Source organism: Pagrus pagrus (genome assembly GCF_965226575.1).
Source record: "Pagrus pagrus genome assembly, chromosome: 2".
Classification (NCBI taxonomy): domain Eukaryota; kingdom Metazoa; phylum Chordata; class Actinopteri; order Spariformes; family Sparidae; genus Pagrus; species Pagrus pagrus.
This window is the reverse complement of record NC_140186.1, coordinates 36279918-36423175: the sequence shown is the minus strand read 5'-3', so window position 1 is coordinate 36423175 and position 143258 is coordinate 36279918. Positions and strand designations below refer to the sequence as shown.

Below are 143258 nucleotides of genomic sequence, written 5' to 3'. Positions count from 1 at the left end.
GACACTGAGTTCAGTTCAGAGTCCATTTTGAAATCCACAATGAATGACTTCATCTGTGGGTCCCAACAAATATATGCTGTATATTTTTTAACCTTAAATTATTTAGGGGAGTTTCACTGAGAGCAAAGTTCTCTTTTTCAGGAACAGCCTGATGACATTCACAAAGTTACCCATGCACAAGTGAAAACTCCCCAGTAAAACCACTGTCTCATATGTCGGCCACTGGAAGTCAGTCAACTATAACTACTATAACTACTCTAATTTCTACATTTTGTCAAATTTTATATATAATTTTGCTTGTAATGTGGTATTAGTTAGCTAGGATATAATGTTTTTTTAAATGTTCTAATAAAGAATATCTCATTTCCAGGTTTCGCCTAATTTGATACAAATTATGGATTAATTTTATTTACAAATCAAATCAAATCAAATCAAATTTTATTTGTATAGCCCAAATTCACAAATCACAGTTTGCCTCAGAGGGCTTTACAATCTGTACAGAGACGACACCCTCTGTCCTTCGACCTTCGATTCGAGTGAGGAAAAACTTGCCCCAAAAAAAAGCCCTTTTAACAGGGGAAAAAAAAATGCGGAAGAAACCTCAGGAAGAGCCACAGAGGAGGGATCCCTCTCCCAGGATGGACGGACAGACGTGCAATAGATGTCGCATGTACAGAGCAGATCAACGAGATCACAATGTATACAATTAGAATGGATGGTTGACAGGAATGAAAGCACATAAAGACGCATCACAGCAACAACAATGAAATGCACATGGAAATGTGATTACTAGTGATAACAGTAGTAGTGGTTAACGGTAAGGATAGTATGTAGTAGTAGCATTACAATAATAGTAGTAGAACGTATGTAACAGAGATATGACTAATATTAGCGACAGTAGTGGTGGCTGTCAGGCAGGGCCATGGCAGTAGGCGCATCCATGATCAGGCAGGGCCATAGCAGTAGGCGCATCCACGATCCACGACCCGGGCGCGGCCAGGATCCATGGGAGCCTGTAGGACTAGAAAGCACAAGGACTCCGGGGAAGAAGTGAAGTCAGTGACATGCAGAGATTGGGCATGTATACAGGCATAATGTATACAGATGGAGAGGAGAGGGGGAGAGAGAAGCTCAGTGTGTCATTTGTCCCCCGGACTAGGCCTATAGCAGCATAACTAAGAGCTGGTCCAAGACAGGCCTGGGCCAGCCCTAACTATAAGCTCTATCGAAAAGGAAGGTCTTAAGTCTACTCTTAAAGGTAGAGAGGGTGTCCGCCTCCCGGACCAAAACAGGAAGATGGTTCCACAGAAGAGGAGCTTGATAACTGAAGGCTCTGGCTCCCATTCTGCTTTTGGAGACTTTAGGAACTACAAGTAATCCTGCGTTCTGGGAGCGTAATGCTCTAGTTGGGTGATAGGTTAATATGAGCTCCTGGAGATATGATGGTGCCTGACCATTAACAGCTTTGTAAGTGAGGAGAAGGATTTTAAACTCTATTCTTGATTTTACAGGGAGCCAGTGCAGAGAGGCCAATACAGGAGTAATATGATCTCTTTTCTTAGTTCCTGTCAGTACACGTGCTGCAGCATTCTGGACCAGCTGGAGACTCTTTAGAGACTTGTTAGGGCAGCCTGATAATAGAGAATTACAATAGTCCAGCCTGGAAGTAACAAATGCATGGACTAGCTTTTCTGCGTCTTTTTGAGACAGGATGGGCCTGATTTTTGCAATGTTACGTAGATGAAAAAATGCAGACCCTGAAATTTGTTTTATGTGGGAGTTGAAGGACATATCTTGATCAAAGATAACTCCCAGATTCCTGACGGTGGTGCTGGAGGCCAAGTTAATGCCATCCAAACTAGCTATATCATTAGATAATGCATCTCTAAGGTGTTTAGGACCAAGTACTATAACTTCGTTTTTTTCTGAATTTAACAGCAGAAAATTGCAGGTCATCCAGGTCTTAATGTCCTTGAGACATGCATGGAGTTTAGTAAGCTGATTAGTTTCATCTGGCTTTATTGATAGGTATAACTGGGTATCATCTGCGTAACAATGAAAGTTTATGGAGTGTTTCCGAATTATATTTCCTAGAGGGAGCATATATAAGGTGAATAGTATGGGTCCAAGCACGGAGCCTTGAGGAACACCATGACTAACCTTGGTATACAGGGATGACTCATCATTAACATGTACAAACTGAAATCGATCCGATAAATAGGACTTAAACCAGTTTAATGCGGGTCCTTTAATGCCAATTAAGTGTTCCAGTCTCTGTAGTAGAATGTGATGATCAATGGTATCAAATGCAGCACTAAGATCTAGTAAGACCAGGACAGAGATAAGTCCTTTGTCAGAAGCGATTAGGAGGTCATTTGTAACTTTCACCAGTGCCGTCTCTGTGCTATGATGTGTTCTAAAACCTGATTGAAAATCCTCATATAAACTATTGTTATGAAGAAAGTCACATAGCTGGTTGGCGACTGCTTTCTCAAGGATCTTGGAGAGGAAAGGGAGGTTGGATATAGGTCTATAGTTGGCTAAAGCTTCTGGATCAAGATTAGGCTTTTTAAGGAGCGGTCTAATTACAGCTAGTTTAAATGACTGTGGTACCTATCCTGTTAATAGAGATACGCTGATTATTTCTAGTAGAGATGTGCTAATTAAAGGTAAAGTTTCTTTCAGCAACCTAGTTGGGATGGGGTCTAGGAGACAAGTTGTTGGTCTAGATGAAGAAACCATTATTAGTTAGTTGGTGGAGGTCAATGGGAGAGAAGCAGTCTAAATATAAGTCAGAATTTACAACTGTTTCTGAGGTTCCTGTGTTTAAAGATACAATAGGGCCAGTTGAGGGCAAGCGATAATGGATTTTGTCTCTAATAGTTAAAATTTTATCATTAAAGAAGCTCATGAAGTCATTACTACTGAGCGTTGTAGGAATACATGGTTCAGTAGAGCTGTGACTTTCTGTCAGCCTGGCTACAGTGCTGAAAAGAAACCTGGTGTTGTTTTTGTTTTCCTCTATTAATGACGAGTAATAGCTTGCTCTGGCATTGCGGAGGGCCTTCCTATATATTTTAAGGCTATCTTTCCAGGCTAAGCGGGATTCTTCCAAATTAGTGGAACACCATTTCCTTTCAAATTTCCGTGATGTTTGCTTCAATTTGCGGGTATCCGAGTTATACCAGGGTGCTAACCTCCTGTGCTTTATAGGTTTCTTTTTCAGAGGGGCAATAGAGTCCAGTGTTGTTCGCAATGAGCCTGCAGTGCTATCAACAAGATGATCGATTTGTGAGGAACTAAGGTTAGCGGAGGAGTCCTCTATTATATTAAGACATGGCATTGAATTTAGTGCCAGCGGTATAATTTCCTTAAATTTAGCTACAGCACTATCAGATAGACATCTAGTGAAGGAGTTTTTGCCTAATGGTGTGTAGTCCAGTAATAGAACTTCAAAAGTTATAAAGTGATGGTCTGATAAAAGAGGATTCTGTGGAGAAACTGTGATTTTCAATCTCGATACCATAAGCTAGAACAAGGTCAAGGGTGTGGTCAAAACAGTGAGTTGGTTTATGTACACACTGAGAGAAGCCAATAGAGTCTAATAATGTGATAAATGCACCACTAAGGCTATCATTAACGACATCCACATGAATATTAAAATCACCTACAATAATTACTTTATCTGATTTGAGGACTAGACTTGATAAAAACTCAGAGAATTCAGATAAAAATTCTGAGTAAGGACCAGGTGCTCGATACACTACAACAAATAGAACTGGCTGTAAAGTTTTCCACGTTGGATGTAAAAGACTAAGAACAAGGCTTTCAAATGAGTTATAATTTAATTTAGGTTTAGGATTGATTGACAGACTTAAGTCATAAATAGCTGCAACACCACCTCCTCGGCCAGAGCCTCGAGGAATGTGAGTATTAATATGACTAGGGGGAGTGGATTCATTCAGGCTGACATATTCTTCAGGATGCAGCCAGGTTTCAGTAAGACAGAATAAATCAATATTACAATCTGAAATTAAGTCATTTACTAATACAGCTTTCGATGACAGGGATCTGATGTTTAGGAGTCCGCATTTAATTCTCTTGTCTTCATTTGAAATGCAGAGTTGCTGTTAATTTTTATTAGATTTTCATGCACAACTCCTCTTCTGTGGACTTTTGATTTGATTAATTTAATTAATTTAGGTGGTCGGGGGGCAGACACAGTCTCAATGAAGTTTTGGTTGTGCAACTGATGTAATGGAAGCTCAGAGAAGCGTGTAAGACTGCAGCTCTGATTCCTGGTCTCAACTCTGGGTTGTCAGGCTGGTTGTTGGCTAATGAAATGGGTTAAATTTCTAGAGATGAGAGCCGCTCTGTCCAAAGTGGGATGGATGCCGTCTCTCCTAATCAGACCAGGTTTTCCCCAGAAAGTCCGCCAATTATCAACAAAGCCCACATCGTTTGCTGGACACCACCTCGACAGCCAGCGGTTGAATGATGACATGCGGCTAAACATGTCATCACTGGTTAGGTTTGGCAGGGGCCCAGAGAAAACTACGGAGTCCGACATTGTTTTGGCATAGTTACACACCAACTCAACATTAATCTTAGTGACTTCCGACTGGCGTAGCCGCGATTCATTACCGCCGACATGTATTATGATCTTACTATATTTACGTTTAGCTTTAGCCAGCAGTTTCAAATTTGATTCGATGTCGCCCGCTCTGGCCCCTGGGATGCATTTCACTATGGTCGCTGGTGCCTCTAACTTCACGTTTCGTACTATGGAGCTGCCAATAACCAGAGTTGGTTTCTCAGCGGGTGTGTCGCTGAGTGGGGAAAATCTGTTTGAAACGTGAAGCGGCAGATGGTGTAACGTGGGCTTTGGCTTCTTACTATGCCTCCTTCGATCAGTCACCCAGCCGCCCTGCTTTCCCGGCTGCTCGGGAGTTGCCGAGGGACGGCTAGCTGAAGCTACGGTTGCTCGGTCCGCACTAGCTAAGGGGGCCTGGCTAACTGCAGCAGTTACAGTCAGAGTTTCAATGCTGCGGAGCTGAGCCTCCAACTCACTGAGCCTCGCCTCCAACACTACAAATAAACTACACTTAATACATGTACCAGTATCACTAAGGGAGGCAGAGGTGTAACTGAACATCTGGCACACCGAGCAAGAAAAAAGAGGAGAGCGAGAGGGAGAGAGAGGAGCCATCGCTAGCTGATAGTGGCTAAGCTAGGACACGATAGATTAGCCAGCAGAGCTAGGAGAGCTACAAACAGCAGCAAGCCCAGCGACAAAGCTATAAACACAGAGTTTTGTTGAATGCTTTAGTGGACTAGTACGTGCTTAATTATAAGCGGGAATTCGGCCGCTGCAGTAGGGAATATAACAATAATCTGCTCGGACGAGCCGGAGCAGCACAGTTACGCTATCACTATCAGTAACACAACAACAGGAAATGACGCAATGACGCAACACGCTTACCGTAGTACGTACAGGAAGCACCAAGCACCAATGGTGACCAAAGCAAAGCAAGGACTTACACTTATTAATGCACTTGGAGGCAACATTCGGAGCTAAAAATATTGAACTTAAGCGCGGGGGATTGATTTCCATTATAAAACAGTGATTGAAGGAAAGGTGGCAAAAGCAATGGGAAGAAAGAAGATAAGGACTCTGCTTCTACAGAGTGCAAAGGAAAGAAGGAGAAATGAGGTGTACAGGACGGAACAGGAAAGTTGAGACGGTCATATCCAGACTTAGTTTTGGACACACTGGACTGATCAGTTCACCTTTCAAAGTAGGAAAACATTTTACAGGCAGATGTGATTACTGTAGTCAAGAAGAAACAATAGAGCATGTATTGGTATACTCTCCGAGATATGAGGAAGAGAAAAGGCAAATGACTCAAAACCTCAGGGACATAAAAGTACACCTTAACCTCATAGGCTGTGTCCGAAATCCTACTCACTATATAGTGCACTATATAGTGACTACGCCATTTTGTAGTGGTGTCTGAATGTTTAGTGATTATTGATATTCACTATATAGTGCACTCATTGTGTCCCACAATGCACCGCGAAATGTAGTGAACATTCGATGGTATTGAGAATTCTGGCCTAACTAAGATGACCTTCACACTTGATAAGAACACACACATCGCCGCATGGAGAAGCCAAAACCTTCCAGAACAGTGAGAAACAGGACGACTGACATCACACTTGATAAGAACACACACACAACCCCATGGACACTCCAAATCAACACGTAGGACCAAGTCAACCAGGATAAACATACACACACACACACATGCACGAGCATACACGCACTCCCTCACACAAGACTCAAGAGTTATTGGAAAGTACGTGAAATGCTAGGAACAATGAGACAAGGGTCATCATGACTATTTGATAATGGTCTAAGTCATCACTACGCAAGTGTGATTGTGCATGCAGATTTTGAAGTGCATAAATGTCTGGTCAATCCAGGAATAAACAGAACCCACTTTCTACAAACCTTGCCTCTGTGTCGTCTTTCTGAGAGTTTCGGCTTCAACAGATATTATTGTTGTACATTCTCCACAACATAATTGGCGTCACAAAATCAGGTCTTGGCAGAAAAGGACAGCTCTACGAACCTGCATCTTGGGCTGGGCGACATTGCAAAGTGGCCACAAAAAGGTGAGATATTTCTCATATATTTTCAAAAATTGCAATCTCACCCACAAATTTCTCCAAAAACGGAGCTGTATATTGTTGTTATCAAAGTATAAATCAGAGAGGGTTTGTTGAGTTGGGCTCACTCACACAAACGGCTCTCTCCCCCTCACGGGGAGACGCGGACTCCTGAGCAAAAGAAAAAAAAAAAGGGGGGGGGGGAGTCTCTTTGTGTGTTTTAGCAAATTTGACTCCGGAGTCCAAACAGCTACAATCAGAGTCAGAAAAGCTAAATGTGAGAATATTGCGATGAAAAACTGAGAGAAGCAATTAAAAAATAAAAACTCTTACTAAGGAATCTCCTATAGCTCCAAGAGGGAGCAGACTCCAAGAAGGAGCAGAGAAGTGAGTCTCTTGTGAAAACTTTGAGCCAACTGGCCATAAATTAGTAACAAAAGAAGAAAAAAGACTTAAATTCCAAGAGGGAATAGTTCCTTAAGTCTTAAAGACTCTAAGACAGAGCAGTTTGGGAAATAATTAAAGTAAATTTAAAACTCTAAGACAGTGAGATGCAGATTAGAGTAGGAATTTGAGTCCATGGGCTTCCAAAATAGAGGAGGGTTTTTACAGAGGTAAAGACAATCCTGATAAAGGATAAGTACAAATCAGGTTAAAAGAAAGAGGGTATTTTAAAAGACAAGGAGATGCAGATGGATGCAGATTAAAATACAGCTTTCAGTCCGTGGATGACAAAGGTTGAGTCCATAGACTTCAAAATATAGTCAAGTCAGGTAAAAGAAAGAGGGTGTTTTAAAAGACAAGGAGATGCAGATGGATGCAGATTAAAATACAGCTTTCAGTCCATGGACGGCAAAGATTGAGTCCGTAGACTTTAAAATATAGTCAAATCAGGATAGAAGAAAAGAGGTATTTTAAGACAGGGAGATGCAGATTAAAACACAGCCTTAAGCCCATGGACGGCAAATATTGGATAAATAAGCCAAAATAAAAGCAAATTAAAGTGCCAAATTAAATTAGAAGTAAGAGTAAACGCATGCAATGATCAAATTGCAGAAAAGAACAATCTGAACCGAAATAAACAACAATAAGAGCTAGTTGTTAACAAAACAAAATAAAATACCAGCCAAAACAATTTCAGTAAAAAAAACAATAATAAATGTTCAAACATTCTTATGGGGGCTTAATAACGTAAAGAAATAGTGCAAGTGCTTGTGTCATGACTGTGTGTTGAAAAAGCTGCTGGAAAGATTTGTGTGTTCTCAAACAAATTGTGCTATTTGCAATGTTGTGTGGTTTTGTGCTGATACAACTGTCAGATGGTGGAGAAGTTTTTTGCTGTTTAAATAGCTTTGTGTGCCTGTTAATAAATGGTCAAGCATGTTGCAGTAGTTAAACACGGTGTGAAAGTTAGTAGACAAACTTGATAGTTCTGTTTTAAAGGCGTGTGTGCTAGTTGATATATTGATGTGATTTATGTTCGTGTGTGTGTTGTTTTTGGCTTATGAATACTATTCGCGCAGGCTAAGAATTTTTAAATGCATGTTTAAAGTGTTGTTGGGATAAGGAATCCAAGTGACGGTCAGTTATAGTTACAACTGAAGAGACACAGCTCTGGGCAGGAGTTGTAGTAGTTTAACAGCGAGTTCCTAACTCGTTTGGGGTTGAGAAGTAGTGTGAGGAGAAGTTGTGATTTGAGTTGTGGCTCGCCCCTGTCTGTGTCCTGTGTCTGTGTAAGGGGGATCCCAGCCCCCCCCCCCCCCCCCTTCCTACTGCGGTACTGATTTTGAGCATGAAATACCCAGCCAAAAAAGAGGACATAGAGAAAACATCTCAGAAATGGGCGAAACGTACAAAAAGGTTGGACCTGAGCTGGCCAGAGGGAGGTACATTTAATGTAAGAGTGTGTGAGGATATGGAGGTCAAAATTAAAGACTACAAGCCAAAAGACAAAAGTAAGAAGAGAAAACAAAAAAGAGAAAAAGAACTTGAGATAATGAGACTGTTCAAAAATGAAGGGGTTATATTTAGGAAAAAGTTAAGAGACCGAAATGCACTGCGAGTCCCGACCAGATTCCCTGACACTGGCTCTGATGGCCAATACCCAATCTTAATAAGGGGGTCACAAGGGCATTACATACCATGGCAGACGCTCGACCTTGAGGGGCTGATCTCTAGACTACCTGACATACATGAAGGGGCCAATAAATGGATAAAACAATTTGAGGAAGAAACAGTTGATAAAATACTGGCACTCGGGGACATTGCACATGCAGTTGCATAATACAGAAAGGAGGAGCAGAGACTAGCAGAGCAAGAAAGAGACATTCAAAGAAAAGTTACACAATTGCAGTTAATTGACTGGACTAACAAAAACAAAGAAAAAATCCAAGTTCCTGTCATGGACAATAAAATGCCTGTTGAAGCACCTGTTGCTGTGCTTACAGCTCCCCCACCTACGCTCCCCAAAATCCCCCGACCAATGTCAATACCTATCAAAAGCCACAGTACTCCCAGACGAGAGGACCACAGCAAATGACACAGGGGCGGAGACAAGGAGGAAGACAAATGCCGAGAGGTTCCACAGTGATCTGTTGGGGATGCGAACAGCCTGGACACACACGCAAAGACTGCCCATCAAACCCATGGCCAAATAACAATGGGGGAGAACAAAGTCCGGGAGGTCAGCCTGTTCAACGTAGACACGTAGGCCCAGCCAATCCATGGGGGGAGGCCAAAACAGGGTTACTAGGGGTGCCAAATTTGTCAAAACAATAGGATTCTCGGGACAAATGCAAACAATTCCAATCACGGCTCTAGTTCAACTATCAACCAAAAGTAGTACAACCACACTGCCAGTGTTGGTGTCTGATCAAACCCCCGATAAATTTGCTCGGGAGGGACGCGCGGTGTAAATTAAAATTGAAAATTTGGTGCTCTCCACAAGGGGTGTTCATTGACGATTCGGGAATACATATTCAAATGAACTTACAAACAGAGACAGCAAAATATGTATTGGTTAGGGGATATTTCAGAACCAGTGCTCCAAGATATTAGAAGACTGGCCAGCAGAGGTGCCAAACCCACACACATTGCTTACCAACATACCAGCTAATGCTAAATTTTTCACAGTTATTGATTTGTGCTCAGCATTTTTCAGCATTCCACAGCAGTCCACATGTATTCAATCAGATATTGAGACAAGACCAGGACGGCATAACAATGAACAGTCACAACTAGAGGGGGTGGGGAAAGCACCACAACCACAGACAGTAGGATGACATTTTTAGGGATGACTGGGTTCAGTTTAGACTGGATAGAAGACTATGCAGTAAAAACAGCAGCACTGAGAAAACTCATAAAAGAGGCAGGGACAGGGACTTTAAATGCTCAATTGCGATGGACAAATGAAGCAGTAGTAGCATTTGAGACGATCAGGAAATGCAAACAGCGCCCGCATTGGCAGTACCTAATAATAATAATAATCGACCGATAAAAGAACATTGAAAGCTAAACTGGGTAGATGCTCTACCACATGTACTAATGAGCTATTGCATGCAAACTAACAGAATCACGCATCTAACACTGCATGAAATGCTAACGGGTCGACCCATGCCTGTGCCTCATTTGAGGGGGCTCCACAAGGGACCCCCGCTTGAACAATTGCAAATGGAGTTAAAAGAGTATATGAAACAACTAACTACCATACACGAAGCTATCTACCTACAGGAAAAAACCAGAGTTCCCGAGTCCAGTCTGGTGACAGAGGGCACAGTGATGCCAGGGGACAAGGTCTACGTCAAGGTCTTTCGAAGGAAGTGGCATCAACCAAGGCGGGAGGGTCCCTACATAGTGGTACGGGCAACGCCAACAGCCGTGCAGGTGGAGGGAAGCACAACGTGGCACCACCTGAACCATTGCACTAAGGCACGACCCGTAACAAAAAAGGAATCTGACCAAAATGCGAGTGTACCAGAGACTACTGGTGCACCTGCTGATGGCAACAAGCTGTCTGGCATGGGTGATGTCAGGGAGCCAACCGCAGGAGCAACAACCGATGGAGGGCAAGCCACCCAAGGATCAACTGCAGGGACAACATCCGACGGAGGGCAAGCCACCCGAGGGTCAACTGCAGGGACAACAACCGACGGAGGGCAAGCCGCCCAAGGGTCAACCGCAGGAGCGACAATGGACAGAGGGCAAGCCGCCCGAGAATCACGCACGAGAGGGCCAATCACGAGAGGAGCGGCCGCCAGAGAGGCCACGCAGCAGGGAAACCAAAAGACATGAATCAGATGAGTATGATGCAACCACAAACCATGTTAACAGAGAAATGAGTCAAATGTCAATTTATGGTGTATCAGAGAGAAAGGAGACAGGAAAAGTATTGAATACAAATATAAAAACAACATTAACACCCAATGACACATGCATTGAAACCCAAAAGTGTGACAGTTCCAGAAGTTGTCGATGTCATGCTAATGCCAAAAATGCCAAACACCAAAGTAGATAAGATAGTTGAGAAGGTGAGAAAATACATACCTGCCCAAAACCTAACATATGGTGCGATTCGTAATGTCATTCTTCTTAAAGATGCTACAGAAACCAACGCGTGAGACACTCTGATGTGTGACTGGAGGGAACATTATTAACATGGAGTTTTTACAACATGGGGTACTGATATTTGTGAGGTAAAAGTGTATGGTGGATCAGGAGATTGGATTTTTGAGGTAAACCACGCAGTTATAGACCCAAGTAAGGAATATACACTGGAGTTTATTCACACAAGCAAAACATGGGGAAGAAGAACAACTGCAATGAATTGGAATTCTTTAGACAATGTGACTGATATTGACTTTGAACTTGCATTAAATACAACTCATTATCTTATTGGCAACATGTAACAGACTACAACGATTGAACCACTTGTAACCACTGAAACAACTGTAACAACGACACCAATTATAATTACGACAACAGTGACAACCCCAAAACCGACTCCAACCACAAAGCCAACTTTGACAACTAAATTGACACTAACAACTAGATCAATACGGGTGAGAAGACCAATCCCTGAGGTAAATCAGAGGGGCGTCAGACCACTAGCAAACAGAAAATGGGAACAAGCAGTGCATAACGGGTGGTATAAGTGGGCTTGGTATACAGTGCGCTAGCTGAGGAATCCCAGAAGAATTTAAGGCAAGAAATGACATACAAACAGGCTTAGAATCTATATTCCTTTGGGTCACACCAAACAAAAACGCTGACTGGATTAACTATGTCTATTAGAATCAACAGTGGTTCATAAACTACACGAATGAGGCTCTCAAGGCTCTTGGAGAGCAGTTGCATGAAACCAGTAGGGTTGCTTGGCAGAACCTACAGGCTTTAGACTGGATATTGGCTGAAAAAGGTGGAGTCTGTCACATGTTTGGAGAACAATGCTGCACGTACATACCTGAAAACACAGCTGCAGGTGGAACATTCACTACAGCAATGTCTAAACTTAAGAAATTAAGACAGGAGGTAACAGAAAATGCATGAGGGAGTGGAGAATCAGAGGATTGGTTCGCTTCAAGGTTTGGGCAGTGGGGTGCAGTGTTTGCTAAAATAGGAACAACAGCTCTAATAGTCTTGGTTATAAGCAGTTTATTGGTTTGTTGCATCATACCCATTCTGAGAAATGTACTCACAAAAGCTTTGGCCCGACAGATGTCCATGATGGCAACTACGAAGGTGGCAGAGGTTCAGCTGGCACAAATGGTGATCGAACATCCAGAATTGTTCCCAATACCTGATTACTGCATGGACTTGGACAATGAATCAAAGGTAGGTCAAAGGACTGAACTTTGAAACAAAGAATTGAAGGATTTCAACATGTGCCTTTACTGTGACCTCTGGACACCGGTAACGAAAGACATTGTAATGGTTGCCATCGAATGGACTGAGCGAATTTTTGAAGTCTATATCAAATCAAGAAGTGTTTAATTAATCAGTAACATAACATGTGAATGGAAGGAATGAGAAGGTCAAAAGCTCTGAATTTGGGATGTTCCCTATTTAACAGTGTTACTGGATTCATACAAAGATTAATGGGAGATTAAAATGTTAGTTTTGAACAAATGTTGTTGTTTTCATGCCATAGCTGTCATTTAAGTTTTAATATTACGCTCTGAAGTATATTATTCCATTTTATAGTCATCTAAGTTACACATAACTGCACACTGCAGGCAGACGCTAAGGATAATGTTTAGTCATGCTTACATAACTTTTTTAACGAAGAAAATGTGTATATGCAATATGTTTAACCAGTGTATGATCAACTCATGTAAACAATGTGAGCCGAAAGGTGGTTGTCCAGATCATTCAAAGTAAAAACAAATCTGGGGGCCGTGGGGAAATTTTTTAAATCCTTATAAGAATATAGGTTTTTTTCCCCCTCACGAACATTGTTCAGTTTTGTGTGGGATCTGTGAACCCACAGAGGGGGGATTATTTTGAGAATTCTGGCCTAACTAAGATGACCTTCACACTTGATAAGAACACACACATAGCCGCATGGAGAAGCCAAAACCTTCCAGAACAGTGAGAAACAGGACGACTGACATCACACTTGGTAAGAACACACACACTTCTGGGGCGCTGCAAGCTGTGTGCGACCCGAGCAGGTTACCCAGTTTCGTTGTTTTTAACTTTTTTTTTCACTTCTACTGTGTCGAGTGTGTGTTTAACTCCTATGTGTGGTTGTTTCTACGTCCGGGACTTAGTATGTGGACCAAGAACTCGGTTGCACAGTTATATGGACTTTTATGCGTGATAACGCTATCGCTAGCTCTCTTCTGGCAAGAGATAGCTGGACACAATGGAAGACCCAGCAGCCGCGTCACTCTCAGCCGAGAGCTCCTTCTCTCCATGTGGACCTCCACAAAGGGAGATATACCGGTGGGAATTCCAGCTGAGCTGTGGTCACCGCACAGTCCGGATAAAACACTCTCAGACCGGACCCCCCGCTGGAAAAGAGGAAGGAGAGGTGGTGTGCGATGGAGACTGAAAAGGCTTAGCCTGGACAAACGTCGCCGGCTTCCTCCGCTGCCTACGGTCCTACTCTCCAATGTTCAGTCAATCAGGAATAAGGTGGACGAGCTGGAGGTGTGGGCCAAATTCAAGAAGGAAATTAAAGAGACGTGCCTGTTAGCATTCACTGAAACGTGGCTCGGTGACTCGGATAAAGACGAGGACCTCGTTATAATCGGGTTTGGAAGCCCACTTCGGCTCGACAGGTCATCGGAGATTACCGGTAAAAGCCGAGGAGGAGGAGTGTGCCTCTACATTAATCAGAGGTACTGTAATATGGCCGTGGTTAGGGAAAAGATATGCACACCCGATATCGAACTACTGTCTGTCTCACTCCGACCCTACTATCTGCCCCGGGAGTTTCAACAACTTTTTTTCACACTTGTTAACATCCATCCACGAGCAAACGCATCAGCGGCAGTACAGCTGATTGCAGATGTCACACACAGACTTGACTCAATTTGCTCTGAAGCTCCCAAGTTCATCCTTGGAGATTTTAATCACTGCACTTTAAACAAAACTATGAAAACTTATGAACAATATGTAACTTGTACGACAACTTTGAAAAACTCCACAATAGACCTGTGTTATGGGTCTGTAAAGGGAGATTATAAATCCCTGCCCATGCCTTCCCTCGGAGTGTCATATCATAATAGTGTTTATCTAATGCCTGTGTACAAGCCGCTCTTCACACGGCCCCAGTGCACCGAGAAGGAAGTTAAAATCTGGTCTGAGGACAATATTTCGGCACTTCATGTCAGGGTTTTAAGGGGTAATTAAAGGGGGAAAGCTAGGAGAGGACCTAAATGCAGACACACAGGAAAAACACACACACACACACACACACACACACACAGGATCACACACGAACACACAGGCTAAACACAGGAGACAGTATAAGGGGAACAAAAAGCGAGCTTTATTTAACTAAAGCTGAATAAATCACAACGGGGAGAAAACAGACAAAATAACAGAAGACAAAACAAACAGCGCGAAAGGCTAACACAAAGAGCAACAAAAGGCAAAGTAACTAAAAAGAGAAACCAAACTACAAACATACCAAACTGGAAACAAGAGGAGACACTGGGGACGAAACTGGGAGATAACACAGGGAAGACAAACCAAGACGGACAAGACGAACACAGGCTAACACAAGCTAATACGAAGGAGGACGGGAAGACACAGAAACAGGAACGGGAACATCCAAGAGAACGGCGGAGTGACAGCATACACGGACCAAGACAGAGGGAAACATACGAAACACCTGGACATGAACGAAACGATCCGACAAAGACAAAAGGGAGAACAGAGGCTAAATACACAGACACTAATGACGAGACGAGGTACAGGTGAGTGAAGACGGACGCGGACAGGTGAGGTAATCAATGAAAAACCACAAGAGGAAGTGACAAGTAAGACACGACACACAAGGGAACAATTTCAAAATAAAACAGGAAACTAAACCAAACATACAGAATCATGACACTTCAAGCATGTTTTGAATGTACTGGTTGGAATTGTTTTCTCAGCACTTGTGACGACATTGATGAACTTTGCGACACTGTTTCCTCATATGTTTCTTTTTGTACAGACTCTGTTATTCCAACAAAAAAGGTTGTTATTCATTCAAACAACAAACCTTGGGTAACAAGAGATCGTAAACTTGTCATTAACAAAAAGAAAAACAAGACTTCAGGTTCACAATGACATCTATAAGGATAAACTGAATGAATATAACAAAGCAATTAAACAAGCTAGACAATCATTCTTTTCTAAAATCATCAATGAAAACATTAATAATAGCAAAGTGCTTTTCTCCACTGTTGACAGACTTGTTAACCCACCATCCACCATTCCTTCAGAAATGTTGTCCTCAGAAAAATGTGATCAATTTGCTTCTTTCTTTAATAACAAAATCATTACTATTAGACAAAATATCACTGCTCTAAAATCGATAACTGAACTTGCCCTTCCTCTCTCTCGGAATTCCACCTGTGTCATGTCTCACTTTAAATGTTTAAATCTGACAGAGCTTGACAATATTGTTGGTCAGCTCAGGTCCTCCACCTGCTGCCTGGATCCTCTCCCAACTGCTTTTTTCAAAAATGTCTTTAACTGCATAGCATCAGAGGTTCTACATATCATTAACCGGTCTCTACAGTCAGGTATATTTCCCACATCACTAAAAACAGCTGTCATCAAACCACTTCTGAAAAAAAACAATCTGGATCAAAGTGTCATTGCAAATTATAGGCCTATCTCCAACTTACCATTCCTCAGCAAAATACTTGAAAAAACAGTCTACATTCAGCTCAAGAATTATCTTGCATCAAATAGCCTTTTAGATACTTATCAGTCTGGTTTTCGGCCCCACCATAGCACAGAAACGGCACTCATCAAAGTTTTAAATCAAATCAAATCAAATCAAATCAAATTTTATTTGTATAGCCCAAATTCACAAATCACAGTTTGCCTCAGAGGGCTTTACAATTTGTACAGAGACGACACCCTCTGTCCTTCGACCCTCGATTCGAGTGAGGAAAAACTTGCCCCAAAAAAGGCCCTTTTAACAGGGAAAAAATGCGGAAGAAACCTCAGGGAGAGCCACAGAGGAGGGATCCCTCTCCCAGGACGGACAGACGTGCAATAGATGTCGCATGTACAGAGCAGATCAACGAGATCACAATGTATTCAATTATAAGCGATGGTTGACAGGAGTGAAAGTACACAAAGATGTATTACAGCAATAATGATGAAATGCACATGGAAATGTGATTACTAGTGATAACAGTAGTAATGATCAATGGCAAGGATGGTATGTAGCAATGCAGTACGATAATAGTAGTGGAACGTATGTAACAGAGATGTGACTAATATTAGCGACAGTAGTGGTGGGTGTCAGGCAGGGTCATGGCAGTAGGTGCATCCACGATCAGGCAGGGCCATAGCAGTAGGCGCATCCACGATCAGGCAGGGCCATAGCAGTGGGCGCATCCACGATCAGGCAGGGCCATAGCAGTGGGCGCATCCACGATCCACGACCCGGGCGCGGCCAGGATCCAAGGGAGCCTGTAGGACTAGAAAGCACAAGGACTCCGGGGAAGAAGCAAGTCAGTGACATGCAGAGATGGGGCATGTATACAGGCATAATGTATACAGATGGAGAGGAGAGGAGAGGGGAGGAGAGAGAAGCTCAGTGTGTCATTGTCCCCCGGACTAGGCCTATAGCAGCATAACTAAGAGCTGGTCCAGGACAGGCCTGGGCCTGTCCTGGACCAGCCCTAACTATAAGCTCTATCGAAGAGGAAGGTCTTAAGTCTACTCTTAAAGGTAGAGAGGGTGTCCGCCTCCCGGACCAAAACAGGAAGATGGTTCCACAGAAGAGGAGCTTGATAACTGAAGGCTCTGGCTCCCATTCTACTTTTGATCTACATATAAACGCAGACTCCAAAAAAATCTCCATTCTTGTACTACTTGATCTTAGTTCTGCGTTTGATACCGTTGACCACAAAATCTTACTGGGTGGGTTGGCTTGTCTGGTCCAGCTCTAAATTGGTTCAGAACCTACCTTCATGATAGGCAGTTTTACGTCTCCATTGGTGAATTCAACTCCAACACTATGAACATTACATGTGGGGTACCCCAAGGGTCAATTCTTGGACCACTGCTGTTCAATCTCTACATGCTTCCACTCTCACATGTCATACGCAAACATAATCTTAGTTACCATAATTATGCAGACGATTCGCAACTTTACATTTCACTACACCCAGATGACCTATCACCCATAATATCCCTCACTCAGTGTATCAAAGACATTAATCAATGGATGTCAGAAATTTTTTTACAACTAAACAAAGACAAAACAGAAATACTCATCTTTGGTGCACAGGCTCAGAGACAGAAAATAACAGCACATCTCAACTCTCTCTCTCTTGACAGCAAAACTGAAGCAAGGAATCTGGGTGTAATCATCGACAGCAATCTAAATTTCCGAAGTCATATCAACCACATTACAAGATCATCTTTCTATCATCTCAAAAATATTTCCAAATTGAGGGGCTTCCTGTGAAAATCAGACTCAGAAAAATTAATCCACGCATTTATAACAAGTAGACTAGATTACTGTAATGGTTTATTCACTGGACTCCCAAAATCAAGTATTCAGAGGTTACAACTAATTCAAAATGCAGCTGCACGTATTCTCACTGGTACCAAGAAATATCAACACATCACACCTGTTCTTAAATCTTTGCACTGGTTACCTGTTAGAACAAGAATTGATTTCAAAATACTACTCCTGGTTTACAAAGCACTACATGGCCTTGCACCTCAGTACATCACAGACATGCTCATCACCTACACCCCAACAAGAACACTTCGGTCAACAAGCAGTGGCAACTTACTCATTCCTCGCACCAGATCCAAAGAAGGGGAGGCAGCTTTTAGTGTATATGCCCCACGAAAATGGAACACCTTGCCTGACACAGTTAGACATGCCACATCAGTAGCCATCTTTAAAAACAGATTAAAAACATATCTTTTCTCAACAGCATTCTCTTGAACTGTGTGTGTATGTGTGTGTGTGCATGTGTCCATATGTGATTGTGTGAGTGGGTGCGCATGTGTGAGTCTAGTGTGTATGTGCTGAAAATGACATATATGATTGTTTACTTGCACTAGCACTCTTCTTGTTTTCTATTCGATTTCTAATTGTTTTTTATAGAACTATGTACACCTGTTGTGAAGCACATTGAGTCTGCCTTGTGCATGAAATGCGCTTTATAAATAAAGCTGAATTGAAATTGAATTGAATCTTATACACAGACAGCTGCAGGTCTCAGAAAGAAAGCAGTCATTTGGTGAAATTCTCTGATGATACCGTACTTCTATCTCTCCTCCAGGGCTCAGAGTCTGATCATGGCAGTGCCCTACCTGACTTTGTAAACTGGTGTGAGGAAAACTACCTTGATCTCAACGTGTCAAAAACAAAAGAACTTGTTGTTGATTTTAGAAAAAATTGTGAGAAACCAAAACCAAGTATTATCCAGGGCGACGAGGTTGATATTGTTGACACCTTTAAGTATTTAGGAACGGTGTTCAACTCTAAACTGAAGTTCGATGTAAACACTGAGAATATTATGAAGAAGGGCCAACAGAGGATCTACTTGTTAAGAAGGCTAAACTCTTTTAATGTCTGCAAGGAGATCTTGTGTGTGTTTTATCAGTCTTTTATTGAGAGTATCTTAACATTTTCTTTTATTTGTTGGTTCGGTGGTCTTTCTATCAAGGACAAGAACTGCCTCTATTATATTGTGAAGGTGTGCTCCAAGATAATTGGCATCCGCCAGAGAGACCTGAGTTCTCTGTGGGAGAGACAGGTGATCAAAAGAGCACGGGGAATAGTTTCCCAACCTGACCATATCCTGTCTTCTGACTTTGTCTTAATGCCATCAGGACGTCGCCTTGTCGCACCACTTGTTAGGACCAATCGTCGGGCGAAATCCTTTATTCCCTCTGCCATCAGGTTGTTAAACCTCGATGGTATGTGAAATTAAGAAGCACTTTATATTTATTGAAATTACTGTTGCTATTTATTTATGGTTCGATGTATCACTGTGTTATTTATTTATTTACTGATGTGCTGTGAGAGTCTGTGCCACATACTGATTACCCGACATGGATTTGTTTGTCTCCCTCTTCTTCCTTTTATTTGTCTTTCAACGAAATTGAATCTGCTGAACTGAATTGCCCCTTGGGGATAAATAAAGTTGTCTGAATCTGAATCTGATTCTGAATCTGAACACACAACCCCATGGACACGTAGGGCCAAGTCAACCAGGATAAACACACACACACACACAAGCATACACGCACTCCCTCACACAAGACTCAGGAGTTATTGGAAAGTACATGAAATGCTAGGAACAATGAGACAAGGGTCATCGTGACAATTTGATAATGGTCTAAGTCATCACTATGCAAGTGTGATTGTGCGTGCAAATTTCGAAGTGCATAAATGTCTGGTCAGTCCAGGGATAAACAGAACCCACTTTCTACAAACCTTGCCTCTGTGTCATCTTTCTGAGAGTTTCGGCTTCAACAGATATTATTGTTGTACATTCTCACTAACCCAAGCAAGATATCCCATCATGCATTGCCAGAAATTCTCTGGCATTGTGCTGATGGGAAAATGGCGGACAGACGGGAGGAAAAGTTAATGTATAAATGTAAGTATTTTTCCGTTTAACGTTTGATTCCGAAGTTCAAAACAGTTTCTTAATATGCAATACTTTTAAATATAAAAAAATTTACTGGCGGGTACACATTAAGCCATTACGGCACCAATCATGGCTAGCAACCGAGCTCAGTACTACAGGTAATGCTATTTTTCATGTTAAGCTAGAGTAAAAATGGACTACAGCCTATTATAATTAATAAGTAACGTTAGCGAAATTACATTCAAGTGTCAAATAAGCACGGGAGAAGCACGTCAATTTATTTTAATCTCGCAGGGACCGATGACGATGTGGCAGCCTTGGAAGGACAACGATCGCCTTTTTTCAGGCAAATGTTTCGCCTCCGCAGCCGGTTGGGAGTGAGTTACGTCATATTCTTGTGAAGCAGTAACGTTATCTTATTAAGATGAAATCTGAGAACAACTGTAAAATGACACAAACCTTTGACTAAATTACTGTTTATCATCAGCATTTGATACTGACAGCCTTAATGATAGGTTAATTGTTGTTGTTTTTATCATCCTGTACTTGTTATTGCATTTTGTAGAGCTGTACTGAAAGAGATGGGGCTGACTGGGGTGGTAACTCCTGCCCGGGCAGCCAAAAAGTGGGAGAACCTCAAGAAGACATACAAGGTTAGGATGCATCATAATTAACTACAGCTCTATTTTGTGAAAGCATAGACCAAGCATGTCCAAACTATTCCACAAAGGGCCGTGTGGCTGCAGGTTTTCGTTCCAACCACCCAAGAGCACACACTTTGACGATCAGCTGTCTGAAGACTGAGATCAGCTGATTAAATGAGTCAGGTCTGGTGTGCTGCTGCTTGGTTGGAAAGAAAATCTGCAGCCACTCGTCCCTCTGTGGAACAGATTGGACATGCCCGACATAGATGAAAGTACAGTGATTTTTACCTTTTGTATATTTTCTTTGCTGTGTTTAGCATTATGAACGAACACTACATTGATTGCACACATCAAATGTGTGTATATTGCAATGTGTGCAGGAGCTGAGGAAGCCACCAACTGGGAGTGGCACTGAATCAGGGGAGTCCACTGTGATGAGAATTTTGTACTACATGTAGAAGAATGTGAATTGATGTTACACAGCTCTTTTTGAGAGAGACTGTGAACTGTGACCTGTGACTTGTGACCTCTTTTTATAGCCTTGTTTTGAAACTTTTTATGACCTAAGTAAGGAACCGACAGACACTGAAGGTAAACATCCTCCTCTCTTTTAGGAAGGCTTGAATATAGTGATAACACACCCAGAGTGAGAGAGAGAGAGATAAATACCCTGACTCCCTCTTTAGACAGCCAGTCTTCACTTTGTAACTGATCTGCGTGTTGCTCTGTGAATGCTCCTCTTGTACAAGATTAAAACTTTTGTTTGAACTTTGAGCTGACTCCGATCTCCTTCCTCCAGTTCTAAATGAACGCAGAATTATTTTAACATCCACTGCCGGGACTTGGAAGTGGTTCTCCCTCATGGATGAGGCAATAGGTGGGAGGCCTTCTATTCAGCCTCCTTGCCTCAGCCTGGGGGGAGACCTCCAGTCTCAGCATCAGCCTCCTCTGATTCAGTGCCACCAGAGCCAGAGGGTCAGGGTGCAGAGCAGGACTCGGAGTCTGAGGAGCCAGCTCCACAAAAGTGACAGCGGCGTGACCCTGTTTTAGAGCTGTTGGAAAGGCAGGAGAAGAGGGCAGAGGAGAGGGAGAAAAGGGAGGAGGACAGGGAGGAGAGGCTATTAAACCTCCTCGAAAAAATAGCTGAGAAACCATAAATGAAATGAATAAATAACAAATAAGTAAATACATGTCTCACAAATTTGTTTTCAATTAAAATACAATTCTTTATCAAACATGGGTGAACACTGACTGGATGGAACTACTTGTAAATTATAACATATGAACATTTCTTTCCACTGGGTTAAACAAAATTACAGAGAGCAAATAAAACAGAGAGCATATAAAACAGATCAAAGGCTACGTTATTAACTATCAACAGCTACTGAAACTATTTACATGAATTGCAACTTGAACCAAGAGAAGAGAAGAGGGCAGAGGAGAGTGACAGGTGAAATTAGGTTAGAGAGAAGATACTTAAATTTGTGAGGAGAGAGAGAACATCTAATCTATTCTAAGCTTAACCTATTAACGCTTGTGATTTGATTTCTTTATGTCTTTATCTTTATCTCTCTTCTATAATCATGATCCTGCAGAGCTGGAGGATTGTTGTTTGGTGCTGAAACTGCAGCAGCAATGCAACCACGCAGCCGTTCTCCACATGCCAAATCTGGCTAGACCTGATCGCCGTCATCATCTGGCCCCAGTGCCTCCTCCACAGGCTCCAGAACATCACCATATTTGAGGCAGAGATTGTGTAAAATGGCACAACAAGCGATGACTTTGACAGCAAAGTGCGGCTTTACTTCCAAGGCCTTGAAAAAAACTGAGCACCACCTGGCTTTCATGATACCAAATGCCCTCTCAATTACAGAACGGGCCTTAGCGTGGTGCCTGGGTTGGGACATACAGGGATAACCACCATCCCCCAGAATCTGGAAGCCTTCAGGTGGGTATAACTGCTGGACAAAAAGTGTTTTTTTTTTTAAAACTCTGGCGTCATCGGACAGAGCCAGGGTAGCCAACAAATATGTCCAGAAACTGGCACTGGTGGTCACACACCACTTGAAGTTGAATCGAGTGGAATAATTTTCTGTTAAAATAGCACTGGGCATCTGCACTTGGTGGCTTAATCCGGATATGGCAGCCGTCAATACTGCCCACAACCCTGGCAAACGCTGCAGATCCAGCCAAATGTTCGAAGCCAGCACCGGTTGTCTCAAGCTGATCAGGTGAGGGGAAACAGATGAGCCTGTTTTTCAGCCTGAGTACTTGTTCCGTGACCCTGTGAATTAGGTCATGCACCGTGGATCGTGGGATTGCAAATGCTCGGGACACAACACGGTAAGATGTTGCGCTTGCCATCCAGAAGAGGAAGACCAGAACTTCCAGGTCATGACCCCAGCCATGGTCCAGTGGAGAGCGAAGGAGCCGGATGAGATGGCCGACAGTTGGTCTGGAAAGGCGGAAGTCTGGGCGCAGATCACTTTCACCATCAAAGTAAATGACCAAGACAGGCACGTGGCGGTTCAGTCGACAATACTGAGATGGGTGACCACGCTGTAAAGAATAGTTAAAACTGATAACAAGGTGTCCTGAAATTAATTGTATTAAAGCTATATGACAATACAATCACACTCTGTTGGGTAACTGTTTATAATAACCATCATTAAAAATTATATTGATAAAAGTGATGACAAAAGGCTTTCCTGTTTATCAATGATAATTGTTTTGTAAATCATCTATAAACATTATTTGGCTGCTTGTAGAAAGATGCAACTATCATTGATAAATGGTAAATTAATATTTAAACTTAAGTAATAGAGATGGTTGCAGCTTTATCTAGAAAATGTACATAGATTGTTTAATAAGTAGAGCTTAATTCACCATTTATTAATGATGGCTAGTACAGTGTGTGACTAAAAGCTGAGTGAAAAGTGACAATATCACTGTTTTTGACAAAAGCACTGTGGTAGGCTATGAAAACCAATTATAATATGCTGTGTGTAAAAGTTTTCGCCAGCGGGGGGTGTAGTTTGACAGAGGATAGTTTATTGTTCAGAAAATTCAAAAATAATATATCTATTCTAAATAAAAAGGCACTGAAAAGTAGGCTATCACTTACAATTTGACGACGTCTTGCTAGTCTTACAAGAGATGCACGTCTTCTTCTTTCTCTCTCTCTCGCAATTCTAATTCTCCTCCGTATCATCAATAATTGAATTATTGTTAAAAGAAACACGGCCAGATTCATATTAGACGGCATATCAAGAGCTACAGGAGCAGTTTTCTAAATAACGGTAAGTTTTTTTCCGGTAAATTGCTCGGCGCGAGACAAATTCATGTGGAGCAGTACAACAGTCACAAGGCAAGTTTATTCCATTGTTTATTTTATTACACATTTCAAAACAAGGCAATTTAAATGGCTTCCTACATTAATTTTAAAAAAATTAAGTGTAAAACGAACAGCATATAATTAAACATTCCAGTAGGTTACAATGTAATGTGCTGTTACTAACGAGCCAAGAGAATAAAATATGAAAATATGCTTAAATAGAAAACAAAATACGAAAATAAAAAAGACAGTAATCAAAAGCCTCTAATTTAACAAAATGCACTAGTAAACGCAAGAGTATTGTGTGAGACGACATTAGTGTGGTACGTTTTAATTGTGTGACAGCGATGACATAATTAACTGCGCCAAGAGTAGTGTCCGAAACATTTTCTACATTAAGCTCCCCATGTAGGGAGTAGGGAGTAGTGAATGAGTGAGTGATTTCGGACACAGCCATAGACATTCCTCAATAGACCTTAAGAAGTGCGTGTTATCAGATCCTATTTCAGTACCTCAGAGTAACCAACATAATTGAGAGACGGTTTCTTTTCTTCTTTTTTTAAATATAGCACATACTTGACCTTCTTGTCACACTCCGTGCCAGGTGGTGGCGGTAATGCGCCAATTCGTTGTTTGCCAACCGCCATTAACACGCTAAAAAGAAGAAGATAGAGGACGGGAGATTGCTTCCTGCTTTCTTCGTGTTGATGTTGTGCAGAGCCAGTGTGGCGTGTCGTAGTCACTGCCGTGACTGACTTTCATATCCAGCTCACAATATTTGGAAGACTATGGAAGAATTTGAGCAGCCGAGGCCCGCTCATCTGAATGGGTAACTAGTTTGAGCCTGTGAGCTACACTCGACACGAAATGTCTGATTGGCGAGGAGACATAGCTTACGCTGATCGAGTATGTCCGCCTACATGCTGTTGTTTTACCTCGGTGTTTGTGAAGTTGCTTCGTCTATTTTCCATTAAGTAGCTTAGTTTAGTTAGTGAATCAGTGTACCACTTATAGTTCCGTCTCCCTGTTTGTTACATTTATCATGAAATCATAAAGACAATTGTTTATTCAGCCTCTTCATGCCGTCTGACTTAAACTTTAACTAGCGTGGTAAAGTTTTTCTTTGTTGAGTGATTGTGTTGTTTTTGTGTGTAATATCTACAGAGTACGTCAACTGCACTTATTATATATACAATATATATTAAGGGTGTCACGATTTCAATCGATCGAAATTAATTCACAATCTCGAACTTCGAATTAAAAAATGGAATCGTCGATGCTGCCACGCCCCCATTTCAAGTCCGGTCGGCTTGCCAAGGGGAAAAAAAACACACACGTGTTGAAGTGCTGCGAGTCAACCTCCTCTAACTTAGCTACTAGCTAAGCCAGTAGCTATTAGCTACAGCCAGTCAAACGATAGCATGGTGTTACACCATTCCCGTTCGGCTCCCGGACCGTGGTCGGGAATCACAGGGGAGATGATTTCCTCCAGGGCCGAGGTTTCTGTAGGTGAACCCCCTTTCACGTGTTAAGCTGGTTGGGAAATAATACCAGGGAGCTTTTGCTGTATTTTAAGGAGCCGTCGCCTTTATTCAGCCAAACTGCAGCCTATATTGTACACTTCATTGCGCTTTATTTCGCTTCTCCTTCCTCTCCCATTCATTCGCTATCTGCACGTAGGGAAGTTCCCTCACTCTCGCTCGCCCACTCATACCTTACGCACACACACCTCACGCACCGCCCTATTCCTGAAAGGGGCTACGCTATACGTTCGTGTTGTTGACAAAAAAAGCTCTGCTATGTGCCTGTACCATATTCTTCCACTGGCAGCTTAACTGAACTTAATTGTTCAGAGAAGACCATGGACATGGCTGTTTTATTTTTTTGTTTGTTTCGTTGTGAACTCGAATGTCATCTTCTGTGAAGAAGACTGCAGTTACAAAAGAGAAACTAGATGGCAGGTTATTTTGTTTAAGTTTCCAATTGACTGAAGATATAAGTTATTGTTACATTATGTTGTTAATAAATGTTTTAAATTTGACAATGTAGTGTGGTACATTGCGAACAAAGGTCGTCAGATATTTTATTGCATAAAAGTCTAGTCTAAAAATGGCATAGCAACCTGTGCTTTAAAAAAAATAAAGGTAAAAATCGAGAATCTAATCGAACCGTGACCTTAGAATCGAAAATGTAATCGAATCGAGGATTTGGAGAATCGTGACACCCCTAGTGTGTGTGTCTGTGTGTGTGTGTGTGTGTGTATGTATGTATGTAAGTATGTATATATATATATATATATATATATATATATATATATATATATATATATATATATATATATATATATATATATTAGGGGTGTTACAATACACAAAAATCACGGTTCGATGCGTACCTCGGTTATGAGGTCACGGTTCGGTTCATTTTCGGTACAGTACAGGAACAAAATGCAAAACATAAATTAGCTTGTTGTTTACTTGGAACTTTTGTAAACCAACAATTTATTGTAACATTATACAAAATATTAAAATAAAATAAAAAAATAGAATTTTGTTGTAAAGTGCTGCCTGGTAATAAGTTAAATAAATTATTTTCACTGTCTCTAAGTCCCCCTGCCAGGTTTGCACTGGTGTGTTGTTCATACGGGCTGAGTTGTAGGGAGAGGCTGCTTGATTGCCAAAGTCAGCTGCGTTTGCACTAAGGTCATTTTTTTTCTTGTAGCAGTTATATTCACACTTGGGTGGTGCCGTTTCAAGTGCGCGGCACAACGCAGAAATTCAGCTAAATTTAGCACAGAGCAGACAGGAAGTCTGACACGAAACAACAACAGTACATCCGGTTGATTTTCAAAATAAAACACTCGCGTTGATACAAGCACAAAAACCTCAAAAAAGAGACAAATATGCGCTCTTCTTCTAATCCTTCAGTCGGGAACACTTCGTGTTATGTTTATAACACGTATAACTGCAGTCGTGTGTGATTATGTAATTATCACGGGAATTCCTCGGTTTCGTTTCTCCAGCTGTTCGGCGGAACTGCGCCGTGCCGGACTCGTCTTTCTCCGTTGCAGTATATAACCAGGAAGCCGAAGTGTTCCCAAGCAGGAGACTTAAGCGACAAGGGAGGATCTTCAAGCTCTGGTTTCGCGCTAGCATTAGTATAGGTCTTTGTTTTCAAGTTTAAACTCTTGTTTGAGTTTTTCAAAGGACTTAAAGGTTTTCCTATCAACAAGTGTACATATTGCTGTTATTCCTCTCTCTGTCCACCGGATGAATGTATCATCTGACACACTGGGACCAAAACTGGGTGTTTTAGAGGGCCGTATTAGTAATTTACTGTCACCTTCCAATTTGAAAACATGGTTTGAGATTGTCAAGAAAAACAAAGTGTCTCTCAAGATAGCATTATCTTCCTTATGGACTGTACATTCTTTCCCCACTAATTTGGCAGGAGGTGGCACTTTACCTAAATTGAAGTTTCTCTCATGCATTTTCCACCACTGCAGTGGGTCCATTTCACTGTCTGCATCTGGTGCCAGCAAGTAGTTCTCAAGCTCCTTTTCAGCTGTGTCTTTGTCAGTGAGTCCTGTGCTGGGGTATGATTTCTTAAAGAAACTGCCCAATGACTTTCTCTGTTTCTTCTGGGTGGGTAGCACTGCAGCAGCTCCTCCCTCTTCTTTTTGTGCTTCCTCTGTTCTGGCTGAAGTGGACGGGTCCTGGTTTTCCCCCAACATCTCAGACACTGCTCTCATTTTGATGGCATCAACCTTTTCTGGCTTGATGCATTGTACCTTGAAGCGTGGGTCTAGCAAGGTTGCAACATCAAGCAGTTCATCTGTAATCTGGTCAGCATACTTTTCATCCAGGTATGCCATGACTGTCATCTTTATGTCCTTTGTGAGCTGTGTTTCATTGTCAGACGGCTTCAGAATCTGTGTTCTGAAAAGGTGCAGCAGCGGCTTGAGGTATGACACATTCACGTTACATTCACCAGAGAGTGAATCAGTGAATTCCAGTAGTGGATTCAGGGCCCCATGCACAGACTCCAGCACATCTAGGTCTTGCCAGGAGGGAACCAAGTGCCTGGTCTTCTTATCTGCACCTAAGACCTGAGAGATGGCTTTCTGTTGCTCCAGCATCCTCTCAACCATTTTTTGACGTGAACCCCACCTGGTGGGTGACTCTGTCATCAGCTTGTGCTGGGGTAGGTGAAGCTCTTCCTGAGCAACAGCCAAGTCTCTCTTTTTCTTCCAAGAGAAAGTGAAGGCAGCCACCACTTTTTTTACACACGCCCACAGCTCGCTCCACCCTCTTGTCTTTTCCTGCTCTCTCTGAGGAAAAAGGGTAAATAGCAATAGCATAAATTAAACTCTTGAGGTTGTTTATAATCTCTACACTATATATTGTTCCGATTTGCTTTTATGTCTTTTATATTTTAATTGTGAGTGCTTTGATTTTCTGTTCCTTACCTTTTATCATTTTATGCTTTTATTTTCTTATCCTTTACTGTTCTCTGGTTTTATTTATGTTAAGCACATTTTGCATCTGTGTATGAAATGGGCTATATAGAAAAATGTTTTTAATCAAATTAATTTAAGATTTCTGTGCAGTGACACAACTCAAATTCACTTGATTGAGGGGCTGAATATAAGAGATGCCTCTCAGTATGATGCATGCCAACACCCACTACCACCTCAGTAATAAGCATGATGAAGAATATTAACATTAATTAATATTATTAATATATATTGATATTATTAATATTAAGTGTAAAAGTGTTTTTTCTTTTTTAATAATAAACTTGTAGGTAATGTAGGATTTCAAGCTCAGTTTTTCATATTTATATGAGCTGACAATACAATTAAGGTTGGTATTTAATTCTGCTGCCCAACTTACCAACAGCTGAGTGAAGTCGATGCCCAAAGCATTGCAGCTGAGTCCACTTGTTAATCGATGTGGCCTTCACTATATTTGCCCCACTATCAGTTGTGATGCAGACTTGTTTGCCTTCACTCAGTCCCCAGGATGCAAGCGCTTCTGTCAGTCCTGTAGCAATGACTTCACCTGTATGGTCGTCGGGAAAGTAGGCCGTTTGAAGACATTTGCTTTTCAAATTCCAATCTTGGTCGATGAAGTGGGCAGTGAGGCTCAGGTAAGGTTCAGACGTGAGACTCGACCACATGTCCGATGTGGTAGCGAAGTATGACACATTTTGCAGCTCCTTCTCAACCATCTCTCTGCACTCCGTATAAAGCTTTTGAAGTGCTGTCTGAGAGAAGTGTTTACGACCAGAGAGTTGGTAACGAGGGTTGATTACTTTAATTAGCCGCTTGAATCCCTCATTTTCAACCGTGCTTACTGGTAGCATGTCTTTTGCAATACAGTAGGCTACTGCATTTGTGATGTCGCTATGTCTCTTAGTTTTTTTTGTCATAAGGCATGACGCTGGAGAGAGCGGACTCCATGGTCTGCTGCTTTTGCTTCTCGGGCTTTCCCCAGGTTGTTTTCGGGGGGGCATTAGCTCTTGCTTCGGTCTGGGATTGTGCATGCTCTAGTGGGTGGCACTGCTTCAAATGTTATTCCGTCTTTGTGGGAACATGCTTTCGACACAATTTGCAGTGCACGCTACTCTGTTTCTTGTCTGACTTTAAATATCCAAAGTGCCTCCACACTACCGAACTTCTTGGGCCCTTCCTTTCGACTATGTCTTCAGCATTTGAGCCTTGATCTGTCGTTTGGTTGTCATTTTCTGTCACCTGGTCGCTCGAGCTCTCACTCATGATCTCCGTTCACGGTCTCCCACTGCTAAAACTCACTAGCTAGCTGCAGCCCAAACAATAGCATGTGTGCTGTGTGCGTCAACCTAACTTGACGTGGCTCTATTCCAGCATGATTGGTTCGGTGCAGCGCTACTTAATTATGATTGGCTATTCTTATGTCTGTCAAAACATGGACGAATTAATTCTATCGAAATTGTATCGACCGTGTCTCATATTTTCATCGAGGAAAAGTTATTTCGCGATATGTATCTTTATCGTTTTATCGCCCAGTGCTAGTACCTGTGTTTTTTTGTTGTTCAGTTTGTATCCTGACATCCTGCCAAAATTTTCTAAAGTGGTCAAAAGTCTGGGAATTGTTATGTTTGGGTTTTTTAAGTAGGCGATGATATCATCAGCAAACAGACCTAATTTGTGCTCCTCTGTTGCTATGTTAATCCCTTCCAGTTCATTATTTTGTCTGATATCCTGAGCTAACTGCTCAATAAATAACGCGAAGCAGGAGGGGCTGAGGCAACATCCCTGCCTTGTACCTCTATTGAAGTTAAAGTTGCCTGTCAGAAAGCCGTTGATCCTCAGTCTGGCAGTAGGGTTACTATAGAGAGCTTTTATGCAACTAATAAATTGGTTATTAAAGCCAAATCTCTCCAGAACTTTATAAAGAAAAGGCCACCTAATAAGCTTGGGCGATTGGACAAATAAATATCGCCAATCACCCATCTGCTGAGTCCATCACGGTTGGTTTCATTTTTGGCGATTTTTCGGGTGATTTTTGTCATTTTATTTTGCTTAATTAATGGTCTGCCTCCACAGAATTCAACATGGTACATATAGTTCATAATTACTATGTAGAGCACAATTCAAAGTGTGCGTGTATTGGAACTGGCAGCTTCACAACTCACTCAATGAGTCTTTCACAAAATGGCGGAGCTGAAAGTAACGTTAATTCATAAACCATATTTGAGAACTACGTCAAGTGCAGTTGTGCACCCCGATTGTTATAATAGGACAGGTATGTTATCCTGACCTTTTTATAATGGTGTCAGACAGCCGTCTTCGGCCCGTCTTTACAGCTTATTACTCAGCAAAGATCTCAAGGTGATTTATTTTTTGTTAAATGAATAAGAGTATAGCCTATAGGCTGTATGTTTCAGTAAAATTTCCGTTCATTAATTTTGACATTAAAGACCACAGTCAGAGGATAAGGCGCAATGGCGCATGTAAATTTATTTGAACAGAATAAACAGTTGGTCCACAAAAGTAGAGATGCACCAATCCAGTTTTTTCCGATCCAATCCCGATACCTGGACTGAGCGTATCGGCCGATACCCGATACCGATCCGATACTACTGTTGAATGACTGAACCGTATACCTTACCATGTGAGTGAAGGCATCAGGCTTGACATAAACATTTAGCCTTGTTAAAAAAAAGATAACAAATTAACACAGATATAAATGTACTTAATATTATTTATTAACAAATACAAACAATAACAACAGTGTACATTAGCAGCAAAAAGAAATAAATAACACTTACATGTAAAGTGCACTGCAAACTGCAGATATTTTAAAATGTAATATAAAATATAGCAGCTGCCTGAAACCCAACAAACAATGGCTTAATTACCTTCAAAATACAAAATAAACAGAAGTAACATGTAAACATTAAGTGCAAACAGATATTCAAAATCTAATCTAATATAAAATATAGCAGCTAACAAGTGGCTTAATTAACTTGTTCAATCAAAAATACAAAATAAACAGAAGTAACATGTAAATATTTCGTGCAAACAGATATTCAAAATCTAATCTAATATAAAATATAGCGGCTGAACCCAACAAACAGAAGTGGCTTAATTAACTTAATAACAAAATTACAAAATAAACAGAAGTAGCCTAACACTTCCAAAACATTTAGAAAATCAAAATAAAAAACTAGAGATGTTCCGATACCATTTTTTCCCTCCCGATACCGATTCCGATACTTATGCTGTGGGTATCGGCCGATACGAGTACTAATACCGATACCAGTGTGTTATAAAAAATTATATATATCATACTACGCCTGCATGACTGTGATATGATTATCAATGTGGTAAGGCCTGGCTCAGGTTAAACCCTTTGTAAAACATGAATGAATACAGCAAATGAAAGCCATTTATTTAAAAAAAAAATAGTATAAAGCTGAATTCTGCACAGAGCAGACAGGAAGTCAGACACGAAATAATAACATGACATCCTGTTAATTTTCAAAATAAAACACTGTTGATACAAGCACATAAAACCTCAAATAAGAGACAAATACGCGCTCTTCTTCTAATCCTTCAGTCTGAAACACTTCGTGTTGTTGTGTTTATAACACATACATATAACTGCAGTCGTGCGTGACTATGTAATCATCGCGGGAATTCCTCGGTTTCGTAACTCCAGCTGATCGGCGGAGCTGCGTTGTGGCGGACTCAAAACACAGCTGGTGGAGGTTGCCGGACGAGGACGACGGAGCCAAACCGTAGTGGAGCCGTAACGCAGCGGACACGTATCCGGTAGAATCTCGGAGCTAACGGGAGCTAGGCTAATAAATTACGTGGTATCGGATCGGTGCCTGAACTCCAGTACTCGCCGATACCGATGCCGGCATTTTCAGGCAGTATCGGAGGCATTTCCGATACTGGCATCGGAATCGGAACAACTCTAATAAGAAGAATAAATCACTTGGCCTGGCCATCTTTTTTTCAGACAAGGTATGTCAGAGGCCATCAAATGAGTTTCTTGTAAGAAAACAATTTTAGACCTAAGATGTTTCAACCTATTTATAACTTGTTTCAATTTAGTCAATTTTCTAAGCCCCCAATATTCCAACTAGTGATCTTAATCTCGGAATTATTCACAGACATAGTTTTTTGCCATCGATAACATCTTCTGATATCCTGATATGGTTATAAATGTTGCTGATTCTGCCAAAACCATACACAAAAATATAACACACACTGGAGGGGAAAAGGAAAACCGCAAGAACAACTAGAACAGTGACAACCAAAACGAGAAAAAATCCAATCCCACCCCCTGGCATTTAATTGAAATGCTTTCCCACACCCCCTTTAATAAACCAGCTCCGGAGGATGCTGATCCACTAATGCTGAGGAGCAGCTAGTCTGCGTGTCCTTGACCCTGGACAGAACAGCCATAAGTCCAAACAACCATAATGTCTCCTATTTTAATATTAACCCCTTTCTCTGTTCTCAGTTAAAGCCAACTCTGTTCGTGAAAAAAAAGAGATTGCATTAAACAATGCTGTACCAGAAATAACGTTGGCTTATGTTTTGCACCACAGAAAATAATACAACAAAATAATTTAGCAACATAATCCTGATTTTCATCATGTTCCCTTATTTGAATTTTTGACCCCATCTAAAAGTTTGAACCATTCCTTATCTTTTCAGTATAACATTTAGCAACACTATCACAAAGAAACAGTCTTTATTAGTCTCTGTATGTCGTTTATGATACCTGACTCAACTGTTGTTTTTCTTCTTGGTGCGTTCAATGTCCGTCATAACTTCAGGAACTGTGTAACACGTCCGTATGGCCTGTACAGTCTTTATGCAGGTCGTGTTATGCCTTGGTGGAACCTCTCGGCTTCTTGCGGTGTTGAAAAGAGATGAATTCTTCCATTGTGAAGCGCTCTCAATTTACAAGGATTATGTTGAAATCCTCAAAAGTTTCCCATGGCCACAAACTGCTTCACAACTGGGGCAAATTCTCGCCGAACATGGACCGTTTCTGCAGACAGATCCTGAGAGAAAGAAAGCTTGCCATCGTCAAGCATTATTTTTCGCTTCCTTGCTTCGCGATACACAAATTCCTTCTCCTGAAACTTCAAAAAGCGGACAAGAACTGCTCAGTTCTGGTTAGGTTTGGCCGGTGCCAGTGTGCGATGAACTCGCTCCAGAGTGAAAGTTTTATCAGGACAGCCGAGCCATCGCGGTAGCATGTCGTTTACAAAGTCGAAGAGTGGCTTATTTCCTTCAGCTCGTTCACGCAGACCAAAATTATATTTTGACAGCTTCTTTCTTTCTTTCTTTCTTTCTTTCTTCTGCCTCGATTTTCCAAATCTTCTGTTTTTGACTCAAGATAGGCAATTCGTTTAGTGGCGGAGGCTAGTGCCTCTTGAGTGTGCTGCAGCTTGTCTTCTGTTGTTGCTATATGTGCTTCTGCCTCTCCGATACGTGTTGTATTTGCAACCACGTCTTGTTCCACGTCTGAAAGTTTGCTTTCAATCGCCACAATTGAGTTTGCCACATCCGACAAACGGTTATCAATGTTGTCCAGTTTTGATCCAAAGTCCGAGCGGAGGGACTTCAACTCTGCTAGCTCATCAGCTATATTAGCCATGCTGCTAGCTTCATTAGCCACCGTCGTTGCAGGAGAAGTTGTCTCAAAGATACTTGCCTTGCGTGCTCTGGTGAAAATTTCGTAGGGTTTTGATTCGGATGGTTCTGACATATCCAGAGCCGCTCTATTTGCTCGAAAGTTATCGGTGCATTTGTGGGGTTTTTCTAAAGTTTGTGTTCGGCTGTGTGGAGCTTTCAGGCTATGCCACCATCTTGATCCCAGTCACATCCGGAAGCCCCACACATTTGTTAGCGTATAGCAGAAAGTAACTTAACTCCTGCAGTCACTTCTTCGCTCACTGTGCAGAGGCGTTGCCATTCTCCTGACTAGGGATGTCACGATTACTCGATTTCACAATTATTTGCGGTATTAAGCGCTACGATTAATTGATCGTAACGTTTTCTGAATACCGGCAGAAAATATTATGCCGGAACCATAGTTAAGGGCAACACAAACGGAACAAAAACAAAGTTACGCAACACCCACGTGTTGCCGCGCCTGCGTGTGTTGCTTTGTTTTGGTCCCTGCAAGTTGCAGAAGAGAGGCGTGCCAGTGGGGAAAAATGGCAGAAGAGTTATTCTCCCCGACCAAACGTGTTAAGTCAGCCGTGTGGGAATATTTTGGATACAGGAAAAATTACCAGGGTGTCGTTTTTTTTGAGGACGGCTTGCCAGCATGTAAATCATGTTATAAAAAAATTGCAGTCAAAGGAGGAAACACAACTTATATGTTTCACCACCTGCAGGACAACCACCCGACTTTGTTTGCCAAAATAAAGGTAAATACGTCAATGTTTTCCTAACGTTGCATTAAATTGGTAGGAAATTAAATGTTAGCGTGTCATTTGCAATTAATTGTGTACGAGTACGACACGGGTTCGCCTTTCAGTGCAGCGTGAGGTCGATCGCTTTTTTTTTCGTCGTCGGACAGTCTCAGTGTCAGTGTGCAGTGACCTGTAGAAGAAAACGTTGGGCTTCTGCTTCCAGCTCGATCCAGTGCTTGTACACTTGTGCTTCCAGTCTGTTTCATGTTTTACTCATTTGTTTATGTCATTGCAATTTAAACATAAAGTAAATTACCAAAATAATAGATAAGTTTTATATGTGGCCACATAAAATTAGACAAATGATTAAAACGATTAAAAATAAACTTAAACATCTGGTATAGATGACAATTGATGACTTAAATAATTTAAACAATTCTCCTGGGGGATTAATGATTGGTCCTATTTAAATAGATACTTAAATATACAAATACAAATATTGGGTCATATAAGTAGTAATATAATTATATTTTGACAGTCAACATAAGTCATTACAGCCCAGACAAAGCTCAACTGTGTGTTGGAAATTTATTTTCTCTTTTCTCACTCACTGACACCTTCAGGGCAAGATTGGGGGTGCTGCTGCTGCAGTTCAACAACCAACTGTTGCAGAATCCTTCGCAAAGTGTGCCCCTTACGCTCCTACCTCAAAACAAGCCCAGGATTTAAATACTGCTGTAGCCTATTTTATTTCCAAAGACATGATGCCATTTCAGATTGTGGAAAAACCTGGATTTCTTCATCTCATGAAAAAAGCAGTGCCACAATACAAAGTACACACAAGAAACTACTTTTCAACAACCAAAATCCCAGCCATGTATGAGGAGGTGAGAGGGAGTGTGGAAGAACAGCTGGCAGAGGGTGAATGGTTTGGTGCAACCACAGACTTAGGGACCAGCACTGGTGGTACAGGAGAGCCCTTAATGAGCTTTACAGTCCACTACATCTCTACTGACTGGAAGCTTAAGTCTCACTGTCTTGAAACAGTTTATTTTCCAGAAGACCACACAGCAGAGCACATTGCAGAAATGGTGGAGAACATGCTCTTGGATTGGAAAATAAAGAAAGAGAGTCTGTCTGGAATTACAACAGATAATGCCAGAAACATGAAGAAGGCCTTTGAAGAATTTCCATGTGTTTGGTTTTCTTGTTTTGGTCATAATTTGAATTTGGCTATTTCCAAAGTCTTCAAGATACCAAGAGTGGAATCCACTACCAGAGCATGCAGGCATTTGGTGCAAGGATTTTCTCGAAGCTGGAAACTGAAATGTGAGCTTAAAAAAAAGCAGGCAGAATTGGACATCCCTGAGCACTCACTGATACATGATGTGGTCACCAGGTGGGGATCCACATTTGAAATGATTTCGAAGTTCTTGGAGCAACAGCAGGCCATCTGTGGAGTGCTAGCAGGAGACAGATCCACCTGGCATCTCACGCCTAATGACAATGGCATCACTGTCTTGGAGGAAGTCAGCCAGCTCCTTCGTCCTCTCCATGACTTCACTGACACCCTGGCCTCAGAGAAACAGGTCACGCTCTCCTCCCTGAAGCCAGTCTTGGAGCACATCAACACCAAGATACTTGAAGAACAAGTAGAAGACAGCAATCTCACAAAACAAATGAAATGGGTGATGAGAGAAGACCTGCTAGAGCACCTCAGATATACAGAGGAAATGAAGGATGTGCTGAACATATGCAGTTTTGTGGACCCCAGGTTCAAACGAAACTTTGTTGAGAATCTGGATGACACAGTCAAAGCATGCAACGGTGAAGCACTGGCACTTGCATCTCATCACACAGATGAGCCTCCAGCAGCAAATGAACCAAGCACCTCTTCCACCACCACCAAAAAGAAAGAGAAAAGCCTGTCTGGGTTATTATAACTAGGGCCCGACCGATTTATCGGCGAGCCGATTAAATCGGCCAAAACTCGCCGATTGTCGCCGATATTTTCAGAAATAAAATGCAGGGAATAAGACTTGGTTTTACTTTGAAAATGTTCCCCCATTTAAAAAGATCCCCCGACATTAGGCTATTTATCCTGTAGAGGGCGCACCGACCTCATGACAAACTCCATCCACTATCCACTATTCACTAACCACCTCACAGCACAGCAGAGTGACTGACCTGGAGCAGGCAGCGGCAGGGAGTAGGCGAGTAGTTGAAAACGCTTTTCTGGTCCGAGTTTGATTCATGATAAATCCGTGGTATATTACTGAGATGATCAGTCGGTCTTCCTGCAGTAGCTAATGGTGCCTTGTTGTAGGCCTAATGTTGGATGGTTGTCATGTTAATATGCTGCTTGACTCAGCAATAAAAAGGATTTGAAATTATTTTTCTGCCTTTAATTCTTTGTAGAAGTGTCTGAAAGGCTCACAAGCAGCCATTTATTAAAAAAAAAAAAAAAAGTAAATATGTAGATATATTACTTAAATTAATAAAATTTTAAAACTTTATAATAAAAAAAAAATCGTCCGATTAATCGGTTATCGGATTTTTTTCCCCCTAATAATCGGTATCGGCATCGGCCCCAAAAAATCCATATCGGTCGGGCCCTAATTTACAACACATAACCACTGCGAAGAGAAACAGGTCAGCTGCTTCAGGAAGTGAAATGCCAACTATTCAAGAGAGAGTTGATTCTGAGAGCAAGCTGTATGTGTCCCTCCCTGCTATCAGCAATGATGATGATCCCCTAGCCTTGTGGAAGGCACATACACAAGAAATGCCAATGCTTTCAAAGGTTGCCAGAAAATACCTCTGTATCCCTGCCACAAGTGTACCTTCAGAAAGAGTGTTCAGCACAAGTGGCCACAACCTGTCTCCCCCGAGATCAAAACTCAGCTCTGAGCATGTGAACATGCTGACGTTCCTACACTTTAACCTTTAGCTTTTCCCCCTTATTTTGTTTCTTGATCCAAAAGAAAATACACACAGCTAGCTTGTATTGAAATTTGTATTTAATTTCAGACATATGGTCTTTATTCATTTTCACAGTATTATTTATGTTTCAAAGGGCAGCTGTAAGTCAAAAAGGGCAGCTGTAAGTCAGAAAAAGCAAGTTATTTTCTACTCGGGTTCAAAAGAAATGTTTTGTGTGATTTACTTTACAGAAAGATAGAGGTTCTGTAGCCCTTCACATCTGTTTTCTCTGAGAGAAATATATAGTACATATGTAGCATTTTTGGTTTCATTGTTTACAGAGCAGTGGTGATTTTTGTTTAATTGCCATTTTTCTTTTACTTTTTGGTTACTTGACTTTGTTGCTATATATTTTTGTTATGTTGGCATCAAAAGATAGAAATAAAGGAAACTTTAAGACCTTCAAGGAATGTTCATGTGATTTTACATATGAATAGAGTTGTGAAATCAATCAAAGCATAATAATTGTGATTATCGTAATATCGTGATAAATTCTCTGACAATAATCGTACTAAGGAAAACTGTAATCGTGACATCCCTACTCCTGACGGTGAGGTCCCCGCTCCCATTGAGGCCGCATCTGCGCTGCTGTATGTCCTGACTCCAGTGTCCCAATAGATCCTCGTGCTGGTGTAAGGCGTTTGGAAATGTATCCCTTTCTCCTTTTTAAAGCTCTCTTGACTGCGTTGTACTACTTGCGCTTTTTGACGATCTCAGCCGCGTAGTCATGGTCAAAGTAGATCACACGGTTGCCAAGCAATATATTGCCCTTTTTCCAGGCCTCCCTCAGTACCAGTTCCTTAGTTATAAACTCCTGGAAATTGATAATAATGGGCCTGAGTGGGTCTCCGGGTAGAGGTTTCTGCGCTAAGGAGCGATGTGCCCGCTGGATTTTTACATCTAAATCTTGCGGCAGCTCCCGTTTAAGGAGAGTTGTAATGAAATGGGGAACCGAGCTTCCCTCCTCCCCCTCTGCCTCTCCAAATATGCAAATATTATTTCTTCTGGATCGGACTCCAGGTCCGCCACTTTAGCTTGGAGAATCTTTTGCTGTTTGACAGAGGCACAGAGCACCACATTTACCTCCGCTGCCTAGTCCTCCACACGGGTCTCCGCTTCGTCAACACGGCTGGACAAACTTGGCATTTCGTTTGTAAAGTTGTCAAGTTTACCGTTAATTTCTTGACCCATGAGGTTGATTTCTTGACGCAAGGAGTCGTTACACTTGGTCAATTCGGATTTAAGCTCCTTAATCGCTGCCATCAAGTCGCTGGAGTCCACCCTGGTCTCAGCCCCCGGGGCGTCCTCTGTGTAGCTAACACACCGTGCCCCCGAGTTGCTAACGTTAGCCTCCGCCAGCAAACTGCCTTTTTCTTGATTTTTAGGCATTTTTTCTTCTTTCTTTTGGCCCCTTGTGAGTCTCTTCCCACTCATCTAACGTATGCTCCACTTAAAGTTTATTTAGCAAGTTTTTAGTGGGAAAATAAGAACTTTTCTCAGGAGCGTGGTCTCAAGTGCGTCTGATTACTCCATGAGCTATACCGGAAGCCCACTTCCAATGTCGCAGTGTTTTACCTGCTACATAGAGGGCTCAGTATTAAGATAGTTCGATGCGCCTACACGGGTGGGTTCACAACGCATGTACATTCTGCTTCAGTGATAAGAAAGGCTGCTCTCAGTCATTTAAACATTTCCATGGACATAGTAATGTCATGGTAGTAAACACTGGTATATTTTAAGCAGCAAAACTAAGAGCTGTAGTTATTAACAAGGCAGTACAGAGTTATACTCTCCAGAGGAAACAGCAGTGATGGAGCTAAGAATTTATCAGGAGAATAGCTGCTTTACTCCAAACTGTTTGACTCTATGTGTTTGGGCTGTGAAGAAGAAAAAAAAACTAACTAACATTAGACCCTGACCGATCCTGCTGCGAGACTTCAAGAATCAATGAAGGTAAACTATGCTCTGTCTTGTGCATAAAGGGGGAGATGCACTTAATGGTTCTGCTTCTGTTGTCCTTTGCATGTAATGTCATTAATATGTGCCTCATTAAAGATGAATAATAATTCATCTTTCTCTCACCCTACCACACCCAATCTGCTATTAATTAGAATGATAGTTTTTATGACCTGTCCTGCCCGATCAGCAGACTGAGAACTTCGCATCACATTACACACACAGAGATGCACCGCAGTGCTCCTTCTCCTGCATTTAAATAACGTGCGCTGTAAAGTACATGAGGTGCTAAGAGCTAATCTTTTTAACTCATCTGAAAAATCAAACCTACAAGGGTGAAAATCTCATATCAACTTTAGAGGGCACAACTGCATGGATCCCTGGTTTGGCCACCAAAAGTAGGGCTGTAACTCTGCTAACGAATACTTTGTCACCCTGCCCACTAACTAGTGCAAACACTGCTAGTTTTGTTTACAGTGATATACTGGGGAGGCAAATTATATTTTTTGCAGGTTGGGGATGTCGTATCTTCCCTGTCCCTCTGGGAATTGCCTACTTATGCTGTTGTCATGTAGAAAAACTTGTAAGTGCACCTGGTTGTTGCGATGTTGTTCAGTGAACATTGGTTTTGATTGGCTACTTAATAAACAGCAAGCTTCCTCCATACCTGGCTCACCTGTTGAGCAAATGTGGTCACCAGGAGCAAATGAGCTGTGATTGTTGTCAATCGAAAGCAATAGAAATTGATTTTTCTCTCGGATCAGAACATTTTTTACATCTTGTCTTTTTTTGTGTGTTTCTCTGTAGCAGCACAACCATGAAGAGAGAGGACTACCTGGAATGGCCAGAGTACTTTATGGCTGTAGCCTTTCTGTCAGCCCAGAGGAGCAAGGACCCAAGCTCACAGGTGTGTGTGCTCAATCCTTCCTTAAACATCCTTCACTTTAGTCAGCAGTGAGCAAGATGTGAACTTGGCTTTGGAGTTGTAACGTTATTTCACAGACAAAAATAGCCATAACAAACTGCACTGCTAGGTTACGGTAACTGTAACGTTCCTTACTGCAAACGTAATGCTCATCACCAGCTATGATTTGTCCTACCTGCCCTCTCACAAATGATGCACATTTTTCCTATTCCCTCCACTTTATCATGCCCCAATGGTGTGTTCAAGTTGCCAGGTCCAAATGTGATATTGACAAGCAGTACAGAACTGTGACTTGCACCCAAAACCTAAGAACAGTTTAACTAATGAGTCCAAATTTTACTTGACAAACACGACCAGCAGTGCATGAGAGGAGTACTTGTGCAGAGGAGGGGCTGGTTTGTCCAAAGTGGATGACATTGTCTCCTATCTGAAAGGGCAAAGTGATGTTAATGATCATATTAACATTCAAATGGTAACGTTTATGGACAAGAGTATTATAAATATATCTGCACACAGTGAACACCCCCCCCAAGTCACATCAAACAGTAGCACCTGTAGGCTTGATGACATTATTGTTTTAACATAAGTGGCCTAAACTCCAAATTATGTAAGTTACATTATGCTTCAAATGTACATTAATCACTGTTGGCTGGTAAATGTGGTGGTATTTACTAGGTTTATAGATTAATATTGCTTCCTTCCCATCTTGTTGAATAATGTTAAATTGATTAGCCTGTTTGGTTCAGTTACTAAAGTTGTCGTTCTTGCTAGCTTGTTTAGTCCGCAAAGGTTCAAGGTTTATGGTTTCAAATATACAGTGCTGTGAAAAAGTATTTGCCCCCTTACAGATTTCTTTTGTTTTTGCTTTTTTGTCACATTTAAATGTTTCAGATCATCAAACAAATTTTAATATCAGACAAAGATAACCTGAGTAAATACAAAAAGTTTTTAAATGATGATTTCATTTATTAAGGGAAATAAGCTATGCAAACCAACCTGACCCTATGTTAAAAAGTAATTGCCCCCCCTTGTTAAATCATGAATTAACTGTGATTAGCCACATTTTTTGGAAAGCTGAGTTCAATTTCACTAGCTCCACCCAGGCCTGATTACTGCCAGACCTGTAGAATAAAGAAATCACTTAAATAGAACCTGTCTGACAACATGAAGTAAGCTAAAAGATCTCAAAAAGCAACACATCATGCCCCGATCCAAAGAAATTCAAGAACAGATTAGAAACAAAGTCATTGACATCTATCAGTCTGGAAAGGGTTACAAAGCAATTTCTAAGGCTTTGGGACTCCAGTGAACCACAGTGAGACATGGGACAGCGGTGAACCTTCCCAGGAGTGGCTGGCATACCAAAATTACAAGAGCGCATGGACAACTCATCCGGGAGGTCACAAAAGAACCCAGAACAACATCTAAAGCACTGCAGGCCTCACTTGCCTCAGTTAAGGTCAGTGTTCATGATTCAAAATGAAGAAAGAGACTGGGCAAAAATGGCATCCATGGGAGTGTTCCAAGGCGAAAACCACTGCTGACCAAAAAAGAACACAAAGGCCTGTCTCACATTTGCCATAAAACATCTTGATGATCCCCAAGAATTTTGGGAAAATATTCGGTGGACTGACGAGACAAAAGTGGAACTTTTTGGAAGGTGTGCGTCCCGTTACATCTGGCGTGGTTTTGGAGTGGCCTAGTCAAAGTCCGGACTTAAATCTGATTGAGATGCTGTGGCATGACCTTAAACAGGCCGTTCATGCTTTAAAACCCTCCAATGTGGCTGAATTAAAACAATTCTGCAAAGAAGAGTGGGCCAAAATTTAGTTAACGCAAACGCTTGATTGCAGTTGTTGCCGCCAAGGGTGTCACAACCAGTTATTAGGTTTAGGGGGCAATTACTTTTTCACATAGGGCAAGGTTGGTTTGGATAGCTTTTTTCCCTTAATAAATGAAATCATCATTTAAAAACTGCATTTTGTATTTTCTCAGGTTATCTTTGTCTGATATTAAAATGTGTTTGATGATCTGAAACATGCAAGTGTGACAAAAAAGCAAAAAACAAAAGAAATCTGTAAGGGGGCAAATAGTTTTTCACAGCACTGTTTGTTGGGCATCATTGAGAAAGTTTGATAATAATGAATGGGACACTGGGTATAAAAGTATGAGCTACTACTGGCTAATCGTAAGTTTTTGCTTTGCTAGCGTTGTCTCGTCAAATGCAATGCTGCACTGTTATGGTTAACCATCACCCGCAATAATATCACATTCATCATTACAAAACATAAGAAGAATGATGAATGGTTTATCTATCCACCTTATTCCTGGGGTTGTTGCTGTAGAAACGATTATGGGTGCAACTTCTGGTTCTCAGCGGAAGTAGCAGTGAGCCATTGTTTGCTAGTGGTTTTCGTTTCCCGTAGTGGTTTATTTGAAAGTTGTTTCTTACCGTTTTCTTTTCTAAACGATGATCAGCTCCGGTGGCATTTAAAAATGTCCTTGCGCAGCTCGGGAACATGTTGCGCTGTTCGCAGTTGTACTAATAACCACACAAAGTTAAATCTGTGGCTACAAGAGCAATGTTTTGAACATGCACCCCGGACTAAGAGAGAATGTTGTTGTGAGAAGTGGTACAGTTTCCACCCCCTACCGAAGGATGAGGAACCCAGAAGGATGTGGCTGAAAAAACTTAACTTGAAAAGACCACCTAAAACGTTATACATGTGCTCTTTTCACTTTGTTGACAAAAAATATTACTACTTACTTACTTTTTATTATTATAATATATATTATATTATAATATTATAGTATATATTATATTATATTATATTATATTATATTATATTATATATATAATATTATAGTATCTATTATATTATATTATATATAATATTATTATGAATTATTAATACTTATTACTGTGCAGGCACTGATACGCCTCAGAGCTTTTCAGATTATTCATTGCCTCCCCGTCCGAAGCGACAGAGTTAAGAAAGTAACTAAAAATGCAACTGTATGTTATCTTAGGCCACTTCTTCATGTCATCCTCCCATCCCTCTGTATGAGTAGGCAACGGGATTGTAATGTTGTCTCGTTTAAGCTCTTGACAGCTGATGTTCCCACATGTTTTACCTCTCTAACCCTCATGAAAACCGGATAAGCGTCTACCGTTACCATGTAAACAAACGCGACCGGAAGTCGCGCCCATAATTCACGCAAGGCATCATGGGGGCTAGGAATAAGGTGGATAGAGCTCATATTTAAACAGACAAAGTGCTTCACAATTCAGGACCAAATTAAGATCATTAGCAGGGAGATTGTGGTTCCAATGTAAATAATAAAAGATAACACATTTTTTGTGAGCAATGAATTGTAACATTTTTTTTTATTTAATACGTTTTATAAATGCTTCTCTCAGTGACATTTTACATAATCAGGGAAATTGGCAACAAAGCAACAACAATTCATTGGTATCACTCTGCAGTGCCTATTGTTATATACAGTCTAAATAAACATGAAAATGATTTCTTTAGGTTAAAACGTCACACAAAGCTGCTTCAATAAATTTCATTTATCTGGTGACACTGTATGGATGCTGTCAATGGTTGTGCTGTCGATGTTGTGTTGGGGTTCATCCATTGATTCAAGTACACTTGTGTGAAAATCTTTTGCTCCAAGACTCCACTACAGAAATGATAAATAATAATTAGTAAATAAATTGTATACTACAACAAAAACAACAACAACAACAACAACAACAACAACAACAACAACAACAGTACAATAATAATAAAACAAAAACATAGTATGCAGATTAAAATATGTACAGTATCCTCACGCGGATTCATACTCAAATCCCTTGAGCTTTTTAAACAGTCATTATTGCAAGAAAACAAAATGGAGAAAGTCTGGCATTGAAATTTTCAAACAAACGCAGACCAGCACTTTCAAAGAAGATCTTTGCCTACACATACGGTATAGACCAAATGTATATGTGTAGAAGATAATGATGTTTGAAAGAAATGGACATCAGAAAGGGACATGACTAAACAAGCAGAATTTAAGGGAACCCTGTTAATTTCCAAGGCTTTAGATGTGTGAGATGTTACTGACGGTAGTGGACTGATGTGTTTGATCATGGATTATTTTATGATATACTGGACTATTTGATGTTTGCAGCTTGTCTTAATTGATGAACTTTTTTCCCTCTCTGCAGGTGGGGGCATGTATAGTGAACCAAGAGAATAAGATAGTTGGCATTGGTTACAATGGCATGCCCAATGGCTGCGATGATGACCTGCTACCATGGTCCAGGTCTGCTAACGACCGACTTGACACTAAATACCCTTATGGTAAGAATGCATGCCCACTCACTCCTTGCTTTAATTCGGAACAATCTAATTCCTGAGAAATGTAAAACCTCATGTGTTTTCCACACAATGCTGTGGGGTTTGCTTCATGTCTGAAGTACTAACCTTTGGCCTGTAGAGGGTGGTAGATGATAAATAATGAAGAACTCTGTTGATAAGATGCCTCACATTGTACTATATCTTTCTACATGTTTCTCTTTTTCCATCTTCCCTTCTATTTAACTGCTCAATTTAGGATGTGATAGACTGCAAACTAAGTAATATTAATATTGTGCCCCTTCTCTTCATTTCTCTTTTTCTCCTTTTTTTTTTAATTTTTTTTTTTTACATTTTTAGACTTATCGTCATTAAATGAAAAAACGGAAACTTAAACAAGACAGAATCGACCCATAGATGCTGCAGTGTTCATGCATGAGCCTACTAGTAGTGTGGTTAAAAAGGTTCCCTGAGGGTGGTGCTAGAACAAAGGCTATAGAATCATCAAAGCTATAAATGATTTTACACATTAGGTATTGTGGATGCACTACTGCATAGTGAAAAAAGTTGTCTCTAGAGGGAGCTGTGTGAAATCTGCTGATTCCCTCAAGTGGCATTAATAGAGGCAGAATCGGCTGGGGCAGTTACATTACCTTTGATGCAAACGTCCACTTGGAATCGAAGATAGACTGATTAGAATTTATTGGTCAAAGGTCGCCATGGCCTCACAAAAGTAGGGTTGGCTATCTTTTGGAATTTAATGATCCTGATCATCAACTGCGATTTAATTCTATTTTAATGATCATTATTCTTTCATGCAAATACATTTAATTGTTCCAGTTTCACAAATGTGAGGATTTTCTGTGTTCCTTTTGATTACTTAGATTCTTAACAAACCAATCAATCAATATTGGAGAAGATAACCAGCAGATTAATTCATAATGAATTTAATCAGCAGTTGCAGTCCTACTCAAGAGTTTAAAATGAGTTCCTCCTCGACCAAAATACTGTTTTTACATTACTGCATGAGTAATAAAAATCAAATAATATAACTTAACTATAATATAAACCTTGGGTGCCAGCATTCATGTGAATGCAACTTGACACACACCACCCATCCAAACACTATTGTGGACCAAGTACACCCTCTCATCACAACACCACTACCCGATGGCAGTGGCTCCACAGCAGGACAATGTGCCCACACCGCAAACACTGCTCAGGAACAGCTCGAGGAACACAATAAAGGGCCCACGGTGTTGACCGGGCCTCCAAATTCCTCAGATCCCAATCTGATTGAGTGTCTGTAAGACGTGCTGGAGCAGGTCTGATCCATGGAGGCCACACCCCCCAACATACAGGACCCAGAGGATCCACTATAAAATGCCCTGGTGCCAGACACCACAGGACACCCTCAGAGGTCTTAAGTCCATGTCTTGACAGGTCAGAGCTGTTTTGGCTGCACAAGGGGAATCTTCACAATATTAGGCAGGTGGTCATAATGTTATGCCTGATCGGTGTATAACTTTCAGCACATTTTCCCTATTGTACATGGTGAATGCATTGTATTTAGATAGGGCATTTTCTAGTCTAACTGAACACTCAAAACACTTTTCAGCAGTCATCCATTCATACATTCAGTACTACTAAAGTACTTTTAATGCTCTCTGTACATTTTCCATATTCTACCCGATAAATGGATTGCAATTATATAGTGCTTTTCTAGTCTTTCTGACCACTCAAGCGTGCACACACACATTTTTACACTGGTGACAGGCTACCAAGCAAGTCACCACCTGCTCATCAACCATTCCAGTGTTTCCCACAGGACCGTCTAATTTAAAAAGTACAATTGTATATTTCAATTATATTGTTAGGTTTCCCATTGAACTGAAGGGGTACTGAAGTACTTTCAAGTAAAATAAGCACTTTGTAGTGCTTCATGCAAAATTTAAATTTCGGTTAAATTTGGCTATCAATAATAATTAATCATTATCAGGTATAATGATTAATTATGGTAAATAATAAGATCCAATTTTTATTAGATCACCTACAGACATCTAGATATTAAGTCCCGTGCTTAGTTGTAGGCAACATCCTTGAAGAAGGGAAAAGAAAATTCACCAAATCAATCTCATAAAAAGGTACTAAACTGTCAGTTTGTAACTCTGAATAATTAACTTAATAGCTACAACCAAGCCAGTCTCTTGACAGAGTAGAGGCTCTATATTAAATAGGCAGCATGTGGGTTCAAAGGTCTTTTATTTAACACAAAATGAAAACACACAATCTAACTGACATGTACTGTGTGTGTGTGTGTGTGTGTGTGTGTGTGTGTGTGTGTGTGTGTGTGTGTGTGTGTGTGTGTGTGTGTGTGTGTGTGTGTGTGTGTGTGTGTGTGTGTGTGTGTGTGTGTGTGTGTGTGTGTGTGTGTGTGTGTGTGAGCAAAATTGTGGCTAGGGGTTAAAAGTACCATGCCGCATGACTCCGGTCCAAGACTTGTTTCATTGATAGAAAAGAACAAAGGTGGTGCTCACTGATGTCACATGTGTGTGTGATATGTTCCAGGCTGATGAGCTGTGTGTGTCTGTCTGTGTGTGTGTCTGTGTGGTGATGATGCCAGGTTAGAAAAGATGGTTAGTTACATGCAAAGACCCAACTGACCGGGGCCTCCGCCAGACATTCCCAGCTCACCCTCACTACTCCCTTGGGTTTACCCGGTCTGTCCGGCAGCCTCCCCCACCATCTGATCCAACTAACCACCAGGTGATGATCAGTTGACAGCTCTGCTTCTCTTTTCATCTGAGTGTCGAAGACATACAGCCGCAGATCAGATAATAGGTCTACAAAGTCAATCATCGACCTTTGGCCTAAGGTGGCCTGGTATCAAATACGCGTATGCTCAAACATGGTGTCTGTTATGACCAATCAGTGAGTAGCACAAAAGTCCAATCACAAAGCACCACTCAAGTTTAGATCAGACCGTTCCTCCCAATCACTCCCCTCAAGGCTTCTCCATCGTTGCCCATGTAAGCATTGAAGTCCCCCAGAAGAACTGTGGAGTCCCCAGATGGCATCCCTTCCAGGCCAACACCTAAGTACTAAGAAAGCAGGGTATTCTGAGCTCCCGTTTGGTACCAACAAACAACAGTCAGAGCTTTTTACATATATGAGTTATCAAAGACACAGGTCTATATTTGATACAATGTGTTTGTCACGATTTTTATGGATTGGAGCCACTTTTTCCTCATTTTATCCGGAAAAGTACCTGTTTGAAAGGATATATTACATATATAATTAAATGGTTCAAGGACACATTCAATCAATTCATTTAGTATACGAATATAGAGGTATTTAACACTTGTTTTAAAAATAATATATCACTAACAACAGCTTTAATACTTTTATGAAAACTGAAAAAAAAACTCTGACTGATCGTTAGGAGACGAAGATTTTATTTTTTACCAGTAAACACTGCATTCATAGGCACACTCACACATGGATGGAAGAGCCACCAGGAGCAATTTAGAGTTCTGCACCGCATGATGCTTCCTCGAGTTCTACGACAAACCACACTATTATTCATGTACTTGTGATGTAAACTACAGCTTGACTGGTGCGCATAGGCATATGACCGTGAGGCAGTAGTTCTTTTTAGGGCTTGTTTACAATACAACCTAATTAAACCTAAACAAGACAATTTGTGGTGTCTCAACGCTCTGTCCTACAGTGTGCCATGCAGAGTTGAATGCCATTATGAACAAGAACAGTGCTGATGTGAAAGGCTGCACCATGTATGTGGCTTTGTTCCCCTGCAACGAGTGTGCCAAGCTTATCATCCAGGCAGGTGGGTGTTGACCACACACACACACACACACACACACACACACACACGCCAACCCTCCATCAATTCAAACATTAATACCAATTGTTGAGAATTGTGAATGATATTTAATGATAAGATTCAACTTTTTAAAGTTGGTGCTAATTGTTTGCCAATATTTTGTTCAGTTGTTTAAGATTAGGAATTTTTTTTTTTTCTTCTTTTTTTTTTTTAAACTTCAAATTTACTGAGGGGAAAGATCGACCGGAACCTCGGAACAATTCTCGAACGTTAGCATTTTGCCCTGGACTATCCAGCTTGGAGATCTAACTTAACTCTAACTCAGAACTCGAGGTATAATCATTCATGCTGATGTTATTGTTTGGCTAGCTATTAATACCTAACTGCAATTGACCCATCATGCAGGTATGTTAATTAAATTTTGTTTTTTATTAAAATTTGCAATCATGTGCTTTCATACTGATTGTTTGATTTACAGCTGTTATATTGCTCAACCACTGCGATGTATTTTTTTTGGTTTGAGAGGCTATACTTCCAGAAGGTTTTGGGAATAGTGTTTAACCTGCAGCTTGTCTCAGAGAGAGGAATAAGTATAGGCTTAAGTTTAGTTTTACATGTGCTTGTGATGTGGGTTGAGGTTATGGATCGAGAGACTTTTTTTGCAACTGATATTTTCTTTTATTCTCTCTAGAGAGGTCACAATGAAGCTGTGCTTCTTGTTACAGTCAAAATGGTTTTGTTGCATTGAAAATCTTCGGTCTGATCTGGGCTTTAAGAAAAGCTTGGGTGGGCCACATGTTCTATTCTAATTTCAATTCTAGAACACTTGGAACTGCTATATTGATGCATAAAAAAATTTTGTTCAATGCAGCCAGTTATTCTAGATCCACAGGGACGTTTTGTTATATTATCTGGTCACCTATTGCACAATCCCTTTTGTTTCGATGTATGTATATGCCACAAATTGGGATAATGATAAATCTATAGGGAAAATTAGATCACTAATACTAGATTTAAACTCTTGCCAACTAATCTTTGGAGGTGATCTGAAGTTTACAATCAATCCAGTGTCAGAGCGTTTTAATCCTAAAACTTCAAATCCTTCAAAAATAGCCAAGTCACTGTCACTCTTTGTGGATAGAATAGGAAATGCTGACCCTTTTGTGTTTTTTATTTCATTGTAGTCAGTCTTTCTCCTTCTCCCCAGTACACCGTTCATACAGTAGAATAGATAACTTTTTTATTCATAGAACACTTCTTCCCTTGGTCATGAAAACTGAATATTCAACTATAATTGAATCAGATCACACCCTGCGTTACTAGATCTCATATTTCCCTCTGAACACTATGGAACGCCCCCATAGAAATTAAAATAATGGTTTTAATGGTTTTCACAGATTCGTATCCAAAAAAAGTGATGACTATAGATACGATAAAAAAAAAAAAGATAATAGTTCCCGAACCCTGGGTTAGGAAACACTCAACGTTGTCATCAGAGGTAAGATTATATATTACTCAGCCAGAATCGATAGGATGCCAAGAATTAAACAAAATCAGCTCGTAAAATATTTAAAGGTTGTGGGTTCTATGTACTTTTTTTTTCCTCTTCTGAACTTTCTAAAAGGAAGCTTGACCTCCAAACACAGTAAAATTTGTAATTGACTGCAAAGACAGAACTTGTGGATTTGTATATGAACATGGTTAGAAAGCTGGCTATCTTTTAGCACCACTGGACTGGTACCAGGTCTAGGGTCATTCAGTACCATGCCGCGTAAAACCCAGTAGTAACTAAGGGGGCTGATGTAATTGCCATTTATGTACTGCATGTGTTTTGTCACTTATTGTCTTGGAAATTGCAACAATTTTATTCCATATCACAAGTCAAATAAAGTTCCTTTAGTATTAAAATGTTAAAAAAAATGGTTTTATATACATTTTCATATGTATTGTTCAGTAGTTTAGGTTGCATTTTGCTTCTACTATGCTTCATATATGAATGTATCTCAACATGGGATGACACTGCTTTACAAATAACTTGATCTGAAAAAAACACTGTCCTTGGCAGGAAAAGTGAATTGTATTAAATGTGTCCCCTAAATTCCTCTGTTTCAATCTAGCCCAATTTATCTACCTAAATGTTTTTTCAAATCTATTGATAAAGCCTTCTTTTTTTATGCGTCAAATGTGAGGGGAATCGTTCTCATAATAAAAGCATTAAACTTGGTAAAGTCGTATAGTTTCAGGGCCTGAACATTTTCAGATATGGAGCCATCACAACAATGCCTCATGGCGACCATGACAGCCATTTTACCTTTAGCCATAACTGAATTGTGTATTTTGCATCATATCTCCTGAACCAAACATGCTAACACAGAAAAGGTGTTGTCTACCCCTATGTTTTGATGGTCAAGGATTACAGATATATACAACATGATAAATTGTTCAAGTGAACAGTTAATGGTGAATTAAGGTACGCTGTGAGAAGGAAATGAGTCATATCACCATATCACCTGAGTTCAGGTGATATGTGGGAAAATCTTTCACTTTTTCATAGAGTCATGAAACTTGGTAAAGTTGTACATATTCAGAGCCTGAATATTTTCAGATATGGAGACATCGAAACATGGCAACCATGGTGGCCATACTACATCATTAAATGCAGAGTCGGTCCTTGGCATAGGCTGTATAGGCAAATGCTAAGGGCGTCGTCATCCACGGGGGGCGCCGCAAACGGGGGGAGAAAAAAAACAACTATTTTTTACCAGTGCTATTACTACTATTATTTCATAATATTATATAAGCCCACAGCAACATAACTTCATAGCGAAGCCTATTAAATAATGGAGAGGCCTTTTTTCTGGGTTCCTGGCTCGCTCGTTGCACTGTACCTGCCCTCTGTGAGGGTGGGGGGCGGGGTCGAGAGGCGAGAGGCGAGTTGCCTGAATCTGACCAAACCGTGACCCCAAGACCAAGAGAGAGATTTATTGATACTGTAGCGGAATCACAATGTCCAAAAGATTGAAACCATCCAGCGCCCCCAAAATCTTGCATAGGGCACCAAATTGGTTAGGGATTGATTAAATGTGAGTTTCAGCATTAAACAGTTAATGCTGAATTTAGTGAAGGAAATAACAGTATCTGTGAACCTAGGTGAGACTTAATATAGGGCCCTATAAAATCCTTTTTATTTTTTCCCAAATTCCGTTTTTTCCGTTTTAATTTTTGGGAATTCCGTTTTTTTCGTTTAAATTTTTGGGAATCTCGTTTTTTTACCTTTTACTCTTATTTTACAACCAAAAACAGTGTGTTTTAATGTAAATGACTAAAATGTACACAAATTAAATAGAAATTAACTTTTAAATTTCCTCAATACTGTACCGTACAGTACATTAAAGTCCATCAAAAACAAGCAGCAAGTAATGAAACTTTAGTTGACTTGTCATAAAACAACCACCAAACATTTTAAACTTCTTCAATAGTAACTTAAACAAGTTATTTAAGCTATAGGACTAGTTAGTCCTTGTGAGCTACTCTCTCTTCAAGTTTCCCACCTATCAGAAGCCCTTTTTCGATAGAAAAGGCGGCACATTTGCTCCAAGGTAAGGGCGGCAATCTGCCACCTTGTCTTTCTTAAAGGTAGGCGTAATATTCCTCCTTTTCCAAAAGCCGCCACTTAGCTGCCAATGGGGTAGGCGTAAACATGTGACGTGACATGAAGCACGAAGTTGGGCAGTGAACAGTGACAACAAATTTGTCTTCAAAATAAGAGCTTTACATTGCACCCCATTGGATTTTAGAACTGGGTTCTTAGCGGGGGGCTTTTAATTTGAAAGTAGCGACCGTTCGTAATTTGCTGCTACACACAAGAAGTTGACAGCAGCTACTAGCTGTTTAGTTGTGTCCGCTAGCTAGACAGAGCCGTGGGCGGCCGCTTCGCCATGCTTACATTGTTTTGAAGGGGGAGGGGCTCAGTCTGTGGAGGGGGCTTGTTGTGCCACACAGATTTGCTTCCCTCTGTGCAGTTTTCCCCACACATACGTTCCTCTTCCACACTAAAACAGCATTTCAGTGAAATTATGTCATATTCCACGTTAAAAAATAGATTCCGTTTTAATTGGCCAATTCCGCGAATCCGTCTTTGAACGGCTGTTGTGCTGGTTTGGCAGCGGTCCACTGAAACAAATGCTAAGTTAATAGGTGTTGGCTAGCTAATCTCTGGTTAATGATAGTTAGCCGTTCAAAGTTAACTTTAACTCGGCCAGGGTCTTTGTGAAAACACAACGGCAAAACATCACAGGGCTGGAGACTTAACATTGGCTACCATTTACCCAGGGTCCACATTTAACTTTCTGGCTCATCTGCCAGTGGCAGGTAAACTGAGAAAAGCAGAGCTGGTAGTCACAGCTCAGTAAGTTAGCTGCTCAGACTCTCCATGACCGCGCTGGAAACAGAGTCCGCTGGAACATTTTTATCGTCACCAGAAGCAAATTCGCGGCCCTTGTAAAAGTTATTGTGTACTACCTGCGTTGAAGCTGAGCTAGCGGCTCAAAGATGAGAGGCTGTATGGTGTGTGTGTGCGTGTGCTGGGGCTGTCGGTAGCTTAACATACACAGCCGAAGCCCTGCTGTTCATCATGTCAATGTTAACGTCCCAGGCTATGTTACTGTTAGCCGCTGTTGTGATGTATTATTACTTGGCAGCAACAAGTATTTACCACCAGGCCGGTGACACATGACGTTAATTTATTCTTCTGCCAAAACCGACTTTTAGCCGTGTTCGGCGCTTGGCGGGTGTTTATTTTTGATCCTGCATTAACCACAGGTTAAGTTAGCCAACACGGCTAATGTTAGAAACTTACATGTTCCAGCAGACCTCTACAAAAACAGCATAAAGGCCGTTAAAAGCTAACCAAACAGGCCAGGTTGCATGTGAATAAACATGTAAATAGCAGAGAAAAAAAACAGACTTAATTGCGGTTTGAAAGTTCCCGGTGAACAGGACATTTTAGTAATGCCACCATGCCAGAGGCTTCCGAGCGGATGGTGGGTTGCGCACTTCTTCAGGATGCCGATATGTAAATTATATGCAAACCACGCTCTACTTGCCCCTCCCCTCAGACCCCTCCCTTTCGACGCCAAAACAGTGACAGAAAGTTGAAACTGAAAATCAGTGACACTGGAAAAAAAACTGACATTGTAAAAAAAATCTGTCACTGAAAAAAAAGTGACATGAAGAAAAAATCTGAAGATTGTCATTGAAAAATACAAAAAATCCCAATAAAATAATAAGATTTCAGATTTTAATTATTTTAATTAGTTTCCTTTTTCAGTGCCAATACTTGTTTCAATGCCAATACAACTGTTTTCAATGCCAATGTTTCCTTTTTCAGTACTGGTTTTGTTTTCAATGTCAATTTTTTTTTCTGGATGCCAAGTTTTAAAGTCACCGTTCTGGCTCCATATATTTTAACCTTAATTTATTTAGGGCAGTTTCACTGGGAGCAATGCTCTCTTTTTCCGGAACGCACTGATCACATTCACACAGTTCCCCATTCACACCTGAAAGCCCCTCCAGTACATCCACAGTTTAATCTGCCGGCCATGGAGCGGTTGGGGTTACTCAAGGGTTGCTCAAGGGCACCTTGGCAAGCGCTGCCAGTCCAGGGATTAGGCTACCACTGCCCCCAATATGACCCTAGCAACTTGGACTAAAAATAATCTGTGGACAGATTTTGTCAATGCAAGAGTGTCACAACTCTGCACGATGCAGCAACCAAATCATGTTAGCTGTAGGCTTACATGTAACAAATTTGAACAGTAAGTCAAACTAAGTAATATAACATCATTGAGTGGAGGACAGTGGAGGTATTACTAGGTCTTTGGTTATACTGTTGAGCGCTGTTGAATTTTGGCCCACATTCTTTGCAGAATTGTTTTAATTCAGCCACATTGGAGGGTTTTCGAGCATGAACAGCCTGTTTAAGGTCATGCCACAGCATCTCAATCGGATTTAAGTCCGGACTTTGACTAGGCCACTCCAAAACCTTCATTTTTATTTTTTTTTGAGCCATTCAGAGGTGGACTTGCTGGTGTGCTTTGGATCATTGTCCTGCTGCATAACCCAAGTGCACTTGGCTTAATGTCACGAACTGATGGCTGGACATCCTCCTTCAGGATTTTCTGGTAGAGAGCAGAATTCATGGTTCCATCAATTACGGCAAGTCGTCCAGGTCCTAAAGCAGCAAAGCAGCCCCAGACCATCACACTACCACTACCATGTTTGACTTAAGATATGGTTTCAATTTAGACAACACAGCTAGATTACACTTGGCATAAAGACAAGGCATTTCTTAATTTAACGATAGATACTTTAAAGTTAAAGTTATAAAGTATTTGCAAGCTATGATGATCTGTAGCACAAATTCCGTCTTCCTCAGTCCAGCTTATTTCAGTCTTTCCAAATATGCTGCGTCCTTCAGCGCATTGACCCCACCTTTCCAAACTTATCTTCAGTCTCAGGCTTAGATATGCTAGAGATCCCTTTTCATTTCGAAAAGGCTGATTCATAGAATAAATGACTGCTCACTTCTCCTTAAAACATGCGCTCTAGAAAGAGTAAATGACAATGCTTCTTCTAGCTAAAATATATCCTACTTTTCAGAAGTTGTGACAGGCGTGATAATTCCCCCGCCAACTTAACACACATGTCTCAATTTGGTGTAGACTATACAGAACTGCCTAGGTATATGAATTTATATTGGTGTCCATATCTGCTTTACACAGATGATTTCACTATTTCTAGATTTAAAAGAATTTGTTCTTGTCAATTAGAATTTACAACAGGCCTCAGATCAGGAATAGTGGCAAAACATGGACATTTTAGTTCATGCCCACAGTATATCGTGTATATCGTGCTTGTCAGCATTTCCAAATAAATAATGAATAATAATTATAAAATACTTTAAAAAATCACACACAGGTTTTATAGGATAGAATGGTGATGACGTGACCTGTTATATCCAAAAAGTCAAAGATAAACTTTACTGTGAACTCAATGTTTTGCAGAAACAAAGCCATTGTTCAATGTCATGACTCAGGAACAGAAGGAGAGGTTGTGACCGTATTTTACATTTGGTCAGATTCTGAATTGACGACACTAATCCTGGGTGCCCACCTTGAAACTTTGCTGATTGTATAGATCTTATGTACAGCAGAAGCCAAAAGTTTTGAGAATGACACAAATATTAATTTTCACAAAGTCTGCTGCCTCAGTTTTTATGATGGCAATTTGCATATACTCCAGAATGTCATGATTAGTGATCAGATGAATTGCAATTAATTGCAAAGCCCCTCTTTGCCATGAAAATCAACTTAATCCCCAAAAAACATTTCCACTGCATTTCAGCCCTGCCACAAAAGGACCAGCTGACATCATGTCTGTGATTATCTCGTTAACACAGGTAAGAGTGTTGACAAGGACAAGGCTGGAGATCACTCGGTCATGCTGATTGAGTAAGAATAACAGACTTGAAGCTTTAAAAGGAGGGTGGTGTTTGAAATCACTGTTCTTCCTCTGTTATCCATGGTTACTTGCAAGGAAACATATGCAGTCATCATTGCTTTGCACAAAAAGGGCTTCAGAGGAAAGGATCTTGCTGCTAGTAAGATTGCACCTAAATCAACCATTTATCGTATCATCAAAAACTTCTAGGAGAGAGGTTCAATTGTTGGGAAGAAGGCTTCAGGGCGCCCAAGAAAGTCCAGCAAGTGCCAGGACTGTCTCCTAAAGTTGATTCAGTTGTGGGATTGGAGCACCACCAGTGCAGAGCTTGCTCAGGAATGGCAGCAGGCAGGTGTGAGTGCATCTGCACGCACAGTGAGATGTAGTCCACCACAAAAAGCTCATAATAAGCACGCTTCTCACTGGAAATTATTCAGTTAAATCATGAATATCAGTATAATGATAACTTTCCATTTTGCCGTGATCTACTCGTGATACTTAATGAATCCCTTCAAAGGCTTCACCCAAAAGTCTATAATATGTGTATGGACAAGCCTGTAACCTACAACATGATTGGTGTTGGGAATTGATGGTAGGGCAGGTGTGGTTCTTAGAAATTAATTATTGATGAATAATTTCCGCGTAGGCGAAAGCTGATGCTTCCAGCAACACGTAACTCTGGGACTGCGGAATGAAATGATCCTGCAGCTGTACTTATCTCCTCCGGTCGCGGTGGAAATGATGCGTTCAGGTGCGCTCACAGACAATGGGAGATGGGAGTTTTCAAACCTGGGGGGACTGTGACAAGCAGGCGCCACCTACTGGACATTAGGGTCGGTGCACTTTCCTTTGTGCTTCGTTAGTGCAAGGAGGCCCAACACCCAACACACACAACACTGGTGTGCTGGGGGCCTGTACACATAACTGTGAGGCTCTAATTCCTAACCTGTGCATGAACTACAGGTAAAGAACCTTTTTTTTCCAAATAAAAGATGTGAAATTATCGGTCATCTTATTGGTATTGGCCATTAGAAGCAGCTAAATATCTGTTGTCGGTATTGGCTGAAAAAAAAAATATATTGCGCATCCCTAGTTTCAACACAAATCTCAGACAGGTATCACAGAATCTTGCCATATGAAACCAAATGTATCTGCAGGATTAGATACTAGTAGGGAAGTAGAAAAACATGATTTTTGTAACTTGTGTTAACTGACCCTTCAACTCTTAACCGATTTTTAAATGCAAGTACTTTTATAATGTGAAAACGTGTTTTTTTTCAGAGCCATGCAGCACTGATCGGCACAACACATTTATTTACAGTGCCATTTGATTATTATCCTTATTCTGCTTACCCTGTCCATCAGCCAAGAGAGTAATATTGCTGAAGAGGGCTATCCTACCTCTTCGGACAGAGATGGATAGAGCGATCATTCAAGTTCTCCCACTATTTAGACAAGAAAATGGAAATGGTGTTAGGTCAAGGCAGACCCACAAGGGTCTGCCTTGGTCTGGTTATGTTATTTGAGGCATCAGTCAGTACACAGCCATGCACACTTAAGTCGAGCTACAGTCAAAGCTTGATTAGGCCATTGCCCCAGTAAACAAGCACCAGCGGAGAATTGAATTATTGATAGATGTATGTCCGACTAAACCACGGTAGGTGGCGATACGCACCCTTTCAGCTAGTTGCTACTGGACCTTTATCCAGTTTACCTATACAACACATACCAAACAAGTTAAGAAGTGGCAAATGGGCTGCACAGCGAACGCTGAAAACATGGATGACTTTTTCGGTGGTTGCTGGATGGACGGACGGACAAAAATGTATTTTGCACTCCTGCCTTCAGTATCACTTCAATATCCCTCCCCACTCTCTGTCCAGGTATTAGGGAAGTGGTCTATCTTTCTGATAAGTACCATGACAAGCCAGAGATGGTCGCTTCAAGAAGGTTGCTGAGCATGGCAGGCATACAATGCAGGTGAGTGACTGGCACACAAGAAAAAATGTTGCTTTCTTGCCTTAAAGGAAAATTTTAGTACTGTTAATTTGTTATGGTGTTGTAACTAACCTCTTTTATAGCAACAGCATTATTCTCAACTTTCATCCTCTGTCCTGCTTGATAGTTATTAACTCCATTTTCCAGAATCCTTTTCAACAACCCTATGATAATTTATTTTTACACGCGTATTGAGCTCACTTTTAGGACAACTTAGAAAATTGCATCTTGTGACAAATTGTCATATACTGTATATGTGGTCTGATGTAATGGGAAGATGTTTATGATAGCTGTAAATCTGTGTGTACTTGCACTGTAACATTTGTGGCATTTATAACAGTAACCAACCAGAAAACAATAGTGTGCAATGCAGTAACTCCTGATAGTAGCCTCCCATGGTCAGATAAGAAGTGCTTGAGCCGTGTCCTGATATTGAAAGAATCTAACAGGCATGATGTGAAGGAGATGGGTAGATATGATAATTTTTGAGGGGATGCCAGGCATGCCAGAGGTATCCTGGTTGATCAAATTAAAGGTCAAATCTGGTCTGGTCTCTAAGCTGAGAAATAAACGTAGCACAAAAAGTAATGAAATTTGTGTTTGGTAGATAATTTCTCTGTTGTAACAATGCTTCTTGGCAATAAATCTTACACTGTTGGAAAGCCTGTTTTTTCCCCTTTTAAATGGTGCAACATTTGTAAGGAACAGGCATTTGTGGGATGAGCAGCAGAGCCGAGTATGTGGGTTTTAACAATTTATTGATTTAACAAACAGGAGCCTTAGTAGCATGTGGAAGAACCATACACAGCCACAACAGCCTGGCACCACCTCCTCATGCTGGTCACCAGCCTGGTCACACACAGAGCAGGGTTTCTCAGAGACTACCTCCAGAATTTGGGAGTGGAGAGGATAGAATGGCCTGCCAGCTGTCCTGACCTCGACCACATTGAACACTTGTGGGATCAGCTTGGGCGTGCTGTTCGTGCCAGAGTGACCAACACAACCACGTTGGCTGACTTGCAACAAATGCTGGTTGAAGAATGGGATGCCATCCCATAGCAGTGTGTGACCAGGCTGGTGTATGGTTCTTCCACACACTACTGAGGCTCCTGTTTGTTAAATTAATACATTGTTAAATTGCCAATATGTCTTGTTTCTTCAGACTTCATTCATCCGATCCACCAAACAATACCAAAAAAGAGTCAATCGCAGAATAAACTGTTTGGCAGAGAAGATTTGGCAAATTTTTCATGGGCGAAACCCACATACTCAGCTCTGCTGCTCATCCCACAAATGCATGTTCCTTACAAATGTGGCACCATTTAAAAGAAAAATAAACAGGCTTTCCAACGGTATAAGTTTCATTGCCAAGAAGCATTGTTACAACAAAGAAATAATCTACGAAATACAAATTTCCTTACTTTTTGTGCTTTGTTTAGTTTGTAATGCATCTACTGTCTCTCGACAATGTCATTCAGGTCAGGCAAGTCAAAAACCACCTATATACATGAAGACGTGGAGGCTTGATGGAAGCAAACTAAAGGCAATGAAAAGAGAATTGCAAGGACCTTAAGAACAAGCCAGGGGCCTGATGTTAAAACTTGTATGTGCGTAAACACACATTTATCAATTATGGTGTTTTATTAGTTTTTATGAGCTATTCTCGGACTGAATTCAGCCATAATGGATGCGTGCGTGGACTGCAAACTTCAGTACTCACAGGTAAAGGAGGACATTCACCACTTGAGCACAGAACTTCGGCAAAGGGACCAGCCGCTTGAACGTTTTGTCTCCCTAGCTGCTTCTCAGGTGAAGCATATTTCCTATCTGCGGTCCATTAGTCTTGCTGATCTGGCAGCCCGATCAGCCTCCTCCATGGTGTCACAAATGGTCTCAGCTTCTGTGGCCACCCTCCCCTGGATGGCATTGATATATGCTGGCACTAGGCCAATCCACCCGGAGAGCACCCAGTCCTCCAAACGAGAGCTGGATGTGGCAGCATCGGCCACTACTACCAATGCCGAGACCCACGAGCCAGACATTGCAGTGCAGATGCTGCCTGATGAGCTGAAGGTCGGTACGGGAACAAGGCCCTTACCCCCTGTTCACAGCTCCACTCCAAAGCCATCCCAGCCCTCCTGGACAGGGATGATACGGTGAGGTAGAAAAAGAGATCCAGTGGGGGACGGACTCTCCCTACTACCTATTTTCACTCTCTCCAACCGCTTGTTGCCCTTAATGGACATGGCTTCAGGTGATGCCTCTGCCAGTGTTGGGAAGGTTCACTTTCTACATGAACTAGTTCAAAGTTCAGTTCACAAATTTTAAATGAACTAGTTCAGTTCATAGTTCATAATTCAAAATATGAAACTAAGTTCACAGTTCCAAAAATGAACTAGTTCATAGTTCTTTTTTTTTTTTTGTCTTGTCAATATGTTGCCGGAGCTATTATTTTTCAAAATCATTGCCACAGCCCATATAGAACCACAGACAGCAATTATTTTATCAGTTTTAACACTGAAGCTATGCGTCAGATTTCATCTTCGTATCCAATTTTGAATCCTTATCCAACCAGGGTTTACATTAGCATTGAGGGGACAGCCCTCAGAATACTGGCATTTCCCCATTGTTGCTTTAACACTTTGTTGCCGCCCATTCAGTCCACACTAGAAGCCAGCTGCAGCTTTCACCCCTACAGTATATTCTCAAAAACATGAGGAAAAAGTTGCTGCTTGAATGGTCTTTTTTTTAATGAGGAATCATTAAAACAAAAACAGGACAGTAGTCCTTAAGGTGCAAATGTTTTTCCATTTTATTAATTTTCCAAACCTGGAAAGAAGTCACATCGAATTCCATTTCAGTCCATACTAAAAAGGAACCTAAAGAAAGCAATACTGGAAAAATATACCAGGCAGGTTCTACAAACAAATTACAACTTAAAATAGTAAAACCCTCAAGGAGACCATTCTAAACTGCAGTATACTGCAGTTTATAACAACAAAGTCCAGAAGATGTGTCGACATAATTCTTCTTGTACTAACACAAACACAATCTGAGGTAGGAACCAGGCTGAGGTAGGAAACTAAGGTTGTACCTCAAAGTGCAAAACATTTAAACATTACTTATCTTTTCATTAAGTCACTTTTCAGTTTTTTGTGAATGTACACTGAACAAATATATAAACACAACACTTGTTTTTGCTCCCATTTTTCATGAGCTGAACTCAGAGATCTACAACATTTTCTATATACACAAAAGACTCTTAAATATTGTTCACAAATCTATCTAAATCTGTGTTAGTGAGCACTTCTCCTTTGCCGAGATAATCCATCCCACCTCACAGGTGTGGCCAGGGCCGGCCCTGGGCATAGGCACTATAGGCGAATGCTAAGGGCGCCGTCATCCACGGGGGGAGAAAAAAAAAAAAAAAATGTTTTACCAGTGCTATTACTGATATTATTTCGAAATATTATATAAGCCCACAGCAACATAACTTCATCGCAAAGCCTATTAAATAATGGAGAGGCCTTTTTTCTGGGTTCCTGGCTGGGCTCGTTGCACTGTACCTGCCCTCTGTGAGGGTGGGGGGCGGGGTCGAGAGGTGAGCTGCCTGAATCCGACCGGACCGTGACCCAAAGACCAAGAGAGAGATCTATTGATACTGTAGCGGACCCAGAGAACCTGAGATAATCCATCCCACCTGAGATAATCCATCCCACCTGGCATATCAAGATGTTGATTAGACGGCATGATTATTGCACAGGTGTGCCTTAGGCTGGCCACAATAAAAGGCCTCTCTAAAATGTTCAGTTATATCACACAGCACAATGCCACAGATGTCACAAGTTTTGTCCACCAGAGCTGTTGCCTGTGAATTGAATGTTCATTTCTCTACCATAAGCCGTCTCCAAAGGCGTTTCAGACAATTTGGCAGTACATCCAACCGGCCTCACAACCGCAGACCACGTGTAACCACACCAGCCCAGGACCTCCACATCCAGCATGTTCACCTCCAAGATCGTCTGAGACCAGCCACCCGGACAGCTGCTGCAACAATCGATTTGCATAACCAAAGAATTTCTGCACAAACTGTCAGAAACTGTCTCAGGGAAGCTCCTCTGCATGCTCATCGTCCTCATCGGGGTCTCGTCCTGACTGCAGTTCGTCGTCGTAACCGACTTGAGTGGGCAAATGCTCACATTCGATGGTGTCTGGCACGTTGGAGAGGTGTTCGCTTCACGGATGAATCCCGGTTTTCACTGTGCAGGGCAGATGGCAGACAGCGTGTGTGGCAGCGTGAGGATGAGCGGTTTGCTGATGTCAACGTTGTAGATCGAGTGGCCCATGGTGGCGGTGGGGTTATGGTATGGGCAGGCGTATGTTATGGACAAGGAACACAGGTGCATTTTATTGATGGCATTTTGAATGCACAGAGATACCGCGACGAGATCCTGAGGCCCATTGTTGTGCCATTCATCCACGACCATCACCACATGTTGCAGCATGATAATGCATGGCCCCATGTTGCAAGGATCTGTACACAATTCCTGGAAGCTGAAAACATCCCAGTTCTTGCATGGCCAGCATACTCACCGAACATGTCACTCATTGAGCATGTTTGGGATGCTCTGGATCGGCATATACGACAGCGTGTTCCAGGTCCTGCCAATATCCCACAACTTCGCACAGCCATTGAAGAGGAGTGGCCCTACATTCCACAGGCCACAATCAACAACCTAATCAACTCTATGCAAAGGGGATGTGTTGCACTGCTTGAGGCAAATGGTGGTCACAAAAGATACTGACTGGTTTTCTGACCCCCCCAGACCCCCCCAATAAAGCAAAACTGCACATTTCAGAGTGGCCTTTTATTGTGGCCAGCCTAAGGCACACCTGTGCAATATTCATGCTGTCTAATCAGCATCTTGATATGCCACACCCAGTGCCGGCCCTGAGCAATTTGGTGCCCTAGGCAAGATTTTGGCTGGCGCCCCCTTGCAATGCAGTCAATTTCACAATCAATTTTCATACACTCACACAGAAACTACATGTATGTATTCAAGATTTTATTTCTTTTAAGTCAAAAATATCACACCAAATAAAAACTGAAGAAAGAAACAAGTGATAAATTAAAAATACAATATAAATAAGGTATTGTGCAAACATACGAATATTCTATTTACATACAAAATAAAAACAGTTTGTATTCTTCGGGAGGAAAACTTTTGCAGCAGAAGCAGTGCAAGCTATCATTCTTTTTTGAGTACATCAGCCAGCTTCTTTTGATTTTTCCCCCCCCCACTGACTAAGACTCTGGTAAAAAAGTCATGTGGACATGTTTTAAATGGTCCTCTGTGAACTAATTCCTTTCTTACTTTGTCAGTTAGAAGAGATGGCCAGTCAGCAGGGTCTATTGGTGCAGCCTTTAGTCCTGATGCTGTGTCACTCTGGTATGCTGAGGTAGAGGACAGGAGCACCTGATTCTGTGTCACTGGCGGTGGTGGTGAAATATTTTAAGTGTATCTGAGGAGAGAAGAGAAGTATATGTGACCACTGGATGTTACATTTTAATAAAAAACAGATGCTTGGTGTGTGCTATATATAAGACTAATATAGACTAATAATGAAAATACGATGAGATTCATTCAACTTTATCGTCATTGCAATGCAATTCATTCAAACCAGAGTGCAAAAAGCAGTAAAGACATTTATATATAGCCTATATATATATATATATATATATATATATGTATATGTAGCCTATGAATGATATGGGAAAGCTAAGGTATGGAGTATTAACAGTAATACACTTTAATTGCACTTTAATACTGATGTAAACTTTAACAAATATAAACTGTGACACAATAAACCAAAGGCTTACAACTACCCCATTACTTATAAAGGGGATGGAAAACTCAGAGCATTTTAACTGACATACAAGTAGGAAAACACAGCCAACAGGTTAAAATAACACCTGAACAGGCCTGACGTTAACTTTCCAAATGTCCCTGATGAATTTTAGGTGGGAGAAACATTAACTTATGTCGACTCAGCTATTTACTGATTATTAAACAATGCTGCTATCGTCCGAAGTAAGCTAGCAAGCTAACACTCCAACAATGGTAACTATGATGCATTAAACTATACATTTCATTCACTTCATCACATTGACGTTACTGTACCTTTTTCTTTTTTACGTTTTTCTTCCTCTTCTTTCCTTCTTTTCCTTCCCTGGGCGCCTGATGGTTTCAGTCTTTTGGACATAGTGGGTCCGCTACAGTATCAATAGATCTCTCTCTTGGTCTTTGGGTCACGGTCCGGTCGGATTCAGGCAGCTCGCCTCTCAACCCCGCCCCCCACCCTCACAGAGGGCAGGTACAGTGCAACGAGCCCAGCCAGGAACCCAGAAAAAAGGCCTCTCCATTATTTAATAGGCTTTGCGATGAAGTTATGTTGCTGTGGGCCTAATCCGGGGGACAATGACACACTGAGCTTCTCTCTCCTCCCCTCTCCTCATCTCTCCATCTGTATACATTATGCATGAATTTGGGCTATACAAATAAAATTTGATTTGATTTGATTTATAATATTTTGAAATAATATCAGTAATAGCACTGGTAAAAAAAAAAATATATATATTTTTTTTTTCTCCCCCCGTTTGCGGCGCCCCCCGTGGATGACGGCGCCCTTAGCATTCGCCTATACTGCCTATGCCCAGGGCCAGCCCTGGCCACACCTGTGAGGTGGGATGGATTATCTCGTCAAAGGAGAAGTGCTCACTAACACAGATTTAGACAGATTTGTGAACAATATTTGAGAGAAGGGGTCTTTTGTGTATATAGAAAATGTTTTAGATCTTTGAGTTCAGCTCATGAAAAATGGGAGAAAAAACAAAAGTGTTGCGTTTATATTTTTGTTTAGTGTATTTTTTCCTGACTTGTTTGCCCAAAGAAAAAGAAAAGTTCTAGAACTTTGGTCATAAAAGTGCAATATTCAGCCCAAATGAATAAGTAAAAAACAAAACAAAACAAAAAAAACCCAATAACTTAAAAAGAGTCAGTCAGAGTCCAAGGCCATGGACAGTGCTATTACTTTATGTCCAGTGAGTGAAAATACCTTAACTGTCACTGGTTACAGTCCACATAAATAAATAAAAGAATAATTATAATTAAAACTGCAAGCAGTGATGAACGGGCCCTCGCCGCCCCACGTACATCGGGCTATGGCGCCGTCGGAGGCCGTGCGCCCAGATGTGTGCTCGCCCGGTGGCTGTGGAAATGTCCAACCTGAATGGGATACGTGTCACACAAAACACAACCGTGACATCTTCAGTGACTTCCTGTGTCCAGTGGGTGGCGCTATAGATATGAGACAGTATTGATGCGGAGACGTAGTCAGGATGAGCCCCTCTACATGTGTGAGCAATTTGATGCAGATGGGCAATTTTATGTTGAAGTTATAAGGACTTCCTGCTTTATGGCGAGGGATCAACTTTGAAGGAAAATGGTGGACTTCCTGTTGGACTAAGGGTATGTGTCCAAGAGGGTTTTTTGTGCGTCTGGTCGTGATACATATGCGTACCGACTTATGTTCATGTATGTGCATGTAGAAGGCGGGGCTTCAAGTTTGAAATATTCCAGGGGGCGCTATGGAGCCATTTGTTCACTTAACACAGTAATAATGCATAGACCTATTCAGGGACAACCCCTCTACAATTGTGACCAATTTGGTGAAGATAGGAAATTGTATGTGGAAGTTATAAGGACTTCCTGCGCGATGGCAAAGGATCGAAATTGACGGCACTGCCATGCCCACCAAGCACAACGCAGGCTGTTGAAGGTCTAAAGATGCTACTGAGCGAATGTGAAGTCTGTGGTGTTAAATCTGTAGGGCAAGTTAAATAAAGTATGAGGCATAGAAATGGGTACCTACGAAATGGGAAAAGCCATAAGGGGGTCATCACAATTGAATGCACTGCCACGCCCACCAGGACTAACGTAGGCAAAAGCTTTGCACAAGATGTCATCATCAAGGTCTGAAGATGATATATAGTGAGTGTGAGGTCTGTGGCGTTAAATCTGTTGGACCAGTTAAATAAAGTATGAAGAATAGAAAAGAAAAAAAAATGAATGGGAAAAAGCTATAAGGGCGGCAGTTGTGGTGTCGAAATAACGTACTCATGGGTAAGAAGCTACACGCCAAATTTGGTGAGTCTGCGAACATCCTAAAGCCCTGAAAACATCGTTGGAATAATGAAAATCGCAGCACGCCATTCAAGATGGCCGACTTCCTGTCGTGCCGCATCTCAGGGCGGTTGCAGTATCGAATTAATGTACTCGTGGGATAGAAGCTGTGTGCCAAATCTGGTGAGTCTGACCATCCTAAAGTCCCAAAAACAGTATTGGAAAAATGAAAATCACCGCACGCCATTCAAGATGGCCGACTTCCTGTTGCGGCAAAAATTCTGAAAAAAATGACTACTGGCTAAATCGATGAGACCTATGAGTGGTGTGAATTTCATGACGATCCGAGAAAAATGTCGCAGGGACAAATTGACGTTAGGTGGCGCTATGGAGTCCCCTGGCAACTTCCAGCCCCAATCGTTTTAAATTCAGATAGCGGCACACCAATGTGACGTATGTTCCAAGTTTGGTGAGTTTTGGGTTATGTTAAGGCCACCAAATATGCAGTCAAGTGGAAGGGAAAAAAAAAAAATAATAATAATCCTTACAGATACAATAGGTCCTCGCACGAGATTCGTGCTCGGGCCCTAATTAAAACTGCAAGCAGTGATGAACGGGCCCTCGCCCCCCCACGTACGTTGGGCTGTGGCGCCGTCGGAGGCCGTGCTCCCAGATGTGTACTCACCCTTTGCCTCTGGAAATTTCCTACCTAAATGGGATACGTGTCACACAAAACACAACAGTGGAATATCGGGTGACTTCCTGTGTCCAGTGGGTGGCGCTATAGATATGACACAGTATTGATGCAGAGACGTATTCAGGGTGAGCTCCTCTACATGTGTGAGCAATTTGATGCAGATGGGCAATTGTATGTTGAAGTTATAAGGACTTCCTGCGTGATGGCGAAGGATCGAAAATGACCGCACGGCCACGCCCACCAGATACAACACAGGCTTTTGAAGGTCTAAGGATGCTACTGAGTGAATGTGAAATCTGTGGTGTTAAATCTGTAGGACGAGTTAGTTAATGTACAACCCTTAGAAATGGGTTTCCTACAGAATGGGAAAAGCCATAAGGGGGTCATTGAAATAAACCGTATCACCACACCCACCAGGAATAACGTAGGCAAAAGCTTAGCACAACTTTTCATCATCAAGGTATGAGGATGCTACTGAGCAAATGAGAAGTCTGTGGTGTAAAATCTGTAGGAGGAGTTAGTTAATGTACGAGGCTTAGAAAAGGATTCCTACAGAATGGGAACAGCCATAAGGGGTCATCGCACTGCCACGCCCACCAGGTATATCGGAGGCGAAAGCTTTTCACAAGGTGTCATCATCAAGGTCTGAAGATGATATGTAGTGAGTGTGAAGTCTGTGGCGAAATCTGTAGGACAAGTTACATAAAGTACGAGGCGAAAACATGACAAAAAATGAATGGGAAAAGCCATAAGGGGGGCGTTAGGGGGCCCTACTGAGCTGTCGTGCTGCGCATGAGGGCAGCTGTGGTGTTGAATTAATGTACTCATAGGTAAGGAGCTACGGGCCAAATTTGGTGAGTCTGCGAACATCCTAAAGTCCCGCAAAATGCGTCGGAAAAATGAAAATTGCCGCACGCAAATTAAGATGTCCGACTTCCTGTTGCAGCAAAAATTCTGATAAAAATAATTCCTGCCTAAATCCTTGAGACCCATGACTCCTGTAAATTTCAAGACGATCCGAGAAAAAGTTCGCGGGGACAAAACGACGTTAGGTGGCGCTATGGAGTCCGCTGGCCACACCCACCCCAAATCATTTTGAATTATCAAATTTTTCACCACATGTGATGTATGTTCCAAGTTTGGTGATTTTTGGGGTATGTTCAGGCCGCCAAAAATGCGATCTCGGGGATGGAAGAATAATAATGAATTCCGCCTACAGATACAATAGGTCCTCGCACGAGATTCGTGCTCGGGCCCTAATAATCCTTACAGATACAATAGGTCCTCGCACGAGATTCGTGCTTGGGCCCTAATAATAAGAATAAATAATCCTTACAGATACAATAGGTCCTCGCACAAGATTCGTGCTCGGGCCCTAATTAATGAAAAAAAGTCCAAAAGTGTGCAGGGCCAAGGGCAGTGTTACTTTCTGTCCAGCCTGAAAACCCCTCATCTGAATGAAGATCCTCACTGGTCACAGTGGTCTCTCCCTGGTGGATCTGCTCTTTTTTGCTTCCTGTAAAAACAAGATATGCTCTCTTATTTTTAGAGATGTTCCGATACCATTTTTTCCCTCCTGATACTGATTCCGATACTTATGCTGTGGGTATTGGCCGATATGAGTACTAATACCGATACCAGTGTGTTATAAAAAATTATATATATCATACTACGCCTGCATGACTGTGATATGATTATCATTGTGGTAAGGCCTGGCTCAGGTTAAACCCTTTGTAAAACATGAATGAATACAGCAAATGAAAGCCATTTATTTTTAAAAAGAATAGTGTAAAGCCGAATTCGGCACAGAGCAGACAGGAAGTCAGACACGAAATAATAACATGACATCCGGTTAATTTTCAAAATAAAACACTCCGTGTTGATACAAGCACAAAAACCTCAAATAAGAGACAAATACGCGCTCTTCTTCTAATCCTTGAGTCGGGAGCACTTCGTGTCATTGTGTTTATAACACATACATATTACTGCGGTCGTGTGTGATTATGTAATCATCGCGGGAATTCCTCGGTTTCGTAACTCCCGCTGATCGGCGGAGCTGCGCTGTGGCGGACTCAAAACACAGCTGGTGGGGGTTGCCGGACGAGGACGACGGAGCCAAACCGTACCGGAGCCGTAACGCAGCAGACACGTATCCGGTAGAATCTCGGAGCTAACGGAGCTAGGCTAATAAATTACGTGGTATCAGATCGGTGCCTGGACTCCAGTACTCGCTGATACCGATGCCGGCATTTTCGGCAGTATCGGAGGCATTTCCAATACTGGATTCGGAATCGGAACAACTCTACTTATTTTTATGCAGCTCACCTCTGCACACCAATATACTCATCTCCATTGGCAACACATTGTACTTCTATAGCCCAATAAACAGGTCACAACAATATTTAATATACCTTCAAATCTTTTTGTTGGCATTCAAGATCAGCTGCTTCTCAAAGTTGGCATCTCCCAGCCGGTTTCTCCTGGGCCTGAATGAGATGAAACAAGAAATTTTAACATCATGATTATTGTGGCAAAAACAGTAATCTGTATTAAAGGAATTGTGTACTGAGGCAATCACTGAAATAATTTGACCAATTTTTTATATTGAAAACCAGAATTACTATTAGCTGCGTAAGCATTAGAATAACATCACCAAGACAGAACTATTATTGAGGCTGGGTATTTACTGTACTTATTACCAAAGCATAGTAATTATAGAATATAATCACAGTTCATCCCTACCTGAATATTGACCACCGATGCTGAAGAGCCTTTCTACTGGAGCACTTGAGGGCATTGAAGTGTTGTGTTTTATGAACAGCCTTTTGAGCTTTGAAAACTGCATGTATTCATCAAACCCATCTGTGGTTGGGGCATCCAAATAGGTGTCTACTTAAGTTTTTCGAAAAACCTGAGGTTTTTCTGTTAAATCTGAAGAATGAAGCTGCAGGATCTTTCTTGTCACTTTCACCACTGGACTGGGCTTGACCTGAGTCTCTTGCAGCTGAGTCATCAGAGTTGAGGGTTTAAAATTCTGTTAAAAAATCTATACCGCACAAGTTTCTCCTCATCTTGGACCCAGTCTAGCTTGAATCTTGGCACCAGCATAGCGGAGAGTATGTGCTTGCTCTTCTCCATAAGACCTGCCAGCCTTGTGCTCAGTGACTGCAAGATGCTCTTTATGAGGGGACGGCATGTAATGAGACCCTCTGCAGCAGTGGGCTTTATGCTCTCATCCAACAGGTCGTTCATATGACATTGCAGTTGTATAGTATAATTTTGCCAACACATCATGTGTATGTGCTCCTTTAATCCACCGGCATGCCAGTACTGCAGAGTGTCTCTTAGAAACATCAGTTTTGTTTAGCCAGTGGGTAGTGATGCCCATAAATCCCTTTTTCACAGCTGACCAGCAATCTGCTGTTGTGCACACAGCATCGACCTCAGAGAGTTCAGTCTTAAGTTCACATATGTTTTCTTCAAATTTCTTGTTTAGCAGTGTCTGTACTTTTTTTCTTGATGGCACCTTTTTGGATGGCTGCAACCCCTTAATTAAGTTTATGGTGTTGACAGATTGGGTGTTTTTTCCGCTACATATTTAAGGCCTGTTTACGGTGTGTTTTAGCCGGGTTTTCGCCTGGAAGGCTCTATGGAAATCTGGCACTCTCTTGAACGAAGTTAAACTGTGAGAGAGCGCCGTTCACAAACGCCAGAATGAACGTGTTCACAATAACATTCATCAGGCAGAAATACAGTACGTTCAGTTCACGTTTGCCCAAAATATGAACGAGTTCATGAACAATCATTCACTGAACGCATCCAGGCACAACACTGGCCTCTGCTATCCAGGCCTTGCCTCCAGCCACCACTGTGTCTCCCCCACCTGTTGTAAGCACTAAGATCATACAGGAGGCCGTCATCAGAAGCTCAGGAGGCATCCCTCTGGCTGAGCCTCCTCACTACCGGCCTACGCAGACCCATAATGTAAATGTAAACCCCACCCGAAGTTGAAAGTTTCACAACAGAGAAAAGGGGTTGAGAACAGGTTCATGTCCTTCTCAATTGTGTCCAAATCTTAAAGGCACTGGTAAGAATCAGTGACATGAGCAGTTGTGTATTTAACAGCTACCTTATAGCTAGCCCTTCTCGCATTGTCTTTAGTGTGGTTGGCCAGATAAAATGGGCTTGATGGGCAGACAGTCAAGCTGCCAATTTGTCTTCTCGCTCTATACCTGTGTTGGACTAAGTCCATTGTTTTCCTTCATTACCATGATTGGTAACCCTAACCCTAACCCTAACCCTTTATTTAAACAAATTAACAGACACACATCCCCTTGAACTGTGTAAAAACAAAAAGTCATTCTAAAAATGGCTGCCTGCTGTATCTTAAAAACAATACTGATGAGAGTGGTGAAAGTAGACACTACCAGTAAAGTTGTGAGCTGTGACACTGAATTAAGCAGTCTTTAAAGGTAAGGTTTTTTGGTAATGTTTTTCTTTCGGGGTCTTGCTCCCTTTCTCTCTCACAAACACTTCTTTTTGTTTACAAATTGCCCTGACCTTGTGAAAAATTACACGAGTGCGGAACAAATGAGATGAAAGTATGACTTCAAAAGTGACTTTCATCCCTATCCATGCTTTTATTTGGTGTTTATCATGTGCGTCCTCATACCTGTGCATTCAGGACTTACCTGTATGTTGCTTTTTTGTGTGTTTTGGCAGGCAGTTCAAGCCCAAAAGGACTGAGATTGTCATTGATTTTGATTCCATTAACCACTCTGGAATGCTGAACAGCGCAACCAAGTGAAAATGCAACGGCTCACCTTGGGGAGCTGCTAAATGAGATGGGGAAGCAGAAGAAGACTGACGAGATTGAAAGGGACTTTGATGTCTTCTTGCCCCCTGCTTTGTCCAAAGGAAAACTCAAGGATACCACGACTTTAGAGCCTTGATATTTTGATTAACTGGATATTCAAGATACTTTAATTTGATGCTTCGCCCTTTGTGGCTAACTCTGACGGAAGGTCATTCAATTATACTTTCACATTTATTCTTTTAAAACTCCCTTTGGGTTTACGAATACACACAGACACTGAACACACTTTCTTTAGTGTCTGATTTTAAAATCTTTTGTGTTGTGACTTAGATCTCATCATGGCTGTCTCCACAGGCGAAAACCTGAAATCTTCTTTCCCCCTTCAAATAAGGTTCCAGACAGATATAGATGTATTCAGTTCATTTGACCATTTACATTCACAGTGGAAACTGCCCAATAAGTGAGTCATGTTATATTAAATAATGGTAGCTGCTGAGTGTTACTGTCTGCTCCTAACATTTGGAATTTCAGGGGATACAAAGTGTATGAACATGAATATTTTAAGTGCACAGTAAAGAATTGCCAGATTTTCTAAATACTTAACCATAATATAAATATAGCTTTTACTAGACTACTTTGTTTTTATGTTGATTGGTTGTATACAGCTGAATCTCATCAAGGTTGCTCTGTCTGTCACTAGCTTACTGGTAATTTGTAGTTTGAGTTGGCACAGTTTGTATTTTTTGCAAAAAGAAGCCTTATCTTTACTCTATGTTCTAGGGTTAGTTACTGTGTGCATATAGGGCTTTTAACATATTCCTAGTAAGGGGAAATGGATGTCTTTGTTCTAATTACCGTTTTACCATTGTGTTCTACAAGGTGTTGCTGTCTTTGGTTGGTCAGACAAAGTTTATGTAATTGGAGTGTGTTATGTAAAATTTTATTTTGGATTTCCTTCATGGTACCAAAAGGCTTTTAAAAACATGTTAATTTACCACAGTCTTAAACAGCTGCCATTTTGCCGACAACAATTCAACCTTTTGTTGTTGTACTGTGTAATATGCTGTTACGACAAATGTATGAAAGCTAATTATTTGTCTGTAATGTTCTGTGTATCAACTACAACTATGTACACGTGTGCTTTCACATAGATGGTGAAAAACTTCTCCATTCTGTCTTTATACCTTTTATTCTTATAACTGCATCAGTTGTCAGTGCAGTTGTAGACAATGCAATTTTTGGACCAATGTAGCTAGTGTGCTCATTATTCTTGAATGTGTATTATGAGATGTAATCAATCTAATGGGGCTTTTCCATACATGTGCTAGCTTTGCTCGAATCGGTTTGACTCAGCACGTCAGTCCAGCACAACAGGGATTATTATTTCTTATACAACACGGCCACTTGTTTGGTGTGTCTTGAATCAACTAGTTGCTTGTCTTGAATAGTGGTCAAGCAACTGTAAATACTGTTCCTCCAACGCTCACACATTTCATTTCTTATAAATCTTCACAATACAAAGTCCCCTGTTATTTTGTTATCAAAAGCTTTTATAATGAAGCAGCACAATCTGGGAAATGTTGGGTTTTCACCCAGTAACTCAACACAACTTATGAAACAACTGAAAGCGAACACAATCAAGTGAGAAACTAAACTTCAAACCACAGATTTAGTAAGGGGGCCAATCTGAACTGTCTGGGGATCTGTTTGTGAAGACTGAGTAGAAGGCAGTGTATATGGCATCCTCTGTGGAACAGTTGGGTCTAAAAGCATACTGGAATGGCTAATCTGAAGCACCAGGAAGATTCCCGGTGAGCTGGGGTAGTTGTTGGGCCGCTGGTGTCCAGTGACGAGTACATACCAGTTCCCTTATACTTGATAGTCATTAATACTTGATAAAAACTAATAAATAATAAAATGCTATAATGAATAAAAATTCATTTACAGTACAGTGGGGTCAAAAAGGCTAAGACCACCAGCCAGATCCCTGCCAAGATCCCTAAGACTAGCTTTCATAACTAATTGCATATAACTGGTGGTCAGTGGTTGGTGTTTTGCCTAACCTGTTATTTAGCTGCTCACCCTATATACTAAATTTCAGGTCACTGCTTATCTCTTGTGGCCAAATTGTCAATTGCTAAATTCAAGTAATCTTTTCTTAATGAATGACTGAATTGGAAAGAGGCAGGTTACGAAGATTTTTGCCTAAGCCTTATTCTTCATGTGCACGCTAAATCCATCCAGTGCAGAATTTAAGGGATGCTGTTTTCTGGGGGGAAATTCACTGAAGTCTCGGTCGGGAGTGCTGACCGTCGCAGAAATGTGTCGAAGAGTCTGTAGGACAGACAGGATGACAGACACTTCTCCACGTATAACTGAAGTATTGTTTTTCCTCATGTAAGTTGCCAAAGACACTACCTGTTATGGTTGTTTGGTCATGTAACATTGCTTTGTGGGTCATTTCTCTTTTAATTGATGAGTGAATGATCTGTTAGTTGTCAGACTGTGAACACCATCAGACCGACACGCCCCCACACTGCCGGCTTATCCATTCACACAGATGCTGGTCAGCCTCTGATACTACCTCCAGAGGCGCATCAGAGCCGCAGCAAAATTTCATCCCTCGCCGCATCTGAAACTTTCACACAGAGGAGAATGCAGAGATCCCGGCACTCAAAGGGCAGTGTGAATGGGGCTACTTAAAGTACCAGGTAACAGACTATTTCCTAAGCCTAATATTTTCATGTATGGTATTCCTGTCCCCATTCTCATTCAGGTCACTGCTGAACTGCTAAATTCAATCACTGCCGATTCATCTCACGTCAGAGTTCATGAATGAATGGTTAAAAGTGGTATATTTAAGCAATTCATTTCCTCTAGCCATTGCTGGCTACACTTTTCAGGTCACTGCTGACCTCTGCTGGCTAATTTGAATCATCACCAACCCAGGTCTCATGTGATAGTCAGCAATGAACCGTTGAATTCAAGGTAGCGTGTCATGGACAACTTTTCTACTAGATATTTTTTGCAAAATGCATGTAGAAAGTGTGCGAGGTATATAATGGAGTCTTCCTCTCAGCTTAATCTTGTCAATGCATGCCATTCCTGTCCCAAGGCCATCGGTGACAGAATTGACAAGCTAAGGCATAGCTGCAATGGCTTATGCCACCACAAACATCACTCACGGTATTTCAGTGTGTTTGTCAGTCCCACATTTGTTTGCCACTGCTGACTTAAGTCTATACACCAAAAGCAGGTTGACACAGCTCTCTAGCTATTGCCGGCTAAAGCATAATCATTGCAATTTCAGCAAGTTTTATAGCCATTGCTGGCTAAAGCTATTCACTGCAAGCACAGCATTACGGTCTCTAGCAATTGCTGGGTAAGTTATTCATTCAAAAGGCTCTGTCCCCAAAAGTTTGGAGGCGAGAATGTGTGTCCGAAGACCGCAAAGTCCAGGATGGAGTATATGGGTTGAGTCAGGTACTGAGGGGCAAGGGTGTAGGAACACATGTCCATCGCCTCTGCATTTCATGTGAGGTTTTGTTTCTTGCATTAATTAATCCTTTCATCTGCAAGCTAACTGTTGTCAGGAAAGAGGCCCTTGGAGCCTCTCACCTCTTTACCTGACGAGGAGGACTTGTTTTGCTTACAATAAAACGGTCAAATAGACGATTCTCAGAGATCCTCCCTGGTATCTACACCCATCTCTAGGGGGCCGTAAAATGGGATGCAACACCATTTGCCCTCTTTCCCCCCCTCAGAACAGGCAAACTTCTCAATCAGGTCACTCTGAGGCCAGCATGGAGTCATCTACTCTCTCCACATCAGGAGGGACAGGAACTATTCGTGACAAGGATGTGTTGATATCAAATGTCTTTGCAATTACAAATTAGGTAACGACGTCTGATGTCTCTCTCCCTCTCTGTGACTTCTAATCCGCAAACACTCTCCAGAGTGAAAGGACTCTGGAAGCCTCTTCCTTGTTGTTCTAATCATCCTTTGTAATTTATGAAGCATCTGGTTTTCACTATCTGTGTGACATTCCAACCTATAATGGTTTCTGCACTCATCCAGATTTCAAGTAAGTTCTAAATAACCATTAAACCAGGATCTCACCCTCTTAATTCTAACAAATTAGGATTCAGTAAAAGAAGTTCGTAAAACTGATCTTTTTTTCCGTTTCCCTGCAATGAAGTTTGACTGAAATCAAGTTTAATGTTTAATGTGCCTTGTGTTCGGTGGAACCACAGCACCTCCTGACGGTGAGTCCTGGTAAAGTTGGACGAGCTGTTTAAGAAATATTCTTTTTAACATGTTTATTGGTATCACCAGTAAATGTCTCTGATATGTTTTTGTTTTTAACAAGTATCAAGCTAGAGCTAGGAGAAATATGTATAAGTGATCAATTCTACCAGTTCTACTGTATATTCAAGTGGGTTTTTATGCTTTGATCCAGTTTTAATTCCTTTTAAATGTTCAGTGATTTTAATCATGTCATGTTATCTCATTGTTAGACAAAGTCCACCTATTTTGCCATGGTGAAATTGTGTAAAAGGTGAAGCACGATCTCGAGACATTAAATCGATAGTTTAAGTTTAATTAAGTTTCGTGAGTGTAGGCTTATGGTATCGTTTACAGTGTGAACGCCGTCAGCTCCCTCTCGCTCTCTTATTCTTGTAACGCTTTTACTCTCTTCTCTTCTTTTTCATTTTTCAACCCTTTACTCTACTTTGCGACACGCTCCTAGGCAGCAATCTCCGCAGAATCAACCACGTGTTGAGCTTTTTCTCAATTTTTTATCTGCGGTAGTCTATTGATGCACATTCTTTAAGTCCTTTTATTTTTGATTCTTTTAAATATATCATTAAGTATCACAACCTTATTCAGTGGAAGTGAATTCAGTTAAGTTATCTTGTCTTAAGTAACCACGGAGGATTCGCCAGGCCAGCGGTCATCCTTTAGTTATTTTATTCAAGTAATTGGATTACTTCACAACTCAGAGCTTAAAGAACCACCACTCTGCAACGGAGAAGAACATCTTTAAGACCATCATCAGTGATAAAGACTTGCAGTAACTGGCTGCCTCAACAAACCGTGCAAGCGGTTTGCAACGACAGAAAGACTTTGTGCCAAGCTAAGACCAGCTCTGCCCCCCACGCTCGCTAGCAGTACCATCCCGCTGGGCATTGAGCCAAGATTGTCATCAGCTGAGTGCTGGACGAGCTGCACTATTCCTCCTACATCGGAACAAGGGCGTCACCCACCGTGACATCGGACGATAAGCGGCTCCCCTCCGGCTATTGGACCGACACTGCAAGCCCGCAGTCAAGCTACGAATACCGGAGAAGAGACCCAAAATCACGGACCTCCACTCTCCACACAAAGTAGGACAAAGCTATCCTGCACATTACTGGTTGCACACATGAGATTGTTGGTGTCATTTTTAGCTTCTGGTTCTGAATTTTAGCTTAAGAGAAGTTTGTTTAGGGTCTCGTTAATATTAAAAATTACTCTCTTAATATTTGATTAATTACCTCACCAGAATCACGACTTCACCATCCTATATCTTCACACAACCCAGTGGTTCTCAAACTTTTTCGGTCATCCCCCACATTGGACAAGGGGGAATTTTCAAGCCCCACCTGCCCCCATCGCCCCAACACAATGCTAATGAAATACGCCAAGCTTACCCGCAGATTCCACTGGATACGGTACAGCTACGGTACGGCTGTGTTACGGCTCCGGTACGATTGTGCTCCGTCGTCCTCGTCCGGCAACCCCCACCAGTTGCGTTTTGAGTCCGCCACGGCGCAGCTCCGCCGATCAGCTGGAGAAACAAAACCGAGTAATTCCCGGGATCACACACGACCGCAGTAATATGTATGTGTTATAAACACAACAACACGAAGTGTTCCCGACGGACGGATTAGAAGAAGAGCTCGTATTTGTCTCTTTTTTAAGGTTTTTGTGTTTGTATCAACACGGAGTGTTTTATTTTGAAAATCAACTGGATGTCTTGTTGTTGTTTCGTGTCTGACTTCCTGTCTGCTCTGTGCTAAATTTGGCTGAATTGCTGCGTTGTGTTGTGGCGTCCGCCAGAATAGAAGTCCTGCGTATCTGCTCCGCAGGGCTGCGGACTGCCGGAGCTGCAATTCATCCGAATTTAGCACAGACGCAGCGCAGTGGACCTGGTGTAAGTGAACACATAGACTAGAGTGCTACGGATCAGCTCCGCCGCCGTGGCGGAGCCATAACGCAGCCGTACCGCATGCAGTGGAATCTGCGGGTTAACATCTGCGCGAAAGTTTGTTCCGCTACAACTGACCCTTCGCTAAGCCCCGCCCCCCTTAGTTACTGTTGCTATGTCTGTCAAGCTTTCCCTCCTACCATAAGAAATATGGAGTTTTCAGTGATATCAATAATAAATATTCCAAAGGAAATTACGACAAATTTCTGGAACAACTGTACGGTGATATCAGAGAGAAGCCAACAGAAGGGTCTTCAGTATACATTTGAGAGATACATCCACAATATCATCTGCTGGCGGAGTATAAATGTTTGTTGTTGTTCTGATTGCACTCTGGGAATTTCGCTCAGGTAGATCAAACTTAATACAGTACAGTCGTGAATCCCTATTACAAATCGGGATCACGCAACAACAACCCCCCGATATGGATACTTTCCCACATAGTCACCGGATACCAGCGGAGATAGCCAGACCATCGGGGCCTCCATGGATGATCATACGGAGTGGCAGGCGGCGGAGCCGGCGGAGGGAGCGCAAGCAGAAGCGGGGCTGCGCTCTTGCTCGACTAAAGAGGAATCCCGGGAGACCACCGCTCCCCAGCCTCTTCGTTGCCGACGTCAGGTCTCTTAACAACAAAATGGATGAACTACGACTTTGCTTATCAACACGGTCACTTGTCCAGGAGAGTTGTGTGATTATAATCACTGAGACCTGGCTACACTCGGGAGTCCCAGACGCAGCTATCGAGCTAGTGGGCTGTACTAACCACCGCGGCGACAGGAACAGTGACTATTGATATGATCTTTGTTGTCATTAAAGAAAGGCATCGATAAAAATAGGCATAAAAAGGAAAATTTCCTCCCGTTTGTCGCGCCCCACCTGTCACGTCTCTATTCCCCACCACTGGGGCATGCCCCATACTTTGAGAACCGCGGACATAACCCCATTAATTTGATCATTATAGTCTCCACATTGTCTGTTAACTTTTGTTGTTCATATAAATTGCCATTTCATTTACTCCATTTTATAGTAAATAAATCTATTTAACCATATTTTGTTGTATGTGCAGGTTTGTTTTTAATGTGGTGAACCGATGGATCTGTGAAGAATTCACTAATTCATTTATGAGATTGAATAAATTGATCTGAAATTGATTAGAATTGATACAAGTTAACCTTGTCCAGTCGAATTTGATTAATGACCTCCGGATTATTAAAATAGATAAAACAACGGAGGTGGTGCCCCATTAACGAGTGTTTTATTAATCGCCAGTGATTAATGAATTACATTTATTACTAGTGTATCTCCTACAAGGGCATTAAGGGACTTGTAGGAGGAGGATTTTTTTTTGTTATTAAAGTTTTTATTTATTCACTTGTTTAAACATATAAAGAGACAGTGTTCCTCTTATCTAGGTCCATGGTAAATGCTCATATTTAAAACAACCAATACAAACATTCCACAGTTATAGACATCAATGCAGTCAGTTACCTCATCACAGTGTCATAACATTATTACAAGCAAGAAAGCGGTCCCATGACCTCTTGAAGTTATCCACGTCATCATTGATTCTAGCTAACGTGTTCATACGATACAGCCTCCAACATTAATTCAATCCATTTTTTAAAATCTGAAAGTGCTGGATTTTTCCAAACCCTGAGAATTATTCGGGCAGCTGTAACAACCCCTAACTTTATCACTGCAAGATCATACTTTGATATATTGGGCAATTCTGTTTGGTCCCCCAGCAGGCATAATCTTGGTGATACAGGTATCATTAACCCCACCAACTTCCCTATATATTCTATTGCTTTTTCCCAAAATGGGTTTATTCCATTTACATTCCCAAATAGCATGTAAGAATGTTCCTGTCTCCTCCTGACATTTCCAACATAGGTTATTGGCCAACAAGCCCATTCTGTGGAGCTTAGGCGGAGTAAAATAAAACCTATGTATTAATCTGTACTGAGTAAATTTCCCCTTAGCCTCCTTTATATATTTTCCCGTGTTTACTAATATTCTTAGCCAGATTTCATCATTCAGCTCACATCCTAGGTCTTTCTGCCAAACGAGTCTCGGATTATTACATATATTTTTCTGTAACCCATTAAAGATTTTGTAAAACACAGCTGCCCTGCGTACTATACCAGGTATTTCCAGAAATTCCATCACTGGATTCTTGTCTTGAGTGAATTGTCCCTTCATTATACTGTCTCTAATTTGTAAGAACTTCCAGAAATTATCTTTACTTTCCAAACTGTATTTTTGCTTCAGTTCAGAGAAGGAAATAAAGGCTCCATCAGAATATAGGTCATTTACATTACATATTCCTTTCACAAGCCATTGTTTCCAGTGAACAGTCTTTTTCCCAATCCGTATGGCAGGGTTGTGCCATATAGAGGCATATGATTGTCTTAGGTGTGACACACCGCACATCCTGTGTACTTCTCTCCATACCGTCTTGGAATGAGCCAGTACTGGGTTTGAAGAATAATCATGTCCATTAGTAGTTGAACCATGTGAGAGAACATCCAGAGGTTTGTAGGGGCTTACCAGTTCCTGCTCAATTTTGATCCAGCTCAACTCCGTGTCATTTCCCTCCCAATGCTTAGTCAGTCTGGACATTTCAAATGATAGATTATATAGTCTAACATTTGGTAGAGCCATTCCTCCTATGTCCCTTGGTGACCACATCTTCTTCATATTAATCCTTGGTCTCTTCTTGTCCCATAGAAAGTCTTTTATAATTCTGTCAAATTGCTTAAAAAACTGCGGTGTTATACAAACAGGTAACATCATGGAAACATAATTGAATTGCGGGGCAACCACCATTTTAATCACATTAATTTTTCCCCATAAAGTAAGTTTCAATTTTTCCCATTTGTCCAGATTCAGTTTTATCTTTTGGAGGAGTGGTTCCATATTTGACGACATTATTTCATCCAAATTTGGATTTAATTTGATACCCAAGTATTTCATATCTGAAGGCATCCATTTGAAATTAAATGAAGTAATATAGCTAGAATAGCATGTGTTTGATAAAGGCATGGCCTCCGATTTGTGCCAATTTATCTTGTAACCTTTTTTTTTTTTGATCAAGATTTTATTTCATTACTCAAAAATTAGAAAAAACAGATAGATAGTAACAGATAGACAATAGACAATACTCACAAACAAGACGATAAAAAAATAAATAAATAAAAGGGGGGGACAGAACCAGAGCTGATGCACACAGAAAATAAGCTAACTATTATGAAAGAAGAAAATAAATAAATAAATAAATAAAATAATAAGACGGATGAATGACAGTAAGGATGATAATAAGAATAAATAATAAGGTAACCTTAACGTATTAACGTAAAAATACAATTTTAAAAAATTCTGGTGCGGCAAGACATTTTTCAAACAAAACTTCTAGTAGTCATTGATACACTTTGAGTCATATTACACGAACAAAAAAAAAAAAAATAAAATTTATAAAAAAGATGAGAAAAAAAAAGGGGAAAATAATGTAAACAGATGCTCTGATACCACACAGCAATAACAAATAAAACACAGACAAGACTCACATACACAAAAACGAAGACAACCACAGACAATACAAACAGGACAGACAGGGCCTGTAGGGTTAGACAACCCTAGAATTTAGAGGGAGAGAGAAAAAAAAGAGAAAAAAAAAAATAAATAATAATTATCATAGAAGCTATGACGCATTCATTTCCTGAATATGCTCGATGGCCTTAGACCAGGTCAGAAGGGAGTCGAATTTAGCACCATTGATTCTGGCGGTAGATCTTTCCAATAAACAAATATCAAAAAATAAATAGAGATAGCGGGTTTAAACCAGTTTTTAATAATAGACTTTTTAGTTGCAGTTGAGGCTGCCATTAAGATTCGCTTCTCCTGAAAAGAGATATACACATAGGGGTTGTACCCCAGTAAGTAAAGAGCAGGACAGGTAGGAAGAGATTTACCGATAATTTTACTAACAATAGTGTTTACATATTCCCAAAAAGAATTGATCAAGGGACAGTGCCAGAACATATGAAGGTAATCCCCTTTCACTGAATTCGGACAGTTGGGGCAAGCATCCTTATCTGTCAAATTCAATTTGAATCTGCGCTCAGGGGTAAAGTAAAATTTGTGAATGAACTTGAAATGAATTAACTGATGGGCTAAATTCTTTGATGATGAAAATAAATTAATCCATATTGTATGCCAGTCACAAACCAGATCAAGAGATTGTAAAAAAATTTCCCAGCCATATAAAACAGGAAGAGGTTTAAAACCAGTTGAAGCAAGCTTGGTATAGATCTGAGAAACTAGTTTGGACTTTGAGGAGAGCAGTGCTATTATTGAATGAAAGCCAGGAGAGACATCCCAAGGAACCCCGTAAGTTTTTAAGGCAGTGCGGAGTTGAAGGTAAAAGAACCATGAGGAACCTGGGATGGAAAAAAAAATGTTAAGGTCTTGAAGGGATCGGAGGCCTTGGCCATCAAAGATGTCACCTAATACCTTGATCCCCTGTTTAGACCACTCGTGACAAGTTAAGGGCATTGACCCGGTTAATAAAGCATTATTGTGCCAGATGGGAGAAGAGGAGTGAAATTTGCACGCAATAGATAAGTGCTTTTCAATGCAGTACCAGATGAATAATGTGTTAGATACGATAGAACCCATATGTGATTTAGCAGTTTTAAGTTTAACAAACGAAAAAGGTTAAGTCCTGAATTCTGATTGGATATGTCAGGGCGTTTTCTATGGCACGCCAGGGTATTTCTGAGGCGGGATCCAACCAGACTTTGAGAGCTCTAAGTTGAAAAGACCAGAAGTAATGTTTAAAGTTTGGTAAAGCAAGACCGCCAAGTACTTTGGGGCGGGAAAGAGTAGAAAGACTTATCCTAGCTCGTTTCCCTTTCCAAATGAAGTTTCTACATAAAGACTCCAGGTCTTTAAAAAAGGTGGTTGGTGGAGGAAGAGGGAGCATGGAAAATAGAAAAGTAATTCTAGGCAGAATATTCATTTCTATGGTAGAGATACGGCCAAACAGGCCACAGTTCAGGGAAGACCAGGTATCAAAATCTCTCTTTACTTTTATTAAAGCAGAGTTAAAATTGTCTTTTATTATTTGAGAGATTGTTTGCCTTATAGTGATACCAAGATATGTAAAACCCTGAGGTTGTATAGATACTGGAAAATTTTGATTGAGATTTGTGGGTGTGAGGTGGAGGGGCATAAGAATGGACTTTGACTAATTGATTTTATAGCCGGAAAAGGAGCCAAAAGTTTGGAAAAGGTTGAGAACGTTGGGTAGGGAGTTGGTGATGTCAGTTAGATACAAAAGAATGTCATCTGCATACAAAGAAATGTAATGAGATGTATTCATAATTTGGACAGGTATGATGACGTTATTTTGTCTCAATGCTAGGGCTAATGGTTCCAGCGAGAGAGCAAATAGAGCAGGAGATAGTGGGCAGCCCTGTCTGGTCCCTCTTGTCAAGAAGAAGTCGCAAGCACCAGGGTGACCAGTCTGGACACGTGCAGATGGGTCTGTGTATAGTGTTTGGACCATATGAATAAAAGAGGGGCCGAAGCAAAAGAGCCAACATCTAAAGAGAAATTAAACGAGTCAAAAACAATGGGGCCGATCAACTGCCACAAGGCTGAGAGTAATTCGGGGGGTATTCCATCTAAGCCTGGAGACTTTCCTTTTGGCATTGAGGTCAGGGCATCTTCAGCCTCTTTAAAGTAATTGGGGCTTCTAATAGAGAGAAGTGTGAATCGGAGAGAATAGGAAAATTTAAAGAGTCTAAAAAAGACTCAATTTCTTGATGATATTCTGGAGCTTCTGATGTATATAATTTAAAGTAATAATGTGTAAAAACTTGATTAATATCAGAGGGAAGTGTGCACAATTCACCAGCGTCATTTTTAATACAGTTAATAGAGGCTGTTTGTTCTGATTGTTTTAGTTTCAATGCAGGAGCTTGCTTGGCCTTTCAGAATATTTATAGTATTTTTGTCTGGTTTTCAAATGAAGGAACTCAGCATGTGCAGTGGTAAGACACCTATGTTCCGACCTAGCTGAAGTTAGGAGCCTTTGGGTGGCTTCTGTAAAGTAAATTTTCTGCTGGGCTTCAAGTGATGATATCTGTTTTTCGAGATTTTCGAGGGTCTCCCTGTGTTTTTTGCTCAGGTGGGACGAGAAAGAAGTACAAACCCCCCTGATATGACGTTTATTTACTTCCCAGAGTATATGTGGGTTGACCGAAGATTGTCCGTTGAGCTGGAGAAACTCTTTTAAACTTTGGGTGATATAAATTAAAAAATCCTTATTTTGAAGAAGCGTAATATTAAAACGCCATCTCTTACATCTGATAGGTTCTGAACATTTTTAAGAGAGAAACTAATCGGGGAATGGTCAGAAAGGAGCATAGGCAGTATGGTAACCAGGGCATTATATTTCAAAAGCATTGAAGAAATGAAAAAGAAATCAATACGGGAATAAGAAGAGTGGCGAGCAGAAAAATAGGTGTAATCCTTAGTGGAAGGGTTTAACTGACGCCATGCATCAATGATGTTTAGTTCTTTTAGGTAAGCTGTAATGTATGAGGATGCTGGTTTCCGAAAGGATGAGTCATGTTTGGTAGTATCTAATACCGGATCAATTATCAAATTAAAATCTCCAGCCAGAATCAAAATGGAGTCAGAAAAATTCAACAATGTTGACTTAACCCATTTAATCCCAAATTTTTTCCAGACATGAAAATATCCAAATCATGTGCCATTGGTAACCCTTTGAAATAGTCAATCATTATTTTTTAAATTTTCATGGAAAAATAGGTTAAAAAGTATGTTTTATGGTCGGCCACAATTGTGACCGGTGGGATAATGTGTATACTGATTTTATGTTTTTCTCATTTCCAGTCATCAAATTTCTTATAGTTCAGCTCAATTATATCTGGGTTGGAATATAGAGCTTTGTTACTGGCAGTACCAGTATCAGCATGTATTAAAATATGCTAGTGTTCCTTATCACATGTTAGTGTGACTGTTTCACATATGAAAAACATGAATACGACAAATGAAAGCAAAAACGAAAAGACGCCCATCAGCATTAACATTATCTTAACATTTATTAAAACATTCATATGGTAACTTTGTTGTAACATTTGACCTTGCACTTTTGTTTAATACTAGTAGTATTTCAGTGCATAATTCATTTTAACATTTTAATTGTAACATTTTAGTGCAACATTCACTGAAAACTATGGAGTAGTCATATGCGTCTTTAAAACTAAACGGACCGCTCAGAATAGAGGTAACTTGCATTCAAGTAGAAGCCTGCACTAAACAAAACTTTAGTTACTGTACATATACAGTAGGCCTCAGAACTAAGTGCATGTGCATCACAACTATAGTCATTGCTTGACTGATATGAACTGACCTTTTCAAAAAACTCTTTTTTGTCAACATTTCATCCTGTAGTATGTTTTACTCCTTATTTTTTGCAGACTTTTCTATTTTTCTTTTATTGGCTTTTCTAGCCCTTTTTTTTTTAATCTATTCTGATCTCTTTTTCTACTGCCCATGGTAGGCTTTGAAACATTCAATGTGCAGTGGTGCTGTGCATTTTTCACACTCATAGGTAGTGCGTTTGTCACAATGACGACATCTCATGAATCGGTGCATGGTGTTGATTGGCCAGTGAGAAGTTTTGTCATATCTTCCCTGATTTTCAACAGAAGCAGCCAAACCTTTGCATAAGAGCCTGTGCCACTGTACGTGAGAAGGTGAGCAGGTCAATGGTCCCTCCCATGACATCTCTGTAAAAGAGATGGCTGTTTGTTAGTGCACTGCTGAGGGACCATGCAAAGATGGGCCACCACCATTTTTTGGACCTGATCGAGATGTGGTATCTTGAAACCTGTAGATCGTGAAGGTCAACACCACCCATATGCTCATTGTATTGGTTGATGCATTTAGGTTGTTTGACTGTGTCAAATGCACGTCGCTGCTTGTTCCATCTCTTTACAGAGGTCTCACTGTATTTATCTTCCATGTTTGTCCCCACTGTGACAATGTTGTTGTCTTTCCAACGGACCAACAACTTCTCTCCCTCAGTCAGGACCTCAGAGGTTCCCCGGGGGAACTTCATGAATTTCTTCTGTGATGTGAATGGGACATCAAACAGACGATTTTGTCTCATTGTTCCAGAGCTCCCATACCCTCTTTTTGTCATTTCATCGAGGAGTGCAAGCGAAGTGAAGAGGTTGTCATGGAAGAATTTGCAACCTTGAGGCACTTCAACCTGCTCTGCAAGGCCAAGAACTACGCTGGGTCCCTGACCTAACCCAGTCTCAGGAAGGAGGGTGTGGGAACCACCATATGGCTCCATGTGATGCATGTAACCACTGGATGAGGCAAGGCTCCATAGCTTGTAACCAAAACGGATTGGTTTACCTTTTATGAATTGCTTACATCCATGTCGGCCATAGTATGGGATCATACTCTCATCCACTGACAGCCATTCCTGAAATGGCATGATTTTATATGACTGATTGAGCTCAGCAAAGATGGGCCTGACTTTAAAAAATGGATCATCAGTGATTTGAGTGTTATCAACCACATGAACTGATGCCATTATTTCATCAAAGCGATTTCTTCGCATTGCATCGGAAATGCTTTCATTGTGTACATCATTGTCAAGTGACCAGTACATGTGTCTTCTTGGGACAGAGCTGTACCCAGATGTGATCAGTATCCCATAGAATGTTAAGAGCTCATCCATTGTTAGACTTAGTTGCTTGCCCTTGGTCTGGGTGGAGTAGAGGTTGGACATTTCAAGGGTTAGCTCTCGAAGGGTGGGTGGATACATTAGTAGGAAAACATCCATTGGGCTGGGGCAGTTTTGTTTAACACATTCTGCAGCATTTGGGCTGTAAACTGTGTGTTTTGGAATACCTGCTGTGACAGGCCTCTTAGATTGTTTGAAGGTTTGGTTTTTATTTTTGACCACTTGCAACTTGGTCCTTGGCTCGTCTGTCTGGACCCTGTCTGTCTGGTGGGTAGATGAACTTGGCTCTTCAGAATCAACAGGGGGTGGAAGTGGGGTAGTGGTGAGGAGGGAGTTATCATCACTGATAACATCTGTTTCATAATCTCTTTGCATAAGTTCAGCACTTGCATTTAGCAGCCTAGCGGGCAAATGGCCTGTCTCACCCTCAAAGTCCATGTCTGACCCATCACTGTCACAGTCACTGAGGACAGCATCTTTCTCACTTTGAGGGACAACTGCAATGTTGCATGCCTTGTCTGAAGGGTCCACAAGGTCCAACATACAGAGAATTTCATTCAAAGTTAAGCTAAAAGGAAGAACAGAGTAGAAAGTTAGCTAGCTACACTGTGTTATCCCACCGGTCACTATTGTTGCCATCAACAACTTTACTCATTCTGTGACCATACTGAACATAGTTGAGTTAATGTAAATACACCTGTCAATACTAGACACCTTAAAGATGATGTGTACCAAAAATATTTGTATTATCTTCATGTTAACCCTCTTTACTGACCTCTTTTGTTGGTGCTTTGATGCAGCCATCCTCCTCGGATGGTGCAACCAGGAAGTAATCAGCTCTGATCATGTGACAATTTACACTAAACATATGAAACTGCACATGTGTGTTTTGGAGCTTTTTTAATATCAGTATTTTCTGGAAATAGGTTGATTCTCCATTCAGTAACATTTTTAGGACCTTTAAACTGGAAATGTTTTTTACGGTCACTTTTGTGACCGATGGGATTAAATGGGTTAATGCTGTTAAAGAAATTGGTATTGAAAGTATTTGGAGCATAGATAGAAGCTTAACAGAACTTAGAACCTTTTAAAGTAACAACCGCATAGCAAAATCTACCATCATTGTCAGAGCCCACAGTCCTAGTGAGCTCTAATCTCCTTCTGACCACGATCAAGGTACCTTTGGTTTTATTTGAAGCTGAAGAGGAAGAAAGTACTTTGATGTTAATAGATTTCAGAATAAAAATTTCAGAGGATTTTAAATGAGTCTCCTGTATGAAGGCAATATCCACATTTTTTCGTTTTAAATAATCCAAACACTTGATCCTTTTTACTGGTGAGTTTAAGCCACGAGCATTCAGCGTCAAAAAATTAAGGGAGGTCATCTTTGATAATGCCAAAAGGGGTTGCGATGCTATGATTAGTAACACAGGCCATGTGTCTGAATAGGTGTCTGCTATGGTGGCCACTAGGCCTTGAAATAAGAAGAATAAGTAAAATTTACAGATACTATCTTTTCCCTAAAAAGACAAAAAAAAAAAAAAGGAAAAGAAGAAGGGGGAAAGCAAATTAATAGTGATAGATAATAATAATAATAATAATAATAATAATAATAATAAAAGTAAATAAATAAAATAAAATAAAAATATAATACATAATATGTATCTCATTTTTTCTCCCTTCTTTTTAAGGAATGGGGAGGGGAGAGAGAGAGAGGAGAAAAAGAGAAGGAGAGAGGGAAAGCGAGAATGTCAGTGTACGTGTATAGTGTAGTACGTGTAGTGTGTGTGTGTGTGGGTATGTGTGCGCGTGTGTGTGCGCGTGTGTGTGTGTGTGTATTTATTCCGTATGGCAGAGATCCTGACAGGGAGTCAGGGTGCGCTATTTAATTATCCTCCAGAAACTTTTGCGCTTCCTCAGGGACGTCGGACATGTAGTCCTCGTTATTCAGAGTGACTTTAAGTCTGGCGGGGTACAGCAGGAAGTTTTTGATTCCCTTCTTGCGCAGTCCTTTCATGACCTTGGAGAAGGCCTGTCTGTGGTTAGAGGTGTAGGCGGAGTAATCCGCAAACAGGAGCAGCTTGTGACCCCCTTGGGAGAGCGAAGATCCTGTCTCTCGATATGCGTCCAGAATGGCCTTTCTGTCGGGATATTGGAGCAGCCTGAAGATCACATGTCTGGGGCCGCCCCTGTCTTTAGCCGACTTGGAATAAACTCTGTGCGCGCGTTCGATTTCCATGGGACCCCTCGAAGCCAGTTTAGGGAGCCAAATAGGGAGTTTGCGCTGAATGAAACCAAGACAGTCATCTCCCTCCTCTCCCTCAGGTAGGAATGCAAGCCTCAGGTTGGATCTGCGGCTGTAATCCTCCTGTGCCGCTAGTTGACCCTCCAGAGTTTTTGTTTTTTTTCCGTTTAGGTTGCTCTGTTCGCGCTGAGTGCGCACTTCTGTCTGGATAATGTCAGTTCTATCTGATAACAACTTAAGAGAGCCAGAGAGAGTAATAAAATCATTTTCCATCCGAGACACAGTAGTTTTGAGGCTGTTAATGTCTGATTGGATCTGAGTGACAGTCAGCTGCGTGATTCTCACATCGGAGCGGACTGAGTTTATAGCGTCTTTTACATCAGTGATCCCACTCCCTAGAACAATCAGGTGCTCCAATATTGTTGCGCTTTCTTCAGCGTTTTGCTTACCAGGAGCAGCATTCGGTGGATGAATGAGTCGGGTGAAGTTTGGCGTTTCAGCAACAGCTGTGTCAGACTCGTGCATCACGCCGCCGGCGTTGTCCACCTCAGACAGTTTATATTTTTTGTCATCCTGAGATGATGTTGGAGAAGGTGTAGCGGGATCCATCTTCTGGTTATCTCTCTTGGTATTAGGCGTTCCAAACGGCATTTAAACAGAGATGAGTAACACCGTTAAATAGTTAAATATAGGTTTCAAGCGAGCGAGCTATCCACTCAAGCAGCCATCCAGCTCAGTGACCCGGAAGGGTGGTGTAATTTATCTTGTAACATGACAATTTTGAGTATGTGTTAATACATTCTAATAACACCAGCAGAGAATCGACAGGGTCTGTTATCACTACTAAAATATCATCCGCATACATGAACAGCTTGTGCTCTCCCCCCGCACGCACACCCTTGATTCTCACATTAGCTCTTATTGCTGAGGCCAGTGGTTCTAATACTATCGTGAAAAGCAGTGGGGAGAGGGCGCAGCCCTGTCTAGTTCCCCTGGAAAGGCAGAAAAAGTTGGATATCAAATCAAATCAAATCAAATCAAATTTTATTTGTATAGCCCAAATTCACAAATCACAGTTTACCTCAGAGGGCTTTACAATCTGTACAGAGACGACACCCTCTGTCCTTCGACCCTCGATTCGAGTGAGGAAAAACTTGCCCCAAAAAAAAGCCCTTTTAACAGGGAAAAAAAATGCGAAAGAAACCTCAGGAAGAGCCACAGAGGAGGGATCCCTCTCCCAGGACGGACAGACGTGCAATAGATGTCGCATGTACAGAGCAGATCAACGAGATCACAATGTATACAATTATAGTAGATGGTTGACAGGAATGAAAGTACATAAAGAGGTATTACAGCAATAATAATGAAATGCACATAATGGAAATGTGACTACTAGTAATAACAGTAGTAGTGGTTAACGGTAAGGATAGTATGTAGTAATGCATTACAATAATAGTAGTGAAACATATGTAGCAGAGATATGACTAATATTAGCAACAGTAGTGGTGGCTGTCAGGCAGGGCCATGGCAGTAGGCGCATCCACGATCCACGACCCGGGTGCGGCCAGGATCCATGGGAGCCTGTAGGACTAGAAAGCACAAGGACTCCGGGGAAGAAGTGAAGTCAGTGACATACAGAGATGGGGCATGTATACAGGCATAATGTATACAGGTGGAGAGGAGAGGAGGAGAGAGAAGCTCAGTGTGTCATTTGTCCCCCGGACTGGGCCTATAGCAGCATAACTAAGAGCTGGTCCAAGACAGGCCTGGGCCAGCCCTAACTATAAGCTATATCTAAAAGGAAGGTCTTAAGTCTACTCTTAAAGGTAGAGAGGGTGTCCGCCTCCTGGACCAAAACAGGAAGATGGTTCCACAGAAGAGGAGCTTGATAGCTGAAGGCTCTGGCTCCCATTCTGCTTTTGGAGACTTTAGGAACTACAAGTAATCCTGCGTTCTGGGAGCGTAATGCTCTAGTAGGGTAATATGAGCTCCTGGAGATATGATGGTGCCTGACCATTAACAGCTTTGTAGGTGAGGAGAAGGATTTTAAACTCTATTCTTGATTTTACAGGGAGCCAGTGCAGAGAGGCCAATACAGGAGTAATATGATCTCTTTTCTTAGTTCCTGTCAGTACACGTGCTGCAGCATTCTGGACCAGCTGGAGACTCTTTAGAGACTTGTTAGGGCAGCCTGATAATAGAGAATTACAATAGTCCAGCCTGGAAGTAACAAATGCATGGACTAGCTTTTCTGCGTCTTTTTGGGACAGGATGGGCCTGATTTTTGCAATGTTACATAGATGAAAAAATGCAGACCTTGAAATTTGTTTTATGTGGGAGTTGAAGGACATATCTTGATCAAAGATAACTCCCAGATTCCTGACGGTGGTGCTGGAGGCCAAGTTAATGCCATCCAAACTAGCTATATCATTAGATAATGCATCTCCAAGGTGTTTAGGACCAAGTACTATAACTTCGGTTTTATCTGAATTTAACAGCTGCACCTACACCTACAATAATTACTTATCTGATTTGAGGACTAGACTTGATAAAAACTCAGAGAATTCAGATAAAAATTCTGAGTAAGGACCAGGTGCTCGATACACTACAACAAATAGAACTGGCTGTAAAGTTTTCCACATTGGATGTGAAAGACTAAGAACAAAGCTTTCAAATGAGTTATAATTTAATTTAGGTTTAGGATTGATTGACAGACTTAAGTCATAAATAGCTGCAACACCACCTCCTCGGCCGGAGCCTCGAGGAATGTGAGTATTAATATGACTAGGGGGAGTGGATTCATTCAGGCTGACATATTCTTCAGGATGCAGCCAGGTTTCAGTAAGACAGAATAAATCAATATTACAATCTGAAATTAAGTCGTTTACTAATACAGCTTTCGATGACAGGGATCTGATGTTTAGGAGTCCACATTTAATTCTCTTGTCTTGTTTTGAAATTGCAGAGTTGCTGTTAATTTTTATTAGATTTTCATGCACAACTCCTCTTCTGCTGACTTTTGATTTGATTAATTTAGGTGGTCGGGGGGCAGACACAGTCTCAATCTCAGTTTTGGTTGTGCAACTGATCTATATCAGCCCATTTGTAATAACACCCATTTGTAATAACAGGGTTGGAATAAAGTATCTTTACCCAGTTACAGAAAACGGTTCCAAATCCAAATTTGGAAAGCGCTAACATAAGAAACCCCCACTCCACCCGGTCAAAAGCCTTCTCGGCGTCAAGCGAGAAGGCTGCAACTGGTACCGAACTAGAGCGGCTTATATATGTGAGATGCATAAGTCTTCTCATATTATCGACTGAGGATCTATTTTTAATAAAACCTACTTGATCACCATTTATGATGTCTGGTAGTACTTTTTCTATACGTGACGCCAGTGTCTTTGTCAGGATCTTAAAATCTACACCAAGTAATTAGCTGGGTCTGATGAACCTTTTTAGGAATAAGAGTGATTAATGCATCATTAAATGAACCCGGCAGAGTGCATGTCTCCAGTGCTTCCGTATACACCTTAAGTAGAATCGGGGTCAAAATATCAATATATTTCTTGTAGTATTCAACCGGGAAGCCATCCATTCCTGGTGACTTCAAGGTTTTCATGATGAGAATAGTAGTTCTAATTTCTTCCTCTGTTATAGGAGCATCCAACTGTTCCTTCTGTTCATTAGAAATAGTAGGTAGGTTAAGATCTGCGAAAAATGTCTCTACTTCTTCTGTGTCGGGCGTGCAGGTGGATGTGTAGAGGTCTTTATAAAACTTTTCAAAAACCTCACTGATGTCCTTTGATGAAGTCACTACCCCATTGCCCTTTTTAATCATTGGGATGTTATTAGAATTAGCTTGTTGTTTCAATTGCCGAGCTAATAGTCTGCCATTTTTTTCACCTCCTTCATAAAAATTGGATTTAAGTCTGAACAAAGCATATTCAGCTTTTTTATTATATATATCATGTAGTTGATATTTCAGATTGCATATGGTTTGATATAAGTGATCTGAATACTGTCTTGCAGGTCTTTCTCCAGATTACGTATCTCTTGGTCTAATCTTTCTTCTTTCTCTTTGTTTTCTTTTTTCACCTTTGAAGAGTGGGCGATAATTTTCCCTCTTATAAATGCCTTAGATGCTTCCCAAACAGGATATTTTTTCTGTGGAGCAAATATTAGTTTCAAAGAAGAATTTAAGGTCCCTTGATAATGCATCACTAAAAGATTTGTCTTTCAGTAGCATGGTATTAAGCCTCCAGCGACCCCTTTTTACTTTATCTGTTTTCAAATCAACATGTAACTCCACTGTGCCATGGTCACTGAGGGCAATGGCACCTATCTCACAGTTCACAACTGAACCTACTAATGTCTTTGATATCAGGAAAAAATCGATCCTTGAGTGTGACTTGTGGCAATGAGAGTAAAAGGTGTATTCTCTCTCACGTGGGTTCACTAATCTCCATATATCTACTAGATTCGCATCCTCTGCCAACATCTTAATTGCAGCTCTATCTTTGGGTGAAGATTTACCACTGGGTCTGCTCCTGTCAATCATCCCATCCATTACCTGATTGAAATCACCTGCTATTATAGTCTGACCCTCCATATGTCCTATCACTCTATTAATTTCATGGAAAAAATCAGGCTCTTCCTTGTTTGGAGCATATCTATTACATAATATTGTCCTAATCCCATTGATCAAGGTTTCAATACAAATAAGTCGTCCTTCTGTGTCGTTGTATTGTTTTAGCATAACAAAGCTTAGATTTTTATTGATGAGAATCATCGCTCCATTCCTTTTGCTTGAGTAGGCGCTATGATAAACCTTCCCTACCCAACTTTTTTAAAATTTCACTGCCTCCTCATCCCCCATTATGTGTGACTCTTGAATAAATGCTATATCTGCATTTTTGGATTTCAAATATGTCAGAACCTTCCTCCTTTTAATGTGGTTTCCACACCCATTTATGTTCCATGATATTATATTAATATACCTGTCAGCCATAATTCTCAAGCATGTAATAGTACTGTGGTTGTGACTGCATCTTATCTGCTATGGTTGTTATTTTAACCAAACAGGTATTCTCTAATCTGTTCAGAGCATTATTAGGCAAACTCAAATACACTGTCTTTACACAAAAAACAAACATGAACGAAGACAATAAACCCTCAAGAAAAGCAACCCAGAACTTGTTGTTGCTAAGCCATCCCCTCCAGTCCTGACTGAACATGGACTGAACTAAACAAACAAACTTGACTTGGTCCGTGAGGCGCGTCAGCGGTTTCCAAGGCGACACGACCATCCGGTAAGACAAACCAATCAAATTAAAAGTTAACTTACTTCCACAGGTTCACACACACTTCGTCATGTTCTCAGTATCAAGCCCTGTGGTCCTCTATTTTAAATCTTGCATGAACTTCTCTGCCTCCTTGCTGTCTCGGAATGTTTTCTTTTGTCCCTTCCATGTAAAGATCAGCGTTGCAGGATATACCAGCCTGTGTCTCACATTCAGCTCGTGCAGGCATCTCTTCACCGGCATAAAGGCCTTTCTTTTCTCCGTAAGCTCCCTCGTCAGATCTTCAAAGAAAGACAACTTACAGCCCTCCCACTCGATTCCACGTTTCTCCTTAGCCACCTGTAGCACCCTGTCTCGGGCTGATGAACGTAGGAAGCGTATCATGATGGTCCAAGGCGACTTGTTCGGGCCAGGTATGGGGGCGAGAGACTGATGGGCGCGTTCAATCTCGAAACCACTGCCAGTGAGACCGAGTCCCTCGTTCAGAATCTTCTCCACATACTGAGCCACTTTTCCCGTCTCCTCTTTACCTTCTTTCAGTCCGACCATCCTTACATTATTCCTCCTGCTTCTGTATTCGAGGTCTTCCACACGTGTCCACAGTATTTCTAGTCTCCTGTCACATTTCTCCACGTTCTTCTCCATCCCTGCATGCATATCCTCTATGTCCGATATCCGCTGCTCTGCCTCTCCAAGTCTTTCTTGAATGTTAGCCACCGAGTCTTTTAACTCTTTTGTCGTCTCTTTAATGGCGACCACATCCCCTGCCACCACCTGTAGAGTAGCGCTCATCTTTCGTATTTCCTCGAACATATTTTCATCGATATTCCTTCCAGTACCAGGGTCTCCTGTTTCAGCTTTATTCTGCGGGGGGTTGTTCTCTGGTGTTGTCGCAGGTGAGGTGTTCTCAGGCGGTGGGCTGCCTTTCGTAGCTAGCTTGCTTCTCATCGACGCACCTTTGAAAAAGTTTGCTTTGCTACTGTTTGCCATTTCGCTGAGAATTTGAAATTTGTCGGCCGATTACTGACAATAACACTAAATAAGTAGAGGCCACTAATATTATGTTCCCAAACGAAGTGTATGCTTCCTAATTTGTGTAATTAGTTGATGGTTGTCAGGGGCTCTCCTAGTGTGCCGCCATCTTTCCCGACGTTCCCACGTGACTGAGGAGGAGGATTTTGTAAGTGATGCAGGACTTGACTGGGAGCCAGTATACTTGGATGAGAGTGGGGGTGATGTGCTGCAACGGCTTGGAGCGAGTGACAACCCTGACATAACAGAAGTTATTGTGCTGGGCCGTAAACATCTTAGAGACACATTATCTTGCTGCTCTTGATGGCATTCCTCTGGCCTCCAGCACTACAGTAAGGAATCACACTTTTCAACTTCATGATGTGTGCCGTCACGGCTCTTTTGGATCCGCAAGTTCAGTGTGAAAAAACAAAGGCGGAGAAATGACGAGCCTTCGCTGCGCCAATAATGCAAAGTTTCTGTGTGAAAAGTGCTATGTTTAAGAGTAAATTTAAAACATCGTTTATTTACAGGAACATTATAAGTCCACCGGGAGACATGGTTACAACAACCTTTGTGTACAACAACTTATAACACAACTTCCATTGTTAACCCTCGTGAGACTCTTGCCAGGTACGGCGACATCAGTGTGGTCAAACAGTATAACAACACAACTGTCTACATCCCCCTTCTTTAGCTTTGGTCCTTAATCAAAATAATGTAAGAGAAGGTAATATTATGGAACAAAATACAAAATACGATGCAGTAACAATTCAGGCTGCATTCAGCTTATACCAGGAAATTAAATGTCCGAAATTAAAGTGCATCATCATTACAGTTTTACACTGTAATGATTTACAGTAGCATCAGCTCAATAAACAAATGCAAAACAAAATAATGCATCTTCTCATGGTTATTCAGTAAATGGAGTGTGTCTTGTTTAGTTTAAGTATCTGGTATTTGGCTTAGACACTCTACCACATCTGGTGACATACATGGAAGTAGTAGGCTGAGCAAGGTTTTTATCTCGTGTCTCAACACACTTCTGTGACAGTCTATTAGGAGTCTTTACAGCACTTGTCTGTTTCTGTCCTTGTGCTGATAATGTACGTTCGGCATTAATTGCTTTTCAGTCTTTTGTGTTTTGTCCATCTGTGGCTCAGGTGCTGTGGGTGTGTGCATGTGTGACAGGCTTTGGAGGTTGGGGCTCCATCACTGGAAGAATGTGACGTCGGTTGCGTCTGTACTCCTTCTCTTCGACCTCTACCGCGTATGAGCGTGGCTCGCCACAGAGTCTCTTTATCTATTCTGTCGTGTACTTTTTGTGTTTGGAGTCTTACCACTTGGTTATGTGTTAGGGAGGTTAGTAGTTTACTTGTTTTGCCATAGTATTGTTACTGTACTCTGCGCTTCTTTGTGAGCTGGGCTTTGATGCTGGCCGTCGTTTTTGCAGCTGGCTCTAACAGATGTTCGCTGATGGGCAGTTGTTTGAGTCCGTCTGGACAAAAGTTGTTATGCGGGTGAACCCAGGATCTTGTCCCGTGGCATATTCCTTATGTTCAGCAGGTTCAGATAGAAGTATGTTCCGTCTCTGTTTGTTGTCTCTAACAGTTTTTTCGTACTCCTCACAGCTCTCTCGCTGAGACCATTGGACTGTGTGACCTTTGTGTAATGCCTTGAGATATTCAGAGTGTAGGGATGCGGGAATGACTGCTCTGCATCCTCTCATGATTATGTTGTGTTCAACACAGAGTTCATCACAGAAAGCCAAAAAATTGTCTCACCTTTGCAGGAATGCTACATGAACATCTTGGCCATCCATTTTGATGGAGTTAGAGAGTGTATGGAGGATTGTGTCCTCAGCTGTGTGTTTCCTGAGTTCCTCAAGCTGCTGTGGGGAGATCAGCTGAACTGCCATCACTTCAAACTCATGCTGTTCCTCCTTTTGAGGACAGATGTTGCACCTTGGCGCGCGTGAAATGGTGTCAGCCAGGTAGAGTTGTTTCCCCTTCTTGTAGACGAAAGTCAAGTTGAATTTTTGCAGTCTTAGCATCATGTGCTGCAGGTGTGCCAGGACTGTGTGAAAGGATTTGTTGTGAATTGTAACCAAAGGCTGGTGGTCAGTTTCAATCACAACTGGTTTGCCATAGATGTAGTCATAGAACTTGTAACATGCAAAAAACACTGCTAGTAACTCCTTTTCTATCCGTGCATATCTAACCTCTATATGGGTCAGTGTGTGTGATGCATAAGCCACAGGTTTGCCATCATGCAGGCAGGCAGCTCCTAGACCGTGCTGGGATGCATCACAGGTGAGAGTCACTGGTTTTTGCATGTCATAACAATGAAGCACAGGTGGAGTGGTGATGCACGTTTTGAGTTTGTCAAAAGCTTCTTGTTGATGCTGTGTCCAGTTCCACAGTATGTCCTTGTGTAGCAGCTGGTGTACCGGTGTTGGCAGTTCACTCAGGTTTGGGATGTATTTCCCCAGATAATTGACCATTCCGAGGAAGCGTTGGAGAGCTGTCTTGTCCTCTGGGGTTGGCATTTCACTGATTGCTGTGATTTTTGTTGGATCTGCCTTAAGTCCTTTGTCTGTAAACACATGTCCAACGTAGCTCACCTCCCTGAGCCTGAACTTTTTTGGATTGAGCCGGAGCTTCACCTGTCTGGCTCGGTCCAGCACCTTCTTTAAGTTTTTGTCATGTTCCTCTACTCCATTGCCACCAACGATGATGTCATCCACAATTATGGCACATGGATATCCAGCGAATATTTGTTCCATGGCTCTCTGGAAAACTTCAGTTTATGCAGTTAATGCCAAAGGGCATCCTCAGGAACTTAAATCTGCCAAAAGGGGTTGTGAATGTAGTGTGAATGGATGAGGTCTCATCCAGTTTGATTTGCCAGAAAGAGTTTTTTGCATCTAGGACTGAGAAGACAGTAGCACCTGACATCTGTGCTGCGACCTCCTCCACTGTGCGCATGGGATGGTGAGGTCGCATCAGTGCTTTGTTCAGGTTTCTTGGGTCTATGCAGATGCGAACGATGTCTCTTTTTTATGTGTGGCGACCATGTTTGAAACCCATTCTGTGGGATCTTCCACAGGTTCAATTTCTCCTTGTTCTTGCATTCTCTGGAGCTCTTTTTCCACTTTTCCTTGACCATTGGTGTCACATTTGGATCAATTTTCATCGAGTAGGTCAGTAGGTAGTTTAGCAACTTCATCTCTAAATAGATCTGCATAGTCCTCAAACACTTTCTGTGACAGCGTTTGTTGCTGAGCAGTGTCTATGTGATATACTTCTTTACTGAAAGTGACCAATTTCATCCTTAGGCTATCCTTCAGGCCTAGAGTGGAATGTACTTTTTCTTTCACAACTTGAAATTGCAGGTTGTATGACTGCTCATTTAGCATACATTGTAAATCACTGCACCAATCGGGTTGATCTTGGCTCCTCCAAAAGCACAAGTTTGACTTGCTTGTGTGGCTTGTACAACATTTCATTGTGCCTTATGACTTTGAGGGTGTCTGCTGAAATTACATTACATTTAGCCCCTGTATGTACTTTTAACTTGAGGGATTTGCCGCTGCTGCTGCGCTTTATCTGCACGGCATCCACACTGGCAGTAGTCGCATGCTTTGGTGCAGAGAGGGCTTTACTGTGTTGTTCAGTGAGCTCGCTTATCTGACAGATGCGTATTGCTTTAACTAGTGTGAGGTTAGTCTCTTTGAGCAAGGCACGTCTTACACTGTCGCTGCTAATTCCACAAACAAGTCTGTCTCAGATGAGCTCGTCTTGCAATGCTCCAAAGTTGCAGGTTTTATTAATGTACTCACACAAGCTTCAATTGTTTCACCGGGTTTTTGGTACCTGGTGTTGAAGTTATGACTTTCCATTATCACATTAGTCTCTGGGTTGCATATCTCCTTAAACCTCTTCTTTAGGCATTCAGGATCCTCCCTGGACTCCGCCGGTGTTATGACATCGTCCTGCTCTGACATGACCGCAGGTGCATATGTGAATGATCGCTCTCTCTCAATAGCCTCGGGTCCCGCAAGATTGAGGAGTATGTAGGCTCTGGTTTTAGCAGGTTTATCACTGTGTGCAGCGGCAATGAATATTTCATATTCTCGTTCAAATTTGCACCCGTTCTTGGCCACATTTCCATCAAAGATGAGAGGGTCAGGATGTCGAAATCCATCCGCCATTGTTCAGGTGTTAGCTTAGCACAGCATGAACTTTTACTTTTTCCCGTCTCCGCCAGCTCCGGAGAGTTGTCCGAGGAACGTCACGCTGAGCGACATCCCACTTCTGACGCCATGTTGTTTAATGACTAGGAGTCGTATGAAATGAACAGTGTTTATTTACAGGAACGTTAAGTCCACCGGGAGACATGGTTGCAGCAACCTTTGTGTACAACAACTTATAACACAACTTCCGTTGTTAACCCTTGCGAGACTCTCGGCAGGTACGGTGACACAGTGTGGTCAAATAGTATAACAACACAACTGTCTACACTTTCCTTTTTGATAATGCCTTTAGGTAGGGCCTGCGCAGGCTCTTAGCTGTGCTGCCATAGGTTTAGACTGCTGGGGGGTTTCCCATGATGCACTGAGCTCCTCTCGCTTTCTCTCTGTCTGTACATAATCATGTCTCATTAATACATGTTACAGACTGGCTTCTTCGGAGTCTCTGTGCTCTCTGTTCTCGCAGGTTCCCATGGATGGCGGCCCTGCAGCTGTGGTCCTGCTTAAGTCCTACTACTAATATTGGTATTATTATTATAATTATTATACTTTTAGTATTATTAATATTCATATCTCAAATAGTAAATCTGTTATTACTGTTGTGGCTACTGTGGGACCTGTGCTCACAGCACTGTGGAGCTTGATCGGCATTTGTGAGAGAATACTCGGAATTGGAAGGTCCGCCATTGGTGCCTGATCTCTTCACAGATGAGAGCAGGATCACACTGAGCACATGTGACAGACATGAAAGAGTCTGGAGACACCGTGGTGAATGGAATATCCTTTGAGGGTCGCATAGACCTCCATGTCATAGCCAACGGTACCCTGACTGCTGTTAGATTCCAGGATGAAATCCTCTGAGAGATTGTCAGACCTTGTGCTGGTGCAGTGGGCCCTGGGTTCCTCCTGGTGCAGGACAATTCCTGGCCATGTGGCCAGAGTGTGTAGGCAGTTCCTGGATGACAAAGGCATTGATGCCATTGACTGGCTCCCTTGTTCCCCTGACCTAAATCCAATTAAGCACCTATTGGCAGTGGTGTACTGGCCATCTGGCAGTCAGTGTCCCGGTGGGCCGCTGAATTATTGGGCCAGTCAAATGCTTTCACTCACATCGGCCCGACTTTCCTCTTCACTGGCCCCACCCTGTTGTTTTGGGAATGGTGATGTACAGTATGTTTTTTTGGGAGTTCCTAGCAATTGACCTATTCAGTTGGTTATGAATGAAATCATGTTGTTGTGTTTTAAACCACACAATAAGTATCTAAACTCATTGACAATATCACAAAGCTGCTATGCAATTAGGGCATTGTAGGACATTGTGTTATTCATCACACATAATTGGTGCCATCAGCTTTTCATACTGTTTGATTTTGGACAGAAAAAATGGACACAGTAAAAAATCAGCAATAGTTTCAAGGATTTTTATTCTTTACCGTAGAAACACTGTACATAAATTACTTTCTCTGAGACTAATTTTGATGAACGGATAAGTGGCATTTTTCAACCTTCAAAATAAAAAAGATAAACCCATAAAACATTGTCAACTCGTCTCAATTGTCTATGAAGGAAGGTTGGTGGCATATGATGTTAACTCTCTGCGTGAAGTTCCTGTTCTTTCCTTTGAAATGATTAAAGTTGGCTTCCCACCCTTGTAAACACACATACACACAAAGAAAACTCCTCTAAACGAGTACAGGGACCCACAATCAATGAGAAAACATCCACATCGATTTTTGATCAATTACTGTTACTCATTAAAGTCACTGATGGCAATGCACTGTCCCTTGAAGAAGAAACGAGCAAAAATGAGGAGAGAAGCAACAATAAGTTACTACTCAGAGCAAAGCCCCCCCAAAGCCATGACAACATGTTTCTATTGCAAGCAATACTACTACCTTTGACCAATAAAAGCACAAGGTCTATGCATTATGAGTCACATTATGCAGAAGTGAAGGGGACCTGGGCTGACAGGGGACCAGTGTTTTACAGGATCGGTGAGCCCACTCTGTCCACAAAGAATATATCCACATAGAATCATAAACAGCCCTGGCAGTGTGTCCATCCTGCTACCTCAAAGACAGCTGTTGATTGAAGTCTGGAACTATATGATTTTATAGACCTTGTAAAAGCACAGGGGACTTGAAGGAGTGGTTTTAGAACTCTCCAAAAAGATCATAGATCTCAGTAATAAAGAAACCAAACAAAACTCAAAGTTTCTGGTTTTGTTTAGTCCAGATCATGGTCCATTCCAGTGGTGGTGTTGTAATAGTAGTAATAGTGGTATAGGTAATAGTATGTAAACAGTTTTTTTTTGTTATTTTTTTTCTATCCCCTTCATGTCTGAGGCAAATGTAACTGGATATATAAAAACAGAACAAAAAATTCCAACAGAAAATCTGTGTGAAAGTTTGAAAGTCTTTTTTTTCCCTTCATACAAATTGTAGTCCTTTTTTGTGCCTGTCTCTCTTAGAGAGAGTCCGCAACAGTTCAACAACAGTTCCATTCAATGGCTTCAGCCATGGAAACAATAGATTGTATAGACATGGCTCATAGAGGTCTATAACCCAGAGCGTCAGGTCACGTCTGGACCCAGACAGATATAATACCTGCAACATCTGTTTGGGATCCTCAAACATTTGTTATAATGACCGCTCTGACAGTTTACAACTGTCTAAATGCTTGTGGGCTCATCTAGTTGTGAGGACTGCTGAAATGCTCAGTTGGCTATTTGAACAAGTCTCTTCATTACACTGTTTCACAGCCAGACAGCACAAATTATAGCACTCAGGTCTATCCTGCTACCAGAGAGCAGGGGAGGGGCATGCGTGCGGGCTGTTTGAACGCAGATGATAGGGCCAAAGAAAGAAAGAAAGAAAGTAAAAAAAGAGAGAACCTTTTTGCAGGCTCTGTTGACTGTTTTAAACCATCACAACTGTACGTTTATAATGTTTTGGGTTAGTTGCGTTGAAGTGATTGTTACATTATTGATCAAATCAGTCTATAAATCCTACTTAACCATCCTTAAAATAAAAAAAGTTTGCAAACATGGGGTGTCTTCAGTAGCTAGTATTGAGTCTCAAGACAATAAAGTTTGACATCCATTTTGTGTTAAAACTGAACTTTTTGTTAGTCTTTGACAGACAGTAGAAATTACACGCTGATGCCGTGTTACCTCCTCCCTATCTCACTCTGGCGTAGGAACTGAATGTTGTTAGCACTGTCAGCTAGCTCGGGGTACTGCTCTATGGACAAGACGTAGTAGCCATCATAACCCAAAACCTTCCCGCTGCTCAGCAGCTGCCTTTTTTCCCCCTCCGTCCACAGCCGAACTCCTTCCTCCCCGTCTCTCACCCGCTGCTGCTCACGGGCCCAGGCACTCGAGAGTGCCCTCTGCCTTGCGTGCTCCAGGATCCGTGCTTTCTCCTCATCCAGTGTTGTCCCGTAACGTACGTGGAGTGCCAGAGCCCCATATTGCAGCTCCATGTCAGCGAAGCGGCGTGTTCGCCCATTCATCACCGTGGTAGACTGGGAAACTGTGACATTCACACCGTTTTCCAGTGATTTCCTGCCTGAGGTTAGCCGCAGTGCACTAAGGTCATTCTCAGGCAGACTGGTTTTGATGAAATAGTGTGTGTCTCGTCCCTCGACTGTATAATGCAAGTCCTCAAGATAAAAGGCATTGTTTAAGACTGCAGCCACTTTGATGCAGTCCTCATTTGCAATGTTGAGAGCATTGGTCACCACACGGCCTTGGATCACAGCAAGCATCACTCCCTTACCAATCAGAGACTTGACAGTGGCAAACCACAGCCAATGTCTGGCATGGTCTGAATGCCGCCGTTTGAGCTGGATTTCTGGCATTCGCTCAAAGGACAGGAAGGCCCGAGACTGATGAGTCACCTCCTGCTGGACACCTGAGATAGACTGTAGACAAGAGAAAGAAGAAGCAATATTTGACTTTATGTGCTGATTGAAACTAAAGAACCATTACAATGCAATATGTACAGTACAATAACACCTTACCAAAACAACATTTCATGATAATATAGACAATATTGAAAAGAAATATTTTTTTTGTCACTTTGTCTGTCTTGAACCCCATATCTCAGATTTTTTTTTGCATTAAGACTGAATTTACAGGAGAATACTTTGTGTTACTTTCACTGCAAGAGAGCAGGAAAAAAGCCACAGAACTACAGTTGTCAAAATGATGTCTTTTCATCTATGGCCTGGGGGTTGAAAATCACTGCCCTCAAAAAACTAGTAGCTAGCAAAATGTTGCTAGCTACTAGTAAACTAGTAGCTAGTTTATCATAAACTATCATAACAGAATAAGGCATTTTGTATTTTCAAATACAATATACCAACAGGTATATTGTATTTGAATGTACCGTTACCTTTTTAATGCTGAATTAAAGCTGCTGTAAGCTTTATTTTCTTATTAAAATTAAATCCTGTTAAATCCTCCTGTTTAGCCACAGTGGCAGAACAGGAAAAACTACCAATTCCAGCACTCCTGGTGATGGCTTATACTACCAACAGGCCAATCAATAAAAAACGCTTAAAAGAGGCCAAGAGAGCTACATCGAAAAAACAAATTAAAAAGGAGCTATGCAAGTGTGGTGATGTAGAGAGGAGGGAGGGGATTGCTTCTTGCAAAACAGACAGGAAGTTAGCTGAAACAATGACGATGCTTGCAGCAGCTTTAACTGTAGCTAATGAATTTTAGGGACTTCTAGAATTGTATTCAGAACATATAGTTGATCTTTTAAAGCTTTTTCTCTCTAATTTAATGCCGGTTCCACTGTTGGGATATATGTTATTGTTATATTGTTATTGTATATGTTAATATGTGTTCGGAAAAAAATCTTGAATGATCGTGATCGGACATCACTTAAATGTTTGGTGAAATCAAATCATAAAAAATCAACAGTAAAACTCACAGCCATATTAAATAAAGAAAGTGAAAGAGCATCTCTACACTCACAATGTGAAGAGTACTCAAGGGATTGGGACTAAACAGCTGTGTAGCCTTAAATACCTCTTATCAGTGTGGCTAAACGGAAAAAGCCTTCCATTTGCTGGGGAGCATAAAGATTGGACTCCGGAGCGATGGAAAAAGGTCATGTGGTCTGATGAGATTTACCCTGTTCCAGTGTGACAAGCCTGTTGTGGCAGTGTTATGATCTGGGGGTGCTTCAGTTGGTCAGGTCTAGGTTCAGCAACAATATGCGCCCAAAAAACAAGGTCAGCTGACTACCTGAATATACTGAATGACCAGGTTTTTTCATCATGGATTTCCTTGATGACACGGGCATATTCCAAGATGACAATGCCGTGATTCATTTGGCTCAATTTGTGAAAGAGTAGTCCAGGGAGCATGAGACATAATATTCACATATGGATTGGCCACCAGAGTCCAGACCGTAACCCCATTGAGAATCTTTGGGATGTGCTGGAGAAGACTTTACGCAGCGGACTGACTCTCCCATCATCACCTTGATGAAGATCTTGGTGAAAATTAATGCAACTTTGGACGGAAATAAATGTTGTGACATTGCATGAGCTTGTCAAAACGACACCACAGCAAATGCGTGTCATAATCAAAGCTAAAGGCGGTCCAAGTCCAAGTCCGAGTGTGTCACCATTTTTTTGGGCTGGGCAGTGTAGATGTGTGAAATAAACCAGAATTAACTCGAAAGGAAGCAATTGCAGAAGAGTGCTGAACTAAAGCAATAACGGCGTGAAAAACAAAACAAAAACAAAGAATGCATACAACATTAAAAAGGATTGACAGCACCAGTGTTGGTCTGGTGTGACAGTGTGAGCCTGCACTGTCACTAAAAGGACAGCCTTTTCTGACCTAATACTCCTGACGAAGGTGCACACTTGTGAGGAGTACATGAGCAACATCAAGGTCGCAGATGTCCTTAATTCAATCCACCTGTTTCTCAGTCACCACACAGGGGTAAAGTGACACACCTGAGACTGGTTGTGGCTGATTGAATGGATGCCACCATCTTTACTTTTACTTTTGTTAAGGAAGTACTCAAGACACTACACAAGACATTAAGAGAACTTTATGTTATATTGTGTGTATTTAAAGTCATGCTGTTATGATGTTTGCGCAACAATTATTTAACGATAGGGATTGCTCACTTTTAACCACTTGGGTGAATAAAATTTTGGAAAACTTCAGTGTGTCTTGTCATCTATTAAATGTCAACCCGGGTCAGAGGCTTTACACTACCCATACCTGAGGCAGAGGTGTGACATCTGGACTGGGTCCTGATTGAGCGGGAACTCACCTCCCCCTTTAAACCTATTGAGGCTCTTGCACAAACAGTTAAAAATGAGAAAAAGTGATCAACCCTATTCTAGAACATACGAAAGTGGTTTGGCAAGAGGTGCATAAGAGATGTAAAATTTCTCAGTACACTCAAAAGTATGCATCCATATGGCATAATCCGAAAATAAAGATAGTCTATCTATTGGGCTCAGTGGCTAAGAAAAGATATCAGAATAATGATTTATTTGAAAGTGGCAGTCTTCTTCCATATACAAGATTTAAGGAAAAATTCAATTTAGAGGGCAGAGGCCACTTTTGGAAATATTTACAAATTAGACACTGTATTAAAGAGGTTATTCCCACTGGTCAGGATAGAGGCCCTGTGGAATGTTACAACTACCTAAAATGCATCATAAGGCATCAAAGTGGTATGAGATGTGTCCTTGGACAAATGGTAGTAGTCTTAGGCTGATATGGGAGAAGGATTTGTCTTGTACGCTGGATGAAAAAAAATGGGAGGGGATTCTTTCCAACACTGAAAAATACATAAGAAGCCAGAGGTAAATTCATTCAATATAAAATAATTCACAGATATTATTTTACTCCATCAAGACTTAAAGGGGAACTACCGTTTTTTACAACCTGGAACTTATTTCTAGCATAAAATATGATCATTTACTCACCCAGATAACTTTGATGTCATTTGGAGTCGTTCAGACAAAATTAGATCCAGTGTAGCGCCGCTATATCCATATAATGCGAGTGATGGGGCACTGAAACACAGCCTCTACATAACGCATTATCTGCCACGAAACTAGTTCATTTCACCAATATTTTGTCATGATACGCTAGTGCTATTCCCCTCTGAGTCCGGGCTCGTCTGTTATCAACATCCGGAGTCAAACTAGCAGTAGCAGCTACAGGTAAACAAGCTGGCTGTTGCGGGGGCGCGTGCGCGCAGCTCAGAGATGACATCTTCCAGGACAGAGGTAGTAGGTCAACCTACAGACCCCGGATGTTGACAACAGACAAGCCCGGACTCAGAGGGGAATAGCACTAGCGTATCATAACAAAATATTGGTGAAATGAACTAGTTTCGTGGCAGATAATGCTCATAGAGGCTGCGCTTCGGTGCCCAGATCACTCGCATTATATGGATATACGCGGCGCTCCACTGGATCTAATTTCGTCCGAACAACTCCAAATGACACCAAAGTTATCTGGGTGAGTAAAGCATCGTATTTTATGCTAGAAATAAGGTCCAGGTTGTAAAAAAACGGTAGTTCCCCTTTAACAGAATGGGTTTACTTAACAATGATCTATGCTGGAAGTGTGGGGGAAAAAGTGGCCTGTTGTCCATGCATTATGGGAATGTTCTAAAGTCCTCCCCTTGTGGGAAAAAGTTATAGATTATATGAGCAAATGGTTGAATTGTGAACTTCCCAGATCACCAAGATGAACTATGGTGCCTCACTTAAACAAATATATTTTTAGAATATTAAAAACTGGCCTAATGACTTGCGCTCGGACAATACTCAGGTGTTGGAAGGAACCTCAAGCCCCCACCTTGAATATGTGGAGAACTCAGATGACTGAAACTGTTGCATGTGAGAAAATGTTGGGGAGATTGAACAGTCAAAATGACATGACTTACGAACAGTGGGACAGTTTTGGTAGACATATGTCAAGAGAGAACAACTAGACCATGTAAAGATATTCTTGGTATTGTATTTATGTTTTACATCAAGGCCTTACACTCCTTACACCTTGAATAATGGACTGCCCTTCATATCCTAATGTTGTTTGTTAAGTCGCTTATCTACCTGCCTGTATGCCCCCTTTTCTTTTCTTTCTTTTTTTTTTTTTTACCTCCATTCTGTTTGTTTTATTTGTTCGTATGTCTGTTTGTAATTATGAAAAGCTATTAAAAAACTTTAAATAATAATAATAAAAAAGGATTGACAGCTAAAGTTAATAACACTGATCATCTCATACAATGTTCTGCTGGGAAACCTTGGATCCTGGTATTCATGTGGATGGTAGATTGACATGCACCACCCAACCTAACCCTGCTGCAGACCAAGTGCACTTCCTTGTGGCAGTGGTTTACCCAGCACGACAACAAGCTCAAGGCTCGACCCAGACCTGATGGAGGCCCTGCTGGAGATCTCCCCAGGATTGCTCGATCAGAATGGGATCTGGGTAATTTGGAGAGGGTGTAGTTGTCCTGCAATGGTTTTTGAGTCAGTTGTGCGTGTCAATTCACTTCATCACAAGGGTGCTCAGCTAATCATCACCCCTATTGAATCAAAAGCTTTTATTAGAAAGCAGCAAAATCAGGAAATCTTGGATTTTTCACCAGCAGTAACTAAAATCTGAAACAGCTGAAAGCAAACATGATGAAAAAGTAAAATAAAGCAGAAGTACAAACAAGGACACAGGAGGGAAACTAAAGAGATGTTCTTAGAAGCTACAAAAGCACTGAGAACTGAAACATCTTGTGTGTTTTTTAAATAAATAAATAAATTCCTCTTGTGCATAGGGATGTAAAAAAACGGCGGTATAAAAACGCCACGGTTATCTACCGTACGCGGTGTTGTGTGTGTGTTGAGCCTAAAGCCGCCTCTCTGTCCACTGCGGCTCCGCTCTGTCGCTCACAGAGGGGCGAGAAAGAGAGCGAGAGAGAGCGCCAAACAGCCAGCTCTACAGGCACCCCAGCCTACTGGACGGAACTATGCTGAGGTTGTGAGAGGAGCGGCACCTCACCCCCCCACTGGTGACCTCAGGGAGATACAATACATGTTACACCTGCTCTGCTCTAACCTCGTAGCTACATAATAGAAGAGCAGAGACAGAATCTTAAAGAATAATCTTATTGTAAAATGTTTAAGATAAAATGAAATACGATGGAATCATAGTCCAAATCATATAGCCTAAACATACATACATCATACTGTACATTCTAAACTATCCCCCAAAATCTCTAATTTAGTTTAAATTAAAGGAACTTGGGGCAGGATTTGTGAATAAATAAAGCGTTCAAAACCAAAAAGAATGAGCCCATCCACGCATCTCTCCATTGTCTTGAACAGGCTGTGTGCTGCATAATGTACTGCTATTTGGTGTCCGAATTTCCCACGCAGTCCTGCGGACATGACGTAAGATGACACTGAATGCGCATCCTCGACGGCTTTCAACTTGGATACGCGAAGAAGACAAGCGCGGTGGACGCAAAATAGTGTTTGGGTGGTAATGGATTCTGCTACGGCCAGCAAACGACCCACCACCACACAAAGTCCACTAAGAAGAAAACGAAGATTTTATCAGTGGCATGTCGTGAGTCGAAACGAAATTACGAGCAAAGCTGGGCTGGCACCCGAATAAACATCGGATACGCGTTCAACTAATGGAGGCAGCTTCAACTTGAATTGGGACTGAAAACAGATGCTCATGGCTCATTTCCTAGTAACCAGGTAAGAAAACATTACAGGTCATGTTAAGAGCTTGTTTTGAAAATCATATGAGATCAACAAGGACTCGGAGTGACCTAACGTGCAAAGTAGCATTAGCTGCAAACATGTAACTTAGTCCACCGCCGTGTAACACTGAATAGTTACAGACTGCGTATTTTCCACGGTCCTTTAGTCTGAAACCGAATAGTTAGAAATATGTCTTTATATATGGGACCGAAAGCCCAACCTGTTATCTGGGAGGTGACGTTAGCAGCTGGCTGTAGCCACAGGCTAACGGTTTGTTTGTGTCTGTGTAGCAACATTAGCCGCTCACACACAGCAATCCCGTATCAGAGACAATATTTCTGTCCCCCAATATGCCGTCTTTGCTTTTGCCTGTGCCTTTCAGACTGCATCAACTGTAACAGTAAATCGCCACGCTTGTGTGTCACTACACACAGCGAGCTGGCTTCCCGGCTGCTTCGTGTGTGTAGGGGATAAGGCATCAGCTGCACTGCTGTGAAGAGTTCATGCGTGCTCCCGCACCGGCTTGTCTGATGGCTGCAGTTACCCTAACGGCCGCAACGGCCGTCGTGTCACTATTGAGTCTTATTTCTTGATACTGCCCCAAGTCCCTTTAACCCTTTAACACCGGCGATATCGTCGCCGATAGGATTTTACATGCGTTGCTCTCATTGCCGTAATTCCTAGACCGTTTGTGCAATTGAAAACATTTGAACTGTTCCTGAAAGCTGAGACTCTGGCCTTTGCACCCATATAAACCTCATTACGGTAGGCTATAGGTATCGCGAGTTATGGCCGAGCGAATATAGGCGAGCCAACGGAATTTTACGGACGTTGTTCTCATTACCGTAACTCCTTGACTGTTTGTGCTATCGAAAAAATTTCAACGGTTCCTGAAAGCTGAAACTCTGGCCTTTTCACTGATATATGGGTTATTACGGTAACTCGTTTCTCTGCCCGCGGAGAGACAAAAAGCACACAGAGAGGAGAAAGACGGAGAGGAAGACCGAGAGGAGAGAAGGGCGGCAGACGCGGACATTTTTAGCATTTTTACGAGACGTTTTTATGACGATTGTGTGGCATTTGAGCATATTTGTGTGAGCAAGACATGTCAAGAAAGTCATCAAGGGTGACAAAACCTTCACAGAGGTTCACTGAGGATCACAGTGACCATGATGAAGGAGTAACTTCATCTGAACCAGAGCATGTAGTAAACGTTGTAGCTAGCTAGCTAATAATTTAGCTAATTTTTATGACTACTGTACTTACTGTAAGTCACTTTCACAAAACAGGCCAAAAAATAAAAACTATGAGGCCAAGGCTCACAAACTTTCTTGGACAGATGTTTTATAGTTAAAATTTCAGATAAACGTGTAATATGTTTGTCTATGTGTAAATACAGTTTCTACTCTACTAAAAACCTGTCAAATCCAATTTCGTTTTGTGTTTTCTTCCCCTTTAAACTGTTATTACACACTCAAAACATACAGTAATGTCAAATAATTGCCAGATATTGAAAGATTAAGTAATCCTGGAAAAAGGTGCAAAAGAATGTACTCATAGCACATTTTCTGACATTTTTATAGCCAAAACAACAAAATAAGTCCAGGCGGCCTGTTTGAGGCTTAGGTGTTAAACTTAGTTGTTTATTTCTTATTTTTATTATCGTTGTTATTTGTTTAAGTGTTTATCTTGTTTTTAAAACAGACCACATTTAAAGATGAAATCCTTTCAAATAACATGTTGGAACATTCCAGGCCTTAGATCATCTGCTTTTGGATTAAAAAGCCGAAATCAAGATTTTATTAGAGAGGTAAAGGACTCTGATATCACAGTCTTCAAGAGACATGGTACAGAGAAGACAGTTCCACTGGCTGTCCTTGCAATTACGTTGAGATTATTATCCCATCAATTAAACTCCAAACAGTAACCCAAGGTAGTGGGACTCAGGAGGCATGATTATTTGGTATAGATCAGAACTAACCCATTCAATTGAAATTATCAAAAAAGTAGAACCCTTTATTTGGCTGAAAATTAACAAAGAAATAATATGTGCAGACCAACATGTCTACCTATGTGCTATTTACATATCCCCCTACTACAATGAAGATGTTTTTTCCATTCTAGAGAGGGAAATAAACCAATTTAAAACTTTGGGAAAAGTGCTAGTCTGCGGGGACCTGAACACTAGAACTGGAGAGAAAGCTGACACTATAAACATCCAGGGAGATCAGCACAGGCCTACCTGGAGAAACCTGCTTTTCTCTCCCTGAACTCCCCCCAAGACACAATTTTGATAAAATTACAAACACAAGTGGTACCCAGCTTTTACAGCTTTGCTGCGCGCTGGGTCTGTATATAGTAGATGGTAGGTTACGAGGAGATTCTCTGGGCCATTACACATTTAGTTCAGCTCTTGGCAGTAGTACGGTAGACTATGCCATAACAGATCTGGACCCAATGTCTCTCAGAGCTTTCACAGTCAACCCACTCACACCCCTCTCGGACCACAGCAAGATCACAGTCTATCTGAAGAGGGCGCACAGTAACTATGAAGCCTCTAAACCCAGTGAACTGTACAACACCACAAAGAATACAGATGGAAATCAGACAGCATGGAGAGCTACCAAAAAGCATTTGAAAATGCCAAAATCCAATATTCAATCGATTTATTTCTTTCTAAAATATATCCCCATAATAATGATGGTGTAAACACTGCTGTGGACAAAATTAACGCAATTTATAAATTGGCAGTGTTATCAAGTGAGTGAGTGAGTGAGTGCCTACCCATATTTATTTAATTTTTCACTCTTCCTTTGAATAACACATCTTTTGCACTTTAATTGCACAGAATTGTATAGTCAGTAAATAGGGTTATGTCTCTTTCAGCCCTCTCCCTTGCTCACTCTCTAAATTTGAACAATCTATAGTTTTTGTTAGGTAATAACAAAAGTCTGTGTACACTTTGTTGTACACAGATGCCAGCACGTTGTACAAATTGGGTTCATACCTACCGTAATTCAAACAAAATTTGAGCCAAACTAAATACAGGTTTGGTCAGGCTGAACCGATCACATTCCGATCAGGATACTTTAGATAGATAACACTTCTGGATAAAGATCACATTTTAATAGCAATTGTAATTGGCGTATTACTTGGGGTAAGAGTACTTAGGATACATACAGGCAGGTCATCCCACAGCTGGCTCTTTTTCATCTCCAGGGATGGCTGGGTCAGGTCAAACTTGGGAATGGGGAATCCTGGGATCGCGTTGTGGAGATGGAAGCCAAATGTGACCAACCAGATATTGACATCTACAGAGAAAGGGAGCAGTGGATGTGGAAAACACATAAAGAAAAATAAGTAGTTAAAGATTAAGTTCAAGCATGTTGCTTTTGATTTGCATTCAATACTGGCAGCAGATGAACAAACTGTGATAATAAACAGCAGTTTTTTTATATTTCTCATGATTTCTTTATATTACTTCCAGACAAACCTCTGTTGTTCCCTTAATAAACATTACATGTCTCACATTGTTGCAGCACATTACTATCAAAAGTAATTTTGTAGTTCATTATGTGGCAGTACTGGCTGTAAATTGCCTACAGGTCAGCCCAACCCACATAAAAATATAAACAAAAAACATGTAAAACTGGGGGAATGCCCAATGTCCGCTACTTAAACAATAAACAAATGCCTCTTTGGGATATAACAAACAAGTGCTTCTTTTGAATATAATAAACAAATAACTCTTCCCGCTATAATGAATAAATGTGCTCCCACAAGCCCCAGGGAAATAAAATGGTAAACTGAAGGTGTAAAGGGGCTTGGGTTTTAAAGGGTTCCCCTAATAAACATAGTTTCCTCAAGAAAGATGTGGGCAGCCAAAAAAACAAAATAGGCCCTAAATAGACCAGAGTTTCTGGCTGACAAAGGGGGAATGAGGTTCTCTGTAATTCAGGGAGCGATTCAGAATGGGTCAGGGGCAGATTCAGTATGAGGGTGAGAGCCACCGGTGTGCCATTTGCCGCCTCTCTTAAGCCTTTCAAACAGGATGTTGTCACTAGGGCTGCCCGATAAATCGAATTTTCATCGTCATCGCGATATGAACATGTGCGATAAACACATCGCAAAAGACTGCCTGACACGCGATGAATAAGAAAAATCATTTTGTTCACAATGATTAATGCAGTATGTTATTATTCTGGCATTCCAACCATCTACTATGCCTTATGCCTTATGGACCTTATGCCTTACCCTGGAGCACCTAAGGACATTCCCTATTATCCAAAAGAAAAACCAACACTGATTTGCTGTGCTTTGTGAAGAGGGGGGATGTAGAATGTATATGATTGTTGCCCTGGCAACATGACGTACAAGATGCCGCAGGGGCCCGCTGGGTAATTTGTCAGTTATATTGGGAGTTCACTACAAGTCAGTTGTACGTACAAGTTCGTGTAAATAAACCTCATTCTCTGTACTTCACTACGTGGATTCCTCGTCTCTTCTACATGCAGCATGCATGCACCGTGAGCATGCTAACATTTAGCCTATCAGACGGAGCCCTGGATACAAGGGCCAATCAGATGAAGCCCCAGCTAGCCGTTAGCTACCCTGACAAAATTAATTGGCATCAGTTTGGTGGTGATTGCCGGGTTATGATGGCTGAGGGAGGAGAGAAAAGCGATGAAAATGGTCGACGAAGAACAGCACTTCTGCTATATGGAGTTATTTTAGATTCAGGAGAGACGACGTTATAACGTGGGCTGGTGAAGGGGAAGGTGATGGTCCACTTTAGTGCGGCAACGCCGGGTAGCTCCGGTTACTCAAGAGACGGAAGGCAACATTGGGGGTTTCCGCACGGCACTTTTATTCATAACACTGACCATGCCATGCCAGGTCTCTACGGCACTAATGTTACAGGCATCCGTGCAAACGAACACACCGAGGTTCTTCTACCGACAGTTTACAAAATAAAAACACATAAAAAGTCTTCGCTCTGTTAGCGGTATCCTTTCTCATGAGGAGCGGAAGTACACCTGCTCTTCTTCATCGTACAGGTTACATTACCCATTAAACAAAAGAAGGCGCCACCTAGTGGCGCTACATTAAATAACTCTGACTGTTACAGCGTGTTACAAAGACAGGTACTGTGTAAGCACATCAGCACAACTTCAGCACATCAGGGAATGTGGTACATGTCTGAAACCTAACAAAGGTAACATGCTGGTTTTCTTGGTCAAGAACTTGTGTTAAGGGAATAACTAAGGTTGTAACTTGACCTAAAGGGTAGATTTTTTCCTGATTTTATTTTCTCTTGATTTAGTGGGCTGGCCCTACTCTATTTCAGTTCATACTATAGATCTCTGCACCTTGTTAGGCAGAGTCAAGGGCCTTGATGATTGTGATGAGAGACATTACAGTTAATATAAAGTGCCATGTTTAACTTATATTTATTTAATTATGTAAGTTGTTTCCCCCTGGATTTTTTTTATTTATTTCAACTCTGCATGGTAAGAGATGTTTTGGTTGAGTTTACAAGAAAATAGTTTAAAGGGAGCAGGGGAAATTAAACTTTAATTTCATATAATTATAATGTCTTATTTAAATTAATGTTCTGCTTAATTGGTTGGGTATTCATGTGCAGTTTGTTCGATAAAAGCATGTTCAAAATAATTTATTTCATTCTTTATTCAGTGGGCATTGGTTATTCAATGTTTCGGGTCTATGTTAGCTGTCTACATATTAATGCGGAAACACTATTATTAACTGTATAGTTAATAATATGCAAACTTCAATATTTGTTTATTTATCGCAAGTTATATCATCATCGCAATATTGAACAGTGTTATCGCACATCGCAGATTTTCCTCATATCGTGCAGACCTAGTTGTCACACCCTGATTGGCTGGGAGGGAAATGCCCCAAGCTGCTTCCACTCCTCAACCAGGAGTCAGTCTCCCCACCTGTGCACAGGTGCTCTGAATCCCCTGCAATCAGTCATGAGGAAAATCAGCCCAAACAAAGAAAAATAGCAAGTCAAACAATTGGACTGCTACAATTACTTCCAACTACTGCAATCCAAACTCCAGCAGACCCACCTCGTGCTGGATGATTTCATAACTTTGACAAGTTGTCTACCTGGCAGATGGAAAATACTACTTTTTGCAGCTGTGTTAGAACACTAGCATATTGTTTTTTTCACGACTTATCTAACTTTTGAAAAAGAGAATAATCCACAGATCACATTGTGATTTTAAAAACAGCTAGAAACATACATATGCATGCATGGTTATTCAGCTTAAACATGTTTTCAGTTCGGGCTATACTATATAGTATTTCTGTAAAGTAAAAGTATTAACCATACTGAAAAGAAGGGACCCAGCATAGAACTTTACAGAGACCAATACGTTCACAAATGTCATGGTAAGTAGGTGGTAATTACCAAGTAACATATTTGAAATTTCTTTGAAATTACCCCCAAATTACTACAATAATTACCAAAAAAATTTTTTAATTACCCTAACATGATTTAACAATAATAACTGACTGAAGGAACATGCTTAAGGTGCGTTCACACCGGACCTTTTATTTTTGTCGCTGTCGCTCCAAAAAAATCGCTCGGTTGCTCAGCTGCAGTCGCTCGTCGGCACAATTCAACAGATCGCTCTGATAACGTCATTCAAGCGATTCCAGTGAATTTCACGTCGCTCAGAGGCGCTCATTTCTTCCCGTTTTCAACGGTATACGCGGCTGACAACGGCCCAGTTTGACGAGCTGTTGGCAAGAATCGGAGGCAGGAATTGCCCGGTTGGACACCAACTACAGGCGCTCCATCCCAGAGCGCCTGGCCATTTGTCTCCGGTGTGTGTGTGTGTGTGTTTGTGTGTGTCAACGTAAAGCCGGCTTTGCTCTTCCGGACCGGTGGAGTTGTATTACGTTTACATGGTTTCAGTAGTTGTCATAATTAGGCCTACATATAGATTACGGCAGCCAGTCAGCGCTGAGCGACAAGCGACTGACGGCCAGAGAGTTGGGGTTTCTCAACTCGAGCGACAGAGCGTTTTTTCGCTCCGTCGCTCGGACGCTGTCGCTCAGAGCCCCAGCGACATTTCGCCTGAGCGATTAATCGCTCAGTCGCTCGTTTGCATTAACTTAATATGTAAACTTGTCGCCAGCGACAAAAATAAAAGGTCCGGTGTGAACGCACCTTTAACTAGACATGACATGGTAAAAAGAACACACCCAGTGCACACTCTCTCCCTCAAAACAAATATCAACACAGGGATGGAGGCCAGACTGTGTTGGCTATTTTCTCATATCCGCCTCAATCTCTTATGTGGACTTTTTAAATTAAAAACTTAATTAATAGTTGGTAATTTCTTTTACTCCATTTCCAAGAAACTTCCAACTAGTTTGTGCTGGTCAGTGAATTTAAGTATTTTTTTTTACCATTTACATTTTCACAAATTACTATTATTTCAGAAGATCAGTACAACTTTGGTACAGTTTCCCTAAATGTCCATTTTTAGCCACCATAAATGCTTATTACCAACAAATATAACTTCATAATGAAGGATCAAATGACTAATTTACCATTTAGAAGTTTCATTCCTTAATTGCCCATTAATGCTTAATAATAATGTCTTCACACCACACAGAGTTAAATGTCACTCTTTCTATATTTTGAGATGGCAATGCAAAATAAATAATAGAAAACAATTAATATTTATAATCTTTTAAGAACCTACATATAATAACAGTGTGTGAGTGTGAATGTGACAAAGAAAGAGAGACAGACAGCCTGATTGTTAAATTTGCGTGAATTTATATGGTTAAAAAATGTGCTTCAATTTACTGGCCTGCAGAAGTTAGACAGAAACTAGTTTGAAATTAAAATGGAACGATCTGCAGAAGTTCAGCAGAAACCAGTTGGAAGTTTCATGAAGTGTATTTTAATTAAATTACCAGCTATTTATTAACTAGCTTGTTCGAAAAATAGCAGAATATTTCTATCAATAACACTCCTTCTTCACCATCTACACCTACAAAGAAATATCTACATCCACAGTGCTTTTACATTGTAAATGTTACCTGTGACATATTCTTTGACCTGATGAATCTTGCTGATGGGGTTGTTGCCTCGGAACATGTACAGGTTGAAGGGCTGGGGGTCTTTGCCCACACGTGTCCATGTAGTGATGTCGGGAGTGGTCCACCTTCATAACAAACACTCTGGTCAGTAACACTAACAAAGCTAGAACAGGAACTAATCATCTCTTGTGAAAATGAGTAAATAAGTGACAGACTGCCTACCTCCCAGCAGGGATGTCGTAGTCTCGGTCTCCAAAATGCAGCAGTCTTGTCAGCGGATCATATAGGCCTCCATGGAAACCAATTACCAGCACAAAGTCTGGGTTAGAATCAAAGTAAACCTCACCATACGCTGTGTACTGCACCTACACACACAAACAGGTTAGGTTAATGATCTGATATGGAGACGCAAAACAATTTAATAGCATTTGAAGACATACATGAAACAGAGTAAAGTGTTTTCTTCATTTCCCCATAAAGGAAGAAAGCATACACATACCTGTTTAAGCAGTAGTCCATTGTTGCTGAAGACAGCCAGTGGTGTCCCAGTATTATCACATGCAATATAAAACTCCTCTCCACTGCTGATCTCCATAGCAAACACATGTCCCTATGCAACAATAAACATTCCAATTATACACATAATAATAATAATAATAATAATAATAATAATAATAATAATAATAGTAATAATAGTAATAATGTATTGCTGTGAACCTGCTCCACATAGAATATAATAAATCATAAGATGAGAGTGAAAACCGAAAGGCACACATGAATAATCAGTGAGAACTCTGTCCAGAGTAAGTTGGACTCCTCCACACTCAATGTTTTCCCTGCTAGAGATACTGGAGATGATTTTTAATTTGGACATAATTTTACCTACTTTCCTTTTTAAAATTAGCCAAATACCTTATATGAACAATGAAAACTGACTTTTTCAGTGCAACTACCTGCAGATCATAGTAAAAAGATGTGATCTCAGAGCTGGAGTGGTTATAGACATGGGTGATCCTGGTGGGGTAGTTCAGGTCAGCGTAGAAGAACTGCAGGTGTTGGCCCAGACTGTTTCTAGACGCCACACGTCGACCCAAACCGTCGTAGCGGTACTGTATAGTCCAGCTGGCTGCTTTACTGTAGACACGAACTAGAAGACCTGGATCACAGATTATAAAAAGGAAGAATAAGATCTTGAAGAATGACATGACAGCAAATTAGATATTAAAGCTACGATATGTAGAATTAAAAAATTGCAGACTTTGGTAAAGTTTTCTACAAACAAATTATGCCATGAGGAAAACTTGTATTTGGTATAATCACGTAAAATTCTACACATGGTGGTTAGGTTAATGTCATATTAATTGAGGTAAAAACAGGGGTAAAGGCTCTGTCACAAAGACATTAAAAAAAGTTAACTTTTGAAGCAAAGCTCATTCATTTCATTGGAATCATGCTAGGGCAGGTATTACACTTCATTGTCATTGTTTCTCAAGAGCAATTCCTGAAGGCAAGTTTGGCAAGGCAAGTTTATTTGTATAGCACAATTCAGACACAAGGCAACTCAAAGTGCTTTACAGGCGCATAAAAGCATTTAAAATACATTAAAACAAAACATTAAAACAAGTTAAGAAATAGACATTAAAACAAAACATTAAAACAAGTTAAGAAATAGGCAAGTAGGCTAAAATAGAATTGATTTCCTACGCACAATAATAGAAAACAAAAGTCACAGAGAAAATAAAAGTTACAGTGCAGTTCAAAGCCTTAAAATTGCTTCGGTGAAAGGCAGTGGCAAACAGAAAGGTCTTACACTATACGAAAGCTGCAGTAAACAGTAATGTCTTCAGCCCTGATTTAAATGAGCTGACAGTTTGTGCACACCTCAGGTGTTCAGGGAGTTTGTTCCACAGATGAGGACCATGGAAGCTAAATGCAGCTTCACCCTGCTTGGTTCTGACCCTGGGGACACTGAGTAGACCTGCCCCTGATGACCTGAGGGCTCTGGATGGTTCATATCCCACCAGCAGCTCTGACATGTATTTAGGTCCAAGGCCATAATGATTTGTAGACCAGTAACAGGATTTTAAACTCTATCCTTTGGCTCACAGGGAGCCAGTGCAGGGATTTAAGGACAGGTGTGATATGGTCCATTTTCCTGCTGTTGGTCAGGACTCTGGCAGCAGCATTCTGGATGAGCTGCAGCTGCCTGATTGATTTTTTACTGAGACCTGTAAAGACACCATTACAATAATCTAACCTACTAAGAATAAATGCATGAACTAGTTTTTCCATGTCTTGTTTAGACAGAAGTCCTTTAATTCGTGCAATGTTTTTGAGATGATAATAGGCTGATTTAGTGATTCATTTTTAGTGAAATTTAGGTCTGAGTCCATAACTACACCCAGATTTCTGGCTTGGTCAGTGGTTTTTAGTGTAATTGAGTGAAGTTGGCCACTGACCTCAAGCCTTGCGTTTTTGGGACCAAAAACAATGACTTCTGTCTTTTCAGCATTGAGCTGAAGAAAGTTCTGGCCCATCCACTGAGTGACTTGTTGGATACATTCACTCAGTGACTGTAATGGACTGTAGTCATATGGTGACACTGTGATGTAGAGCTGTGTGTCATCAGCATATGAGTGGTAAGAGATGTTATGATACTCCATGATCTGGGCCACTGGGAGCATATAGATATTAAACAAAAGTGGCCCGAGAATAGAGCCTTGGGGGACTCCACGTCATCTTTGTTCGCTCAGATTCACAATTACCTAGCGACACAAAGAAGTCTCGATCTGCTAAATAAGATTTGAGCCAATTTAGCACCGTACCAGAAACTCCGACCCACTTCTCCAGTCTGTCGAGCAACATGTTGTGATCAACTGTGTCGAATGCAGCACTAAGATCCAGTAAAACCAACACTGAAGTTTTTGATGCATCAGTATTAAGGCGTATGTCATTTAACACCTTAATAAGTGCAGTTTCAGTGCTGTGGTGTGGTCGAAAACCAGACTGGAAAGCATTGAAGAGATCGTTTTGGGTCAAGAAAGAGTGAATTTGTTGATAAACAACTCTCTCAATGATCTTTGACAAAAATGCAAGGTTTGATATGGGTCTGTAGTTACTTAATACTGAAGCATCCAGATTAGGCCTTTTTAAAAGAGGTTTGATTACTGCAGTTTTCAAGGCCTTGGGAAATTGTCCTGATAAAAGGGAAGTATTTACTATCCTCAATATTTCTGGTGCAACACAATTAAAAACATTTTTCAACAAATTTGTAGGCAGCATATCAAGGCAGCAGGTCGTGGATTTTAAATTCTTAACCGTTACTGTCAGAGATGCATGGTCTACGAGTTGAAACTTTTCTAGATGTCTAGAAGATTGAGGAGGAACTGGTGACATAACCAAGTTTCCTGTGAAGGAGCCACTTACTGTTTGTCTTATCCTCTGAATTTTATCTGTAAAAAAGGCTGCAAAGTCATTGCATGACTTGTTGGACAGCAGTTCAGGAGGAACAGATACTGAGGGATTTGTCAGTCTATCGACAACAGTGAATAGGGTACGGACATTGTTGGTATTATTTTCAATAATCTCAGAGAAAAAAGACTGCCTTGCCTTTTTCAATTCTTGGTTATAGATGTGAAGACTCTCTTTATAAATGTCATAATGTACCTGGAGTTTGGTTTTTTCGCCATCTGCGTTCAGCCTGCCTACACACTCTTTTTTGAGCTTTCACCAGAGTGGCGTTCCTCCATGGTGACTTTTTCCTTCCAGATATAACTTTGGTCTTAATCGGAGCAATGGCATCCATAACAGTCATAACATTGGAGCTGAAATTATTAACAAGGTCATCGACAGAGTCTGAGGGCAGAGTTAGTGATGATGTAAAAGCCTGAGTGAATAATGCACCGGTGCTACTGTTAATAGACCGCTTTCTTATCATCTCTGCTTCTCCTTTGCTGCAATTAGCAGGGATGTTCATTTTAAACTGGACGCAGTAATGGTCAGAAAGAGCAACATCACTCACCACAACATCAGAAATGTTTAGACCCTTGGAAATAATTAGATCTAAAATGTGGCCCTTGTTATGTGTTGGATCTGTCGCATGCTGAGAAAGTCCAAAGATATCCAGAGTATTTAAGAGTTCCTTTGCACATCCATCTTTCACATTATCAATATGAATGTTAAAATCCCCCACTATAACCACACAGTCAAACTCAATGCAGATAATAGACAGTAATTTGGAAAAATCATCAAAAAACAGTGCATTATATCTCGGGGGGCCTATAAATGGTTAGTAATACTGCACGACAGGAGGCTCTCAACTGAACAGCAATGTATTCAAAGGAGTTGAAGTTACCATACAACATTTTCCTGCATTGGAAAGTTTCATTAAACAAAATGGCGACTCCACCTCCTTTCTTCTCCACTCTAGGTTCACTCATGAAACTGAAGTTAGGAGGTGTTGATTCGATAAGAACTGCTGCACTGTTGTCTTGGCCTAACCAGGTTTCAGTTAAGAACATAAAGTCCAGGTTGTTCTGTACAATATAATCATTAATCAAAAATGATTTACATGCTAATGACCTGACATTTAATACTGCTAGATTCAATGTGCTAGAAGCAGTATCTATACAACTATGGACTGACTGTAGCTGACATGGAATGAATGTTAAATTTGACATTACCCTCTTTCTTGGCAATTTAAACATTCTTTTTGTATTACCGGTCATAACATGAACTGAAAAAGCTTCCAGTACACTGGGCCCCGACTTTCGCTGGGAATAGTCAGGAGTGACATCTTTAGAGCCTGGACCCATAAAACATCAGCAGTAAGAGACAGAAAGATCTAAGTGTGCTGAGCTCTTATCAGCTTGGGGAGGATGATGCCTGTGTGAAAGGGGTGGGGGTGGTGTGTGTCTTAACTTCACCGAAGGCTGAGGGTGTTTCAGGGGAATGAGAGGAGAGAAAATTGCAGTAGGGCGGGGGGGTAAACTGTGTCCCAGCGATGACCAGCTTGTTCATTTGGTCAGTGAACTCCATGAGGGGGGACGAAGGCGACAACATGCCCACAGTAGATGGTGAACTGGGTGGGGTTTGGGGTGGTGTAGACAGTTGAACCTCACAGAGAGAATCCTCTTCCTGTTCACCCTGACGTCTCTCATGAGTGGAGCTCACTTCAGCTGGGGGCTGTGCTCGGTTTCCTTTGTGATTATCTCCTGTTTGTTTCGGCCTGTCTTGCCTCTTGTCCTTGGTGGAGGGAACAGATTGGTGACGCAGGCAGAAAGATATGTTGGACATAAACAATTTGACTCCTGACCTATTTAGGAAGAGTCCATCTTGCTTAAAAAGATGTCTGCGGTCCCAAAAGAAATTGAAGTTGTCCAAAAAATGCATAGAATGGACATTACATGCTTTGGAAAGCCATGTGTTCAGTGCCATCAATCTGCTGAATCTCTCAGCACCTCTTCTGACTGGTGGAAGGGGGCCACTGATTAAAACCTCAACATCCAGGGAGCTGACTGTGTTCAACAGATCAGTAAAATCTTGTTTGAGCATTTCAGACTGCTGCTTCACAATGTCATTCATCCCCGTATGCAAAATGATCTTCTTGACAGTTGGATTTGCTGCAACAATACCAGGGATTCTCGCTGTCATGTCAGGAACCATATCCTTTGGAAAACAGAGAACCTTCATGTTTTCACCGCACATGAATCTCACATCTTTAACAGTGGCATCTCCCACAATCAGAGTTTGGGGCCCAGTCGTTAGCTTTGCCTGCGGCCTGTTAGCTTCTGATTTACATTCAGACCTTACCCTTCTCTGTGGCGATGAGTGGTACAGGTCATCAGATGGAGATGCGGAATCTCGGCGTAGTGGAGCAAATCTGTTTTGCATTTTGATAGTTTGTTGTACGGGATGTTTGCTGTTGGTCTTTCCTTTAGCAGCTGACCACGGCTGTGTCCTGCTCTGCATTGGAGTAGAGGAGGAGGAGGATGGTAGTGCTGGCCAGCCGGTAGCATCAGAGATCTCCGGGTGGACGGTTCTTCCTGTTATGAAGGGGAAACGGAGGATGCCACCTAAAGTGGGCTTACTGTTATACTAACTGTATATGATTAGTACTATTAAACTATACTGGGTAATGAAAGGTAAGTAAATTTAGGGTTGTACCAGCATGTTAAAAAGCAGCTACTAAGTACCAATATTCTGGCCGCGCAATGCACAAGATTAAACTGTGAAGTAGGAGTGTGCAGAGCAGCCGATATTTGTATGTGTATTTGTATTTGTTGAGGGGGGAAAAGTATTTGTATTTGTATTTGTATTCGAGTAAAATTCAAAATAGGCGTAAAACTATTTTTTTTTTTCGAGTTACACTTCTAATTTTCGTTATAGTGTAAGAATTCTTTAATTATCCATTATAATAATTATGGATATGCAATATTGGTTGATGTTTTTCCATAAATCCAGCAATGAACATGTAACAAGGAATGTCATTGAAAATAAAATAACATAACAGCCATTACCTCATCCATGGTTAAACCAACAACTAATAAAATATCACTGTGAACATTATGAACCCCACCACCACCCGTCCTTGTTGGAGGACGTTGAACAGTCAGAATAAAAACAAATAATACTTAAAAGAACAGGGGTCCGTTTCACAAAGCAGGTTTAGTGAAAACTCTGAGTCTGTTAACCCTGAAATGAGGGAAACTCTGAGTTTTCCGTTTCACAAAGGGAGGTAACTCAAACCAGAGAAAGAGGGGTAACTCTAGCCTGTTTCACAGAGAGAGGTAACTTAAGCTCTCGGTCAGTTACCATGGTAACATACTCTATGACTCTAACCTGGTCGGGACCAGGTTTTTCTCAACAAACCTCGAGTTTCTCTCTATCTCCGCCCTCTTTCAGCCACACACTGTATTTGATTTCCTCATTCATTCAGTCAGCAGGCGAGTTTTGGCGTAATATAGTTCTGCCGTCTGTTTTTTGAGAAAATCATTGCAAAAATCAGTCAGTAGGCCTACATTAGAAGTTATATTAGGTGGCGACTATTTTCACTACCATGGCATGTCCTTTTGATAATGATCCCGTGGATGAAGGTGCAGCATTACTGCGCAGAGAATTAAATATTCGTCGGAAGATGATTATCAGACCGCGCATAGATTTCCAGACAATTGTCTTTTTGAGCGGTACCGTTTCACGTCACAGTCCATCATTTACATACACAACCTAATCCGTCCTTACATTTCCAACATTACCAACCGAAGTCATGCTCTCACATCCCAGCAGATATTGTGTGTTGCGCTGCGTTTTTTTTTCTTTTCTTTGAATAGGGAGTTTTTTTATACAACGTCGGAGATGCAGAGCACTTGAGCAAGGCAACTGTATGCAGAGCCGTCAGAAAAGTGTGCCTCGCCCTGAAACGCCCAGTGGGGTGAAAAACATAGCCCTCCTCTTCCCCGTTGCCATGGTGACTCGTCGAATCGGGGCTCCATTGATGCTGTCTTTTTATACTTGTGGCGCACGCGCTTAACTCCAGGTGAAACTACTCCGAGTTGATCAAACTAACTCAAATCAGCTGTTCTGGAATCGAAAACTCAGAGTTTCCTATCTCAGAGTAGATCAACTCAGAGTTCAAGGTTAGACTCAGAGTTTGTTGAACCTGCTTTGTGAAACGGACCCCTGTTCTTTCTATTGCACAGAGCTCCAAGAACTAAACTTGATCTGTAAATAATATGACATAGTAGCCTATAGCTAACGGTCATTATGCTTCTGGCCTCTACCAGGGGTCCGTTTCACAAAGCAGGCTTAGTGAAAACTCTGAGTCTGTTAACCCTGAAATGAGGGAAACTCTGAGTTTTCCGTTTCACAAAGGGAGGTAACTCAAACCAGCGTTTTTTTGCAAATGGGAGTTTTTTATACAACGTCGGAGATGCAGAGCACTTTACAAAAGTAAAAAAAGTCATGAAAGGGAAATTAATATTTTTATGAATAGGCTTTAAAATATATATAGGCCTATAGGTCTAGGCATATTACATTTTATAAAAGCACTTAGACTCAGAGTTTGTTGAACCTGCTTTGTGAAACGGACCCCAGGTCTGTTTACTAAACTTAACCAACTCCTTTCTTCATTGCCTAAAACACCAACCAAAGCACCGAGCAAAGAAATGTTTTTTCTCCCCCGGTCTGCTGTCAGCAGGGTCGCCGGCTGCAGCAGCCTCGCGCCCGTGAAGTGGGCTCAAGCCGCGTTCAGCCACGCTCGAGCGGAGCGGGGGAGAGAAACAATGTGTATTTCTTTTACTCTGTGGAAGATCTCCCAACGGAGTGAGGGACAAAGCAAGTGGGACAGATCTGCCCAGTCCCTGAGCAGCGCGCGTTTCACAGACAAGCCACAACGCAGAGTGTAAACAACGTCACCTGGTTCAGCAGCACCATGGACAGCTGCGGGGGCGGGGGGGGGCGGAACAGCGGTGTTTTGACGCCCCCACCCCCGACTCCTGAACGTCACTCACTCACTCACCCGGGCATGTGCTGCGGTCTCATGAGGAAACCTAGCTTTTTGATATGATGTTTTTGTTGTTCCCGAATACAAATATTTTTTTAAGTATTTGTTCGAAATGACAACCTGGACCTTATTTCTAGCATAGAATACGATCATTTACTCACCCAGATAACTTTGGTGTCAGTTGCAAACTACAGGTAAACAAGCTGGCTGTCGCGGTTGCGCGCAGCTTTCAGAGATGACATCATCCAGGTCAGAGGTTAGTAGGTCGACCTACAGACCCCGGATGTTGATAGCAGCCAACCCCGGACTCAGAGGGGAATAGCACTAGCGCATCATAACAAAATATTGGTGAAATGAACTAGTTTCGCGGCAGATAATGTGTTATATATAGATCACTCGTATTATATGGATATACGCGGCACTCCACTGGATCTAATTTCGTCCGAACGACTCCAAATGACACCAAAGTTATTTGGGTGAGTAAATGATCGTATTTTATGCTAGAAATAAGGTCCAGGTTGTAAAAAAACCTTAGTTATCCTTTAATGGCATTTCGTGATAGTCATTTTGTAATGTGTTTTGGCCCAAGCCAAAATACTGTTTTTCTAACCCTTACCAAGTGTTTTTTGTGCTTAAACCTAACCAGATCCTAAGCACAGCTTTGTGGCAAGAGAAAAATAGCATCTGTTGTTTTAAGTAAACTTTGGAAAGTAACTACTTTGCCATCACACTCCCAGTGACAAAAATACTTGTACTGAGCGCTAATGAGTGTGAGATGCAGGTTGATTGGCAGTGGACCAAACCACTATGAGGCATATGGAGGGTGGGGACCAATCTATAAAATCTTAAAAACATTGTTTTGCATCTTAATTAGCACTTTGGTGAACTTTGACATATGGGTTTGTGCTGTTGACCAGTATCAAGCAGACCTTGGAGGACACAGAGAGCCAGCGATTGGAACATGGAGGAGCTTATTGTAACTTTTTGTGTCGCACCATCCACTATTTAACCCTCATCCATCTAAGAGTCTAAACTGTTCTACTAAAGTCTCATGGTTTTTAGACAGGTATGAGGCAGTGTCAATGGTACAGATAAATCTCTTGAATAAAGAGTTTGAACTCGTACTTGTTGGGCAACAAAAATACAGAGTAAAAAATACAAATTCCCACCTTTGGAGTTGTATTCAAATATCTCGGCTCCTCTCTGTCTCAGGAAACCATCTTCATCCAGCCTGTACTGAACATCTCCCAGACGAGTGATTCTGTCCCTCAGATCGTAGCGCAGAGGGGTTAACCGACCACTGTTTCCAGGATTCAGCAAATGCAGGTTACCATTCAGGTCATAATTATACCTAGAAGGCCAGAAAATGATACTATTAACATTTGGTATCATGATTTTTTTCCCCCCAGGTTAATATTTTGATCCTACCTCCACATCATCTTCTCATTGAGGGAGACTGTTTGCAGCTGTCCATCAACGTCATATTCGTAACCATATTTGGTTGTGTTGGCGAACGGTCCAATTTTGATCTCACGCTTGGTGACTCTGCCCATGTTGTCATACTGAATGGTGATCCAGTACATCAGAGACCTGAAGATCTCATACTGGATCTCCTTGATGCGGCCATGTTGGTCGAAGTGTTTGGTGTAGGTCATCACTGCTGTGGAGATGATCTGAGACAGGGCAAAGACTAGTTCAGAAAATCAACAGTTTACTTCCTACACTGACCAATAGCCCTGCTTATCAGACTTCAAGAGAGACACTGTAGACCATATGTTATAACCCTTTCACACTTGCCAAAAAAGCCAATCACACCCGCTAAAATCATGCAAAAACTTTTGTGGCCAATGTGAACATAAATGATCAGGGATAGATTGATAGATAGATAGATAGATAACTTTATTAATCCCCGAGGGGAAATTAGGTTACCATAGCAGCGGGTTACAAATACAATCAAAAAACAAGGGCAAATATAGAAACAATAAGAAACAATAAAGTACTATATACAATACAAAAAACAATAAAGTACTACAAACAATAAAATGCTTAACTTGGGGCAGGATCAAGAAATAAGACTCAATAGTGACACAACGGCCGTTGCAGCCGTTAGGGTAACTGCAGCCATCAGCCAAGCTGGCGCATGAACTCTTCACAGCAGTGCAGCTGACGCCTTATCCCCTACACACATGAAGCAGCCGGGAAGCCGGCTTGCTGTGTGTAGCGACACACAAGCGCGGCGATTCACCGTTACAGTTGATGCAGTCTGAAAGGCACAGGCAAAAGCAAAACTGCTAACCTAACCTCCCGGATAACACTTTGGACTTTCAGTCCCATATATAAAGGGACATATTTCTAGCTATTCGGTTTCAGACTAAAGGACCGTGGAAAATGCGCAGTCTGTAGCTATTCAGTGTTACACAGCGGTGGACTAAGTTACATGTTTGCAGTTAATGCTACTTTGCACGTTAGGTCACACCGACCTCAAGTTCAAGTTGAAGCTGCCTCCATGAGTCAAACGCGTATCCGATGTTTATTTTGGGTGCCAGCCCAGCTTTGGTCGTAATTTCGTTTCGACTCATTCAACCATTTTTTCACAAATCCTGCCCCAAGTTCCTTTAAGTAGTTATAAAAATAAAATAAAATACTGAGGTAAATAAAATAAAATGCTGAGGTATCGAGGAGTAAAGGTAAGATGAACATAAGGTGCAATTGGATAAGGTGCAGTTTTATTTACAGTAATAATAATTTAAAGCGCAAAAATTATTTGTGTGTTTTGGAGTGAACATCATGAAGTCTGATGGCACCAGGTAGGAATGATTTCCTGTGTCGTTCCTTTAGGCAGCAGGGTTGAATGAGTCTATTGCTGAAGCTGCTCTTAAGCTTGTCCAGAGTTTTGTGGAGGGGGTGAGAGACATTGTCCATGATAGCCAGCAGTTTTGCCAGCATCCTGTCCTCCACCACCACCTCCAGGGTGACAAGCTTAGAGCCAACAACAGACTCTGCCTTTTTGATGAGTTTGTTCAGTCTGTTGGGCGTCCTTCGCTTTGATGCCCCAGGACACCACTGTGAAGAAGATGGTGCTCGCAACAACAGACTGATAGAACATCTGGAGCATCTGGTTGCAGACATTAAAGGACCTGAGCCTCCTCAGGAAGTGAAGCCGGCTCAGGCCTTTCTTGTAGACTGCCTCCGTGTTTGTAGACCACTCCAGTTTATTGTCCAGCACCACAGCCAGGTATTTGTATGATTCCACAATGTCAACATCTGTCCCGCTAATGCAGACTGGAGAGGGCGGGGGCTTGTTCCTACTGAAGTCCACCACCATCTCTTTAGTCTCGGCCATGTTCAGCTGCAAATGGTTCTCCGGACACCACTTAATAAAATTGTCGACCAGGTCCTCGTACTCATCTTCCCTCCCGCCCTCTACGCACCCCTCAGAGAATTTCTAGTGTAGGTGGTGAAGAGGAAGGGAGACAGCACAGTTCCCTGGGGGGCGCGGATGTTGCCGATCAGACAGTCAGACACACAGTTCTGTAATCTCACAAACTGCGGTCTGCCCGTCAGATAGTCATCGACCCCTGTGACGAGGGGAGAATCCACCTACATGTTCTCCAGTTTGGCCTTCAGCAGCCTGGGCTGGATGGTGTTGAAGGCGCTGAAGAAGTCGAAGAACATGACGCGGACAGTGGTGTTGGGTCTATCCAGGGAGGAGTAGGCTTCCTGCAGCAGTGGTAATAGCTGGTGTCTGCTGTGGGGGTTTGTGTGGGGCTGTGTGGGTTGTGTCCTGGATTGGTTGCACATAGGAGCAGCAGGGGGGCTGCTTGTGGTGGAGGAGCTGGAGTCATACCTGTTGAAAAACTGGTTGAACTCGTTTGCTCGTTGTTCATTTCCCTCAGCTGCTCCTCCACCGTTCCTCTGGAAGCCGGTTATCTCTCTCATCCCACTCCATACGTCCCTGGTGCTGTCGTTCTTCAGTTTGTATTACAGTTTTCTCCTGTAGTTGTCCTTACTCTTTCTGATGCTATGTTTGAGTTCTCTTTGAACACGCGATGACACTGGTAAACTCCCGTGGCAAATGATATGGACGAAGTCTAATGACGATGAGCTCGATGTCCGGGCTGCATACGCGCTCTTTCACAGAGATGTGCCCGGGGTGACACCACCTGTTGTTTATGAGCACGGCCAGCCCTCCTCCTTTTTTTTTGCCGCTTGTGGTGGTGTCTGTAGGCCGGGGATGGTGGCATTGGAGTTCGGTATCTGCTCGTGTAGCCACATTTCCAGACAACTACACGACGCAGAGGGAGTACGGAGAGTCCTGAATACTGGACTCTCTGTACTCCCTCTGCGTCCTGGCGAGTGTCCTTTACTCCTGGGTCAATTCACCCTGCAGTATTCACGGGTATTTATTGCCTCTGGCTTGGGTCGGCTGGGATGTGAACACAAGATCTGGCTGAATGCAATAAGTTACTCTGACCCGCAGATTCCACTGGATACGGTACGGCTGCGTTACGGCTCCGCCACGGCGGCGGAGCTGATCCGTAGCACTTTAGTCTATGTGTTAACTTCCACCAGGTCCGCTGCGCTGCGTGTCTGCTGCGTGCCAGCTCCGGCAGTCCGCAGCCCTGCGGATCAGATACGCAGGACTTCTATTCTGGCGGACGCCGCAACACAACCCAGCAATTCAGCCGAATTTAGCACAGAGCAGACAGGAAGTCAGACACGAAACAACAACAAGAAATCCGGTTGATTTTCAAAATAAAACACTCTGTGTTGATACAAACACAAAAACCTCAAAAAAGAGACAAATACAAGCTCTTCTTCTAATCCGTCGGTCGGGAACACTTCGTGTTGTTGTGTTTATAGCACATACATATAACTGCGTTCGTGTGTGATAATGTAATTATCGCGGGAATTCCTCGGTTTCGTTTCTCCAGCTGATCGGCGGAGCTGCGCCGTAGCGGACTCAAAACGCAACTGGTGGGGGTTGCCGGACGAGGACGACGGAGCACAATCGTACCGGAGCCGTAACGCAGCCGTACCGTAGCAGTACCGTATCCAGTGGAATCTGCGGGTCAGTCTCCTTCTCAGGTGCAGTGCTATATAATGTGTTGAGCCGTTGGCTTGTTAATATCTTTCCATCCATCTCTGTCAAGCAGCACTTGAACATCTTTCAGAGGGCGCTGAAGTTGAAAGAGAGATTGAAGTTAAAGATATTGGAAAAGTAACCATAGTTTGTGGCTTCTGTGTGGTCTGCAGGCAGCTGCCCGATCAGTACTGCATGTGCAACTCATCAGATATCAAAAATAAGTGAGATGTCTCATCCCTCAGCAACTTTCATCATCAGCTCAGGAAAAAATTATGTCTAATTTCGAAAATAATTGATTTAAGGTCCCAAATGCCAAATGGAGCACTACCAGTGGTCACAGGTCAGCATCGACATGTGAGAACAAAGCAAACCGCTGTGTTGGCCACACCTCCCCTCTCCCATCCACATGAATTAGACACATCATTATATGATTAATTCCACCATATCTTTACACAGCTAGTTCCTGACAGCTAGTGAAGCTGAATGTTGTATTTTAGACCTTTAGGACTTTTTAAAACAAGTTTAAGGTCTTCTGGATGTATTCTGATGAGGTATATGATCTGCTGCTTTCTGCTGTTCCCTGTTTTTCCAGCACGTCCGTGATGATAAACGGGACACATAAAGTAAAAAAAAAAACAGAAAGGCAAACTCATCCACTGGCAATGTGAAAGGAGTTAATTGCAGATTATTAGCTGCTTTACCTGTGCTTAAAAAACCTGCATATACACACTAAATTTGTTGTAAAAGTGGTATTATGGACCAGACCATACAGTGCATTAAAGTGACGTACCTATATGCCTTAAAATAACAGCTCAAAAACTCATTATACTGTTAGATTGACCTGTAAAGAGAAGTTACTGTAGTTCTGCTAGCTGATACTTGATCATAAGCCATTTCAAAAGAGGTTGGCTGGTAGCATGTTACAGCCAGCTGTTACTGTTCTGAGTTGTGTGCAATGCTTGTCCAAACTTTGACTGCCTTAGGATTCATGTTTACTTCAAGATATAACATTGTCATGACATGCTGAGTTTTGTTTGTAGTTAGCATGTAACGTAACATTACATCTGACAAATTGTTACAGAAACCTGGGATTTGTATTCATGACAGTTGTATTGCACTCAGAAATGGTGCACAAATTGCTCAAAATATTTATTACTACATAATGTTGCTTTAATACTAAACAACTGCCATTCAGTGATGTTTTTTTCCTGCTTTGTAAACAAGAACCCACTGATGACCACTTGTATTTGAGGAAATCGAATAGATCCCACTGCTATGGCCCTGCCTGATCGTGGATGCGCCCACTGCTATGGCCCTGCCTGATCGTGGATGCGCCTACTGCTATGGCCCTGCCTGATCGTGGATGCGCCTACTGCCATGACCCTGCCTGACACCCACCACTACTGTCGCTAATATTAGTCACATCTCTGTTACATACGTTCCACTACTATTATTGTAATGCATTACTACATACCATCCTTACCATTAATCACTACTACTGTTATCACTAGTAATCACATTTCCATGTGCATTTCATTATTATTGCTGTAATACATCTTTATGTACTTTCACTCCTGTCATTGTGATCTCGTTGATCTGCTCTGTACATGCGACATCTATTGCACGTCTGTCCGTCCTGGGAGAGGGATCCCTCCTCTGTGGCTCTCCCTGAGGTTTCTTCCGCATTTTTTTTCCCTGTTAAAAGGGCTTTTTTTGGGGCAAGTTTTTCCTCACTCGAATCGAGGGTCGAAGGACAGAGGGTGTCGTCTCTGTACAGATTGTAAAGCCCTCTGAGGCAAACTGTGATTTGTGAATTTGGGCTATACAAATAAAATTTGATTTGATTTGATTTGATAACTCAGGGCCTGTGATTATAAAACCTCTCAACATCACCACTTAGGATCAAACTGAAACTTTTAAACTTTGACTTAAAACTGTTGTTTGAGGAGTGTTCTCTACTCACTCTCACTAATAATAATAATAATAATAAACTTTACACTTTAAAAATCATGAAATATACAGTTAAAAACAGTAAGATACAGTAAAAACACAGAACAGTATAAAACAAGCACATCAAGATTATAAATTAAAAGCTAATTTAAAAAGGTGCGTTTTGAGCATGGTATTCACTACTTGCTGCTACTTTCAATCTGGTAAGTGCAATAAAATGCAGAATTTTAAGTTTTCTTGCTTATATGTCATGGATAACAACTCACTTGGTTTCACCTAGTTACTTTATTTTCTCAAAGTGACTGTATTCCAAAACAACCTTGATTTATTGAGGTCTTCTGAACAAAAACAATATGTAAATGTATTGGTTGCTATTGATGAGGATTTTTACTTGTCATTTGCACAACATGTCAAATACTTTGACTCTGACCATATCTCCAACCCCAATGAATGACCCTTGCTGCCAGGTGCAGCTGTGAAAAATTGCAGTCAAAAATGATAAAATTCAGGGTTTTTACACAAGGTGGGATGCTTACCAGGAGGTGGACAACTGTAACCTATTGTTTCAGTGTGTGTCTATTAAATGCCTGATTAATATAACAGTTTCACCTTGAATTTTACGACTGGTCCAGCTTATCAAGATGTATGAGATACTTATTCTAACTTATCCATCAGTTAAGGAAAATTTAAATTAAGCAGCCATTCTATCTTACCTGATTGATATCATAATAGATGACTCCAAACTTCCCAAACTGCTCCACTTTCCCAGATATATCATCAAACTGATATAGATCGATTGGCAGTGGTGTCTCATTGATTACAGCCTGCATGCTGGTGACTCTGAAGCTGTTGTCGTAGGTGTAGTCAAATCGTGCATTCACCATCCCATCCTCACTGAAGCGGAATATTTGCCGGTCAACCAGTGGACCGATCTGCCGATACCGGATGGAGCAGATGAAGCCTTCACTCTGTAGGTTCACGGTCTTGAGGACGCCAGCAGTCTCATCATATGTGAAACTGACCCGTGTTGAATCATAGAGGATCTCTGCCAGCTTGTTCTGATGAAACAAATAAAAAAGTGCAGTATGTACAGTATTTACAGTAATAGACCTTGAAAAATATCAGATCATTATTCATCCAGGATCAGCAATACTGTTGGTTAACTTCAATGATTGCCATCGACTCTTGCTGCAGCTGCTACTTATGTATGTTACGCCACACCACCACACGAGGGTTCCCCATGTGCATGTACTGTATTGATCTCTCCATGCCATGGCTTTCAATTACACCAAACAAAGCATTGATGCTAAAATAAATCTACTCCAAAATGAAGTGCGACCAAATCCTCGTTCCATCTATTCTCTATGTATCCAATTGCTCTGTTTTTGGAGGATCTCTGGGGGGGGGGGGGGAGAGAAAATGTAATTGTAAGAAAAAGATTCCCTTTTTTTCATAAAACAATACAACAGACTAGAAGTTACAAAGAGAACTACAGTGAGTTAAAAATATGATTGGTAACCACTTAATGTATATTATTATTATGTTATTATCAACGAAAAATGTGTATTTTCCAGTTTTTCTTATGTTGTATGATCAAAACATAGGCAACTGACAGAATCAAAGGAATGGTCAAAATGCTTTGGACAAGTCTATAGAGAGATCAGCATGACATTTTGCAATCCAGGGTTAGTGCAATGTCATTTAAAACCAGGAATGTAGCAGCAATGGTACTATAGATATGCCTGAATCCAGACTGATAGGGTGTGAGTACAGAAAACAAAGAGTGATGACACCTGAGCTGATTATTTAGGGCAATAATTGTTTTAGTTTAGTAAGCACATTTATGTTAAGGAAGGACATAAGCTGTTTTTCCTTTCCTAAGACTAAAAGGACACATTTATAGTTATAAATTACATGCACTTGAGAATAAACATTAAAAACAAAAACATGAACATTAAATTATATACCTGTCTGCGATATTTGTACAGTATACGACGGCCAGTGCCTAGATGGGCAACTCTAAGGAGCTGGAGGGAGAGAGAAAAATCAGAGGAGATGAGCAATTTAGCTTAAACATTGTTTAAATCAAGAGCAGATTAACTATTAACAAAAATGTATCATGGATGTAAAGAAAATGTAAGAAAAAAGTGCCTTGTTTTCATAAAACAATACAACAGACTAGAAGTTACAAAGAGAACTACAGTTAGCTAAAAATATGATGAGTAATCACTTAATGTATATTATTATTATTATATTATTATCAAGAACAAAAAATGTGTATTTTTCCAGTTTTTCTTATGTTGTATGAAAGCCGTGAGAACAAAGACAACAAAGTAAAAAGAAAAAAAAGATAAAATATACTGCAGTCTTATTACACACACACACACATACACGCATACAAACACACGCACACACATGCACACACCTGTCCATCTTCAGAATAGTCCACGGTAACAGAGGCGTTGCTCTCAGGGGGGGTGTAGATATTCCTGTAGTATCCTATGGATCTGATGGTCTGCATGGTGTGTCGAGCCACACTGGGCATGGTGACCGCTGACAGACGGTCCCCTGAGTCAAAGTCAAAGATGTATTGGTGCTGGCTGTGCAGCAGCAAGACCATGGACTGTTGGAGAGAGGGCAGACAGAGCAAAGGAAATACAAAACATGCGATCAAAGCAGTAAAAGATACAGAGAGAGATACGGTGACACACTTTATGTTTATACGATGTTGTGGTAGAGCCTATGACAACATTTAAATAAAATTCTTTAACAATATTAACAATTTACTATACATATTGAGTAGCTGAGGGGAGGGAGGAGCCTCTATCTTTTCAGAGAAGCACCAGAGTGAGAGTCAAGAGTGGTTAATCAAGGGAAATTGCTGCTCAGATTCCTTGAGAGCTCCTTCTTTTCCACTGAATGGCATTGTATATGCAAAAGTGTGTCTTGCTTACCTGAAGTTTGCTGGTCCAAAGTCATAAACACTTTTTGGCGTTTGAAAAATTGCCGATATTTCTTTTTCCAAAATTGAATCATAATACAAGTAACATGTGGTGAACAAGTTTGTTCTTTCTACATACTATATTATTAAAAATAATAAGAATCTTTATTTGATTGAATAGCACATTTCCTACTGCCAGAGTCTGGTCCACAAGTGGGGATGTTTTAACATTCACGCACCAAAAGCATAAAGGAGGCAAGGACAGTAAAGAAACAATTTTGAGAAAAAGCAGCAAGTGAACATTTTCAGCTCAACTTCAGGAGAAAAAAAGCTTAACATTTCCTATAATAGGCAGACATAGCGGCACAGGTAAAGGAACTACAACATTAAACATGTTTTTCACAACTTAGAAGCCCAGCTATGTAATTTGTCCCATGGGCACTTTCCTTTCCTTTTCCTTGCTGCACCATTAAGGCTTGGGGCTTAGCTCACATAATGTAGGTCTGCAACAGAATGAGGAGAACATCTTTGTAGACCATTGTGACATCAATTTCACCCAGGAGTCAAAAACAAAATACAAAGCTATCACTTTCATAAATCCTCTGGGACCTACTTGCAACCTTCGTCATAGGACAATGATCTAAGACGTGAGGAGAACGCAGATCTTATCTATACGAAGGGACAGCAGCAACTCTTTAAATGTGAGAAACACATTTAAAGAAATGTTTTCCTCTTTTGTTACATGTTTTGTATATTTGCTTTAAACTACTTTACTTATTAATCTGATCTGATGTTGTAATTGGGAATTAGTGCTTTTATGTCTGTCTGGAGCCAAGTTAAATTAATGTAGAGTGAATGCAATCAATTTGTTTATTTGACTGGTCTCTACCAGTGTACCCAAAAGTATTTTCAGCAAAGAGAGAAAGTGACAGATGGAGGAAGGAGGTGGATATAAAACAAGTGCAAGATAGGGTAAAAATGTGCACGGAATAACATGAAGAAATATCTTCTTTCTTCCCCTGTTTTGTCTTTTGTCTTGTACTTTATTACTAATTTCTTCAGCTTTCTTTGCTTTTTTTCTCTTTCACTTGCCTTTATTTCAGTCCATTCTTCACGTAGCAGTTCCTCCTGTGTGTTTTTCCATGAATTCCCTCACCTGTCCTTTGTCCCTCCTCACTCAACCTGTTCCTCGTCCCGTCATTAGTGTGTCTGTATTTAGTGTTTGTTCTCCCTCATGTCTTCGTCAGATCGTTTTCCTCTCCCTCCTTGTTCCCTGGTGTCCGTGATACTTAGTTTCCAGCCCTTTGATGTCCCATTCCTGTTGCCGTGCCCTCCCTACTTCGCCCGACCTAGCCTGTGTCCGTCCTCGTCCTTCATCCTTCATCTTGGTCTGTCTTTCCCTGTGTTGCCTCCCAGCTTCGTCCCCAGTGTTTCCTCCAGTGTCTCCTCATGTCTCCAGTTTGGTATGTTTCTAGTTTTGGTTTCTGGTTTTTCTTTTGATTTGTACTTTGCTTTTGTTTGCACTATGTTTTACCCTTTAGTTGTTACTTTGTTTTTGTCTATGTGACTCATTTTAGTATTCTGTATTCCAGCTTTGTTTATTAAAGGCTCGCCTTTTGTTCCTCCCTATCCTGCCTCCTGTGTGTGTGCCTGTGTGTCTGCACTTGGGTCCTCATCTAGTGTAACCTTAAAGCATAACACTGACTCTGTTATCTATTTAATTCTCTTTTGTTATTTAGTTAGTTATTAGTTATCTCTCTCTGTCATTCTTTACCCTCACCATGCACAAACAGGGACCATTGTTTTTAAGTGTCGAGCTCTCTGCCCCTCTGTCTTTCCGAAGTAACAAAAACAAAAAGTGTCTTATTTATCCCTCCTAACTAAGTCTTTCTGGTACTATTTGTTTGACAAATGCATGTAGAGCACTAATGGACAGATACCCACTTACAATTCACATGCAAAAGGGAGCGCTAAAATTTTTACATCCATTACAATCCAGCCTCTTTTTTTTTTTTTGTTATGCCACACTACCTTTGGTAATGTAAATATCTATTTCCCATGTCGATAAAGAAAATTTTATTTGAACTAAATTGAAAACTATGAGCTAACCCCCTGGAAGTCTGATGTTTTTCACTACTATCACAGTACACTTGAAGAGATGACATATTTTCCATCAGAAAATGCAGGTTTTTTTTTGTAACTGTTCTGTCTCTTCCATCCTTACAAGACTAGGGAGCTGTTTCATTCCTTTCTAACTATTACAAGCCTCTCCTCTCCTCCTCTCATTGTTAGTACAGTTTTCATTGCTAGTTGTTTTTCTACTATCTTTGTGATAGTACATTTTGCACAGGGGAAATAAAAAATCAGTTAGTGTTGTTGACTTTCTTTGATCAGAATTAGTAACTTGCTTTGTGTGTAAAAAAAAAAGGGAGAAAAACCTCTGTGTACATGTGCCCAGGCATGTCATTTATCGTTGAATCCATCTGCAGAGTTGAGCAGCATTTCTATCACAGTACCTCTTTGAGAGAGAATGTGTGTGTGTGTGAGTGTGTATGGTAGTTGGTTCTCCTTGAGTTCCGCATATTTAGCACTATATATTTGAACAAGATGTTTGCTTTTTTGTCTTGTCCTCCATGAAATGGCCTCCAGCACAACCGTCAGGAATCTGGGAGTTATCTTTGATCAAGATATGTCCTTCAACTCCCACATAAAACAAATTTCAAGGTCTGCATTTTTTCATCTACGTAACATTGCAAAAATCAGGCCCATCCTGTCCCAAAAAGACGCAGAAAAGCTAGTCCATGCATTTGTTACTTCCAGGCTGGACTATTGTAATTCTCTATTATCAGGCTGCCCTAACAAGTCTCTAAAGAGTCTCCAGCTGGTCCAGAATGCTGCAGCACGTGTACTGACAGGAACTAAGAAAAGAGATCATATTACTCCTGTATTGGCCTCTCTGCACTGGCTCCCTGTAAAATCAAGAATAGAATTTAAAATCCTTCTCCTCACCTACAAAGCTGTTAATGGTCAGGCACCATCATATATCCAGGAGCTCATACTACCCTATCACCCAACTAGAGCATTACGCTCCCAGAACGCAGGATTACTTGTAGTTCCTAAAGTCTCCAAAAGCAGAATGGGAGCCAGAGCCTTCAGTTATCAAGCTCCTCTTCTGTGGAACCATCTTCCTGTTTTGGTCCGGGAGGCGGACACCCTCTCTACCTTTAAGAGTAGACTTAAGACCTTCCTTTTTGATATAGCTTATAGTTAGGGCTGGCCCAGGCCTGTCTTGGACCTCTTCCGCATTTTTTTCCCTGTTAAAAGGGCTTTTTTTGGGGCAAGTTTTTCCTCACTCGAATCGAGGGTCGAAGGACAGAGGGTGTCGTCTCTGTACAGATTGTAAAGCTCTCTGAGGCAAATTGAAATTTGTGAATTTGGGCTATACAAATAAAATTTGATTTGATTTGATTTGATTTGAAATAAAACATATACATGTAAAGTGATGATGCAATGATTATAAATGCACACATAAAAGTATATTAAACACAATGTTCTCAGTTGTATATTGTTCATACCATAGTTAGTGATGTCTGCAAGTATGTTGGCTTTGCTTATGTCATCCCTTACCTTATCCAGGTAAGTGTAGCTCCACATCTTTCCATCAGCGAAGACTCTGGATATGATCCTTCCCTGACTGTCGTACTCCCACCTCTCTGTGGTTGGGCCCCTCTGAAGGCCTGTCACCTGTCCCGTACTGGACACACAAACACATGCACACAAATATAAGACTCTATGGAAGGTTGATGTCTGGTCGATATCAGGATGTGTCATATTCAAGTCAAGGTTCACTAAAATGACAGTGTTCCTAACAACACTGTATACCAATGTATTAGTGCTACAGCTCTGTAGTCACAGAGGCTGTTTCAAACATTACATAAGTCGAGGTAACTGGATTTGTTTCAGTTTCTTGAAGACGTTTCACCTCTCATCCAAAACGCTTCTTCACTTCTGAACTGAAAAAGCCCCGTTGGATAAGAGGTGAAACGTCTACGCCTACGTTATAGCACTTAGAATTACATATGCCGTACAATCCCAAAACGTATACAACCTTAACCTAAAAGACATCAGGTGAAAACCCCCATTGCAGTTTCAGGCATTTTAAAATCTACTGTATAGGTCGGGGGTGTCCAAACTATACCCACCAGACATATGCCGTCTTACACCCTCATTTATATGGGCCACAAGTTACAATCAAAATTATATTTGACCCGATTATATCAAAATACAGTTCCTATTGTGAATGACAGGTGTCACTATAGATACATTGATTGCATGCTTTTTATATACCAGAGGCTATGCCAGTCCGTAGTGTTTCATGATTTTTGCCCTCCATTGCAACACTATCAACCACTATTGCCTATATTGTCATGATCCTGGTTTTGTGATTCTGCTATTTCCTGTTTCATTTTGTGTTTCTTTTCAGTTCCTCCTATTGTTTAATTTCCCCCCCTATTTTGTGTCCACCTGTGTCTCGTCTGTCATCAGCCCTTGTGTGTGTGTGTATATGGTCTGTGTGCTCCCTCTTTGTCAGTTCGTTCGTGTGGTACCATCCTGTGTTTCTAACCCATGTGAGTTCCAGTGTCTTCCAGTGTTTTCTAGTGTCTCCCCATGTCTCCCTGTGGTATATTTTCTGTTTTTTGTTCCTGGCTTTATGTTCCTGTTTGCTCTCATGATTTCAGTTTTGAACTTTGCTTTTGATTTGTACTTTGCTCTCGGTTTGTACTTTGTTTAGCCTTTTGTGTTGCTACTTTGTTTTTTGGTGTTTGCTCTTCTTGGTTTTTGTTGGATCCTTGGTTTTCTTGGTCTTTGGTTATGTCAGTTTACTTATTAAAGCTCGCCTTTTGTTTCTTAATCCTGCCTGCCTTCCGTGTGTTTCTGCATTTGGGTCCTCACCTTTTCATAAAGAGTAACATATATAATAAACATGGAAGTGGATTTATTTATCACTTATTTTACTCTGTGGCCCATGGCATGAAAATTTTGGACACTCCTTGACCTTTTGTTTTGTCCCTATATTTGTTACTATGATATAATATTAGAATAGCAACTTCTCACGCCGATTGGCCATAGCATTCAAAGGACTAACAGGTGTAGATGGGGTTGAGTGAGTGAATAATACTGATAATCTTGTTACATGTCAATACTGTGCTAGAAAAAACCTTTGTTCCTGGCATTCATATCTAGGCCACTTGACAAACATTACCCTCCTCACCATGGAGGGTTTGGCTATGACCTGTCATGGTTGTTTGTCACGTTCATAGAGATATTCCAGTGGTGTTTGGGAGGGTGTTGTGTATCAAGTGGCCTAGATATGAATGCCAGGAACAAAGGTTCCCCCGTAAAGAAAGGCTTACCTGGAGTATGTCAAGTTAACTGACAGTAGCTTGCTGCTGGGAATCCAGAGTGTCGGATGGCCTTGGGTGTCATAGATGATCTTCAGCAAGAACTTTCTGTGGTCATCATAGATTTTTTCAGTTCGCAGTGTACGATCATAATCCACAGACAGCAAGTTCCTACCATTCACCTGAAGGGGTGGAGACACAAATATCCATTGAATTAATAAAACCTCACCACCACAGCTTGGTTTTGAACTTGAGAATATATTTATCATCTTTGACCAAATTACACAAATACTTTGAAAAAGGGGAGCAGACTTTGTTAATATACAAGTTCAGATATTTCTGTTCCTTTAATTTGTAAAAAAAAAAAAAAAGTTCTAAGAATGCTTCAAAATGAAAGATTAGCCACCTGGCTAAACAAACACTCAAACAATAAATAAGCCCAGGTGTTAAATTCTTGGCGGTTCAATTCAATATCTGCACCTCAGCCACAGGATCAAAATAAAAATCCAAGACGAATAAATCACTGTAGCATCACTTGCTTTCTAAATGATTTGCTATTTGTTCACACTCCAATTTACAGAGACTGATAACCCAGGTTCAGCACTTAACTCCCCTTATGGGTCCTTGAGCAAGGGGAAATGCTAAGATTCAGCCAATCAATTGTTTTACAGACCCTTTTCATTTAAGAGAGAGTCTAGCTGGAAAATGTTCAAGCGTCATTTTTCCTCATCTCTTTATTCAGCCACTCATTTATTTGTAAATTAGCACTAGTTGAATGCAGTGAGGTGAATAAAGGTGATTAAAAACAAGACCACTGGATAACAGCCAAAAGCCATGCAATGTGTGGCACATCATATCAGGAGAAACAAATCATTTTGCAGATTGGCATGGCCTGTCGTGTTCATATTGACCCAAGCAAACGATTACTTGTATTAAACTTAAGGTAAGCAGGACATTGATAGTCCTGTCCTCCCCTTTCCATGGATTACTCAAGCTAGACTAGACGTATCTAACAACCTAGTATAGAGTGAATCTACTGGAAATACTGTATGTCTGGGGTGTATACACAACTACAGATTTGGTCATCAACCCAATCTCAAGGCAATTTCAGCACATTATCCTGGATCCTGTAGTAACATAAAACATAAGAGAGCTTAGCTCCTGAACTAGCTGTAGATTTTCTGTCATAAGCCGTTTTTGTACTGGACAGCAACCCGCCGATTTGGCAGTCCTTTTTGCGGCTAGGTCCGCGAATTTAGACAGACCTCGGCATATTGGGGGTCTGTTTTGGTCCGCCAATATGACGCCCCGGAGGGTACACTTTTAGCCGCCTCCATTGCTATGTAAATCCAAGGCGTCGATGTGCCGGAAATTGTGTGACATGGGCGGAGGTGTCGATGACGTGCACTGTGGTGCGACCCACAGCCGGGAGTTTTAAAAGCAGGAAACAGCTGATCACAGCAGTCAGTTCATCACTTCATCCGCGGACGTCAAGGTGAGCAACTGGAAAGCCGCTGAGATCCGGGAGATGCTAA

At 41.3% G+C, this 143258-nt stretch overlaps 2 protein-coding genes across 8 annotated transcripts in view; one reads left to right on the top strand and one right to left on the bottom strand.

Moving 5' to 3' along the window:
• Positions 1-24613: 24613 nt before the first annotated feature.
• dctd (dCMP deaminase) lies at positions 24614-73293 on the top strand. The gene is made up of 6 exons (XM_084382863.1): positions 24614-24774; positions 40623-40722; positions 44960-45095; positions 48820-48936; positions 58317-58413; positions 72034-73293. The coding sequence occupies exons 1-6, from the start codon at positions 24734-24736 to the stop codon at positions 72116-72118; spliced, it is 576 nt and encodes a 191-aa protein (XP_084238989.1). The 5' UTR covers positions 24614-24733; the 3' UTR covers positions 72119-73293.
• Positions 73294-101392: 28099 nt separating this feature from the next.
• The window catches only part of tenm3 (teneurin transmembrane protein 3), a 454093-nt gene continuing 412227 nt past the window's right edge, over positions 101393-143258 (bottom strand). For all 7 annotated transcript variants that reach the window (XM_084378327.1, XM_084378328.1, XM_084378329.1 and 4 more), the window contains 13 exons: positions 141736-141905; positions 139949-140075; positions 135806-136003; positions 135348-135407; positions 134094-134438; positions 127773-128017; positions 127514-127695; positions 118798-119000; positions 118344-118454; positions 118067-118209; positions 117845-117969; positions 112934-113064; positions 101393-103909 (listed from right to left, as the gene is read on the bottom strand). In XM_084378327.1, the coding sequence (XP_084234453.1) occupies positions 103154-103909; positions 112934-113064; positions 117845-117969; positions 118067-118209; positions 118344-118454; positions 118798-119000; positions 127514-127695; positions 127773-128017; positions 134094-134438; positions 135348-135407; positions 135806-136003; positions 139949-140075; positions 141736-141905 (2796 nt within the window). In that variant the 3' untranslated portion in view covers positions 101393-103153. The remainder of the gene's footprint in view (positions 103910-112933; positions 113065-117844; positions 117970-118066; positions 118210-118343; positions 118455-118797; positions 119001-127513; positions 127696-127772; positions 128018-134093; positions 134439-135347; positions 135408-135805; positions 136004-139948; positions 140076-141735; positions 141906-143258) is intronic.

Coding starts and splice junctions, on each gene's coding strand:
- dctd (XM_084382863.1), top strand. CDS start 24,734: ATGGAAGAATTTGAGCAGCCGAGGCCCGCTCATCTGAATGG. Junction 40,723..44,959: donor GCAAGGACCCAAGCTCACAG/GTGTGTGTGCTC, acceptor CCCTCTCTGCAG/GTGGGGGCATGTATAGTGAA. Junction 48,937..58,316: donor CAAGCTTATCATCCAGGCAG/GTGGGTGTTGAC, acceptor CTCTCTGTCCAG/GTATTAGGGAAGTGGTCTAT.